The sequence below is a fragment of the Pan troglodytes genome, chromosome 7, assembly GCF_028858775.2.
Source record: "Pan troglodytes isolate AG18354 chromosome 7, NHGRI_mPanTro3-v2.0_pri, whole genome shotgun sequence".
NCBI lineage: Eukaryota > Metazoa > Chordata > Mammalia > Primates > Hominidae > Pan > Pan troglodytes.
In genome coordinates this window covers 17,681,257-17,787,719 of record NC_072405.2, presented here as the reverse complement: position 1 = coordinate 17,787,719, position 106,463 = coordinate 17,681,257, and the positions used below count along the sequence as shown (strand labels likewise).

The 106,463-nt window shown below is 48.1% G+C and overlaps 4 protein-coding genes across 6 annotated transcripts; all 4 read right to left on the bottom strand.

Annotated features, from left to right (window-relative positions):
• Nucleotides 1-4,115: 4,115 nt before the first annotated feature.
• Nucleotides 4,116-4,931, bottom strand: LOC107976238 (activated RNA polymerase II transcriptional coactivator p15-like). The gene has a single exon (XM_054656527.2). The coding sequence runs from the start codon at nt 4,579-4,581 to the stop codon at nt 4,198-4,200; it is 384 nt and encodes a 127-aa protein (XP_054512502.1). The 5' UTR covers nt 4,582-4,931; the 3' UTR covers nt 4,116-4,197.
• A 2,309-nt stretch (nt 4,932-7,240) lies between these two features.
• Nucleotides 7,241-24,984, bottom strand: NEIL2 (nei like DNA glycosylase 2). Of its 2 annotated transcripts, XM_009440251.5 has the most exons (6): nt 24,816-24,951; nt 24,272-24,433; nt 23,021-23,160; nt 14,658-15,010; nt 11,192-11,388; nt 7,241-8,625 (listed from the first exon to the last, which is right to left on the bottom strand). In XM_009440251.5, exons 3-6 carry the CDS (start codon nt 23,156-23,158, stop codon nt 8,261-8,263), a joined length of 1,053 nt encoding a protein of 350 aa, XP_009438526.1. In that variant the 5' UTR covers nt 23,159-23,160; nt 24,272-24,433; nt 24,816-24,951; the 3' UTR covers nt 7,241-8,260. The 2 variants fall into 2 exon arrangements, with proteins under 2 accessions (XP_009438526.1, XP_001142056.1); XM_001142056.8 differs by lacking the exon at nt 24,272-24,433 and having other exon boundaries at nt 24,816-24,984.
• Nucleotides 24,985-32,410: 7,426 nt separating this feature from the next.
• LOC100610787 (putative uncharacterized protein C8orf49) lies at nt 32,411-33,280 on the bottom strand. The gene has a single exon (XM_016960182.3). It carries the CDS (start codon nt 33,182-33,184, stop codon nt 32,492-32,494), a length of 693 nt encoding a protein of 230 aa, XP_016815671.1. The 5' UTR covers nt 33,185-33,280; the 3' UTR covers nt 32,411-32,491.
• Nucleotides 33,281-34,601: 1,321 nt separating this feature from the next.
• On the bottom strand, nt 34,602-90,286 carry GATA4 (GATA binding protein 4). 2 transcript variants are annotated; one of them, XM_009440250.5, is made up of 7 exons: nt 90,184-90,286; nt 85,575-86,647; nt 45,523-45,692; nt 44,372-44,497; nt 39,478-39,565; nt 37,516-37,664; nt 34,602-36,306 (listed from the first exon to the last, which is right to left on the bottom strand). In XM_009440250.5, exons 2-7 carry the CDS (start codon nt 86,188-86,190, stop codon nt 36,124-36,126), a joined length of 1,332 nt encoding a protein of 443 aa, XP_009438525.2. In that variant the 5' UTR covers nt 86,191-86,647; nt 90,184-90,286; the 3' UTR covers nt 34,602-36,123. The 2 variants fall into 2 exon arrangements, with proteins under 2 accessions (XP_009438525.2, XP_009438524.2); XM_009440249.5 differs by having other exon boundaries at nt 45,523-45,689.
• Between the last annotated feature and the right edge of the window lie 16,177 nt (nt 90,287-106,463).

Here is a 106,463-nt window from a genome sequence, read left to right as displayed (position 1 = left end):
GATTCACCCCCGACCCCCCATGTTTCCATGCCCTCCTTCACAGTCCTGTCAAGCAAAAACCTCTCCTCCTTCCAGGCAACAGGCACAGGCACAAAAGGCATAACTGCCACTGGTCACACTCCACCCTGCTGTCTCTGTACCATCTCATCTCTTTCAGTCCACTTACAACATATCGTGCCTACCTCCTTTTATGTATTTATTTAAAATTTTTATTTTTTTATTTTTGAGACAAGGTCTTACTCTGTCACCCAGACTGGAGTACAGTGACATCATCTCGGCTCACTGCAGTCTTGACCTCCTGGGCTCAAGTGATCCTTCCACCTCAACCTCCCCAGTAGCTGGGACTACAGGTATGCATCACCATGCCTGGCTGATTTTTGTATTTTTTGTAGAGATGGGGTCTCGCTATGTTGCCCAGGCTGATCTCGAACTCCTGAGATCAAGCAATCCTCCTGCCTCAGCCTCCCAAAGTGCTGGGATTACAGGCGTGAGCCACTGCACCAGGCCCTACCTCCTTTTGGAGCCAACCTGAAACCCACCGAGAACCTACTGCCAGGGTGAATTAGATCTCACTCACTGGGAGAGAAGCATGGGAGTGTGGGTTGTTACCTGCCCGCATTCCCCCTTCCCCACCTCTTCCATGAGGAACATGTTCCATGGAGTTCCAACGGCACCAACCACAACACTTAGTCTCAACTGTTACGTACTAGTATTTTCCCAATTATTAGTTTTTTCCGTAAGTCACTGCAGTCAGAGACACTATTAGCAAAGCTGCTCCAGAGATCCTCCTAAGGCAAGGATGAAGGTCATTCTTTCATGTTTCACTCTATAAACTTTGTATTGTGTGACTCTTGACGTCTGTAATTAAAAAAAAAAAATGTTTCTCCTTGTCCCTTTGGTCTCCCACCATCCTTACCCTGACAAACGTCCATGTCCATTGTGGGGTAATCCAACATCCAATGTCTCCATTTTTGATCCTAAGCCACTGGATGCTGTCAGGGAAAGTCAGGAAATGCACAGGTGTCCTGGGCTTGCCATGTGGCTCTACAGCCCTTCCCTCTAACCCGAAGTGATCACGTTTCCCTTACAGCCGTTACAAACCTGCCCACTCTTCTGTACCCCAAAGGCCTCACTTTTAGCAAATTTTCTAGGGACCTGTTATTCTTTCTCTTCCCACCCTAGTCCAGTCATCTTTAAGCGACAGCTCTGGTGTGAGCTTTCTCTCTCTCTGTCCTGGTTTTCTCCGCTGAACTAACTATACATAAATTTTCACGTTATATTCATCCTTTGCTCTCCTCCCTAGCCTTCTTTTTTTTTTTTCACATTTCTTACTTTTATTTCAACATTTAAAATATTCATAGATGGAGTATTATATTCAGACATCTCCAAGGAAGATGTATGAAAACAAAACATACAGGCATTTCACAATTACAGAATTGCATATTTGTGATTATGTGAGTGTTTACCCTAGAGTTGATCTGGAAAAACACCATTTAAAAAAAAAAACTTTTGCGTGATTCACTGGATTAATTTCCATAAAAAATGAACTGCAAATAATTTCAGGATACCTAAATATTAGTACTTTTAAAAAATCTCAAACTTTTATAGTATTCTACTAACATATCTCCTACAAGGAACACTTAATACTTAGTTCTTTCTTTGTACCCTTAATAGCCAAGTCAGCATATACTTATTTCATTTTTCACCCAAGTCTTTGTTTCTAAACACATTATCTAGAATAGATTTGATCATCACAGCATCTTGAGTAGCTAATGAGGTAGGAGTATTGTTAAGTTCTTAGACATTAATAAAGCAAAGCAAAAGACAATCAAATTACGAAGTTTTTCTTTTTTAGTGGTTGTTCTTTAAGTAAAATGCTAAGAGCACTGGAAATTGGTCAAAAGCTGCTCACATTTTAAAAACAAAGAGGAAAAACCCATTAGAAAGCCCTGATACACATAGAGTCTGTTAAAGGGAAAAACCTGAGTACTGGAATTAAATTCATTTTGACATTATAAGGTAAGGAATCTATGCCTAAAAATGCCAAGCTTTCTGCCTTGGAAAAAAAGTCTTACCAAGGAGATAAAATTTAAACAGAAAACAAAATTAATCTATACTTTCTTTTCAGAACAAGTTAATTTGCTTCTTTTAACCCACTTCTCTTTTCCTATACACAAAAAAGATCAATAATTTCAGTATACTGCATATCCAGTAACACATTTAAATGAAGTTAGCAGTCAACTTACCAACTGTGCCAGAGAAACACTCCTTATATGGAGGCTTCATTAACATAATGCTCAAGAGCTAGAAAACATGTAGGCAATAGATTTCAGCACCATCTGTTAATAGCGTTTCAAAATGCATACACCCCCTAAATTCATATAAACCTAGGAAATTTACCCATCATTCTCTCCGTATCTACACCAAAAATCAAAGTTCTGTATTCTAACCATCCTGTGTGCCAAAAATAAGAAATACTTAAAAATCTATCCAATTAAGTTAATAGGACACAAACATGTTCCCCAAAAAAGGAGGGAAGTTACCAATCAAGCATGACGTGTCTAAAATACAAATTTTGGGAGTTTCTCTGAACCTACTCTGGTTCAAGGGGCTGCAAAAAAAAAAAAAAAAGCATATTTTTAATACATTGGTACCTATTATTTGATGAAGGCTAAATTACAAGAAGAGATTTATTTTACTAATTTGCACCTCTTAAGGTTACTGTTAAATAGACTTTTAAAAGTCATCTAAAAAATGTTTAAAAAATACAACACAATAGCTGCTAGAAAGAAAATTGATAACTATGTGGCCTGGCAAATGATTTTCAAATTAAGTCCTTGACAATCAACTACAAAATGTTTTAGATGTATGAATCAAACTTGGTAGCAAAATAGTGCAAAACTCTGATATGGCAGCCCTTAATAGCAGGTAATCATTTGAGATTTGCTACCAAAAATAAATTGTCAACAAGAATCTTTTATATGTCTTTAAACCTTTCCTTTTTCTACTCTACCCAGAATTGTGTTCCACTGCTGTTATAAAAATCTCAAAATATCATATGTCTATCATTTAGATAGAAGATAATTATTTCCTCTTCACTGCCGCCTCCTTTAATTTCAGTTATAGTTCCCTTTATAAACATTCTTTTCCTAAGGAACACCATGCCCTATTTATTGCCACAAAGCCACTAAAATCTGTGCCTCAGTCTGTCTGCTTCATGGGTGTGGTTAAATACAAACCACTTGCTAGTGTCTGCTAAAACTTAGTAACATCAAGACTAGAATGTCATTGTCTATTCTACTGGGGCAAAGGCCGAAATACACAAGCATGTGCTCATATGCTCTTTTCCCTACAAACTAACCATATTACCTACTGACAGTAAGCCTTATTGACATCTCTGGCTACATATAATTCATACTCAATATTATAAAATAAAATGTTAGGCCAGTAAGCTTTCACAATTTTTATTAAATCCTAGTCTAGTTTAACAATATCTGACGTTACAGACATCATCCCATGGTGAACATGTTTAATAAGTGAAAGCAAGTCAGACATCTCATCTAGGTCATTATTTTCTGCAGACTAAGCAATAACTACACAGAACACTATGGGTAATGACAAACACCTGCTCGGTTTTCACACAAGCCATTTGTTTATCAAACTAGATCTGCTAATACTGAAGACAGTCGATTTGGTGATTGTAGTTCTCATATAATTATAAATATCTTATTGAGATAACATTTTGACAGTTTCACTGACTTTCCAAATAAACATTTGATTGGAAGAAAACAGATCAAATATGGATTTCACAAACCAAAACTTTATAAACTCAATGCAATACAAATCCTTTTTATTATAAAAGTGAGTTGAAACTAAAAGATTTATAAAAACTATTACTTTTGGCCTTAAACAGTACCAACTCTTATGATCAAAAAAGGCCACAACAGTTAAGACTGTATTGCTCGATTTTATTCTACACTAGGTGGTGGGCACAAAGCAATCCTCCTTAATAAAGTTGACAATTGCTTCACTCAACATTTTTAATAATGCACATTAAAAAAAAGTTCATCTTACAAATTATTCTGCAATCCAAACATAAAATTGCTTGGAGAACAACATTTAGAAAACAAAAGCCAATGTAAAAAGACAGATTAAAACAACTAGAACAGTACAGGTTTTGTTTATGTGACTCGGATTTTACAGTTTTCTTACTGCATCATCAATGACAGAAATCTGTTCCTTCAGCGGGCTCCATTGTTCTGGATTTAAAGAAATACCTTTTCTTCCTGGTTTCATTTCACCTTCAGGATCCATCCAATATTCTCTAGTTTCAATTAGCACTTTCCCTTTAAAATCTCCAACGCTAACGTACCTCATTTTCCCAACCTGAAACTTGTTATCATCTCTGCTGCTGCCGCTCTGTTTAGAAGATGACAGAGCTCTCGAAGTTTCACCTGTCTTTTGCTTCTTCACAGGTTTTTCTGGAGCAACTTGCTTTTTCCTCTTTAACTTTTTGTCAACCTCACTGTCAGAATCACTGCCAGAAGAGCTTGAAGAAACAAGTTCCTTTGATTTAGGCATCGCTTAGCTCGGCTCTAGCAGTCGAACACCCTCCTGCTTATTCGCTCGCGACTCCTCCCTGCCCTTCATTTTCATCCCCTCCAAGGCCAAACTTCCTGCAGGGGAGAGCACCCTCACATTCCACGTCCTCCCTCCCACCCGGTCCCTTCCCACTGCTGGCACTCTGCACACAGTGCTCTCCTGAAGGTCATCATGACCTCGAATTTGATCACCTGCCAAGCCCAAGGGGCCACTGCTCCATCGTCCCGCCTTCATCTCTGCATGATTCACGATAGCGACAGCCCGCTTCTCCTTGGACGTTCCTTTCTCCACTTACATTTGACCCATCTCACTGACTGGTTGCTCCTTCCTGTCTTGCTCCTTAAACACAAGACTTTCTCTAGGATTCCCTGCACCTTTCCTCATGCTCCATGACACCCTGTGAGCCTCTCTAGCTCATCATGACTCCTACTAGGAAAGCTGCCCCATCGGTGCCTCTAAGGCCAGCCTGTCCCTGTGGCAGGGGGAGGCCAGGCCTGCTTCCCAATTACATTGTCTCCATCTCCACAGCACAGGTGGTCACAGGCACGAGCTCAGCACGCCTCAGGGGGTGATACACTGTGCCCGCTCACCCACTCTGCCTTTCCCCATCTGCCAGGCGGTGGCCTCTGCCACTGCTCAGCTCAGTGCCGGCTGAGCCGCTCCAGTGTTTCCTCCTTGCCCCGGTGCCCACACTGTTGGTCAGCTGACACCAACAGAGCCCACTGCCGCCGTGGCCCGCGCCTCTCACCCTCTCCACTCCTACAGCTGCAGCCACCCCATTGCTTCCTTGTCAACAACTTCCTTTTCGGCGCCACAACTGCCTTTTCCTTTCTACCAATCCCAGTTGGAGCAGACCACACGCAGGCCATGGTATTCAGTCCCCACCACGTCTGGGGAGCCCCTGGACCCACTGTCCTATAGACACCCACTCATAGGAAATGGTCTCAGCCTCATTTGCAGCAGCTCATGCCTGGAGTCCTAGTCTTGTCCTAACCATATGGGTTAGAAAGGTGCATTTCAGTACACACACACACACACACACTTTTTTTTTTTGAGATAGAGTCTCACTCTGTGGCCCAGGCTGGACTGCAGTGGCGTGATCTGGGCTCACTGCAACCTCTTCCTCCCCGGTTATCTTGCCTCAGCCTCCCAAGTAACCGGGATTACAGGCGCCCACCACCATGCCAGGTTGAATTTTGTATTTTTAGTAGAGACAGGGTTTCACCATGTTGGCCAGGCTGGTCTCGAACTCCTGACCTCAGGTTATCCACCTGCCTTGCCTCCCAAAGTGCTGGGATTACAGGCATAAGCCACCACGCCTGGCCCACATTCTTTGATGTTACATATTTTATATATGTGCATATATACACACAAGTGCGTGAGTATGCTCTTCTACCCTTCTAAATACAAATAAATCCATTATTCAATATTTTCCCATCGTCTATTCTGCAATTGAGGTTTTATTCATTTTTTCTTAAATCCAGGCCTTCATGAAGGGAAAGTGAGGTTTTTTATAAGCTATTGTATGTTTTCTCAAGAGTGGGAGGAGATGACCTTTGAGAAGTTGAGGATTTTCTCCCAAATTCCTTTGTAGCCTGTAACAGACTAATTTGTGTTCCCTTAAAATTCACATATAAAGCCCTAATGCCCAGTGTGATCTAGCAGAGGAACTGAGTCAGCCAGCCCTTGATCTTGGACTTCCCAGGCTCCAGAACTATGAGAAATAAGTCTGCTGTTTGAGTCACCTCCCCTAGGGCACATTTCGGCAGCCAGAGCTGACTCCGGTGTGGCTCTGGCCCTTGTTAACTGCGTGAGCTTAGGCGACGTCCTCAGCCTCTCTAGACTCTTTCGTTTTCTCATCTATAACTTAAGGACAACAAGGGTGAGGACCTATCTTCATGTGTTGTTTTGTAGATCATGTGCAAGAAGTAAGCGAAGTGCTGAGGACCGGGTGGGGGAGACACAGCCCTCGACACAGGGAGAGCACCCCGTGCGGGAGGAGCCTTCAGTACAAGAGACTTGGTCTGCCACCAAGTGGCTCTCCGCACTGTTGACAATTGTCAGTCATTTAAGACAGAGGAGGCCGGGCATGGTGACTCATGCCTGTTATCCCAGCACTTTGGGAGGCCGAAGCAAGTGGATCACTTCAGGCCTGCCGTTCGAGACCACCTGGGACAACATGGTGAGTCTCCCTCTATACAAAAATACAAAAATTAGCCGGGCATAGTGGTGCACACCTGTAGTCCCAGCTACTAGGGTGTCTGAGGTGGAAGGATCACCTGAGCCCGGGAGGTCAAGGCTGCAGTGAGCCATGGTCCCACCACTGTACTCCAGCCTGGGCAACAGAGTGAGACCCTGTCTCAAAAAAATAAAATAAAATAAAGAGAAGAATAAAGGAAAGCCAGAAATATCAGCCAGTGTTTTCAGCTTCACTCTCACAAATCTCTGTGCAGACATCGTGGTGACAGAGGTCAAGTCCATCTCTGTTCACCTGGGGCAGAGGAGCAGGTGTGCGCTCACCTCCTCTCACTGCTACTTTTATGTAGATTCCTCAGCTAACCCAGTAAGCCCTGGAGGCCACCTCCATGAATAGTTGGGTATTTAAAGACCTTTTACTACCAAATAAAGACGACAACAGTAAGTAACAGTGAGCTTTATTTTCATGTCACCGCTCTAGGTTCATTCACCTGTTGCCAACAACCTGAGGGAGTTTCTCCACAGCCCTTGATTCCTGAATTGTTCAACATATCAACAGTCACCAATACATTGACTTAAGGAGTAAACAAGCAGCTTTTCTCTACACGCCACCGGGCACCCCAGGAAGGCGCAGCTCCCTGCTCCACCCCCGCCTCTTGGTGCCTGTATCCAGCAGGAAGGACCCAGCAGGAGGCTGAATCCAAGCACTGCTCTCAGGCCACTCTATCCTCATCCCTGGATCCTCCAGGGGAACAAGATAAAAAAAAAAAAAAATCCTGTTTTCCTGCTTTCCAAAATGGAGGGCCTTAACATCAACCAAAGTTACAAAACAAAAACAAAACACAGGAGCTACCTGGGCGCGGTGGCTCACACCCGTGGTCCCAACATTTTGGGAGGCCAAGGTGGGAGGAATGCTTGAGTTGTAGGAGTTCAAGACCAGCCTGGCCAATATGGCAAGACCCCATCGCTCTAAAAAGTAAACAAAAATCAGCTGGGCATCATATCACATGCCTGTAGTCCCAGCTACTCTGGAGGCTGAGATGAAGACTGCTTGAGCCTGGGAGGGCAAGGCTGCCGTGAGCCAAGATCACACCACTACACCCTAGCCTGGGAGACAGAGCAAGACTCTCTCTCAAAACAAAAACCAAAAAAAAAAAGAACCCCACATCATCTGCAAAGCCATGTTGGGAGCACAGCCATTTCCCATAGGCTTTCTTTTTCCTTGCCCCATTGCCTTCCGGGAAGTTTTCCCGTTACCCATTATCACGATTTTTCCCATCTTTCACGACGGTGCAATGCAATAGGATGAATTAACTGAACTAGAAAAGGATAAAAAAAATCTAACCCTATGAAAACTCTGCCTTCAACATAACTCCAGGGAGATGAATATTATACTACTGGCACCTCTGGCCCACACTATCCTCTGTACCCCGTCCCTGCCCACATCCTCCTTTCTGGACACTTAGACGTCAGGTTCCCCAAGCGGCAAGGTTCCATGAGGAGCACCACCAGCTCCTTCGGAGAACTGGCACTGCTCTGGCTCCTCTGACAACTGGGGCTGGCACTGCGGGCACCACCAGGTGAGCCTCTGTAACCCATCTTCGGGCCCAAACGCCTCCTTCATGACCTGGTGGCCAGCAGGGCACTGTTCTTTCTGGTAGACCTGTGTGTGCTGCGGTCTGCCTTGGAACTTGCCCTGCAGCCAGGCTGTACTGAACTCCACCACGTGATCCACCAGGACCTCCCGACGCGAGGCACTCAGGACTGAGCCGAGAGAAAGGGGATGGATCCCAGCTCTGTACAAGGCTTCATTCTTAATGATGTTCCCTGAAATAAAGCGGGGGAAGATAAGGGAAGGACAAAGGACACACGGCATGATGAAACCACCCACAGAGTTAACAAGGCAGAAATCAGCTCTTCCATGTCCTGTGGGACCCTGGACGGGTCTGCGATCTCTGACTCCACTTCGCTGTCTGTAAAATGGAGTTGACAATTCCTACCTTTAAGGTTGCTGTGAAGATGAAATGAAACTCATGCATGGCCCGTCATGGCAAACAGGCTATCAAAAACGGATCGGGCATCTGACTGCCTGCATGTGAATCGCGGCTCAAGCTGATCCTACCCACGTGACCCTGGCAAGCTCCTCAGCCTCAATTAGCTGCAGTTTCCTTATCTGTAAGGCAGGGATGGCTTACCTGGTTTTTGTGAGCAGTAAATGAGAATTCACCAAAAGATGCTGAGCACAGTGGCTGGTATGTAGAGTACTCAATAAGTATTAACTGTTGTTATTATTTAAAATGTTGGCCTGGCGCATTCCTGTAATCCCAGCATTTTAGGAGGCAGAGGCGGGTGAATCACTTGAGGCCAGGAGTTCAAGATCAGCCTGGACAACATGGTGAAACCCTATCTCTACCAAAAATACAAAAATTAGCCAGGCATGGTGGCACCTGCCTGTAATCGCAGCTACTCAGGTGGCTGAGGTAGGAGAATAGCTTAAACCTGGGAGGTGGGGCTTGCAGTAATCTGAGATTGTGCCACTGCACTACAGCCTGGGCAACATGGCAAGACCCTGTCTCAAAAATTTTTTTTTTAAATTAAAAACAAAATGTCAAGCATAGCTAGGCACAGTGGCTCACGCCTGTAATCCCAGCACTTTGGGAGGCAGAGGCAGGAGGATCATTTAAGCCCACAAGTTCAAGACCAGCCTGGGCAACATAGTGAAAGCTTGTCTCTACAAAAATTTTAAAAATTAGTGAGGCGTGACGTCATGCACCTGTAGTCTCAGCTACTCAGGAGGCTGAGGTGGGAGGATCGCTTGAGCCACAGAGGTTGAGGCTGCAGTGGGTTGTGATTGTGCCACTGCACTCCGGCCTGGGTGACAGAGAGAGACCCTGTGTCAAAAAATAAAATAAATGAAATACCAAGCATAATGCTTGTTATGTAGAAAGTGTTTGGGGAGCTGTTATCTTATTATTTTTCTACTCCTGCCTCATTCTCTGTGAAGCCAGCCTCGATCCCTCCTTCCAGAATCAGTAACTCTCTTGGGAATGTTCCAACCGTACTCTTTCAGCTCCACCAGGCATTCATTGCAATCTTTAGTAACCCACAGTGGACTGAGTCCATGCTTGCTGGGCCATTATACAATGATCTCCTTAAGGAGAGGTGGTGAGCGTGACAGAGCTCAAGTGAGTGTCTGTGTGTTTGGAGTGAGTGGGTGAAGGAAATTCCTGCTGTTTCCAAGAGCCTCATAGTCACACTCCTCATTACACACATCAGTCTTTCCAGAATTCATTGACAGAATACCTGGATTCACATCTCAGCTGCACCATTTACTAGTGATGTGTTCTCTGCTTCAGTTTCCTCATCTGAAGGAAGGGAAAAGCACTATAATCATCCTATAGGACAGCAGTAAGGACAAGAACGTGTGCCTGGCACATCAGCAGTGTTTTCCTGCTTGGAAAACACTGGCCGTTATTAATTACTACTGTTACTGTTAGCTCTTGCCATATATACCCAAAAAGCCACTTCCGACGGCTCTTCGCTCCTGAGTGCACAGGGACTCCCATGGTCCTAACATGAAAATGCAAGGCGAGTGCCTGCTGTACCACCTGGCCTCCTCCGACCCTCGTGAGGGGTGGTGAGCAGGCAGCAAGGCCACATGTTGGATATGGAGATGACTCTGTCACCACCAACCTGCCTGATTGCTTCAGCAACCAATTTTGGGCACAATTATTCCCCTATTGTGAGTAATAAGAACGCCACGCTGTCATAGTCCCGCTAATTAGCTGTTATATGTATTTTTGAAATTGTTCAGCACTTCTCCCTATTCTGAAATGCTCACAGTTTCACTGCTCACACCACTGCAATAGAGAGAGAGAAAGAGCTTCTTCACTCGCGTCGCATAAGAACCCAGTGTAGACTGAGTCATCTCTGTGCCCTGGCCAGGGCAGGAAGCTCCATCCACCCAAGAGCAGCATCCCTTAGAACATGCACTCACTGCTCTGTTAGCAGCCTGCACGACTTCAGTCCCTACAGACACAGGTCAGGCACCTCCTACGTGCAGGCGCTGCACTGTGCAGTGGAGGGTACAGAGGTGCCAGAGACATGACCCCACCCTTTAGGAGGTGATGCTCCAACGCTGCTGGCAGAGGGCTCACAACAGATAACACAATTAGGGTGTGGATTCTGAAGCAGAGAGACAAGTTAAAAACTGCCTGATCTAATGCCCTCAGTCTAAAAACAAGGGAAGTAAAAGAAAGGAGATTAAGCAAGTGGCACCTCAAAACCAACAGCACTGGCACAACTAGGGTGGGCCTCAGGTCTTCTGACTCCCACAGGACCGACTTTTCCATGAAGCAACTCTGTGGACTCACCCCTTTCCCATGAGTCATACCTAGCCCTGAGAAGTATCTCTGGTCCAGCAGTGTATAGCAGACAGGCTGAGCCTGGCCTAGAGCTTCTAAGGCTTGTCCTCGATGGAACTTCTCAGACAGGATGTCACAGGTGGGTGTGACCACTGGGGAAGAGCTCCAAGACAACTGACAATTATAAAATGCCAGGAAGCCACCACCACTAAAGTGCAGGACCAACCTGGGAAGAAAGAACAGGTCATATGTACACATCGTTACCACAGTATAGTCAGAGCACACTCTGTGGCTGGGTCATACACACATACACACATCCCCACATCGTTACCACAGTATAGTCAGAGCACACTCTGTGGCTGGATCATACACACATACACACATCCCCACATCGTTACCACAACATAGAGCACACTCTGTGGCTGGATCATGCACACATACAGACATCCCCACATCGTTACCACAGTATAGTCAGAGCACACTCTGTGGCTAGATCATGCACACATACACACATCCCCACATCATTACCACAACATAGTCAGAGCACACTCTGTGGCTGGATCATACACACATACACACATCCCCACATCGTTACAATATAGTCCAAGCACACTCTGTGGCTGGATCATACACACATACACACATCCCCACATCGTTACCACAATATAGTCAGAGCACACTCTGTGGCTGGATCATACACACATACAGACATCCCTGACTTAACAATGGTTCACTTTTAATTTTTGATTTTATAATCGTACAAAATCAATGCACACTCAGTAAAAGCCATACTTTGAGTACGTATAAAACCTTCATTTTCAGTACAGCATTCAATAAATTACGTGAGATATTCAACATTTTATAAAACAAGCTTTGTGTTAGATGATTTTGCCCAACTGTAGGCTAATGTAATTGTTCTGAGCACATATAAGGTAGGTTAGGCTAAGCCCAGATGTTTGGTAGGCTAGGCATATTAAATGGTTTTTTGACTTATAATTTGTTTTTTTTTTGAGATGGAGTTTCATTCTTGTCGCCCAAGCGGGAGTGCAGTGGCACTATCTTGGCTCACTGCAATCTCTTCCTCCCAGGTTCAAGCGATTCTCCTGCCTCAGCCTCCCAAGTAGCTGGGATTACAGGTGCATACCACCACACCTGGCTAATTTTTTGTACTTTTAGTAGAGATGGGGTTTCATCATGTTGGTCAGGCTGGTCTCGAACTCCTGATGTCAGGTGATCCACCTGCCTCGGCCTCGTAAAGTGCTGGGATTACAGGTGTGAGCCACCACACCCAACCTAATATTTTCAATACTCCATATACCCTTTCCATATAGAAAGGATATATAAAGCTAATTTTATTTATTTATTTATTTATTTATGTATTTATTTGGAAATAGGGTCTTGCTCTGTTGCCCAGGCTGGAGTATAGTGGCACAATCACAGCTCACTGCAGTCTCAACCTCCCTGGCTCAAACTACCCTACCACTTCAGCCTCCCAAGTAACTGGGACTACAGGTATGCACCACCACACCCGGTTAATTTTATTTTATTTTTTTTTACAAACAGGGTCTTCACTATGTTGCCCAGGCTAGTCTCTTACTCCTGGGCTCAAGTGATCCTCCTGTCTCAGCCTCCCAAAGTGCTGGGATTACAGACAGGAGTCACTATACCTGGCAAGCTAATAGTATTTATTTCAAAGACCAACAAAGTAGATAAAACTCAGGCCAGCCTATTAAAGAAAATAGAGACAAAGCAAAATAAACATAAAACATGTACACGAGAAAAGAGACCTAACCAGGTAAAAAGAGATTTAAAAATAATGGCATGATACACATTCACTCTACGGCACTATATCTGAAAACCTAGGGGTGAGCCCCCTTCGGGGAGCACATTTTAGTGCCTCCAGCTGCTGACTAATCCAGGACTCAGCAAAGGGCAGGCTCCTGATGATGACAGGTTTGCTGGGGGTTCTAAGAAAAGTTTCCTCATCTGAACTTCTAAAAATGATCTTCTCTTCTTCTGGATTTTTTGGTGTGAATAAAATCCTGGAGCTGCAGTAGCCTCTTGCTGCTGGTCTAAGGACAAAACCAATGCGTGGAAAGTGCAAAGCCAGGAGAATCACAAAAACAGGAAGCCAGAACCTTGGAACGGCAGCCCCAAAGCCCACCCTCCTTCTGAACTTCCAGTCATGTGAGCCCAAAATCTCCAGACCACAGAAGCTACTCCGAGTTATTTTTACAGCCCATAGCATCCTATGGTACCTACGTCAGGCCACAAATAAAGACTACACTTCTAAACATTTTTACAAGTTATAAAACTTCAGAAAATAGAAGGCATGTGACTTTCTCTGGGGGCAGAAGGGGCCTTTTTTTAGCAAAAGGGGAAACCTACAAGCAACCAAGAAAAATACCCACCATTGATGATATAAAAATTTAAAATCCCAAATGCCAAGAGGCATCATAAGCACAATCAAAGGACAGAGGACAGACTTGAAACAATACTGGCAACACATGTCACAAAAACAAACAGACTTCCTGTGCAAAAGCTTCATTACATTGATAAGAAGTACACAAACGACCTAACATTCATGAGATTTCAGCTCAGCTAGCACTTTCCTAAGGCCAGAAAAATGTACAGCCCTAAGAATGTGCATTCCCTCTGACCAGCAATTACTCCTCTGGGAATTGACACTGAGGACATATCCTAAACCTAGATAGAGTCTTATGCACAAAATATTGATCTCAACATTCATAGATTACAAAAACTGGGGCCAAGCATGGTGGCTCACGCCTGTAATCCCAGCACTTTGGGAGGCGGAGGTAGGCGGATCGCTTGAGGCCAGGAGTTCCAGACCAGCCAGCCTGTCCAACATGGTGAAACCCTGTCTCTATTAAAAATACAAAAGTTAGCCGGTGTGGTGGCACGCACCTGTAGTCCCAGCTCCTCCGAGGCTGAGGCAGGAGAATTGCTTGAACCTGGGAGGCAGACGTTACAGTGAGGCGAGATCGTGCCACTGCACTCCAGCCTGGGCCAACAGAGCAAGACTCCGTCTCAAAACAGCAAAAAAACTCATCAAGCTGAATACTTAAGATCTGCATTCTATTGAATGTTAATTAAATCTCAATAAAAAATAAACATACAAACAATATACTTAAAATAAAACTGGGAAAATCTTGTCCCTAAATTCAAAGCACACTAGTCAGGAGTCAGACAATAAAATGTTCTTCAGGGACAGTCCCCCCTCAAGTGCCACATTTGCTGGGAAAACTCTCCCCTTCTCCCAGCCACCTCTTGGTGCACAACCCTCTCCTGCATGCAGACCACAGTCTACTTCCTATCACCGGTAGATACAGAGGTGGCCTCTCTCCCCAAGACAGCAGGGCCCTGGGGGGCAGACTGGACGTCCTCAGTGTGTCCCCACTGCTGCAGTCCCAAACCCCACCAAGCAGGGCCCTATGACTATCAGAGCCCATGAGAATCAGATGGCCACACCATTACCTCGGGGAAGGGTCCCTCCAGTCCCCCCTCTTGTTGGCTTTCTTGGCTCTGGAGAAATCGTTCACCCAAATGCTGCCAAACAAACCAAAGCTGACACGCAGCCACCTCCCAGCATCTCCTGCAGGAGCGTCTCTCTCCAAATACTCAGAATCATCCTCGCCCTGGGGGACGAGCTCTGCAGACTGTGAGGATCCATCAAGGGTCTTCTGCCCGCTGGGCTCCCCGACCTGCTTTGGGTCCGCAGCCCCTTCCTTCTGCACTTCTTTTTGTGGAGGCTCTGGTGTTGGGCTGCTGCCAGGGGGCCCCATTTCTTCATCTAGATCAAACCTAAGGAATAATTTCTTTCCATGGACCTAGAAAAAATGAACAGAGATCCAAGCCTTACAGACCCAGAGAGGGCAACTGGGGAATGCAGATATTTATCCTATTGCAAAGGTCTTCCTTCTCACCCCTCCTGGGGGGCCTTCCCAAATGAAGTCTTTGGGCTCTGCCTTTTGCTCTTTTGCTCCAGTGGTGTGAGCAGTTCGCATGTGGTTTTCAAAGTGACTGGGAGCAAGTAGACTTAGTTGGCAGTGAAACACACCCATGCTAGATGGCAAGGCCACCCTGGAATACCTGAAGGGAATCGCTCCCAATTTTTTCATGCAGTAGCTAAGAAATGAACATAAGTTGTCATTCCTTCATTCCATTCGTAATACATTTTCTATGCCAGAAATAAGCGGTGCGTGGGAATGCACACATACAGAGCAGCTAAAGACAACACCCTGTAAAACTGGGTACCCCTCGCTACCCCCTCCACCAGCATATTGGACTTGATAAGAAAACTGTAATCAATAAAAATTAGATACTGAAACAAAAATTGATCAGTGAATCAGATCACCACTGTAAAAAGTACAAGGCAAAGGACCCACCTCATCTCACTGAAAATGATTTCAGTAGAAGAAAATAAATATAGAAAATGTGTGTTAAAGGATGTTCTGCTGCCTTTTTTTTTTTCAGATGGAGTCTCGCCTAGACTGGAGTGTAGTGGCACCATCTTGGCTCACTGCAGCCTCCATCTCCTGGGTTCAAGCGATTCTCTTGCCTCAGCTTCCCAAGTAGCTGGGACTATAGGTGCACACCACCACCCCCAGCTAATTTTTGTATATTTAGCAGAGACCAGGTCTCACCACGTTAGCAAGGCTGGTCACGAACTCCTGACCTCAAGCGATCTGCCCGTCTTGGCCTCCCAAAGTGTTGGGATTCCAGCATGAGCCACCATGCCCGGGCCCTTGCTTTATTTTCATATTGCACCTCCTGATATGCAATATGTGGGCCTAGATTCCAGGATGAGTCAGTTCTTCACAGCCTGAAATTCAGGCAGTCTTTCAAGGAGTATAAACCAAAATATCTGGCATTAATACTGGAAATGCCTGTGTTACTTTTTTGACCACTACAGGTCCGTGCTTAAAAATCACTGTTCTGGTATGATCTTTAACTTGTTAATTAGTATACAAATTAATCTTGAAGTCCTCTACCCAAAAGAGCATTACCTTTCGAAATAATCCCAGAATAGCTTATCTGTAAATCTGAGCACAGATTGTTACCTGCCACATATTAGAAATGGTTTAACTGACCTACATAAAAAAAAAAAAAAAAACTGAGCAAGGATTTAAGTGGGCATAATAGAATTTGCTGCAGAAAATATTTCTTGGTATAAACTCACCAATGTTGATATAATTCTGATGAAAATAATTGTCAAATGCCCATCATGAACAAAACATTTACTAGGTCAAAAATGTCTAGGTCAGGATGTCCTCATACCAACTATGGCAATTTCTGCTGTCCCTCTTTTGGGTTCCTGTGACACTGCGGCCACTTCAATTCACTAATCATTAATTAAGCTTATTCAATGTGCCTGGCAGTGTGCTAGGCTCCAAGGGCAAACAGATGAATAAGGCTCTGCAATGGTTTGAATGTGTTCCTCAAAAAGTATGTGTTGGAAACTTAATCCCCAACGGAACAGTGGTAAGAGATGGCAACTTTGAGATTAGGCCATAGAGCTCTGGCCTCCTGAATGGAATAATGCCAATTGCAAATGACACGGCAAGATGCCAATGCCATGCCCTTGGACTTTCCAGGCTCCAGAACTGTGAGCTAAATAGACTTACATTACTTATAAATTATGCAGTCTCAAATATTCTGTAATAGCAGCAAAATTAGATTACAACAATCTCCAATCTTCCCTTATCTATAACATGGGTGAACTTTGAGGACTTTATACTAAGTGAAATAAGCCAGTCAAAAAAACTCCAAATACTGTATAATTCCACTGATATGAGGTATCTGGGGAAGTAAAATTCATTGAGACAGAAAGTAGAAAGGTGATTGCCAGGGGCTGCACGGAGGGAGGAAAGGGGGAGTTAGCGTTCAACAGGTATGGAGTTTCAGCTTGGGGAGATAAAAAAGTTCAGGGAAACTGTTAGACAACGTGAATATACTTAACATGACTGAACTACATACTTTAAAATGGTTAAGACAGTAAATTTTGTTATGTGTTTTTCATCACAATTTTTAAAAATTTTAAAAGGCGGTGGGGGTGGGAGGGGGACAACTATGAAAACAGATACTACAAGAGCACAGAGAAAAGTGTGGGTAGGCCAGGCACAGTGGCTCATGCCTGTAATCCCTGCACTTTGGGAGGCTGAGACGAGAGGATTGCTTGAGCCCAGGAGATCGAGACCAGCCTGGGTAACAAAGTGAAACACCCATCTGTACAAAAAAAAAAGAAAAGAAAAGTGTGGGTAGAAGCAGAGGTAGCACACGGAAGAAGAGTCTACGTGATGAGGGGAAGCTGGCCGTTACCTGGGCTGGGCTTCACAAGAAGAGTGGAGGGCAGGGGAGACAGGGTGTCCCCAGCTGAGGGGACATACCTGAAGGCAGAGGTGGAAACCCCACACTGGGACAGGGGCTCCTGGTCAGACACAGCAGCTAGGGCGTGCGCTGTTAGCACTACTCCCAACAAACCTGCCATAGGAACCAAAGAGCTCTGAACTCTCAGAACCAAGAGGAGGAGCAGACAGGAGATACAAACTCCCCCCAGAAGATGAGGAACAGGCACAGGAACGGTAACTGATGAGGGAGAGCAGAGACCCCTGCTGCAGCAGAGGGGCGCCCCAAGGAAGAGAGAACCCAGGGAACCTACCCATCGTGACCCTAGGTGACCTGGAGATGGGGAGGCCCCAGGTGCTGTGGCAAGAGGTTAAAAATGGAAGGATTGGTCCTCATACACTGCTGGTGGGATGATAAAATGGTGCAGCTGCCTTGGAAAACACTACAGAAGACACTAAAAAAGTTCAACATACTATATGGTCCAGCAATTCCACTCCTAGGAATAGTCTCAAGAGAAATGGAAACATACGTCTACACCAATACTTGCATATAAATGCCCACAGCAGCATTATCCATAGAAGTCAAAGAGTTGAAACAATCCGAATGTCCAACAACTGATGACTGGACATCACTGACCATAAAATGTGTGATATGGTTTGGCTGTGTCTCCACCCAAATCTCATCTTGAATTTTAGCTCCCATAATTCCCACGTGTTGTAGGGGGGAACCCGGTGGGAGATAACTGAATCATGGGGATGCGTTTTTTCCCATGCTGTTCCCACAACAGTAAGTCTCACAAGATCTGATGGTTTTATAAAGGGCAGTTCCCCTGCACATGCTCTTTCTTGCCTGCTGCCATGTAAGACATGCCTTTGCTTCTCCTTTGCCTTCCACCATGATTATGAGGACTCCCCAGACATGTGGAATTGTGAGTCCACTAAACCTCTTCCCTTTATAAATTACCAAGTCTTGGTTATGTCTTTATCAGCAGCATGAGAACAGACTACTACTGTAAACTGGTACTGGGAGGGGGGCATTGCTGTAAAGACATCTAAAAATGCGGAAGCAACTTTGGAACTGGGTAACAGGCAGAGGTTGAAACAGTCTGGAGGGCTCAGAAGAAGATAGGAAAATGTGGGAAAATTTGGAACTTCCTAGATACTTGTTGAATGGCTTTGATCAAAATGCTGATAGTGATATGGACAATAAGGTACAGGCTGAGGTGGTCTCAGATGGAGATGAGGAACTTGCTGGGAACTAGAGTAAAGGTGATTCTTGCTATGCTAAGAGACTGGCGGCATTTTGCCCCTGCCCTAGAGATCTATGGAAATTTGAACTTGAGAGACATGATTATGGTATCTGGTGAAAGAAATTTCTAAGTGGCAAAGCATTCAAGAGGAAGCAGAGCGCAAAAGTTTGAAAAATTTGCAGCCTGATGATGCAGTAGAAAAGAAAAACTCATTTTCTGGGGAGAAATTCAAGCTGGCTGCAGAAATTTGCATAAGTAACTAGGAGTCAAATGCTAACCACCAAGCCAATAAGGAAAATGTCTCCAGAGCATGTCAGAGACCTTCACAGCAGCCCCTCCTATCACAGGTCCAGACACCTAGAAGGAAAAAATGGTTTCCTGGGCCAGATCCAGGGCCCCCTCTGCTGTGTGCAGCCTAGGGACTTGGTGCCCTGTGACCTAGCCCCTCCAGCCATGGCTAAAAAGCACCAATGTACAACCCAGGCTGCTGCTTCAGAGGGTACAAGCCCCAAGCCTTGGCGGTTCACATGTGGTGTTGAGCCTGCGGGTGCACAGAAGTTAAGAATGGAGGTTTGGAAACCTCCACCTAGATTTCTGAGGATGTATAGAAACAACGGGATGTCCAGGCAGAGGTGTGCTGCAGGGGCAGAGCCCTCATTGAGAACCTCTGCTAGGGCAGTGCAGAAGGAAAAGACGGGGTTAGAGCCCCAAGGCAGAGTTCCTACTGGGGCACTGCCTAGTAGAGCTGTGAGAAGAGGGCCACTGTCCTCCAGACCCCAGAATGGTAGATCCACTGACAGCTTGCACCCTGCCCTGGAAAACACACAGACACTCAAAGCCAGCCTGTGAAAGCAGCCAGGATGACGGACTGTACCCTACCAAAGCCACAGAGGCAGAGCTGCCCAAGGCCGTGGGAGTCTACCTCTTGCATCAGCGTGCCCTGGATGAGAGACATGGAGTCAAAGATCATTTTGGAGCTTTAAGATTTGACTGCCTCACTGGATTTCAGACTTGCATGGGGCCTGTAGCCCCTTCGTTTTGGCCAATTTCTCCCATTTGAAATAGGTGTATTTACCCAATGCCTGTACCCCCATTGTATCTAGGAAGTAACTAACTTGCTTTTGATTTTACAGGCTCATAGGTGGAAGGAACCTGCCTTGTCTCAGATGAGACTTTGGACTGTGGCCTATTAAATTAATGCTGAAATGAATTAAGACTTTTGGGGACTGTTGGGAAGGCATGATTGGTTTTGAAATGTGAGGACTTGTGCTTTGGAAGGGCCTGGGGGTGGAATAATATAATAACTCCCATGATTCCCATGTGTTATGGGACGGACCCGGTGGGAGGTACCCAGTGGGAGGTAATTGAATCATGGGGGCTGTTCTCGTGATAGTAAATAAGTCTCAAGAGATCTGACAGGTTTTTTGTTGTTGTTGTTGCTGTTGTTGTTGTTTTTCAGATGGAGTCTCACTCTGTTGCTGAGGCTGGAGCGCAGGTGCGATCTCAGCTCACTGCAACCTCTGTCTCCTGGGTTCAAGCAATTCTCCTGCCTCAGCCTCCCAAGTAGCTGGGATTACAGGCGCCCACCACCATGCCCAGCTAATTTGTGCATCTTTAGTAGAGATGGGGTTTAACATGTTGGCCAGGCTGGTCTCAAACTCCTGACCTCAGGCGACCTGCCCACCTCTGCCTCCCAAAGTGCTGGGATTACAGGCATGAGCCACTGCACCTGGCCTGACGGTTTTATAAATGGTAATTTCCCTGCACAAGCTCTCTTGCCTTCCACCATGTAGGATGTGCCTTTGTTTCCCCTTCGCCTACTGCCATAATTGCGAGGCCTCCCCAGCCATGCAGAACTGTGAGTCCATTAAACCTCTTTCCTTCATAAATTACCCAGTCTTGGAAGGGGAGAGTAGAAGGAGCTTGGTTTCCAATGTTGCTCCTATACCACCCTGGACTGTTCCATTACTGGAGGAGGAGAAAACCATGAGCTAGAGTAGGCATTTTTCTGAGTCTGTTATGAGTAATCCAACACAACTCCTACATAGAAAATGGAGAGCTGACAAGGAAAGGATGTGCCAGACAAACAGATGGCACAGAGTGCAGCCAAGCTCCCTCCTGCCTCATCAACTCACCCTGCTCACTCCACCTCCATCGGCCCGCCTGTAACTGCTTCTCAAGCCTGAAATGCCCTTTCCTCCCTCTTCAGTCCACTGAAATCCTCCAGCCTTCAAGGCCCAACTCAAGTCCTACCTCCTGCACATCTTCTCCAGGCCACCAGGACCTCTTCCTGTCAGGGTCATTACCTGGGCCTTTATGATGTGCTCTGCCCTCCCCATTTAGCATAGCTTAATATTGTGGCCTGTGTCGATACAAGTCCTATGTTCTCAATTCAGTTCTAAGTTCCTAGGGTCAGGGACCTGCCGACAGGGAGAAGCAGGGAAGGGCGCTCACTTCAAAGCACTGCCAGGCAGCCCCGAAGGTTCCCTGCAACCTTAGGTTCCCTGCAACATGGTTTTCTGCTTGGTTTACTGGGAAAGCAGCTCCCAGTCCCGTCTACAGGTTCCTTCACTGCACATCCATCTGCCCACCCATCCACTTGGGAAATATTCTCTTACAGCCAGCTCTGTGGCAGACACCCTGGTAAGTGCTGGGGATCCAGAGACAAGAGACAATTCTGCCCCTGCAAACCTCGAAGGACAGTGTGTACAAAGAGGCCACAGTCCTGGAGGCCATGGGACCCCGTGCTCTCACCTGTTCCTTGCCAGCCACCTGAGCTTGGGCTAAGTACTCCCTTCTCCGAGGCTCAGTCTCCAAAGGAATCAACTATGGGTACAGGGCTACAGGATCTCTTCCAGTTCTAACTAACAACGGTTTTAAAACCTCTGTGTGTGTGTGTTGCGGGGGTGGGGGGTGAGGGCAAGATGGAAGAAAGGGAACTAGTACTTATGGAGTGCCCATTATGTGCCAGGCATAAAGTCTACTTAAAACAACAATTTTAAGAGGTCAATGGCTTATCTCCATTCTACAATAGAAGAAAGAGCTATGAGATGAACATGCTTAAGAGCACACGGCTAAGCAGCAGCAGAGCGCGTGAGCTCATCTGCAGGCACCACCCATGCTTCCTACGTGCCGGCACTCAGCTAAGTGCTGGGGGCACAATACTGGCGAGGAGCAGCCCCTGCCCTCTGCATCTGTCCTCTCCCCTCAACAAGCAGAACAACTCAGTAAAAAGGGAAGAACAGGAGGAAGTACATGATGTCCTGGAAGCACAGAGATGGAGTCTCCTTCCCACCTAAAGCAGACAGGGCAGGCTTCTCTGAGGATGCAATGGCCAAGTGAAAGCTGGAAGACCAGGAATTACCATTATAAACTGAGGGAACAGGGGCAGAGTTGGGAGAAAAAGGAAGAAGTGCTTGAGCAGGGGGCAGCAAGTGAAAACCACGGACAGAAACACTAAGAAGAGCCAAAGGCAGTTTCATCGATCAGAAGACAGGTTTGGGGCAGGATAAGAAGGCTAGAGAGGGAGGCAGTGGTGAGAAAACAGGGAGCTCCGTGAGCCCCTGGAAGAATGAGCTGGTTTGAACCTAGATCTGAAGGTTCTGCTCTTTTCTTTTCTTTTTTTTGAGACGGAGTCTCACTCTGTCACCCAGGCTGGAGTGCAGTAGCACAATCTCATCTCACTACAATCTCGGCCTCCCGGGTTCAAGCAATTCTCCTGCCTCAGCTTCCCAAGTAGCTGGGATTACAGGTGCCCACCACCACACCCAGCCAATTTTTGCATTTTTAGTAGAGACGGGGTTTCATCATGTTAGCCAGGCTGGTCTTGAACTCCTGACCTAGTGATCCACCCGCCTCGGCCTCCCAAAGTGCTGAGATTACAGGTGCGAGCCACCGTGCCCAGCCGGTTCTGCTCTGTCCTTAATTCTCCACTGGCTCAGGGGAATAGAACACAGTTCCCAGCCAAAGGTGCCCATCAGCTGCGGCCGGAGAGAATAGAAGCACTCCAGACCCTCTGAATCGGGGTCTCCAGCTCATCCACACGTGTTCTTTACAGTTCTACAGTCCACAGCGATATCTACTTCTGGCTGAGACACGTGAGACTGAAAGAGGGAGCTGCATGGAGCCCGAGCTTGGTGGTTCCGGACTCAGGGAAGCGACACCCTGAGACATATGGGGATAGATCCTAGGGGAGGCGCAGGATGTGCGACAGAGCCAGCCCTTCAGAGGAGTATTGCCTCACCTGGGTGTCCTGGAGCCACAGAGACTGCAGGCTGGCGGGCTGTAGCTTCTTACTGCTGCCCCCTGTCTTGACCACCTGCTGACCCACAAAGGGGGAGACCAAACGGTGAAATTTCCTCACCAACGGCCCTTCTGGCATCCCTGTGGGCAGAAATGGGCAAAAGAGGCCACCGACTTAGCTCATTTATCTCTAGCATCTTTAACAGGTGCCAAGCATCCTCCACGCCGCCATTTTTGCTACCAACTAACTTTAAGAGCAAGTATGGCCAAAAAGGGAGTGTGGCTGGGAGGCGGTCAGATCATAGAGAAGAGCAGCTGTGGCAGGGTGTGGGAAACGTAGCAGGAAAGGCAGCCCCTCTTACCTTTCTTCATGCAGCAAACACTTATTAAGCACCAACAGTGTGCTAGGCAGCACATCATGGGCACCATCCACTTTATTCCTGAGCGGCACCTGCCACACCAGGAGCTGGCCTTTGTTACTTTTTGCCTGGACTGTGAACCTCTAACACCTCCTGACTTTCTCTGTCCCCCTCCTCCCGCTCTCAAAAAACAGCCATTCTGACCCACTGCTGCCGACTTATTTCCCACTTTTGAAGGGACCAGATGCCGCCCTCCAGGACCGCCGACCACTAGCGTGGGGGAGGTGTGCATGAAACGACCAACACGCGGACAGAGCTCAGAATCATAAGTGAGACCCCCAGCCACGTAGGTACGCCCGGCTTAGCTACAGACAGTTATCTCTGATCCCCGAGAAACAGCTGTGGTTCTGTTCTAATCACCACGCAGGGCTCCCAGGGCCACCTCTACTCTCCCTGCCCCAAATCATCCCAGTCCACTGACAGCCGCCTACATGAGGCAGTCTGAGTGGTGTACACCCGGGCTGCTCGGGCAGAGGAGACTCCCAGCCTCACCCGGGGCAGCTGCCTAGCCACCTGCTCCTGCACCAGCCTCTCTATAAGTTATGATGCAAATCGAAAAGAACTAAGTAGATATCGGGCAGGGGGTAGCTATTATATTTCAGTGATTCTAAAAAACATTTTAGAATACTTTTAAAATCTCAGAAAAGGGGACGGCTCACAATCTCGGCATTCTCATAGTTTTGGCAGCAGCACATTCAATAACGCGCATCTTACACTCGCCGGTGCCCATTCGCTGAGATGTACTATTTCCCCTCATCAGGCTTTCCAGACACTCCCCAGGGAATCCTGACAAAACCGCCAGGCTGGAAGGAGACGTGCCAAACGCTGCTGACCTTAACCAGTTGGATGCCTGATCCTCTTCTACGGGGAAGCTTCTGGAAAAGCCTTCATCTGAAATGCACCAAGTCCTGAAAATCTCCGGACACGTGGGCATGTTTCGTTTAGGGATTTTTATGGAGATGGACAGGTGGGAAGCAAGCTGCCTCTGCAACAGCCTTGAAAGATGAGACGCGGAAGGGACTTCGAAGAGTCGCTGAGGATGCCGCGCCCACCCTCGGGCCCTCCCTGCCCGGGGGCTACCGAGGAGCTCGAGGCTGGCGCTGCGCCAGCCAGGGAAGAGGAGGGGTTGTCTCCGCCGTTCTCTTCCGAGTGCCCGAGGTGGGGGGTCTAAGACCACTGCTTTCCCAACTCTGCCTCGGCGTGCGGGGAGAGGGGCGCAGACGCGGGTCTGAGGGTCACTGGGGGCCTCCAGGCGTGGGCAGCACCTCCGCAGGCGGCTGAGACGGAGGAGGGCCCGGGGCCCGCCCTCCCTTCCTGTCCCCTCCCGACTTCTCCGCCAGGCCGCGGATCTACCGGAGGGCGGGCGGCTGCACTCACCGGCTCCGTGTGGGTGGCACGTCGGCCCGACCCAGCACCGCTGCGCAGCCCGCACAGCCGCTACAGCTGGGGGCGGAGATTTCCCGGCTCGGCGGCCCATGCGGCCTACGTCCCCTTAGGGGACGCCCCTGTAGGTGGAGGCTGCGGGGCTCCTCCCCCAAGTGGGCGTGGACTCCGGCCTGGAGGGGGTGGCGGGGTGCGCGCAGGCGCAGGGCTCATTCCCTGGAAAGTGGGTCTAGGTCGAGGCTGCTCTTTTGTGGGTGGGCGAGGGGTTCCATCCCGGGGGTCGCTGGAGGCAGGGCTGCATTAGAGGGTCGGGAGTGAAAGCAGGGATGGAAGAAGGGTGCAGGCTGGGACTAACATTGGAGAGACGCTCTTGGAAACTTTTTTTTTTGGTGGGGGGGAGACAGTCTCGCTGTGTCACCCAGGCTGGAGTGCAGTGGCGCGATCTCGGCTCACTGCAACCTCCGCCTCCTGGGCTTAAGCCATTCTCCTGCCTCAGCCTCCCGAGTAGCTGGGATTACTGGCGCCCGGCTAATTTTTGTATTTTTAGTAGAGACCGGGTTTCACCATGTTGGCCAGGCTGGTCTTGAACTCCTGATCTCAGGTGAGCCGCCCTCCTCGGCCTCCCAAAGTGGTGGGATTACAGGCGTGAGCCACCGCACCCGGCCCTTTTGGAACATTTCTTGTCTCAAGGAGACAGTTATAGGGAAAAGTCAATGGGTGTGTGAATGGGACAGCCTGGGTGTTCCCACAATGGCAAGCCTTTCTGTGGGTTCTGCTTGGCCTCCGAGCCTAATGAAGTCGGGTGCAAAGGAAACAGGTGGTCAAGACTCGTGAAATGTTGAACGGGTGGGATTTTTTTGCTTTCTATTATTTGAATTTTATTACTTGAATTTTTACTATAAGCAAATTTTGCTTAAACTATTTGTGTATTAAATTTTTTATTTCATAGAATAAAAGAGATAAAACAATAGGCTGTTTAAAGATACATATGTTTTCTTGTCTTTAGTTCTCGAAGGAGGATAGGGAGCCAGCGCTTTCCAGGAAGTTGGGAGGAAAGTCTGGGGAACTCCCCAGCAGGTGTTCAGGAAATAGGCTGGGGTGAAGTCACCATGGACCCTAGCTGAGGGGTCCCTGGGGAAGGACTTGGTCAGCACAGGGAAACAAGCCCAGCCCACCGTCAGAGACATGGTTGTGTCCTACTGATTGAGAGGGAGGGTACAAGTGGCCTTCCCACAGTGGTCACCTACTGAACAGGCTAGGGCAGGAGGGGAGGAGAGGGAGGGCTGGGGAGGCCTAGGGTATAGGGTCCTCATCTAGAAAGGCATCTGGAGGCAGAGGGCATGAGGTTGGAGGGCATGGGGTTTGCAGCAGGCATCCCTTGAAGAGCCTCTGGTCCCCCTCTTTCTATGTCTGATCTTTTCTCGAGAATAACGACCCCCCCACTCCCAGGATGCCCCTGCTATAGGATCAGGCTCACCACAATGGTAGCTTCTGGGCCCCCTAGTTTCCCTTTCTGTAGAGTGGCTGAGCCGGGAGGGAAGCCATAGCCACACTCCTCGCCTTACCTGGTGGAATGAATGCCTCGTGCCTAAAGGGGTTCTTCTGAGGCTAAGGGGCTACGCAATTGAAAATCTCATGGTTCACAGCTTGGCTCTGTCATTGGTTGTTATTGTTTATTGAGCACGTACTATGTGCAAAACACTGTTGTGAGCTCTTTGCATATATTGCTTCATTATTAGTTGTGGGGATACAAGCAAGTCACAGTATCTCTGACTTCATTCATTAAATGGGATATCTATTAAATGGTATTATAGAAATATTACAAAGCCACGTTTCCCAAACTTCAATGTACCTATGAATCCCCTGGGAACCTTGTTTAAATGCAGATTCTAAGGTCTATACCAGGGCCCAAGATGTTGCCTTTCCAGCAAGCTGCTGGGTGACGCTGATGCTGTTGGTCTAGGGGCCACATTTTTGTTTTGATTTGTTTTCCATGACGGAGTTTCACTCTTGTTGCCCAGGCTGGAGTGCAACCCAGGCACGATCCCAGCTCACTGCAACCTCTGCCTCCTGGGTTCAAGGGATTCTCCCGCCTCAGCCTCCCAAGTAGCTGGGATTACAGGCACGCACAAGCATGCCCAGCTAATTTTTGTATTTTTAGTAGAGACAGGGTTTCTCCATGTTGGCCAGGCTGGTCTCGAACTCCTAACCTAGGTGATCCTCCCTCCTTGGCCTCCCAAAGTGCTGGGATTACAGGTTTGAGCCACCGCACCCGGCCCTAGGGGCTACATTTTGAGCAACAAGAATTTAGAGCATCAGCGATTGGCAGTTGGTAGACACTCAACAAATTGAGTGAATGATTCAATTCATCCATGTTATGTGAATGATTAAATGAGATACTAGCTAAGAAACACACATAAACTGTAAGTATATGCAAGTGCTATGCAAGCATATGCAATCATCATTCTAAGACAAAAAGGCTGAATAATCTGCCTGGAAAAGGCCAGCCAAGAATAGTGACTCCACAGAGGAGTGGCTAGAAACCTGCTCCCATACCAGGCTGCCTGGGTCCACATCCCACCACTCAGCTGGGAGAGCCTGGGCAAGTAACTCACGCTTTCTGTATCTCAGTTTCTTCATCTGTAAATTATGACCTTACTGATTTATTTTCTTTCTTTCTTTCTCTTTCTCTTTCTTTCTTTCTCTCTCTCTTTCTCTCTTTCTTTCTTTCTTTCTTTCTCTCTTTCCTTCCTTCCTTCCTTCCTTCCTCCCTCCCTCCCTCCCTCCCTTCCTTCCTTCTTTCTTTTCTTCCTTCTCTCTCTTCTTTCTTTTCTTGTTTTTGACAGTCTCGCTCTGTCACCCAGGCCGGAGCACAGTGGTGCAATCTCGGCTTACTGCAACCTCCATCTCCTAGGTTCAAGTGATTCTCCTGCCTCTGCCTCCCGAGTAGCTGGGATTACAGGCGCCTACCACCACACCCTGCTAATTCTTGTATTTTTAGTAGAGACAGGGTTTCACCATGTTGGCCAGTCTGGTATCGAACTCCTGACCTCAGGTGATCTGCCCCCTCCTCGGGCTCCCAAAGTGCTGGGATTACAGGTCTGAGCCACTGCACCCAGCCTCTGTGGGATTTCTTGAAAGGATTCAGTTCCATCACTGCACTGGGTCTGGTGACTGCACTGGGTCTCCAGCACTGGATCTGGTGTATAGCATCGCTAAACGTTTTAGAAATTATTATTTGTATTATTATTAGTAGTAGTAGTAGTAGTAATATTTGTCTGCCTCCTGGATTGGGGCAACCCCCAAGCCCACTGGAGTGGGCCTCAGCTCCGAAAGGATGGGCGCCCAGCTTTCTGGGAGGCGCAGAATCAATTGCTCCCCCTTCCTTTGTGCCCCTGTTTTTTTTCCAACAGTGCTACAGTTGTAATGCACATGAAAATAGATTAAAATACAGCCGCCCCAAAGAATGCGAGGAAGGGAGTGAAAGAGAAAAATACTAGGATCCTGTAATGGATTGAATTGCTGCTGAGAGTTTGGGGATTCTGAAGCACATGGTGAGGGTCCGTGGGCCTCTACGGGCACCTCAGGAGCAGGGGCTGAGTGAGGTTCCGCAGGCTCTTCCAGTTGCCCCTTTTTTGGGGTATGTGGCCATGAACAGTAAGCCCTATTCCCCAGTGTCTCTAGGTCTTTCTTTCATCACTTATAAGTTGGGAGAATTTGGAACCAAGGATTCTCCTCAACTTCTAGAAAGACACTGAAAGACTCTTCCTCTTGGACTGCCGTCTAAACCCAGACTGTGCAGGGCTTCCCATTTTGTAGATTTCCACTGTTTAGGAGACACAAGAGTGGGGTGTAAAAGCCCAGATTCTGGAGTGAAATAGATGTTGTTTCAACCCTGATTTCCACTTACTAGCTCTGTGACCTTCAACAAGTGACTAAAAATCCGTAGGCCATATCTTTTTTATGTGCAAAACGTGAGTGGGGGGATATGGAAGTGTTTCCTGCGGCTATAGAAAGCTGCTAGCAGCGTTTGACATGCAGTCATGTTCGATTAGCAGCAAGTGATTTTTGTTGGCAAAATTTCGGGGCTGCTTAGGGATAGACCGCTGGAAAACTCAGGCTGTAATGGAAGCTGAAAGGGAGAACACGTGCGCCCCCGCATGGTAGGCGCATTAACTGCAAGGGCAGTACCCTAGGTCGGTCCCAAGGCCCTCCTAGTGAGGGTGAATGTTGCTCTTCCTCACACCAGCTCTGTGGCTTTGGGCAAGTTCCCTTGACTAAGAGACAAAAGGATTTCAACCAGGCGGTCTGGAGACCCGACATGATTTGTAAATGAGTCAGGCATGGTACCTCAATCTGGGCTTCCTTTCCTTAGCAGGGTTCAGTTTTCTTTGTTCCATTCAGTCTCTCCGGCCAGCTGTTGGAAACTTAGGGGTGCTAACTTCCCAGTCATTAGCAGCTTGTCTCCTGGGAGAAATTCAGTTTCCAAGGCTACTTTGAGGAACAATGCTCTTTGGATGTATGATTCTGGAATCATTTTTTTAAACTTCATTAACTGGGTCACAATGAAGACACTGCTTTCTATTTGAGACTCGAGACATCAATTTTTTTTTTTTTTCTGAGACAGAGTCTCGCACTGTTGCCCAGGTTGGAGTGCAATGGCATGATCTTGGCTCACTGCAACCTCTGCCTCCTGGGTTCAAACAATTCTCCTGCCTCGGCCTCCCGAGTAGCTGGGATTACAGGCGCCTGTCACCACGCCCGGCTAATTTTTTGTATTTTTAGTAGAGATGGGGTTCCGCCATGTTGGCCATGGCTGGCCTCAAACTCCTGACCTCAGGTGATCCACCCACCTCAGCCTCCCGAAGTGCTGGGATTACAGGTGTGAGCCACCGCACTTGGCCAAGACATCAATCTTGAGTCTCCAGAAAGAGCATTTTCAAATCTTGGGGCCCTGAGGTGTCATCTGTACCAATGAGAGTGTGTGAGGCCCAGAGAGAGAGGTGAGTCATTTTCCTCCAATATGTGATTCCGTAGCTGCTGGTCCAGTCTTGGACACCTGAAGCTATCCAGACCATACCATTTTACAGATGAGAATGCTAAGGTCAGAGCAGTTGGGTGAATGGCCCAACAGCACACAGCCAGCCCATGACCAAACTTGTGCCGGAAGACAAGTCTCAGAATTCCCCGTTGTGGGCACTTCTGGTCCCCTCCTTTTTTTTAAGGAGGCAGAAGCGCAGGGGTCTATGGATACAGGATCCTTCCAGGTGTGTGTGTGCGGCAGTGGCCCCTCCTGGAGGCCCAAGGACCCAGAGGAACCCACAAGCCATTGAAAAACAGTCAGAAAACATCTAAGTAACCATCCATTTAGTATCTGTCACAAGGCCACAAAGTAAACTAAATGGAATGTCTTTGCCTTAGGCAGGAATCCAGCTTGGTGTATTGACTCTCTGGTACTTGTTAACAGAGATGAACAGTTATGATTTTTGTTTGTTTGTTTGTTTGTTTATTTTGAGATGGAGTTTCTTTCTGCCGCCCAGGCTGGAGTGCAGTGGCGGGATCTCGGCTCACTGCAGCCTCCATCTCCCAGGTTCAAAGGATTCTCCTGCCTCAGCCTCCCAAGTAGCTGGGATTACAGGTGCCTGCCACCACCCCCAGCTAATTTTTGTATTTTTAGTAGAGATGAGGTCTCACCACATTGGCCAGGCTTGTCTCAAACTCCTGACCTGAAATAATCCACCCGCCTCGGCCTCCTAAATTGCTGGGATTATGGGCGTGAGCCACCATGCCCAGCTTGTTCATTTTTAAATTGAGGTATAATTTTCATGCGTTTGTTTTTGATCTACGAAAAATCAGGAAAACCCCAAATGATTAGTTAAAACTACTTCAAAACATGGGACCTGTGCTGGGTGTGGTGGCTCACACCCCTAATCCCAGCACTTTGGGAGGCCGAGGTGGACAGATCACTTAAGCCCAGGAATTTGAGGCCAGCCTGGGCAACATAGTGAGACTCTGTCTCTACTAACAATACAAAAAAATTAGCCAAATGTGGTGGTGGCACACATCTGTAGTGCCCACTTGCTCAGGAGGCTGAGGTGGGAGGATCACTTTAGCCCGGGAGGTGGAGGCTGCACTGAGCTATGATTGCACCACTGCACTCCAGCCTGGAGGACAGAGCAAGACTCTGTCTCAAAAATAAAAACAAAAACAAAAATGGGGCCCATGGCAGGGGTGGGAGTGGGTAGAGGGGACTCTGCCAGTGGGAAGGTTGGAAGCCACTCTGAGGAATCCCCAAGGAAAGCTATACAATGGGCAACTGTGGAGGATATCACAGAGGATTCCAGCCCAGAGTCTCCAGCAGGGCCCGGGACCCTCGGAGGTTATAGCAGCTCCTTCCAATGGAAAAGCATGTTAGGGGCACTCTGGACCCATTGCTTTGCTCAGCAGGGCCCTGGCCCCCTTAAGGTTCTTGATTTCAGTGTTTACCGACCAGATCTATCCTCCATCCCAGCTTAACAGTTTGAGATCATCAAGAACCCAAGAAGTAATGGATATTTTCCATTTTTATTAAGTTCTCAAGGAAAAAGAGAGAGGAGGAATGATAAATCTCAGTTTATTATTATTATTTGAGACACAATTTCACTCTTGTTGCCCAGGCTGGAGTGCAATGGCATGATCTCGGGTCACTGCAACCTCCACCTCCCAGGTTCAAGAAATTCTTCGGCCTCAGCCTCCCAAGTAGCTGAGATTACAGGTGCCCACCATGATGCCTGGCTAATTTTTTGTATTTTTAGTAGAGATGGGGTTTCGCCATGTTAGCCAGGCTGGTCTCGAACTCCTAACCTCAGGTGATCCACCTGCCTCGCCTCCAAACGTGCTGGGATTACAGGAGTAAGCCATCGCGCGCAGCCAATGTTTTTTTTTAACATCTCTAATTACAACTCACTTTCAGCAAATTCGTCCTGAAGAGGCAGCACAAGAGACTACGGTATCTTTGTTGTACGAGCAGTATGCTAATACTGTCCACTAGTATTGTCCATAGTATTGAGCTGCTTCTGAATTAACTCCTCATATCAGCCATTCACTTATTAGGAAGCTGCGACTGGTTCATTTGACTTGAAACGTGATTAGAACTGGTGCATCCTGTTACAAACTGCTTATAGATCCAGCGGGCTGTGTGTGTGTGTGTGTGTGTGTCTGTGTGTGTGTGTGTGTGTGTGTGTGTGTTTCTGTGTCAGAGGGAGGGAGAGGGAAAGAAGTTTATCAGGCGAATAACAGCAGCTACAGCGGTAGGACGGAAGACAGTCATCCCAGAGGAAATGGAGCGAGTGTAAGTGCGAGTATGAGAAGTGACTCATTTATCACTCATCTTGGGACGGGAGCAGCCCCCTTTTTGTGTTCATCTGAAAACCCCACGACCTGGAGCTTACGATCACAAACACCAGTATCTCACAGGCTTTTTCGATTCTTGTGTTCTGGTTAACTTGGAGCACAGCTGTGCCATCAGTACTTTCTGCAAAACTAACCCCCCCACACACACCCCCGCCGCCCCCGGGTTTTAGCCAGAGAAGTGAGCTGGCAGTGCACGGACCAGAAAAAAGAATGGACTTTGAAAAATGAGGGCTGTTTTACTATCATCTTCGCTTTGATGATTTTATTCTTATTTGTTCTCAAATAGCCTTTTTGCAAATGCCACTGCCACTGCTATCTGGAAGAGCAATGTAAAAGTCACAAAGGAGCCACAGCTCATAGGACAGCACCATGTCCCTGGAGGATAAGGGACAGGGCCTCAGTGACTGAAATGAGAGCAACAGCGAAACGTGGCAGACAGACCACAGAAGGAGATTCCTGGAGATTCCACTTCCCAAGCTAAGCCTCGCAGGCATGACGCATGCTTGTGTTGTTACAGGGTGACGGGACATTTGTGCTCCAGCTTCAAGCAAGCAAGGCAAGGATGCAAACTGAAGAATAGGCGCCAACATCACAAAATGATAAAACAAGCAAACCAAAACCAGAACACCCAGTCCCACTCCAAAAGAAAGAGCTTTCCGAATGGCTGTGTCCCATGCACTCGGTCCACGAGTGAGAGCTGGGGGGCTCTGCAGTGCGGGGCTTGTCCTAATACTCCCCACCCCTGGCTCCATTTGGTACATATTCAGAGGTTGTAAACTTATTATTGTTTTGAGATGCAGTTTCGCTCTTGTTGTCCAGGCTGGAGTGCAATGGCGAGATCTCGGCTCACCACAACCTCTGCCTTCTGGGTTCAAGCAATTGTCCTCCGCTTCCCGAGTAGCTGGGATTACAGGCATGCGCCACCACACCCGGCTAATTTTGTATTTTTGGTAGAGACGGGGTTTCTCCATCTTGGTCAGGCTTGTCTCGAACCCCTGACCTCAGGTGATCCGCTTGCCTCAGCCTCCTAAAGTGCTGGGATTACAGGCATGAGCCACCGCACCCAGCCTAAACTTATTTTCATTACTGTTAAGCCAAACGTAATCACAGCATAATCCCAGCTAAAATTAACTTTGTTACTGCTCACTTATCTTAGAGGCATATAAGTCTAACTTCAAAGATAAATGCTCTCCTTAATTGTTAAAAGACTTGATGCGGGCTTCAAAAGGTTTTGTTTGTTGTTTGTTTCATTGTTTGAGACAGAGTCTCGCTCTGTTACCCAAGCTGAAGTGTAAGTGGCATGAGCTCAGCTCACTGCAGTCTTGACCTCCTGGGCTCAAGCGATCCTCCCACAACCTTCTAAGTAGCTGGGATCACAGGGGCACGCCACCATACCCAGCTAATTTTCTACTTTTTTGTAGAGAGAGAGTCCCCCTCTGTTGCCCAGGCTTGTCCTCACCTCCCAGGCTCAAGCAATCCTCCTGCCTTGGCCTCCCAAAATGCTGGGATTACAGGGGTGAGCCATCATGCCCAGCCCCACTCCACATACTTTTAAGATGAAGTGGTTAAGCACCCCTGTGGCCAAAGGAGGTGAAGACAAATGGATAAAGGAGAGGAAGTGCCAGCCTTCTCTCTCATTCTTGTGGGACATAATTTGCCCCTTAGCCCATTTGGATCAAACTATAAAATGGCAAGAGCTCCTTGTCATGGAGGGACACACTTTTAAGTCAGACGGGGCTAGAGAGAACATTTTCTTCCAGGTAGATGGAGTGTCTTGCTCCAGACCCTGATGTCTGCAGGAGAGCTCTAAAAATGCCCTCAGATTGTTGGGAGCGGTGATCCATGCCTGTAATCCCAGCACTTTGGGAGGCCAAGGTGGGAGAATTGCTTGAGCCCAGGAGTTTAACACCAGCCTCAGCAACAAAGCAAGATCCCATCTCTACAAAATAAAAAATTAGCTGGGCATGGTGGTGTGCACCTGTGGTCCCAGCTATTCAAGAGACAAGCAGGTGGATCGCTTGAGCCAGGTAGGTCCATGATGGCACACAGCACTCCAGCCTGAGCAATAGAGCAAGACCCTGTCTCAATAAACCAATAAATACATTGAGCAACTTTTGTTGGACCACAAGGAACTTTGTTTATGGATAGGTACAACCCTCTCCCAGGAAATTAAAGCCCAGCGGTGACCCCCATCTAATGTCTCATGTTAGCAGGGCTGGGATGAGTGTGCTTTTCGGGACCCACTGCTACCTAAAGAGGGAGCATTGGCCAATGGCCAAAAATAAAGGAAGCAGCTGTGAGTGGGTCAGTGCCTCCACGGCCTCAAGATTCCCCGGGAGAGAAGAGCAACGCTGAACCTCCCAGTGAAGACCACTAAGGGACAAGGGAAAGAGGAATACAGATAAATTTATTAGTTAAATACTGATTTTCCAGCCATTTCACCTTAAGACAATGTTAACAGGTTTGTGGGTTAGGGAGGGTATATGAGGGGGCCTTTGGAAGAAAACAATGTAAATGATGATTAAAACAGAATCTTGGTTCAAAGGTATTCTCTGCTACAGCCAGTAGGATTTTGGAGTGAGGGGTCTGGGCGTGTGGGGAGGCATAGTAACGCCACAGTCAGCTACAGCTCTGCTGAGAAAGAGGAGGGAGTCTCCATGAGCTCCAGCATCAGGGGCAGAAACAGCAATGTGCAGAGGAGAACGCGGCAGATCCCGGAGCAGCTCAGAGTCGGAGGCTCCCTCCAGGCCCCCCTGCCGTGTCTTAGCAGTCGTCTTCTTTCCAGGAATTTTGTTGTGTTGTGTTTGTTTGCTTCGAATTCGTGTTGCAGAATCTCTGGCTTTTTGCCTCCTGGACAAAAGACTTCTGCTGGGGCGAGGCTGCAGGTCCAGAGGGACTCTGGCTGCCATCTGACCAAGGGCCAGGAGGAGCAGACAGACAGCAGGTGGGCCAGCCCTTGGGCCACTCCTGCCCCCTGACCAGGACTCTGTCCACTTACACTCTCCCCAGAAGGACCTCGAGGCTGGGCTGAGTGCTTGCCAGACTGGCTTGAGCAGCAGAACGTTTTGTTCTTACTCAGAACCCCTCTATGTGTGACACGGTGAATGAAGGGTCTGCAGTGAACTCGAGGGGGTGCCGTTTGGCGAAACTACCCAGCTCTTGTTTTGCCAGGGGAGAGACATGTACAAGCTGCGGGCAGAGCTGAATCGCTCAGAGCGGGAAGAGGGATTTTTATTTTGAGAGATGTTGGAAGTGAAGGAGCAAAGGCCAGCAGCAGGGGGAAGGCACCTGGGGGAGAAGTTGCCAGCTGCATTTTGATGAGGCTGCGCTGTGGTGGGTGAAGTGCCCCTCTAGCTCCCCAGGAAGTGTTCAGTCACTTGTATGTCACACCCCACAGTTTTGGAGTCAGATTTGGTATTAGGGATGCAGGGCGGTGCCATGCCTCAAGCGGATGGATGGGGCAAGGGCCTGTCCCCAGGGGCCCGTCGCATCCAGGTACATGGCAAACAGATGCCGTTATTCGGGCTGGAGCAGGGGTCCCAGGGCCCGGCCCTCCGCTTGTTCTCAGATCCTCGGTGCTAGAAACACAATGCAAAACCCACGGTCTAGGCCACAGTGGTGAACACAGGGGACAAGGACATCTGGGGAAAGAAGTCTCCAACTCACAGGAGAGATGCAGTGTGCTCGTGCTGAAGGGTGGGCTCCCTCCAGTCCCACCAGCGTGTAACGGCATCTGAGAAAATCCAACACCCGCTTCCCCTAACCAGATTGTCGACTTCAAGTTTCTTCCCAGTTGTTGTTCTGGAGTCATTACCAGGCAGAGGAGGCCGGCCCCTGGGAGCCCAGGGCCTCCTTTGCTATCCTCCAAGTCCCAGGTCCGTGCAGGAATTTGAGGAGGGAAGAGGGAAGATTACGCAGTGATTATGTCCCCGTGACTGTCGGCCAAGACCAGGCTGTTCCAAGAGTCCTGCTTGGAGCTGGTCTGCGGAGACTGGCTGACAGGAGACGCATAGCCTTGTGGGGAGAGCTTCAGGGCCGAGAGGACCGGGTGGATGGAGGGCCCATGGCCAGACATCGCACTGACTGAGAACGTCTGAAAAGCAGAAAGCACACGATGAGGCCCATGGAGACGCTCCTGAGGGCTTGGGAGGTCTAGGCTGGGGAGGGTGCCCTGCTATGCAGATGTCCCTAGGATGGCTCCAGCTCTCAGGAAGGGACCAAGGAGCACTTCTCTCTGTTTCTCCTGATCCCGGTGATCTAGGCATGAAGGGTCTGGGTGATGCATCAGCTGCTTCTGAGCACAGTATACAACCAGGGCTATGACCCGGTGGCCCTGTGGATACTGTGGTTGCCCAGAAGGCTCTCATGGTTACAGGAGACACTTTCTACCATCCTATCACCACCACATCCACTTTCCAACAAAGAAGCCGTCCACCCGGCCCAGAAGGGGCTCCTGGTGCCCCTGGTTCTGTGGGATCAGGTTCTCCCAGACAATAAGAAGCTCACTAAGACACGGCCTCCTTCAGTTAAGAGCAGAGACGAGATAACAGCCAGGGCTGGTCAAAGGAGACCGTGATCAAGCTTGGTGCATCCTGGTCCCAAGAGAGGGAACTGCAGAGGGGAGGAGGCAGGGAGGCCGAGACGCCGCCATCCTCCGCCAGAGGGAGCATGGGCTGCCCCAGGGCGTCCCCTGACACACGTGCAGAGCTGGGCCTCATGAAAGTGGCATCCTGCCTGTGACCTCCCCACCAGCCTGCCCTCCCTGCCCTCTGCAGGATCCAGGCCTTTCCCCATGCCAGCTTCCTCCTCCTTCCCCACCTCCTCCTGTTGAAGTCTAACCTCCCTGCACGTAGGAGGCAGACTTGCCTAGAGAACCTCTGCTCGGCCTCCGACAGCAGAACCACGCCTCCCTCGCCCCAGCACGCAGTCTCATTCAGGTTGTACTTCTGTGTTGTTTTCCGCCCCTGCCACCCATGCTGTATGCCAGCCCTGGACTCCCCTCTCTTTGTTTCCAAAGATGACGGCATAGAGGAGCTGTTAAAAAATTGTGAGTCACAGTCATGTCCACATCACCATCTTGATAAGATGTCCTGAAATACAGCCCGATGCAGATGCCCCTAGCCTCGTGCGGCCCTGAGGGCACCACACAGCTCAATGACTGGGTCTTCCTAGCGCAGAGGGTAGCTCACTGCTTGCACCTGTGAGGCCTGGCTGCAAGTCCCACCCAATACTAGGCTGGCCTCTGGGACTCTGCAGTCGGCCTCCCCACAAACAGCCCTGGCGCCCCAGCCATGGCGCGTACCTGGGACACGGAGCTGCTGTGCCCGTAGTGAGATGACAGGCCAGGCTCTGTCTTGATGGGACGCATCTCCTCGCTGCTGCTGGTGGTGGCGTTGCTGGAGTTGCTGGAAGCACCGCTGGCGGGAGGAAGGCTCTCACTGCCTGAAGGAGCTGGAATGAAGCAGAGTCACCACACCCAAATCAGCGGCAGGGACAAATGAACAGCCGGCAGCCTGCGAGACAGCCGGGATGGGTGCAAGCTAATGGCTTTATCTACATTTGCCGGGGACAGCAGCAGGGGTCCTTATCAGCGGAGGGCTACAGTTCTCACAGGGATGGCTTCTTCCCCCTATCTCATCTCAAACCCTTGAGGCCACATGTGTTTCAGGATTCAAAACTTTAAAAAAAGATTCTTCCTCATTCAACTTGAAGATTCAAAGTTTTACAAATCCAAATACTGTGTATTATTACAGAATACCTCCAGCAGGGCCTGAGATAATACTCTGTAATGAAATACAATAATATCCCCACAGCAAAACATGTGAATATCATACTGAATGGAGTAAACAGAGACTATCAACAGCCTAGTGTCTGTTCAAAATAGGTTTTGCTGCTGAATCTAGCTTCCTGGATTTGGAATTTTGGACTGGGGATTGTGCGACTGAACCGTATGTCTTCTCTATCTGTGATTGCTACGTGAGAGGAAATAAGGTTACCCAGGGGACGTAGGGGACTCGTCAGCAGTAGGGAAGCAGGAGGAGAGGTGGAAGACCACAGGTGTGAGACACTGAAAATTCCAGTAGGAAATATGCCTGCCAGAAGGGGTAAGCCATGGTTGAATGTACAAAAGCAGAACTTTGATCATGTTCTTGGTAGTGGAAAGGGCCCATTTATCTGACTCTGTCATGCCTTAGGTTAGAAGATAAATTTTTCGTCAGATCAGCCAACTCATTTTCTCTGTGACTGCAGCACCGACCAGTCAAATCTTTAACTGGGTAGCAGTACTGAGTGAGGAATGTTTTGGTAGGGAACATAAACGTATTAAAGAACAGCCCTTGTTCTGTCAGAAATTTATATATAATTTTATAAATAAATCTAATTTAAATTTAATAAATAGTTAATATATTAATAGTTAATATATTTATTAAAAATAAATTTAAAAAAGAACAGCCCTCGTTCTTTTTAAATGTATTTCTTTTTTTTTTTTAAAGACAGGGTCTTGCTCTGCTCTCCAGGGTGAAGTGCGGTGGCACGATCATAGATCACTGCAGCCTCAAACTTTTGAGCAGCCCTTATTCTTCATCTAGAAATTAAGAAGGCAGAGTGGTATATGGAAGAGAACATTGACCCAGAAGCAGAAAAACTTGGGTTTTAATTCTCTACCCATTAACAGCTATATGACCCTCGTTAAATCATTGTCCTCTATGAGCCTCAGTTTGCTTGTTAGTAAAATGGGGTCATAAACTGGTTCTCATGGAGTCTTACTTTCATGGAGATAATATTTCTGAAGGGGCTTTCTAAAGCACAAAGCACTGCATGATGTTAATTATACATTGGCTTACAGATCAATCTGTTAGGGACATGATTAATTGGACCCTGCCCTCCTGGATCCCCGTTAGCCCAAAGAGAATTGAAAGGAACTGAGCTTCTGGGTGGCTGCAGCGCCAAAGATGAAAGGACCAAGTAAAGTTCGTCTTTCCTGCAGGACCTCGGCTGGTCCAGCCTGAGCACTGGGTCTTTGCAGTCGGCAATGATCAGGCCCCAGCTTGAGTTGAGCCTGCTTCAAAAGCTCCCAACACGTTCCATGGCAATTGTTACTTTTTTGCTGGGCTCTTCATCCTGTCCTGAAAGGCCAGGGATGTCCGATGCTGTCACCCCCCCCCTGGCGGCCCGGGCTGGCCTGCCTAACCCGGAAGATATGATTCTTATGCACTCTGAGGGCTCCTGATGTACTCATATAATCACTCACAGATCTTTTCCTCACCTGCTGGTGTCTTAGATTTATTCAGGTTCTTGGGCTTCCGTTTTCTGGTTTGGATCCCCTCTTTCCGCATTGCAAGAGGCCTGGGGACCTGGAGGGTCACAAGTAAATATATAGGGTTTTCCATTTCTGCGTAGTCTGCTACAGCATTGAAAGACACACACCTGCTGTGAGAAGGCAACACCTAAGCAATCTCTCCACAAAGCCTGGGGCCCAGACGGGCTGCACAGGCCCCTGGAACTCAGCGAGAAAGAAATCAATTCCGTTTTTAAAAAACTTATCGAGCACCTGTGTGATGTGATGGGTACTTTACTAGAGCCTGGAGAATAGGGAACTAAAGACACACAGTTCCTACCCTCAGAAATTCACAGACAAGTAGAAATAACCAGACTCTGGTAGGTGATGTAAAAAGACAGAGAAACACTAAACTCTGTCCTGGGGTGAGGAGTGGGAAGGAGGGGCACGTGAGGATATCAAGGAAGGCTTCGGTGTGGAGGTGACACCTGAGTTTGTAAAAGGTTTTGAGTAGACAGAGGCAGGCATTTCAGGCAGCAGAGACAGACTGTTCAAAAGCCTTTATCATCCACACAAGGACCCTGAAAACAAAAAGTGGGTGCTAGGCCAGGCAGAGTGGCTCATGCCTGTAATCCCAGCACTTTGGGTGGCCGAGGTGGGAGGACTGCTTGAGCCCAGGAGTTCGAGACCATCCTTGGCAACATAGTGAGACCCCATCTCTACAAAAAAGGTTTAAAATTAGCTGGGCACGGTGGTGCATGCCTGTAGTCCCAGCTACTCAGAAGGCTGAGATAGGAGGATCACTTGAACCCAGGAAGTCGGGGCTCCAGCAAGCCGTGATCGTGCCACTGCACTCCAGCCTGGGTGGTGGAGCAAGGCCCTATCTTAAAAAGGTGTGAGGGTGCAGGGGTGCTATCAATAATTGTGCTGGGAAAATTGGCCTCAACAGCAACAGTCCCAGTGAGTTGAGATGTAACATCACTCTACTTATTGCAGCTCTGTACTGCATTGGGTCTGGCTGGAGCCATTGGTGCTTCTATGAATGGTGGGGAGCAGTAAGAGACTATGCTAGAGACTGCCCTGTGACCAGGTTCTGAGATAAAATGTCCCTGGACAACACTTTGACCACAGTTTTGTTGGGAGGCAGGCCCCAGAGCCATTCACAGATGCCTAAGCCAGTCCTGGGGAGCAGGACTGCAGGGTGCCTTCCCCACATCTGGTTTCCCTTAGGCTGAGCCAAATCTTTTAGCCCCTTTTCTATGCTATGCTTGTCTACCATGTGCAATTGATAAAGGCCACACCTGCAAATACAGAAAGAAAAGCAATTACTGCTTCAGAGACATGAACACGCAATGGTTAAGCGAGAAATGCACCAGCATATGTGAACTTGAACTGGCCTCCTATTTAACTGTGGGTAGATGGGGCAGCACTTGCACCCCCCGACCCAACCATCTGCACATCTCTCTGTGACTCTACACCCAGACCCCTATTTCCCACCTTGTGGAAGGGTGTCCTCCCCCACCCCATCACCCTAGCTATGCCTCAAATGTTCAAACCCTTTCTGGCCTCAGTAGAATCTTCCCCTCATGTTAATCTCCATTCACTTAGGTATGCTTTTTTTTTTTTTGTCAGTTGCAGTAAAATAAAATACACGTAACTTAAAATTTACCATCTTAACCATTCTGAAGTATATTGTTCTGTAGTGTTAAGCGCATTCACACCATTCTGCAACCCTGACCACCATCCCCAGAACTCTTCTCATCTTGCAAAACTCAAACTCCATACTCATTAAACATCACTCCTCATTCCCCCTTTCCCCAGCCCCTGACAGCCTCCGTTCTACTTTCTGTCTCTATGGATTTGACATGTGGTGTCAGGGACCAGAATTCCCTTCCTTTTGAAGGCTGAGTAATATCCTACGTGTATGTATATCACACTTTGTTTATCCGTTCATTTCTCCATGGACACTTGGGTTGTTTACATCTTTCTGCAATTGTGAATCATGCTGCTATAAACAGTAGTGTACAAATAGCTCTTTGAGACCCTGCCTTTAATTCTTTTGGGTATATATCCAGAACTGGTATGCTGGATCATGTGGTAATTCTATTTTTTTTATTTTCTGAGAATATAATCTTTTTAATACCTATATAATATTTCCCAATAAGTTTCTTGTACCATTCCCATATTGAAGAACAATAGTTTAACCATTTTCCTTCCAAAGGTTTTCTTTCCTCCATTTTTGCTATTACAAGTGATTAACAAACATCCTTGTATATATGCTTTGTAGAAATATTTTCTTATGAATGTTCATAACTTTAGCCATTTGCTTGTTCATTATAACAAGACATCATGAAAAGATACATGAGACTAAGTTAACAACAGCCCTCTCACTCTACTACCATCAATCCTATCCCAGTGAGGCAACTGGATTTAACAGCCTGTTATATATTCTTACATTAAAAAAAATTCTCAAACATCTGTACACATATATATCTATTGACTTGGTTTGGCTGTGTCCCCACCAAAATCTCATCTTGAATTGTAGCTCCCATAATTCCCACGTGTTGTGGGACTGACCTGATGGGAGATAACTGAGTCACAGGGGCGGTTTCTCCCATACTGTTCTCACTATAGTGAGTAAGTCTCATGAGAGCTGATGGTTTTATAAGGGGAAACCCCTTTTGCTTGGCTCTCATTCTCTCTTGCCTGCTGCCATGTAAGACGTGCCTTTCACCTTCCGCCATGATTGTGAGGCCTCCCCAGCGATGTGGAACTGTGAGTCCATTAAGCCACTTTTTAATTTTGGGTATGTCTTTATCAGCAGTGTGAAAACAGACTAATACACCTATATGTGTATATTTGTGTGTGTGTGTTCACCCATCCACTGGTCTGTCCACCCATCCATATGTATGTGTGTTTAATGCACCTTCAACACTCATAGTATGGGGTCATGCTACATATATTTCTTTGCAACGTGCTTTTTCATTTTCTAGATCAAGATACATGGCCCTAGATTATTATTTTTAAGTTTCTTCTCAATATTCCACATTTTGGGATATACGAGAATTTTTTCAACCATTCCTTTATGGGGTTTTAAGGTTGTTTCTAGTTTTTGCCACCACAAACAACGCAGCAATAAATGGTTCAAAGGTCATCATGTACTGGTTATTTTTTATAGGCTAGTTTCCCAACAGTAGACCTGCCAGATATAAAGGTGTTCATGGTTTTAACCTTAAAAAATACCACTAAGTTAATAGATGCAGTAATTCAAATACAGATCAATAATATATGAGAGTATCTAATTCCCCAAATCCATAGCAGCACACACTTTAATTTTTGCCAAATATATGGGCAAAGTAGGGACTTTCATGGTCATTTTCAGGTACACTTCCCTGATTTTTAGTGAGATTCAGCATATGTGCACATGTTTCATGGCTATCTGGGCAGCTTCTGTGAGATGTCAGTCCATATCTTTTGCCCATTTGGGGGAAGTGGGGAAAGATCAATTGTTCTTTTCTTATTAGGCTATAAGATCTATCTGTTTCTGGTTTGGTTTGGTTTTAATTTAACTTGTATTTGAACAATTAAGACTTGCATATGTCCCGTCTAAGGTGCCAAGGGGGTACACAGCAAAAAGAGTGTCCTTCCAATCCCTTCTCCCCAGGACCCCGGTTTTTCTCCTGGAGGCACCCCATGTACGTATATATGCATACATGTGACCATGTGACCAACCTCTACATATCCTACCAGAGGTGTTCTGTATATGTGGAAGCAACCACCTATAAATTATGTTCTTCCTCATGTTTATAAAAATAGTGTCATAGTAGGTAGTGTTGGGCACCTTGCCTTTTTGTTAATACTGTATAATGGAGAATGTTCCAATAAAAATTAAAGAGCTTTGAAGAAGCTCCTTGTAATTCTGGAAATATTAACCCTTTTTCTGATACTGTGTGTATTGGTCTTTACTTTCCCTAGGTATGATTTCCAGGCACAAATAGTAAATATTTACAAAATCAAATATATCTAACTATTCTTATATGGCTAAAAAGTTTTAAAACCTTATTTAAGAAGTTCTCCCATCCCCAAAGTTATATAAATACTTTCCCTTACATTTTCTTCCAGTGTTTTTATTGTCTGATTTTTTTGTAGTATTTTATTGTCTAATATTTTTATTTTTTGGAAACAGGGTCTCACTTTGTCACTCAGGCTGGAGTGCAGTGGCACAATCAGAGCTCACTGCAGCCTCAAACTCCTGAGCTCAAGCCATCCTCCTACCTCAGACTCCTGAGTAGCTGGGACTAGAGGCATGCACCACCACGCCCAGCTAGATTTTTTTTTTTTTTTTTTTAGTAGAGACAAAGTTTCACCATGTTGTCCAGGTTGGTTTTGAACTCCTGAGCTCATGCAATCCTCCTGCCTCAGCCTCCCAAAGTGCTGGGATTACAGGCATGAGTCATGATGCCTGGCCTTACTTTTAGTTTATTTCAAAGATGTTTTACATTTAATATCTTTAATTCACCTAAGTTTATTTTTGTTTAAGGTAGGAGGTGGAGGTCATGCTTTGCTTCTGTTTTCCAAATGAACAGTCAATTTTGTCAATACAACTATCCTTAAGCTTCTTATCCACTGAATCGAAATGTCACCTTTGTTACACATCAAACTGCTATATATAAATGTAGCCTGCTCATCTGTAAAATGGAAAATTCACTTATACAATGTAAAGGACGGAAGAGGCCAGCAAAGTAGTTGAAAGTCCCTTCCAAATCTAAGTATCTTTGTTAAGAAGGAAAAATGAATGCTAGTTCAAAGGAAGAAGACAAGGGAGGACTGAGAGATGGGCATCAGAAGGCAAGGATGCCGCATGGGCGCGGGACCCACGTACCCCGTGGAGCTTCATGTAGAGGCCGCAGGCGTTGCACACAGGCTCGCCCTCCGCATTGCGGCGCCACAGCGTGGTGGTGGTGGTCTGGCAGTTGGCACAGGAGAGGCCCACTCGGCGGGAGGCGGACTGCAAGACAGGAAACAAATGCTTCATGTCCAAGTAGAAGGTGGGCACTGCCCTTCCACCTCGCGTGTGGCTGCGGAGCTGGGCCTCCCTAACGGGAGGCAGGGCTGGGCCCTAACGACCCTGCATGAGATCTCTGACCTGTGACGGCACCTAACTCTCCTGTCACCTGAGCCACTGCGAGGAATAAATCAGAACAAGGTTTCTGCTGCCCGAGGAGCACGAACGTGGGCATCGAGACCTGGTTTCCAGTCCTAACCATCATTCACCATCAGGCAAATAACCAGTGAGCACCAGGCACTGCCGGCAGGAAAGCTTCTCCTGAGAGGACAACTGACCAGGGCTGCAGGTGCTGGGAGCAGGCAGAGAGTGAGGAATCACGGTGTCCAAATGGTACCAAAGTCTGAATGGCCCTGGGACCTCAAGAAAGGGAGGCACCAGGTTTATCCCCTCTGTTCTTCCCTCCTTAATATAGTGCAAGCTGGTTGGTGTTGACCAGAATCAAATTATATTAAAAAGGAGCAGGAAGCCAGGAGCCAAGCCCCAGGCCCAAACTCTTCCCTAGCCACGGGGCCCAACACAAGCTGCCTGCACTTCTGGGCTTTGGGATTTATCAACTGATCAACTGAGGTTAAGGTAGAGACCAGCCTCTGAGGTGACCTTCCTTGCAGGGTTGGTGTGGGTGGAGGAGACACTCCAGTCGACAATGAGCTGGGAACCAGGAAACCTGGATTCTGGTTCCAGAGTTCCAGATAGGAGACTCAGTACCTGAGCGGCTGTGGGCAAGGCCACTAGCTTTTCTGAGCCTCACTTTCAGTTTCTGTGTACCGAAGAGGTTGAACTAGACAGCCTGGATCATTCTGGTGGCTCTAGCTAACTCTAAAGTTGTGAGAATTATTATGGGGCTCTCACCCACGTAATCCCCGATCCACACCCTCAAGTTCCAAAATTCAAAACCAGAGGATGTCCCACCAAGGCGAGAGCTCTGCAGCCAGGTGCCCAGAGGAGGCTGCAAGGCACGTGCTTACCAGCCGGCGCTGGGGCTTGATGAGCGGCCGGTTGATGCCGTTCATCTTGTGGTAGAGGCCGCAGGCGTTGCACAGATAGTGACCCGTCCCATCTCGCCTCCAGAGCGGGGTGGACATAGCCCCACAGTTGACACACTCTCTGCCTTCTGAGAAGTCGTCAAACATATCTACTGAGTTGGGGGAAACAGACAAGAAAAGACACAGAGGATTAATTCTTTGTTTATGCCCAGCTCTCACATCTGAGAATCTAGAGCTAACAGAAACAATGCCCTTTCCTTGGAAGGAGAAGACCACCTCGGGCTGCTCTTGCTCTTCCTCACTCTGACTTCAGCCCCTGCTCCCTAATCCCAGACACTGAGAGTTCCCCTGAGCACGAGAAGAGGAAAAAGTTGCAGTGATCACCCACGTCCTGGGCTGGGAGGCGGGACACCTGGATTTCAGTCCAGATACCACATTCAGAGCCTCCAGCCCTAGGCCACTCACCTCACAGCGAGGTCCACGCAAACCTTCTTGCTCTCTCTTTTTCCCTTTCAAAGTTAGTAAGATTACTTTTCCCTTTGCATAAAAATATAATAAATATTTACCTTAGGAAAATTAGTGCCAAAATACATAAAGAAAATCCAGAATGTCACTAATGTTTTGAGCATTTGGTTCTATTGTATCCTTTGTAAGACTGTATTTATTTTATTCTTTTTATTAGAGACAGGGTCACTCTGTCACCCAGGCTGGAGTACAGTGGTGCAGTCATAACTCAGTCCAGCCTTGAACCCCTGGGCTCAAGCGATACTCCAGCCTCAGCCTCCCAAAGTGCTGAGACTACATGCATGAGCCACTGTGCCCAGCCCTTTGTGAGACTTTTCTTTTTTTGAGATGGAGTTTCACTCTTGTTGCCCAGGCTAGAGTGCAATGGTGCGATCTCAGCTCACTGCAACCTCAGCCTCCCAGGTTCACGCGATTCTCCTGCCTCAGCCTCCGAAGTAGCTAGGATTACAGGCATGCGCCACCACACACGGCTAATTTTGTGCTTTTAGTAGAGACGGGGTTTCATCAGGCTGGTCTCAAACTCCTGACCCCAAATGGTCCACCCGCCTCAGCCTCCCAAAGTACTGGGTCAGTACACCACACCCGGCCTTGTGAGACTTTCATATGTTGATATATATTTTTGCCAAGCTATATAATTCTGAGTCTGTGTGGGTCATTTGCTTAATACCAAAACATTTTCCCAATGACAAATTCTTTATAAACTCATTTTATAAAATTCTTTATACACTCATATACTATTATTCCATCATATAAATGTGCCATCATTTAACTAGTATCATTCAGCTATTAATCTTCATCCAGTTTTGGATTCTTGTTTCATAAACACTGTTCCTTACTTAAGTGTGTGCATTTCTAGTTATTCCTTACGATACTCTCTGAGAAGTAGAATTTCTGAGTCAAAGGCACTAAATTTCTTTGTCAGTTCTGGAATTTGCTAACTGTCCTGCAAAAAAAGCTTCATTCATTCATTTTTTCTGTTTTAATATACCTGTATGGGCTGCCATATCATAGTTGGACATTTTTCTTGCTTATTGGTATATAAAATAAAGGTGCATATTATAAGCAATGGCACTTTAGAGCTGCTCACATAAGCGTAGCATCTCCCCAGCTACCACAAGGCTGCCGGGGTCTGCCGCTCCCTTCACTCGCTCACCCCTCCCCGCCATCACCTTTATCATCCATGTCTACAGAATGTTACAATCGACAGATTCCACTTGTGTCCATTCTCCTCACCCTCGTGAGACAGGCTGGGCCAGTTTTCTTACTCCCCGTAGTCTATATAAAGCCTGGCTCACCATCTCCAGAAGTCTCTCTGACTTCATGTTATCCTAATTTGCTGTCCCAAAACACATCTACCTTGGTCTCCAGATTCTTCCTATGCTGCTGCCAGAGGCAACGGCAGATTTTTCTCTAGTGAAGAGGGGTGCTTTTATTGAGTTGGGAGGACAGGTGGTAAAGAGCTCTCTTTCCAACAGGACCCAGCTCGGGAGTGGGTTAAGGTTGCGCATTTTGCTAGTTATGTGGCCCAGCTACTTGCTCTAGGGGAATGTGGGCCAGAGAAGAGGATGGTGGGGGGCCCTCCCCACAACTCTGGGTACACAAACAGTCATTTGCACCTGCAAACAGGTAGCTGTGTGTCCACACCAAGTAAACAGTGTGCAGGTGTAAGGGGCTATTTGCTCAGGCCAGGGAGCGGAGCACCGGCGTCACAGCAGAGGCTATTTTTACACCTGGGTCACAGTGACAGCCTCCACCAAGGTCGCCTGCCCTCAGAGCCACCCATGAGATGCGGCCACTCCCGCCCATAGCTTGCTCCCAGCTGGACCACCACAATCAACACTACTGTTGCCACCTCTACAGTCCGTGCCTATGGGCTGTCAGCTCCGCTTCTTTCATCCAGGCCTGCCCATGAGGGGATTAAAGAGGCCAGGAATTTACAGAAGGACATTAGACCAAGCCCACTCCACAGCAAGAGCGGGGCGCGGGCAACGTCGTCGTTTTGTTGGGTGTTCGCAATAAACACTAGGTGGCGCTACCATCTCAAAATTGAACCAAGACACGCGGTCTAGCCTGAATCACACTTGGACATAGAGGCCTTGTAAGATCACCTTTCCATTCCAAACCTAGTGCAACCCTCTCATTCTGGTTTCCTTTTTTATTTTATTTTGCTCTTTAGAGACCGGGTTCACTCTCACCCAAGCTGGAGTGTAGTGGTGCAATCACAGCTCACTGCAGCCACCAACTCCTGGCCTCAAGAGATACTCCTGCCTCAGTCTATTTTTTTTCTATCTTTTTTTTTTCTTTTTTTTTGAGACAGAGTCTCATTCTGTCACCCAGGCTGGAGTGCAGTGGGCATTGCAACCTCTAGCTTCCTTAGAACCTGGGACCACAGGCACACGCTACCATCCCCAGCTAATTTTTGTAGAGACAAGGTTTCACTGTGTTGCCCAGGCTGGTCTCAAATTCCTGGGTTCAAGTGATCCTCCTGCCTCGGCCTCCCAAAATGCTGGGATTACAGGCATAAGCCACTGCACCCAGCCCTATTTTTCTTTATTATGAAAAAATTTAAACATATTCGGAAGGGGACAGAATATGAAAACGAACTCTTAACTATCATCCAGCTTCCAATCATTTGTGGTCAATCTTGTCTTACCTGTACCTCCATTCACTTTCCCCCACATTGTGTTACTGAAGAAAATCCCAGACTTCTATTATTTTATTCATAAATATCTCAGTATGTTCCTCTAACAGATAGAGTCACACTCCTAAAAATAAGCAAACTGGCTTCTCTCCTACATTCTGGTTCATTTAAGTGAAAAATATCTCATAATGTGTTCCTCTTGTTCGGAGGGGAGATTCTCTTTTCTCCTCACAATTATTGTTTTATATGCAGGAATGGAGTCTTTTTTTTCTTTTTCCCACACTACACTGATGCAAAGAAAAACTTTTTGTGAGACAGGGTCTCACTCTGTCCCCCAGGCTGGAGTACAGTGCTGCGATCTTGGCTCACTGCTGCCTCAACCTCCTAGGCTCAAGCAATCTTCCCACCTCAGCCTCCCAAGTATCTGGGACTACAGGTGCATGCTGCCATGCCTTGCTAATTTTTTTTTTTTTGGTAGAGACAAGCTCTCACTGTGTTGTACAGACTGGTCTTGAACTCCTAAGCTCAAGCGATCCTCCTACCTCAGCCTTCCAAAGTGCTGGGATTATGGGCGTGAGCCACCATGTCCACCCCAGAACTGTGCCCATCCCAGAATCTTATTAAAGGACGCAGGAATCCCTGGAGCGTGATATCAGCTGCCGACTCACCTCTGGCTGCCTTGAGAGCCCAACACACAGGTGTGCCTCAGCAGCTCCTGCAGGCTCACCTCAAAGTTGGGTTATGCATTCAAGCAATTATTTTACTGTCCAGGTAAAGTCACTGGAGGTTGCCAAGTATGTATTTGCCACCAACAAATATTTACTGAGCATCTGCTATTTAATCACTCCGATAGATGTCACAGGAGCTAGGAGGGACCCCAGGTCTCAGAATGCTAATGATCTATTTGGACAAATTGGATTTGAATATCAATAATGACTAATAATATTAGTTCATTTTTAGAACACACCCTCAGCAGAGTGGGGGACTCATGGCAGACCCTAATTGTCTAGGGCAGAAAGTGTGGAATTCCCACCAGCATAAAAGTCCCATTGCGATAGAAGGGTCAGGGGTTACCAAAACAGCCAAAGTAAAGCCAATAGTCAACCTGCTCCACCTCCAAATCTGCAGAAGTTTCCATATTTCCAACCACAAAATCCTGCCATCCAACCTGCTCCATGAAATGTTACACATATTTTTAAACAATTATTACCAAAACAAGGTAACCATAGAGGAAAACGTTGGCCCTACAATGTAAAATGACAAACACAGCACTAACTAAGTCCCAAACTAGCACTGACATCTGGTATGAACCTCGGTAAGCACCACTTCTCATTCCTTCCTAGGAAAGGCACTGAGAGGAACTTCCCTGGGGGCAAGAGTGATTCTGAAGCCAGGGGGCACAGCTGTGGCCTCGGATGCAGCCCCTCCCACCCAGTGCTGGCATCCCGGGAACTCCTCCAGCCACTTGGAAGGCATCACCCACGTTTGGAGGAAAGACTTGTAATAATAGTTGTAAAGTACTTTGCAAATGAGAGGAAAAACTTACAACAATGGCTGTAAAGTGCTTTGCAAACATCAAATGAGATAACAATGATGGATTATTGTTAGGAGGCTGAAGTTGGAGGGGTCAGGAGGGAGTGGGAAAGACCAGGACAAACTTTGGCGCTGGTTATTGGAGGAGGGGAGGACAGATAAAAGAGCTAGGAGACTGGGGAATCTGACCTTTCTGAAACCACTGGGGCTATGCTCAGAATTGTCTGTGCTCTCAGCGGTCAGGTTTGAGACTGCAAGCCAGGAACCAACTGACAGCAAGGCTGACCGTGTTCACTTATTCACTCTCCAAGTTGCTTCTCATGGGAAGTATTAATTAACGATTAGTTTAGCAATGAAAAGCACAAAATAAATTATGTCCTAACTCCAAGGATGGGGATCTCACTCTTTACTTCCTCCCATACCTTGCTAAAAAAAGTTTTTTTTAAAGAGGAAACAAAGTCTGATAGTCTGATTTCTCAGCGAGCCAGTGCAGTATGGATATTCCTATCAATTAAACAAGCTGCTCCCACCCTAGTGTCTGAAAGAAGAATGCAGGCCAGGAGGTTGAAACATCCCACCCCTGACTTCCCTACAAAGAACTGACGCAGCCAGAGGCAAAGACACCGACCTCTCCTCTCCTCTGACCTGCTCCATCCATCTTGGGGAACCCACCCACCCCAACAAGGGGAGGCCAGTCAGGGCGGGGAGAGGGAAGGCACGGGAGGAAGAAAGGGAGAGGAATCAGAGGCCAGGGTCACGGTTCCGCTCTCCACTCCCTCCCCTGGGCACTGCTGGCTGCTGGGGAGACAGCTCAGGCCACTGCTGCCGCCCCATCGGCGCCACAGAGCCTAGTCTGCTCTCCTGCAGATGCTCCCCTCAGACTTCCACCTGCTGGGGAGAGCTGGTGTTGGGCCCCAGCCTGTGTTGGAAGAACCTCACCCTCATGCCTGGAGGCACAGTTGATGGGTCTCAGCCCCTTCACAGCAATGCCTGAAACTCAAATATTTGCCATGCGTCTGTATACGCGCCCCTGTCCAAGTGCTAGACGTAACGAACATGTTGGCAAAATCCATGCTAACTCCTTGCCCAAAGTTGTTTTGGTCTAGCTGGGGATGCACAACTCAAAAATAATCACTACCTTTGAGATGACAAACTGCAGTGGGCCTGGGCCTCACACTGGTGCCCAGCCCACCACCTCCAGCTTCAGATCTGCAGCATCCTGGACGTTCAGGGAGAGACACGTCAACAGTTGAAAGGGCCCGTGCCCGGGGCAGCTGGGCAGTGCTACACAAGAGGGGCCAGAGGGGGCCAAGGAGATGCAACACAGAAGGCTTTCTTGGAAAACGCCAGACCCCAGCCCAGACTGGGCAGGAGGGAGGGACCTGCCCAGAAACCGTTCCCTGGAAACCAAAGGGGCTTCAGAGCAAAGTCTCAGCCCCACCCAAATGTCCCTTGCTGAACCCCAGGCCCATGTCCCATCCAGAGTTCACCAGAGATGGAGCCTGGATTTCCCGACAGGCCCGGATCTGTCCCTGCGGCTGGCGCCTGGGTGTGGGGCACGAGGCCCAAACAAAGCCTGAGGTTTTCCTGGCAGCTCTTGAGCCCTGGGTCTTCTGGGCTTCGTCAGGCTCGGCAGATGCCTGTGACAGGAGGCTGTCACGGGGAGGCCCACAGAGCTCCAGCGGCGCTCCGGCCGGGGATGAAATCACCTATTTTGGAAGCTCCTGCAGCTGCTGAACAGAGGCGGTTACCAGTTACCGCCCACCTTGCAGAGTCACCCCACAGAGTCCAAGGCCTCTGCTTCTGACCCTTATAAAGGACAAGAACCCAGGATGTCGGCTGGCTGGAGTGACAGAATGTGACTCAGTTTTGTTTTGTTTTGTTTTTCCTAAATCACAAACAGGCAAGGACATCGTGAAAGGGAAAGGAAAAAAAAAAAAAAAACACCAAAAACAAGAACGGAGGGAGGGGGGAACGTAGAGAGATAGAGGAGGAAGAGGTTGAAGAACAAATGATAGGGGAAAATACACCCGCTCATATGCAAAGAGGTTTTACAAATGACAAAGAGAAAGATGAGCTTGAAGGCTGTAACAGGCAACCACACCTGTCACTGGAGGAAATGTGGAAAGACTCAAGCCCCTGACACCCTGGGACCCAGCGGCTCCTCCCTGGAGGTCTAAGAACTCCCAGCACCTCCGCACCTGCCTGGTCTGTGCTCATAGTAAGGTGAGTGTGGGAGGCTGGTCCAGGAGAGGATGGCAATGGAGGAAAGTTCAGGAGCTTTAGAGAACAGATCCTGCCCAGGGCCACAGAGCTAATCAACAGCAAAGTGGGATCGAACCCAGGCTGGGCAGTCAGTCTCTTAACCGCAGGCCAGCGTCCCACCAGCGCTGCCCACAGATGCCTTGGCCATCCCTGACCCCTTCCCCAGCGGCAAAAGCTGGCAGCAGATAGAAAATCAGTCTCGATTTGGCCTGTGAGCAGCAAGAGCTGTAGGAGTTCAGAGCGCAAGCATGCTGTTTTCCCATCTTGTCTGATCTCAGAAACTTCCCAGCATCTCTGTTTCAATGCTTCTCAGCTCACCCACTTGGGAAACGCTTCCTGGCCTTAATCATTGTCAAGATTAGATTTTGAGACCTTCGAGAACCCCTCCATGTGGGCCTATAATTACAGCATAAAGATTTCCCCATAAAATGCAGGATCAGTTGCTGGCTCCAGGAGAAATGTAGGATGCTTCTGAATTCAAATCTGAGCCTCTGCAATCACAATGCCATAGAGCTAAGTCCGCGAACTTGCGGACTGTTGCATTACTCTCACAGGGACTTTTTTTGTTTTTTTTTTTTTCAATGGGGTCTTGCTCTGTCACCCAGGCTGGAGTCCAGCAGCTCAGTCATAGCTAATTGCAGCCTTGACTTCCCGGCCCCAAGCGATCCTCCTGCCTGAACCTCCTGAGTAGCTGGGACTACAGTTGCACACCACCACGCTCAGCTAATTTTTCTAGCATTTTGTAGAGATGGGGTCTCACTATGTTGCCCAGGCTGATCTTGAACTCCTGAGTTCAAGCAATCCTCCCGCCTCAGCCTCCCAAAGTATTGGTATTACAGGCATGAGCCACCACTTCTGGCCACAAGCACTTTCTTGAAACAAATGACACAAAAGTACTGTGGTGAATAAGACTTCATTTGCTGCATCTCGACACTAAACATGCAGACTCCCAGAAAATGGTCACCATGGCCCCTTCCCACCAGAGAATCGCAGGCTGGGATACCATTTTAAAAACAGGCAAAGGTTCAGGTGTGGTGGCTCATGCCTGTAATCGCAGCACTTTGGGAGGCCGAAGCGGGTAGAACACTTGAGGTCAGGAGTTCAAGGCCAGCCTGGCCAACATGGTGAAAGCCTGTCTCTACTAAAAATATAAAAAGTAGGTGGGCATGTTGGTGCACGCCTGTAATTCCAGCTATTCGGGAGGCTGAGGCAGGAGAATTGCTCGAACCCAGGAGGCAGAGGTTGCAGTGAGCCATGATCATGCCACTGTACTACAGTCTGGGCCACAGAGTGAGACCGTGTCTCCAAAAAAAAAAACGGAAAAGGAACAAAGAAAAGGAGGGAATACTGAAAGACTGCAGTGAGCTCTACATTTCTATTTGAAAACTCTCCCAAATGGCAGCATTTTGCCCCTATACCAATACATTTTTTACAAAGACTGTCTTGCCAGCTGTCACCCTCAGGTGAAAGAGCTATGGAGTTTTCATGGGGGCCTCCATGTGGGAAGCTACGATCAGTTCCAGAGTGGAGGGGCCTGGGCCTCCCAGCTGCTGTGTTTGCAGGGACCCTGCCCAGCAGTCCCCACCCCGAAACCTGGGACAAGATTCTCCTCTTGGTGCCGTCCGCCTCCCCGGATTAATTTGGGAGCCCTGTGACCCACCATACAAAATGGGACACTTCTGAGGGGAGGGGGCATATTACTAATTATTCTGAAAGCACAGTCTTCACACCAGGGTGTGTGGCCACCCTCTGCAGACCTCACTGTGAGACCTGCATCCGTGACATGCTGATCCCTCCTCTCTGTGTCTCCCTAGTGTCCCTGCTGACAGGTAATACGGCTGACTTGCCCCCTTCCAGAAAAGCCACACGCAGCATGCCAGGAAAGAGGCCAGGACAACGCATTGGGCACTGGGTCCTGCAGCTCCTGGGGCTTCCGGCTTCAGGCTCAGATACAGCCAGGGGAGCCCTGGCTGGGGATCAGCACTTGAAAATATTTGCTCCTTCCTGGCCTCTGGGGACTGCATGCGAAGGGTGCCCCCGCCGCTGCTTCCCTGTCCACTGCCTTGTTGAGTCGGCTCGCTCTGCACATCCCCAGTCCTTCTGTGGGAGAGGCTGCGAGGGTCCAGGAGCAAGGGGCAGGCGGCACAGTGGTACAATCTTAAAACCTGCAAGCTGGGTCTGGGCTATTTCGCGAATATCCATAAGAGAAAACCAAGGTGCAGAGCAGGCCAGGCAAGTGCCTCATCTGAGCTCCCAGTCCTCGCCTTCCGCACACGACAGAAAACTCCGCACACGTCAGAAGCTCCGCACACGACAGAACCTCTGCACACAGAGCCATCGAGTTTCAACAAACCCAGTGCCTAGAGAGTCCCATGAGGCGGCCGAAATAACGATGGGACAGCGTCACTCCCAGGGCTCGGCTTCCGGCCAGCTGGGCCGCCTGGCCACTGAGATGCTGTGTTCCTGGACACACAATATAATTCAGCTGTGAGAATTATCTATGCAGGGCCAGAAGTTTCCGTGTGTGTGTGTGTACACATACATGTGTGTATATAAAATCATATATGATGGATGTATATGGAAAATCACACCACGTTGCACTAAAAGCCAGCCCACTCTTGCTAGCAATAAAACTGCTCTAATAATTCACTGGAATAAACTTTTTTAAAGGGAAAATATCTATTTTTCAGATATTCCTGCCAAATACTGGAAACAACCAAAATGCCCAATGGTAGAGGAATGAGTACAAAAACAAAGTTTCAGTAAAACCATACGGAAATTGGAGTCGGTTTATTAAATGACAATTGGATAGACTATGTTCTTCAGATTTTCTCTTCCTGTAACATGGTTTAAATTAGTTAAATATGCAGTTAATTAAGCAAGCATCTCTGCCTAGGCACTGCAGGATTGGAGATGTTTATTTTCTTCAATTTCCTGGGATCCTCCTGGCCTGAAAGAAAAAATACAAAGTACTTTTTCCACCTTGGTCCCAGCTGCCTCCCACCACAGTGGCGGCCCCATCTGGGCTCAGGCATCGCTATGGCACCAACTGTTCCTCCCACCCTACAGAAAGAAAGGGAGAGGCCCTCCCTGCGGGGTACAGTCCCAGCCAGGGTAGAATATACATGAAGAGCTTGCCAGTCACGCTGTGGACAAAGTCTGGCACTGGTCCTGGATCCTCCAAGTCACTGTGTTGTGATGATGCCCCTCTCCAGGCTCCTCCCAGCTTGCCTCAGTCATTGTAGTGTGCCCTAGGGTTGGGGGATGTGGGAAAGCAGACACCCTGGGCATTGATGGGAAGTGTGACATGCTACAGCCCCGCAGCCAGTGGGGAAAGCAATTTGGCAATATCTTATCAAAAGTATAAACGCATGTGTCACTTGATCCAGAAACTCCACTTCCAGGAATTTATCCTCCAGATGTACTTCTGTGTAAAATGGTTTATATACAAGGATATTCACTATGGTATGCTCTTCCATAGCAGAGGACTGGAAAAACAACTCTTATGTTCATCAATACGGGACTGGTTAATTCAATTAAGGCATACTATGTAGCCATAAACAATGATCTTGATGTACTGATATGGAATTCTTGCAGTATATGCTATGAAATATTAGAAGGCATGGACATTACATTGATATTCTCTTACAAAAAGAAGGGGAGAAGAATCTATACATGGATTTGTTTATATATAGAGTGAACATTTTTAGGAGGACAGACAAGAAACTGATCATACTGGTTGTTTCCAGGGAGGTGTCTTGGTGGCTCACGGAAGGACTTCTCATTGTTTGCTGTTGTGTACCTTTTAAATACTCAACTATGTTTATGTTAATGTATTTCTTATTTGTGATAGTGATTTTTTTTTTTTTTTTTTGAGACAGAGTCTTGCTCTGTCACCCAGGCTAGAGTGTAATGGCATGATCTTGGCTCACTGCAACCTCCACCTCCCAGGCTCAAGCAATTCTCCTGCCTCAGCCTCCCCAAAAGCTGGGATTACAGGTATATACCATCATGCCTGGCTAATTTTTGTATTTTTAGCAGAGACAGGGTTTCACCATGTTGGTCAGGGTGGTCTTGAACTCCTGAGCCTAGGTGATCCTCCAGGCTCGGGCTCCCAAAGCGCTGGGATTACAGGCGTGCGCCACCATACCTGTCCTATGATTATTTTGCATGTTAAATAAAATACATAAATATGTCAGGGGCTAGCATCATCACTCTTTCATGCAGTAACATTTTTAATTTAAAGCTGGGCAGGTTCCATTTTCAGATTTTTCCATAAAAGCATCTTTTCTCCCACCTTACTTTCCTACAAAAGCATCTTAATTCCCTAATGGGAAAATGGAACCCATTTCCCAAGTGGGTCCTGAGCTTTGCTGCACTCCTGAAGCTGTTGACCCGCTGTCATCTTTCACAGCACCCTAGCTCCTGTCCCAGCGAGCCCCAGCCTCAGCCCCGGGGAACCCTGGCCTGGCTTCTAATGCTGTGATATGGTCCTGGTTTCTTTTATTTATTAGGAATATTGCAATGGAGCTTTGGCCAGAGGAGACTTAAGCTGGGCTAGTCTGGGCCATTTGACTCTGCAACCCCAGTTAGGAGCTGGCAGGACGGAAAGGGAATATTGAATAAATTGCCAGGGCAGCTCCCTCAGGGACCGAGACAATGGGTCTGCAGGGAGAGGCTTTTCCTTCCAGGCCCATGGCCTGCCGTCAGGAGGAAACAACTTCCCCTTCGCCTCTGGAATGGCAGCAGCAGCAGCCAGCTGGGAGATTTATGGACATATAATATGACCTCTTTATTGCCCTGAATGCTAGGGAGGCATTTCAGGGGAGATTTACGCCTTTCAGAAGAGGAGGCGAGCAAGGGTGTAGAAATTTATACGTGGGGACTGTTTTCCCCTCTCGGGGGTTTCTGGGGGATTACTTAATCAAACCAAGGTTAAGCTCCAATCGCCATCACTTTACATCTTCTTCTCCTGCTAATCCACCGAGTCACCCTGCTACCCTGAAAGCTTTTTGCATGAAATATGGAGTCTAAGCCAAGTTGCAAGGGATCTGTTTAGTTCTAAGTTCACTTAACACAAAACAAAACAAAAAATAAGAATGAAGACCACATTACCAGGGCCAGGAGACAATGCCCTGCAGCCGTGGACCTGGGCAGCACACATTTTGCCTATACAGGCCTCAGATCTTCTTTGTAAAAGGAAGGTGTTAGACCAGATGACTTAGGTGCTTCCTAGTGTGAAAATAATCTAGATAATATCAGATCAAATGCTAACGCTATACCTTACTCTGCACCAGTGATTTTTCTGTCACTTTTTTTTTTTAAGCTGCAGAACTCTTTCTTCAAAGAAAATCTAATCTGAGGAAGCCCAACATTAAAGACAGAGGAATGCAGTTGACTGGGTGAAAGGGTGGCTCCGCCTTCTGCCCACCACTCCTCCAGGTCCACATCCACACCCCCCGGGGTCTTGACGAAGGTCCTCCAGCCTCTAGAGGGCGTCCTGGGCTGCAGAGTTCCTGCCAAGCGCTGCTCAGGGCTCTCCTGATGCAGTGAACGGGGTCCGCCCCTGGCTTCGCTATCAGAAGCCACGCAGACCAGACTTAAAGGCAGAGGCAGGGGCAATGCCAGACGCAAGTAGAGATGGACGCCTTAGCCAACAGTCATTTCACCTCTCTTGGTCTGGTCTCCACAACTCAAAAGTGCAGTAGTTGGAAAAGATGATTTCTAGGCTCCTGCCTGTGAAAGCATTCAACGTGGCACTGCATTCTCTCATTTATGTTTTTAGTCCCTGTCCCCTTCAATTTGTGTTTAAATTACGCAATTTTTAATTGCTACAAAAATTCAAACAGGCCAGGCATGGTGGCTCTGGCCTGTAATCCCAGCCCTTTGTGAGGTCGGAGTATGGCTTGAGCCCAGGAGTTCAATACCAGCCTGGGCAACATAGTAACACCACATCTCTTAAAAAAAATAATAATTAGCTGGGCTTGGTGGCCCTCGCCTGTAGTCTCAGCTACTCCAGAGGCTGAGGCAGGAGGATCACTTGAGCCTGGGACTTCAAGCCTGCAAGCGAGTTATGATCGCATCACCACACTCCAACCTGGGTGACAGAGCAAAACCCTATCTCAAAAAAAAATTTTTTTTTCAAACAGGCAAACGGTACAGAAGAATGTCACGTAGAAACAAAAGGTCTCAGCTAGGCGCGGTGGCTCACGCCTGTAATCCCAGCATTTTGGGAGGCCGAGGCGGGCGGATGACCTTAGGTCGGGAGTTCGAGACCAGCCTGACCAACACAAGAGAAACCCCATCTCTACTAAAAATACAAAATTAGCCAGCCTGGTGGCACATGCCTGTAATCCCAGCTACAGGGGAGGCTGAAGCAGAAGAATCGCTTGAACCCGGAAGGGGGAGGTTGCAGTGAGCCGAGATTGCACCATTGCACTCCAGCCTGGGCAATAAGAGCAAAACTCCGTCTCAAAAAAGAAAGAAAGAAAGAAAGAAACAAAAAGTCTCCACCATCACCATTATCCCATCTCCAGAGGCAGAGGTGGCTAACAATTTTCCTATTTTTCCAGATATCTTCCACTGCATTAATTAACATTTTTATTTTTAGAAATTTTAAAATTACATAAAAATACAAAGGATACTGTAACAATTCTGTTTATTCCCCCACCATCTACTATCCAATCACTATATTGAATTTAGTGTATATCCTTCCAATTAATCTATATACTTCTACACACAGAGATAAATGTTCCTCTGAAGAACATAAGCATTGCTTTGCAATTTTAAAGATGTACATGAATGCTTTCTTTAAAAAATATGAAATATTTCAGTCACTGAGAAAAAAAAATATAGCAAACACTCTTAAACCCACCACCAGCTTTTTCAAATCTTTGTTTTACCATATTTGCTTCAGATGTTTTTAAAGAAATACAACACTGCAGATACAGTAGATGCCTCTGTGTAACCCACAATTCCAGTCTCTTTTTTGCCTATTATGTTTCCCAGTTTTAATTATACATGTGGATCTGCTTTATTTGAGTTGATTTATAGTTTTCCATTATATTAATAAATCACATTTTACTTGTTCATTTCTTTATGGTTATGGACTAAATGTCTGTGAATAACCCAAATTTGGATCTTGCAATCCTAACCCACGTGTGATGGTATTTGGAGGTTGGGCATTTGGGAGGTGAACAGGCCACCGGACGGAGCCCTCATGAATGGGATTAGTACCCTTATAAGAAGAGACAGAGGCTGGGCATGGTGGCTCACTCTTGTAATCCCAGCACTTTCGGAGGCCAAGGCCGGGGGATCACCTGAGGTCAAGAGTTCGAGACCAGCCTGACCAACATGGTGAAACGCCCCCCCCCCCATCTCTACTAAAGATACAAAAATTAGCCGAGCATGGTGGTGCATGCCTGTAATCCCAGCAACTCAGGAGGCTGAGGCAGGAGAATGGCCTGAACCCAGGAGGCGGAGGTTGCAGTGAGCCGAGGTTGCGCCATTGCATTCCAGCCTGGGCAACAAGAGCAAAACTCTGCCTCAAAAAAAAGAAAAGAAAAGAAAAGACAGAACAGATATCTCCCTACACCCACCCCACGTGTGGATGCAGTGAGATGATGGTCTTCTGCAAAGCAGGCTCGGGACTCTCACCAGATGCCAATCTGCCAGTGCCGTGATCTTGGACTTCCTGGCTTCCAGAACTTTGAGAAATAAGCGTTGTCAAAGCCACACATTCTATGGTATTCTGTTACAGCAACCTAAACTGACTAAGACACTTACTGATATATATTCAGATTGTTTTCAGTTTTTTGCTGTAATAGCAATGCTTCATCAGGCATCCTTGTACATGTCTGTTTATACACATGAGAAAAGTGTATCTAGGATATAGGAGATATATTTTAGCCATGTTCAAATGTATATGTATAAAACACTTATGCTTGGTTTGGTGCTGTTTAAGCTATTATGCTGTAACAAACAAATAGTTATTTGTTTGCTGTTCACATTACATGTCAGCTGCAAGTTGGCCAAAATTCTATATGTATGCTTCAATTGGACATGCCGGCTGAAGGCAAAACCTCTATGTGGTTCATGCCAGCCTCGTGGCAGGGGGCAAAAAGTAATGACAGAACCACGTAATGGCTCTTAATGCCTGTGTGTGGAAGTTGCATAGTGACTTCGAGTCACATATTCTTGATCAAAGCAAGTCTCATAGCCAAGCCTGTGTCATCGGGGTGGTGGAAATAATCCTCACCAGAAATGGGCTCCCTCAGTACAGGAAAGAACAGAGCAGTGTGCTGAACACACGTGGGATCATACCATGGATACTCCTCTGCAGCTGTTTCTGCAAGGACGCATATCTGTTTAGACATTTTTCCATATCAGCACAGATCTACTTCTCTCTTCGAAGAGGATTTATTAGTTTTGCATTGTTAAGGCACATAACACTTACATTCTACTCCATAATTCTCACAGCTGTTTAGCTGTACATGATATTTGAAAGGATTCAATGCTAATGCCAATCTTTTTATGCCACAGCCTCCCCATTCCTAATACCTTGGCTGCATTTCAGCAAGTAATTTTTCACTGCTACACACAACAGGGCTGCAATGAACATCACTGCTTTAGCTTCCGTGCCAGCGCGTCTCTAGTTTGTTTTGATTTCTGATAAGGCAAGTTCCCCTTTCTTAAGTCTCCTTTTAAAAAATTATCTTGGCTATTCTTGTACAATAACTCTTTCATATAAATTTTATAATCAGCTGGACACGTTGTATTTAAGAAATCTTGCTGGGATGTTTCCTGAGACTGTGTTAAATTTATAGATTTGTTTGAGGGAGTTTGGAATAAAGAATGCTGCCAACTTTTCCAATCCAAGGATCTAGTATCTTTCTCCATTTATTCATGTCTTCTTTTATGCCCTTTAGTAAAGCTTTATAGCTCCCTCCATAGGGAATTTACATTTGTTTACTGAAGTTGACCAGTATTTTATCTGCAAATAATGAAAACATTGCCGCTTTCTTTCCTATCTCATTTATTTTATTAACAAGGAAATTTACTCCTGGCAACCCTAACCCACATGTGATGGTATTTGGAGGTTGGGCATTTGGGAGGCGAACAGGCAGGAGAGCTGAGAGGTATGGACCAGCTCTCGAAGTCTTTCCCTCAATGTGGTCTGGATTTATATTATATTCGGCAGTTTTCTATAGTTGGGGATATGAGTTATCTCTTAATTTCACTGCAGATAAAAGTTTTACTTGATTTGGGGGGTTCTTTTCACCTGCTATGCTGGTCTTCAGGGAGGAGAGGGAGAAAGCAAACCTTTACTCTGCCAGCCTTCGCAGGAAGTCTCCACCTCTTCTTCAGACCAAACATACAACCTCCTCAAATTCCGTCAGCTCCTCTTCCTCTAGCCTTCAGACTCGGGTTCACCTGACGTGTTCATGAATCTTTATGGCAATCAATCACATGTATCTTGAATTATCTATTTTATCCTTGTTTTGCAATAGCAGTTAGTTTTTTGGTGTTACTTCACTTTTTCTTCCCAACCTCTCTCTTTCTGTTTTGTTTTGTTGCCCTAGCCTCAGAATTCTTTAGCCAAGCAAATCAAACATTTACAAATCAAATATAAAGTAGATGAAATGGAGCTTCTCTGCAATAGGGGCCCCACAGACCCTGCTCTCAGCCTTCCTCCCATCCAAAGCACCTGCACTGAAATCAGTGCTCCTGGAGAATAGTTCAATGACAATACGTCTAGTAGTTCAATCTGCCTTTTTACAAATACATTTCACTTACTTGGCAGACATCTTAGGTAGAGCATGAAGCTGCTACAAAATCTACAGTCTTTTATTACACATCGTTAATAGTTTTAATCCAATCTGATTTGCATTCCAAAGAAATTTTAAAAGTGCATTCACTCCTATATTTTATGAATGTGACTTAAAATTTTAATGCAGATTATAAACATGATAGATTTGCAGATCAAAATTGGGTTGCTTGTGGTACAACATTTAAAAATCACCATTTTCCACCTCCTCACCAAGGATAACCTTCTCCTTAGTGATCAGCCCTGCTGTGATAGCAGGATAACACTGAGTCTTGGGCAAAGAGAAACACTGAAGAGCCAGAAAGGCAATCTTATAGAACAAATTCTGGATGGCTAGTTCTACGTAATCGTCCATCAATGCTACTTACACCTTTGGCCAAAGAAGCAAATAGAATGAAGTGTTAGGAAAAAGGTTTTCACAATTTACTTTCTACTTACTAAGCTTGTACACTGCCTCTCCATTTTTCTCTTCTTTAAATTGTGATAAAATACATATAAAATTAGCCATCTTAACCATTTTTAAGTGTACAGTTCAGTGATAGTAAATGTGTTCACACTGTTGTGAAACTAATCTCTACAACTGTTTTCATCTTGCAAAACTGAAACTCTGCACCCATTAAACTCTAACTCCCCATCCTCCCGCACCCCGATCCCGGCCCCACCACCTGGCAACCCCCATTCTGCTTTCTGTCGTCATGAATTTGACGGCTCTGGGGGCCCCACAGAAGTGGGATCATAGAGTGTTTGTCCTTTGGTGACTGGCTTGTTTCACTTAGCGTAATGTCTTCAGGATTCATCTGTTGTAGCAGTGCAAGACTTCCTTTTTAAGGCTGAGTAATACTCCACTGTGCACACAGACCACATTTGTTCATTCATTCATCCACGGATGGACACCTGGACTACTTCCACCTTTTGGATATTGTGTCTCTCTCTTTTAATCAATAATGCGCTCATTTTTACAAGAAAATAAACATTGGGAATAAATGTAACCTCAAAATACATCAATCAAATGTGGATCACTGTGGTTTTGCTGATCCAGCCAGGAAACTCCTCAAAACCGGGTCTTCATAAGACTCAGTCTTCCAGGAGGAAACTCAGAGGCAGTGGTAGCTGCAATATTATTCTCTTGCTGACCAAGAGTGAACAGATTACAGGTAAGGAAATGAAAAACCAGAAAAGTCAGGACCAAAGGAGAATCCTGCAGCAACAAATGGAGAGGGAAGGAAGACTGCCCGAGAAGCTCGCCCTGACAGAGCCGTCCAGGCACGCAGGCTGCACCTCAGTGGGCACTGGGCCACATGCCCTGAAATGTGAGCTCCCAAGGCAGATGACACGAGACAAACAGAGAGGGCACTGGCCGGGGAAGTCAGCCTGACCTAGGTCCCGCCAGCCTCGGGCCTTCTGTGGCCTTGGGCAGGTCCCTGTGACCTGGGTTTCTTCTCCTGCCCATGGACATTACAGTTCCTGCCCACAGGACAGTCGCTGGAATAAATAACAAAACAATGCCAGGGCAGCAGGAAACATCCTAAGCGCTCAGTTTTGGCTGGGCCTCAGTGCTACCACCAAATATCATCCCTTTTCCCACAGCTGCTCTGCTGACCAGGCTGGCCATGGCCTGAACACCCAGGAGCCATCCTCCTCTTTGCTGTCTGCACCTCTGCCTAGTTCTTGTCCTCAGGCCCCTACGTGGAGGCCAGACAAAGCTCCCAGCTCCTGACCAGAACAGTACAAATAATCACTCTTCAGATCCCCCTGTTTCACATTCTATTCCGATTTTTAGTAAAATCATTAAAACATCCCCGACAGTGACTGTTCACCTTCACTGAATCTCACAGATCATCAGAGGTAGAAGGGCCCATAGATCTAAGAGGTGTCTGGTTTCAGTTCACTCATCTTCACAAGAATCGAAAGCCTAGGCAAGCCCACTTGGCTCCTCTGAGATGGACACCACGTCCACGTCACTCCTGCAGCGAAGACAGCTGGATCCTTACTCCAGCCCACAAAACCACTCACTGAGGCCAGGCACGGTGGCTTATGCCTGTAATCCCAGCACATTGGGAGGCTGAGGCAGGAGTATCACTTGAGCTCATGAGTTCAAGACCAGCCTGGGCAACATGGCAAAACCCTATCTCCAAAAAATATAGAAGTTAGCTGGGCATGGTAGTAATTCCAGCTACTCAGGAGGCTGAGGTGTGAGGATTCCTTGAACCCTGGAGGTAAAGACTGCAGTGAGCCATGATCACGCCACTGCACTCTAGCCTGGGCAATGGAGCAAGACCTTGTCTCAAAAACAATAGAAACAACGACAACAAATAGTAAGTGGTAGGAATATCCAGGAATTATATATTGGGTTTAAAAACCAAAAATGTATAACAACTAACTAATAAGTAACTCCTCATTTTCCTTCCTTCTCCAAACTCACTCAGAATTGAGCAACCACCATGGGTTAGACGCATTTCCAGGCGGAAATTCACAAGGCAGCGGACTTAACCCCTGCTTTTCAGCGAACACAATTTTGCATCATGATAATTCAAGCTGGAATGATTCACTTATTTCCAGAGATTACTAGAGACCAACGCTAAGAGGGCTTTCTCAGAACACACACTACTGAACTACACAGTCCTTCTTCCTTTCTGTGTTCAACCTAAGGGCTGGAGTGCAGTGGCACAGCAACTTCTGTGTCCTGGGTTCAAATGATTCTCCTGCCTCAGCCTTCCAAGTAGCTGGGATTATAGGTGCATGCCACCACGCCTGGCTAATTTTTTGTATTTTTAATAGAGATGGGGTTTCACTATGTTGGCCAGGCTAGTCTTGAACTCCTGACCTCGTGATCCGTTCACCTTGGCCTCCCAAAGTGCTGGGATTAGAGGCATGAGCCACCGCGCCCAGCTGCATTTTTTCTTTTTGTTCAAACATCACTGGAGAAAGTCATCTGGTCCCAACTCCCTCAGCTAGATCTTTTTTTTCTTGCTCTGTCACCCAGGCTGGAGTGTAGTGGCACGATCATGGCTCACTGCAACCAGGTTCAAGTGATTCTCCTGCTTCAGCCTCCTGAGTAGTTGGGATTATAGGCACCTGTCACCACACATGGCTAATTTTTCTATTTTTAGTAGAGAAGGGGTTTCACCATGTTGGCCCGGCTGGACTCGAATTCCTGACCTCAAGTGATCCTCCCACCTCGACCTCCCGAAGTACTGGGATTACAGGCATGAGCCACCACGCCTGGCCCTCAGCTAGGTCTTTAAACTATTCTAAAGCTATGACTATAACCCCTATTCGTCTGTGCTTACCTAAATGTGCCCCCCTATGTAAGAGAAATTATACACAGTAAGTTGGATATGGGGTCTATGACCTAAATGTAGATTAATACTGAGAAGGAAGGCAAATTCTCACTAATATAAAACCCCACTTAATTCAACTTGGCAGCCTCCTGTGCAATCTAACCCTTTATGGTATTGAATCCAGGGCTGGGCACAGTGGCTCAAACCCATAATCTCACCATTTTTGGAGGCTGAGGAAGGAGGATTGCTTGAGCCCAAGAGTTGAAGGCTACAGTGAGCCATGACCATGCCACTGTACTCCAGCCTGGGCAACAGAGCAAGACCCTGCCCCTACAGAAAGTAAAATGATAATTAAAAAAAAAAAAGCTGGGTATGGTGGTGCACACCTGTAGTCCCAGCTACTTAGAAGGCTGAGGAAGGCGGAGTGCTTGAGCCCAGAAGTTCAAGGCTGCAGTGAGCTATGATCACAGCACCGCACTCCAGCCTGAGCATCAGAGCAAAACCCTGTTTCAAAAATAAAACCAAAAATAAAACAAAAAAGATACTATTTTCAATATTTCCTTTAATGATAATAGCATTTATTAATGGTTGGCTTAATGACTAATATTTGGCTGGGTGCAGAGGCTCACGCCTGTAATCCCAGCACTTTGGGAGGTCAAGGGCGGTGGATCACCTGACATAAGGATTTTGAGACCAGCTTGACCAACATGATGAAACCCCATCTCTACTGAAAATACAAGATTAGCTGGTGTGGTGGTGGGCGCCTGTAATCCCAGCTGCTCGGGAGGCTGAAGCAGGAGAATCGCTTGAACCTGGGAGGCAGAGGTTGCAGTGAGCTGAGATTGCACCACTGCACTCCAGCCTGGGCAACAAGCGTGAAACTCCATCTCTAAATAAATAAATTAGTAAATGCAGACTAACATTTATAGATACTTACTACATGCCGAGTACTATGCTTTATGAATATTATTTCTTAGCCTCTATGGAGTAGTTTCCATTCCAATTTTATGGGCATGAAAACTGGGTGACATTATTCGGGGTAAAGCTGGATTTTTTTTACTTTTTTTTTTTTGAGACAGAGTCTCACTCTGTCACCCGGGCTAGATCATGGCTCACCGCAGTCTCCATCTCCCAGGCTCAAGTGATCGTCCCACCGCAGCCTCCCTAGCTGGGGCCACAGACAGACACTACCATACCGGGCGAATTTTTTGTATTTTTAGTAGAGACAGGGTTTCACCATGTTGCCCAGTCTGGTCTCGAACTCCTGAGCTCAAGCGATCTGCCTGCCTCAGCCTCCCAAAGTGCTGGGATTACAGGTGTGAGCCACAGCACCCAGGCTAGCAGGAATTTTAAATCAGGTGCCTGACTCCAGCTTCTTTAACCACTTACTAGACTCTAGTGCCTCTCCTTATCAACTGTCAAATAAAAAGTTGGCGGTCCCCATAAGGATTATAAGCAAAATCCCTGAAAACAAATGAAAAAAGGGTCTGGCTAATGGGCTCCCCCTTCACCAGGAACAGCTGCTTATATGGCCAGCTCTCCCCCCTTCCCAGCAGGCGGGTCCATTCTCCTCTTCCTTCTCCCCCGATCCTCTGCTTTGTCCTGGGGAAAGGGTCCCCATTATTAATGCCACTCCTGGAGACGTGTTTACACAGGGGAGGAAACTCAATATCAACATTCCCAGAAGGAAAGTGTCTTGTCACTTCTGTGAAGGTTTTCAGGCAGGGAGTCACTATCCTCCAAGACTGACAGGCACTTACCGCCTTTAAACGCCTTTAAACAGGGTCTGAAGGCAGCTTGTTTCCCTGTGACGTTTGTTATGATGAGGCTGAGAGGCATGGCTGGCACGCACAGCTCTCCTGGTGCCTCAAGGGGCTCTCCAGGAAGGATCATGGAGAATCTACTCAAAGTGAGTTGGAGGGAAAAACAGTGGGCTGAGGCACCCAAGATGGGAAAGGACAAACTAGATGAGTGAAAACTCCAGAAGTCTCTGCAAGCTGGCAGGGAAAGATTGTGAGTCATCTGCTCCAGGTCCAGAACACTGATGGAATGTAAAGATGGCGGGGGGGCTTTGGAAGCCAGGAGGGCACCATCAGGGCCCAGCAGAGCATCAAGGGATCAAGTGAGGAGGCAAGGGGTGTCTATAGGCAAACACGGGGGCACACGCCTATCCACTTCCTCATCTCCCTTGCCTGGCTCTGGGCCTCCCAAGGCCTCCAACTGCATCAGAAGGCAGCTCTGCAGAGCTCCTCCTCCACCCCTCTGCACCGCCCCCACTCCCCTGGGGGCTCTCTCCTGCTCTCAAGGGTTCAAATGGAGGCTGGAGTATCCCACATGTGCACCAGCCCTTAGCCCTCAGAGTCCAGCCACTGCCACCTGTCCCCCTGTCCCTGGGACATCTCCACCTGCACCTTTCTCCCTGCCTCAGACCCAGGAGGTCCCCGGTGTTGGCCACACCTCACTGCCCTATTCCCGTGTTACTACCTTTGAGAACATAATGTTAGAACTTTCTGCGCTCTTCTCTCGCCTCCTGGCCTCCTAGGTTTTGGGCGCCTTTGCTGCCTCAATCTCCCTGGCGTCTCTCAGGGTCCTTCTCCCTGTAAAACTGGCCAGGGATCCACATGGGCTCATCCCTGGGCTTCTGTTTCTCAGGTTCCTTTTACAAGGATGGCTCCGCTCCCTCCGAAGATGTCTCAGCAGAGCCTTTCACGGAGGTCTGAATATGTGAGCCAAAGCTGCCAAATGCTTCAGGATGGATTCCGGGCTGCATCTTTTCTGTGAAGGAATACGTGCATGTGTCCTGTATGTACCAGGTGATGGTATTCCGGACCCCAGAAGGAAATGTGGCATAATTCTTGCCCTGAAAATACTTCCAGGCTAGTGGAACTATAATCCAAATAAAAGGACAGCACCAGAAGGTAGAGTGAGAACAGAGGCCACAGGCTGACGCTCAGGAATTGTGGCTGGAGATGAGTCAAAAGCTGCAGGCAGAGACAAGCCACACAGAGATGCAGAGGCCAGAAGCCACCCCACCCCCGGGGCCCAGGCCCCTTTCCCGCCACTGGCTTTCATGCACTTGCAAGATGCACCTTCTGCTTCCCTCTTTGAGGCCATCAGTACCAGACGGATTGCCAAGGTGCCGAGTAATAATGGCTTAGGGTCAGCACTCGCTGTGAGCCAAGGCTGCTGGGTCCACGCTCTTCCCTGCCACGACAGGCAGGCAGCAGCAAGTCTGACCTCCAGAGTGAAGAGCGAGGGGCAGGAGTTTCACGAACCTTGGCCATCCCCACTAAGACCAAGACTCACCCCAGCCTGTGCAGTAAAACCCAAGCACTCTCCAGAAATACTGTAGAATTTGCTCTTCTCCCAACAGGAAACCAGGCAAAAAGAGGCCTTCGGTTCTGCAAGTTCCCTTCCCGGCAGTGGCATCCACTTCCCAGCGTGTGCCAGGAGCCGGAGGCTTCTGAAGGTGGAGGCCAGTGCGGGATCAGATTCCCCAGCCCTTGCGTGATGCACGGGGCTTCAACGGGACTGGGGGTGAGACAGTCTTTCCTAACTTTCACAACCTACTCAAAATGTACTCAACTCCGTATTCAAAAGTTCCTCCAGACTTTCTCAACCCAGCAAAAGAAGCTATTGGGAAAACATGGATCTAAGTCCCTGATGGGGAGGGTGATGACATTGGCCTGGGCCACATGACCGGATCCCATTTACTACAGGGTATCCCTCCTCCCTCATCTCTACCCCAGCCCCACAGGGACTGCGTGGGCTGCGCACGAGGCTCCAAGGACAGAGCGTGACTCCTTCCATGACAACACAGAAGGACAGCAGAGAATGAAAGGCGGTGAAGCAAATGCGAAGGCCACCCCTGAGCGGGCAACGTCAGGATGACCCACCCCCAGCCCGTGTACACTGCGGGCATGAGGGGCACATGGAAGGTGTCTTACACGTACAGCTCTTCCCTTCACACTGTGGCTACAGGAGCTCAAGAGAAAGACGATGGCGACTGGCTCCGCCATGGCCTTCCTTCCCTATTTGGCCTGTGACTTTCCCTCCCTCCATGTCCTCTGTCATCACCCACTCACTCCCAAGGCTGGGTTAGGCCTCTGATAGCCTCCTCTCTCAAGACTCTGCCTTCAGCCTCCATGTGGGCAATGCATTTGATACACACACACACTTCTGTGTGCATGTGTCCTTAAGGCACTTATTTATTCATGCCTGCCCATGTGCCACCAGCTCACGAAGGTGATGAGGAGCCCACAGCCAACATCTAGAAACACTGGAGGTGAGTCCAATGTCAAAAGGCAAGACAAGGCAAGCAACACAGGGCGGGTTTCAGGACTCGCACTGCTGGTGAAGTGTTGCTATTGTTAATCAGAGATGTGGATGTTATGACATAAAGAAAATGAAGAATTATGTTGGAGATGTTGAGAATGGGATTTTTGGAAAGATTGACAGATGTAAAGGTGCCATGAAGGATATAAAATGGTGCAATCTCTGGAAAACGGGATGATGGTCCCTAAAAACCACATAGCATTACCCTAGGATCCAGCAATGCCGCTTTTGGGCATATACCATAAGGAAGTAAAAGCAGGGAGGTGAATAGATATTTGTTCACCCATGTAAAAATGGCGGCATTATTCACAATGGTCAATGGGCAGACGCAACCCAATTGTCTGTGGAGGGATGAATGGATAAACAAAATACAGTATCGATCCATACAATGGAATATTATTCAGCCTTAAAAAAAAAAAGACATGCTGCATTCTGACATGCTACAAAATGGAGAAACCTTGAAGACACTATGCCAAAGGAAACGAGCCCGTCACAAGAGAATACTGTGTCCTTCCATGTAACTAAAGTAGTTACATTCAGAGAGACAGAAAGCACAATGGGGGCTACCTGAGGCTGGAGGGAAGGGGATACGGAGACATTATTTAATGGGTACAGAGTTTCACTTGGGAAGATGCAAGAGTTCCGGAGACTGCTGGGGGTGATGGTTGTACAACACTGTGGATGTACTTAATGCCACCCAACTGTACACTTAATAATGGCTAAAATGGTACATTTTATCTTATGTGTAGTTTAAGATAATTTTTTAAAAAGATGAATGAAGCAAGTAAAAGCCTTTTAGCCCTAAATTTGAATTGAAAGCATCAGTATGAAGACATGCTGTATTTTATCTTATCTTTGGGGTAGGAGGGGTACGTATTTCCTGACTCTGCATGTTGAATGACTAACCCAATAGCAATAAGCCCAGCTGGCAGAGCTAGCTCTGAGATTGATCTCCAAACGCCATTCCTCACTAACAGGAGCCAGGTTTCTTGGGGCAAATGGCCAAATCCAGGCCTGGCAAGAGAAAACTCATAAAAAGAGATTAGGACATTTTATAGGATGGAAAGCAAGAAACTATTAAACTAAGATTTTGTCAAAAGAGCTCAGTTTAAGCAAGTTCCCTCTAGCAAAGATAGGACAATCTGAACATCAATCAGGGTATATGGATAGAAACACATCATGCTTGTTTAAACCCATGAGGTTTTTTTGTTTTTTTGTTTGTTTGTTTGTTTTTTAACACAGGGTCTTGCTGATTGCAGTGGTTGGACCATGAGTCACTGCAGCCTCGAACTCCCAGGTCAAGCAATCCTCCCACTTCAGCCTCCCAAGTATCTGGGACTACAGGCACATGCCACCACCCCTGCATAATTTATTTATTTATTTATTTATTTTGTAGAGACAGGCTCTCACTATGTTGCTCATGCTGGCTTCAAACTCCTAGGTTCAAATGATCCTCCAGCCTCAGCCTCCCAAAGTGCTGGGATTACAAGCATGAGCCTCTATACTCAGCTGAAGTCCATGAGTTCTTAATCATGCTGAAAACAATTTCATTTCATTGGTAATTGTTGAAGGATGCTAGAGAACTAATTTGTTCTTTTGAACAATGAAAAGTAAAGCGACTGTAGCAGGCATGTATCCTGCCTTTCCTAGACAAACTGTACCTCCAAGTAACCAAATATTCAATAAGCTAAAAATGTGCTTGTTGCTATAGAAGAATTCCAGCTAACAAATGAAGAAGGAATGGTGGCATTAGAATATTACCATTAGCAATGCCTAACAAAGTAAAGGGTCTAGGCAATGAGCACCCAGGGCTGCTGCCATCACAAACTTGAATCTGAGCGTGCCCACCACAGACTTACATGAGCAACAGGGGACAGAGGAACATGTTCAATGTCATGAACAGAAGGCAGTCAACAAAATCCAGTCTGCAGAAGTCCTCTGGGAAAAGCCTCATTTCTTTAGCAAACAGAATGCAAGCAGAAGAAAAGGAGATGAAAGAGAAACCCATAGATTAAAAGAAACTTAACAGGCATAACACAGGCAATGCTTAGACCTCATTTAGATCCTGATTGGAACAAGGCATTAAAGACAATTAGACAAACTGGGAAATTGAACAGTGACTGGATATTGAATGATATTAAAGAGTGACAATTTGTTTCAGGGTGATAACATGGCACTGGGGCTGTATTTTTTAAAATAAGAGTCCTCGTACTTTTCAGACATATATACAAAAGTATTTGTGGGTAAAATGACATGCTGTTTGGAATATGCTTCAAAATAACACTGTGTGGGGGAAAGTGAGTAATGTATAGATTAAACAGCTGGTCATGAAATGATATTTCTCACAGCTGAGGGATGAATATTCTACTCTCTATTTTTATTATGTTTGAAAATTTTCACATTAAAAAACTTATTTAGGTGGGGTGTGGTGGTTCACACCAGTAATCCTAGCACTTTGGGAGGCTGAGGCAGAAGGATCGCTTAAGCCCAGGAGTTAGAGACCAGTGTGGGCAACAAAGTGAGAGTCTGTCTCAAAAAAATGTTTTTTAACTTATTTAAAAGGTAGAAACTGAACTTAAAATTAAAGGAAGGGTGATGGATCAAAGTGAGAGAGGTTCAAATGAGAAAGAAAGATCGGTTAATCTGAGCCCTTCCTCTTCCCCTCTACACCTCCTGGGAGGTAGGTGAATCCACCCTACAGGGTCTGGCAATCCATCCTTGCATCATAGTATTGTCCCCTGTAATTATCTATATTGTAATCCTATGTCATCCCACCACCTTTAGAGAAAGTACAAGAAGAGGGCAGAATAACAAGATGCTTGACCTCCTGGGTCAGACGAACACTCCTCTTCCTTCCCAGGGCAGGGATCCAGATTTGGGGACTAAAATTGGCTTGAGTTTTGTCCCCTCTTGGCCCTCAATTTGAACTCAAGCCACACAGCCGCCGTGCCCTACTGCCGAAGCACATCACATAAATCCTCCAAAACTGGCCTGTAGCGTGCGGCTTCATTTTAACCAGAGTTCCTTCTCCGATGGGAAATGGGGGACTCAGCGGGAGGCGCTCATCACCCTGCGTGGGTGCAAAACAAAACCAACAGCCAGGAGCTTGCGCCTTTTTATACCATAACCAAAGCGCTATATCTGAAGTGCTGCTCGAATCCTGCTCACCTTTCCAGCCTTCTAACATCCCTCAACGCCGTGCTTCTGCTTCCATTCCTGCCTCGCGCCCTCCACTCGGGACTGCAGAACAGCCTGATTCAAGCTAAATCCTGGGCTCAGAATGGCCTTCCTATAGGCAGCAAACGCCTACTCATCCTTTAGGATGCCACAAGTCTGCCTTGCCCAGGAAGCCTGGCCTTGACTTCAGGCGCCCAGGCCAGTTTCGGTATCCTAAGGGCTCCGTAGAACCCACTTTCGCCCCCTTGCGCTTCATCCCCTGCCCCTAAGAGTGCACATCCACGTGTTCCCTCCCCTAGCAAGCTCTAAGCTGCTGGGATTCGGAGACACTTCTGTTCATTTTGTATCTTTACAGCCTGACCAGCGCCAGGCTCACAGGGAATGGGGAGAAGTATTTATTGGCTGGTGGATGGATGAAGCAAATCACGCATGTGGAGCTGGGGTGTGAAGGGAGCTGAACTTCTATGAAATCTCCACCACTGCCTAGACCTGCAGACAACACTCAGTGGGTTTATTAACTGAAAAGCAAAGCCCAAGCGGCAGGAAACTCAGAGCACCTGAGGTCACTTTGCATAAGAAAAACAATGCAGCTGTAAAAAAAAAAAAACCAGATCATGTCTCTTGAGGGAACATACATGGAGCTGGACGCTATTATCCTTAGCAAACTAATGCAGGAAAGGAAACTAACCGCATGTTCTCACATATAAGTGGGAGCTGAATGATGAGAACTTATGAACACAAAGAAGGAAACAGCAGATGCTGGTATCTAATTGAGAGTGGAGGGTGGGAGGAGGGAGACGAGTAGAAAAGATAAGCATTGGGTACTGGGGCTTAATACCTGGGTGATGAAATAATCTGTACAACAAACCCCCGTGACACGAGTTTACCTATGTAACAAACCTTCACATGCACCCCCAAATCTAAAATAAAAGGTAAAAAGAAAAGATGAGTCCATCAAACCCAAGATTTCACAGAGTTGCTTAAAACGAGGCAGGCAGCCGTGGAAACCTACCTGACACAGGCAAGCATGAATTCGAGTTTGATGTCCACGCAGGCGCAGGAAGCCTTAATGTTAATGCGGCCTCTGTGGTACCGGGAAAGACAAAGTCAGCCTGAATGACTATCACGGGGCATGCCGGAAGACACTCGATTTTAAACATCTCCAAAGGGCGGTAGAGCAGTCCTTCTCACCATTGCTGTACCTGACCTGAATTCTTCACCTTACAAATGGCCACACAGGCAGAGAGAGGCACAGTGAGTCACACGGCAGGAAGAGAAGGGTCTGGGAGAGGAGCCCAGGGTTTCTCCGCGCCAGACCAATGTGCTTTCACCTCCCTGCGGCTGCTGGGATCTTGGGTCACCCCTTTTCAAATAGCAGATTTCAGCGCTGCAACTCCCATTCCCCAGTGAGGCCTAGTAAATCACACGTCCTGGGGGCACCTCGCTTCAAGGACCCTAATTTAAAACTTACAAATATGCTTTAGTTTTAAAGTGGCTATAAATTATATACCATAAGATTAAAAAATATGTTTTTACACCCAACTCTTCCATTCAGCTGTTATTGACAGTGCTGGTCAATTTCTCATTTCTGCTTTATTTAAAAATGGCATCAGTGTTTAAGGATCCAATCTGGGTCACTAATTTTACAGAAATTGCCATCAGTGCTGAAATGACTTTAAACAGTAACTTGCACGACTACTTAATAATGTAGTTATACACATACCTGTGTATGTATGATAACTGGAAGTCAAGGATTAATGCCTAACAGTGGTTATCTTTGGATGGTAAGATTACCAATTATTTTTACATTGGTTTATGTGAGTTTTCCATTTTTCTATAATAAATATACATTGAGTTTCATAAAATAAAGAAGTTTCCCTGATACTACTTGAAAAAAAAATTACTACGTGTTTCTCTGAAGCCATTTTTGCCTGGAAAGCATTTTCTTTTTTAAAATAAGCAGTATTTTCCTACATCTGTGCACTCCGTGGGAACTACATTCTTTATTTCAGGTCAAGTTAAGTTCTCCCCAAATGCTAGGGAAAGGTTTTATTTGTTGTTTGTTTTCCCCGCCTACTCAATTTTGAGGGGCAAACTGTATTATTGCCTGTCTTTACCTGGTTTGATTTATGATCTTGGAAGTCAGGTCATTCTTTTCTAGGTCAAAGAAGGAAAAAAAAAAAAAAAGGACTCCCCCACCTAATACCTGATAAAATATCTGAAAAGGTCATTGCAGACCTTGACGGAGACACAATTTCAACCCAAGCTGATAAAACAACAACTAGAAAACTTTTATCAGAATAAAATGTAACTTTGCCATTTCCCAGCTCAATTGATGAACTCTTTTTTATCTAAAATGACAGACATCATAAGATAGGAAAACCTCTAGATAAGAAACCAAATTGAGTTGTTTGAATCAGATCTGATTGTCTGCCCCTGGTTCAAACTCCCACACCTGCTCGGAATGGGTCAATGAGCGCCTCCTGGCATGGTCCCGAGGGGTTTGGAAACATTGCAAAAGTGGTGAACTTTGAGACTTCAGCGTTTATTCTGCGATTATAATTAACCTGCTCACCAGTTGCTATCGATCAGTTCTAAATGGAGGCGATAAGGTTTGACTGGATTTCTAGAAGTAGAAATGGAGATTTCAACTGGGGAGTAGAAAGGAAGATTTAAAAAATAACTTAAGGACTGATTAGATTTTAATAAGCAAAACTGGATTTGCGATTAGGGGATCCCAAAACCCATGGCTTTGATCTGCCTGGAAGAATCGTGAGGAAGCTTGAGTACAAAGGAAAACTCCAAAATTCAAAATTCCCACCAAATTGTGGTAGTAACTTCTTGATTTTTTATCCTCCAAAATAAAATATATCTGTAACTATTCAATGTGGGTTACAGACAGCCTCAAATTTTACTTGCAGAGGCTCTTCAATGACTTTAAACACACAGAATGGCCCACCTGTCTGGATTTTACTCCTCCTTTGGAGGGAAAATATATTTAAAAACATCAGGTCAATTCTTGAGCTCCTGCAAAATGCAGAAGGCCAGAAAACCAAATTCCCATCATTCAGATAAGAAACTTGAATATCGTGGCTCAATTCTGATTACAGAGCAGTAATAGATAAAAGCACAGGCCACCTGCCAGAAACAAGAAAACTTCCACTGATGGGCTGCTACATTCAGTTCAGACCAATTCCACGGGGCTTTTCCTGCCTGGGGTTTTAGTCATTGTCTTGATCCATGCCCCATTCTTATCTTTACTAAAATCATCATTATTGTGCTTTTATTATGATTTTCTCCTCTTCTTTCTCTGCTTTTACCACAAATATATTTGAAATCTTCAGAGAAAAGGGAACACAGAGGGTCAGTTATAGATTTCTCTTAGGAAAGGGATTTTTGAGTGAGCCATATGGTTTTGCTCTTAAGCAGCCAACAGTTCCCCTAGAGTTAGGAGAATCCTCCCATTGGAAGGGTCTGAATCCTGGGAAGTCTCTTTAATTCTCTGCACACCAGAATCCAACGGCTAGAAAGTAAGTTTGTGCAACACTGGGATTCCTAACATTGCATTCCTGAACTGCAGAGCTTACAGTTGAGGAATGATACGGAAGGTTCCGTAGGACGACATTGCTCCTAGAGAGACAGTGATTGGTGGGAAGCAAACGGAAACTCAGACAAGAAGCTACCCTGGGGAGAGGAAGCGGATGGGAGCGACAAGTCATGGAAAATCCTAAGGTTTAATAGAGCCCTTCAATCACACATAGCTTCTGGTTCTGAAGAGCTAAGTGCCCTCATATCAGATTTGGCAAATACAAAGTGTGGGGAAAGGGGGAAAGTACAATCCTGCAGGTTGGACTTACCTGGGTTCCAAACCAGGGCTGTTTACTACCCACGGGGACCTGAGATTACAGGCTCTTTCTGGGTATCAGCTTCCTTTCCAGCAAAACAGAGATCAGCTTATCTACCTCTTGGAGAAAGACTTCAAAGTCCCTGGCATCAGATGATTTCTTCATTGACAGGGATCCACCTTACTGTTCAATGGAATGACATGCAAGATACAGGCTACTCTCGCTAAAAAGTTGTTAGCCAGTATCCAAACGTGAATGTGCCAAAACTTACAAATGTATTTTGTATAAATTAAAACAGATTCAAGATTATTCCTATTATAACCCCATTTATATTTTCTTCCCTGCCTTCTTTAGAAGGTAACAAAAGAGTAGCTCTAGAGATAGCCATTAAATTAGTCTTAGTAACCGGTTTATGTTGTATGGCATATGGGGCCATGTCATGGTCTAGAGAGGTCAATATAGCAGAGCGATACTCCTTCCCAACAGAGCCTTATCAGCTGGTTCTGCAGGCAGGCTAGGACAAATAAGTTCCCAAAAGACAAATAGTTTCAGATGTCAGAAAAGTTGCTTCAAGTTCTTAAAGCAGCAGCTCGCGTTGGCAAGAACTGCCCTCTTCTGGAACAAGGAAAGGAAAACTAGCATACTTCCTCTTTCTTATGCAGACGCAAGCAGCTACATTTGCAACTGGCTTCAGCTCTAAATTCAGTACAACTAAATTGTCTTAAAATTTGTTTAAAAGAATCACCTTGCCCTGGAGGAAGGTAACTTGTTCTTCACACAATCCCACCGCTGCAGCCGGTTAGTGGTTTTCAGGCAGGTTCTAACTCCAATATAACCTGAGGGAAAACTGCCTACCTGGAGAGGTCACCATTGCCTAGTACGTGACTGTTTGTGCCCACAAGTGGGGAAGCCACAGTAGTGTGGGGCTGGGGTGTCTGCCCATTGCTGATTTACATCCACTACCAGCACTGAGACCAGGAGTAGAGATTTCCCCCTCTCAGTAAAGCAACCTCCTGTGAAATAAGCAAAATCAAAAGCCAAATACAGGATTGCCACTGAGGATGGTTTTGATCGGCCTTGAAGAATCTTGAGGAAGCTTGAGCATAAAGGAAAACCCCCAAAATTGTAAAAGAATAGGTAAAAGACAAATTTAATAAAAAACAACTTATGCCTTAAAGCAGTTTTCCTGTGCATCCATAAGCACTAAATAGAGAATCTTCTTTAAAAAAAAAAAAAGATGCTACTTTCAGGTTGATTCATGAATATCATGTATCTGTTTTTTAAAACTTAATTAGTTTAATATGTTTTTAAAATTAGGTAATATAGTCACATTCTCCAAATTCAAAAGGTTTCATTTGCATACCCATGTTCATAGCAGCTTTATTCACAATAGCCAAGACGGAGAAGCAACTCAGGTTTCCATCCATGGATCAATGGATAAACAAAACGTGGTCTACACATACAATGGAACATTATTCAGCTTTAAAAAGGAAGGAAATTCTGGCACATGCTACAACATGGATGAATCATGAAGACATTATGTTAAATGAAATTAGCCAGAAACAAAACGACAAACACTGTACGATTCTACTTGTATGAGGTCCCTAGAGTGGTCAAATTCATAAGAAAAAGAAAATAGAATGGGGGTTACCAGGGGCTGGTGTGGAGAGGAATGGGAGTGGTATTTTAATGGGCAGAGTTTAAGTTCTAAAGATCTGATACACAGCAATGCGAAGGTACTTAACACTACTGAACTGTATACTTAAAAGTGGCTAAGATGATTTGAGTTTTGTTTTTTTTTTTTTTTGAGATGGAGTCTTGCTCTGTCGCCCAGGCTGGAATGCAGTGGTGTGATCTCGGCTCACTGCAACCTCCAACTCCCGGGTTCAAGCAATTTTCCTGCCTCAGCCTCCTGAATAGCTGGGATTACAGGCACGTGCCACCATGCCCAGCTAATTTTTGTATTTTTAGTAGAGACAGGGTTTCACCACATTGGCCAGGCTGGTCTCCTGATCTCACCATCCACCCGCCTCAGCCTCCCAAAGTGCTAGGATTACAGGTGTGAGCCACTGCACCCAGCCGATGATTTGAAATTTTTACATTAAACTTAACTTTAACTTCCCTGTATGTTAAATGTATTTTCTTGTTATTAAATGGATTAATGAAGCAGAGAAATGAGTATAAAAATGATTAAGGTGGTTAAAAAATTCAAAAAGTTCGAAGGCATGCATAGTGAAAGTCCTTTTTCTACCATTATCCCTCACCTACCCGCTTTCCTCCCCACAGGCAAATCTGTGTTACAAATTTTTTGTGAGATTTTGTATTTTCAAGTGAATATAATCTTTTTCTTTCTTTTTTTTAACACAAAGAGTAAAGTGCTATAGACACTTCCTGCATTTATAAATGTCTTTGTGAGGATTCCATACATTAGATAATGAACTTCGTTATCTCTTGCCTACATAGCTTATGGTTTCTATGTGCCACGTGCATACAAACAGTCCCCTAAGGATGCACATTTAGATTATTTCCAATTTTGTTATTACGAGCAATGCTGAAATTACTATGTGCCAGTGTGTTTGTGGAACAAATCCCTAGAAGTGAAAATTCCGGAGTCCAGGCTGTCTACTTTGCAATTTTATGGCTACTACACCTGAGACTCTCCATAAAGGTCAGAGCGATTTACACTCCCACCCACAGGTATCAGAGTTCCTGTTTCCCCACACCTCAGTGTGTTTGTTTTCTTAGTGCATTTAAGTTAGAAAAGAAATGGGGAGGGATACAGAATAAAGCGTTATCTAGAACTGTCTCCCGGGCATCATTCCACCTGAGTGCTTAGAAAGTGCCTAGCAAATGTGGCCTGACCTTTTGATGGGACACAACTGGGCAAGTGACAGGGCTCACTAGAGGTAGTGACACACCCCTGGCCACCCCAACACACCTTTCTTATTTAATTCGTTCTCAGCTTAGCACCACAGGCCAACCCCAACTCTGACTGACCTGCTCAGGGTGGTAACCGGAAAGTTAAACAACTTTGGTTTTCCTGAAGATCGACAAATCATTCTCCAGTCTCACAAAGTTCCCTGCACAAATGAACCGGCTTTGAAAGCCACTAGCGTACTTGATAAGCAGGTCCCAAAAGATCCAGAAAACACTTCGGGGTTTTTCACTGACCTGCACCATAAACAAACTCTGAGAACACCTTGAATGCCCCCACTCCATCCCTAATGGGGCAAAACTTCTTTTAAATAAATTGTTTGAATAACACAGTGATATACTGTACATGTATTTCATTGTGTTGTTATTTTTATCGACTCTAAAAATGATTCAAACTTTTTGAAATCCTTGGAGAATATCATAATTGCTTATGTCTCCATTACACAAAATAATTGTTATTCCATAGTTAAATATATTTTCCTAGCCTTTCCAGTAACACCTACCACCATATATCCGTCAAGGCATATTTACAATCTATTTCCATTTCGGTCTCCTTTTCAGCCTTAAGTACTCACAAGCATTAACTGGTATAAAAATCAGCTTCACTGAGGTGTAATGTACATGCAATAAAAGACTCCCATTTTAAGAGCACAGCTCCACAATTTTGCCATATGGAGATACATGTGTAACCACCGTGACTGGGTTCTTTAAAAGGAAACAGCTACATTCTCCGGCTACGTCCGTTTCACAGGCACATGCAGATCCTATCCTAGCCCTGCAAGGCAAGAACTATCCGCAGAGCTCCACCACAAGTGCTTCCAGCGCCCAGGAGTTTATGATGAAGACAAGCCATATTCTATACTGCATTTCCACACAACCACAATTGTCTAGGAGTGTTCTTCTCACATCTAATATCTGCTCACCTTCACTAACACAGAGTTAAAAGGTCATGGTCTTTTTTTCTTTCTTTTTTTTTTTGCTTTTCAGAAATTTGGACACAGTCATACTCCATCTTGCTTTCATCCACTCAGTGACTTCTCCAGCCTAAAAGCCCTGCTTTCCTCCAGTGGTTCCCTGAAGTTTCCAGAACCCTCTTCCATCCTGCCCACCGTTCCCCTAGGGCTCTCCAGTTTGCTTCTTAAAGGACTCACGCAGCCATTCTGTGTGGTTGGACCCAGGCAGGGCAGAGTCCTGGGGCAATTACCACCAAGATCCCTACGCAAATATTTGCTAAGTGCCCAACATGTGCCAGGCACTTAAAAATGAGTAAGACTCTGTACCTGCCCTCAGTAAGGTCACATAATTCCATTCATGCAGCCTAATTAATGATTTTAACAGTTGTTTTAGGGTCGTAGCTCATACGGAACTTGGAGTGAATTAAAGTTCACATACATTGCAGTCAGGCCACACTTATTTCTTCCAACCTAAGTTCAGGGCTTTACAGAGGCCCCTGATAACTTTTATTATTTATTATTATTTTGATTTTTGCCCTATTCACATAACCAACATAAGAACTATGGCAAGATATTGTTAAAACTACAGCAATTACATAGAAAAAAAAAGTGTTCTCTTGTTTCTCCTCATTGAAATTAAAAACAGTTTCTGAGTTAAGGGTAAATTAATCTGTATAGTTTTACCTATTGTGACAAATATATTATTTAAACCAAAGGCTAGGTTGCATTGTATTATTTCATGGTACTACACAACATATTAGTAAAGTAGAGTATATCCTTTCTTTTTCTTTTTCTTTTTTTGAGACAGGGTCTTTGCTCTGTTCTGCAGGTAGGAGTACAGTGGTGCGATCACGGCTCACTGCAGCCTCAACCTCCCTGACTCAAGCGATCCTCCCACCTCAGCCTCCTGAGTTGCTGGAGTTATAGGCATGCATTACCATGCCCAGCTAATTTTTTTTTTTTTATAGATGTGGTCTCACTATGTTGTCCAGGTTGGTCTCAAACTCCCGAGCTCAAGCAATCCTCCCACCTCAGCCTCCCAAAGGGTGGGATTACAGGTGTGAGCCACTGCACCTGGCCTCTTTTTCTTTGTCTTTCTTTCTTTTCCTATAAAATGGTCAATATTTCTTTTTTAAAAAAATTGCTGGTTCTTTTCCTCACAAACTCCTACTCACCCTTCAAGACCAAATGCAGCTGGCAGCACTTAAGTGACTACTTCCAGAATCTCAGCAGAGGGAAGAATGATGCTGCTTCTCCTTTGCTCTCAGCTGCTTCTCCTCTGCTGTTTCTTCTTTGTTCTCAGCTCATTACCAAACCACAACGATGGGTAATGCACCCATTTTCACATTGAGTGTCCAACAATCTGCGTTCACTGGGGACTGTCCCAGGTTTACCACGAACAATCCCACATTCTGGGAAAACCCTCAGTCCTGGGCACACCAGCAAAATTGGTAACTCTACATGATAGCGAGTGGCTATTCAATAAAATAACCATCATTTATGAAGGGCCAAAGCCAAATTCTTCAAAAGTATTACCTTACTTTTCTAATTTAAGGCAACACTAAAAATTGTTATGATGATCCCATTTTACAGAAAAAGAGGTGAGACCGAGAGAGGTAAGTAACTTGCCCAAGATGACATGAGGCTCCTGGAACTGAATCTAGGTTTGCTCAACTTTAAAACCCTGTGCTCCTCCCACCACACTGTCTGGCCATCTTAGGGCTCAGTGGCAACTCCTCAGAAAGCTGGGGTCAGTTCTCATCTTCCCTCCATGACTCAGGGTCAGCTACTGTGTGATGCTGGTCCTCACTAAAGCTGCCAGGCAGGTAGGAGCGCCCAAGTGATGGGAAGAACATATAAAAAGCACATTCACATGCACTGGTTTTTTTGTTTTTGTTTTTGTTTTTTTGAGAGAGGGTCTCACTCTGTCACCCAGGCTGGAGTGCAGTGGCCTCGGGCTCATGTGATCCTCCTACCTCAGCTTCCAAAGCTGCGACTACAGGCATGCCACCCCAAGCCTGGCTAATTTTTTAAAATGATTTGTAGGGATGGGGTCTCACTATGTTGCCCAGGCTGACCTCGAACTCCTGGCCTCAAATGATCCTCCTGCCTCAGCCTCCCAAAGTGCTGGGATTACAGGCATGAGCCTCTGCACCTGGCCACATGCACTGCTTTTAATTTCAGTTGCTTTTATGTAAGTGCCACCTGCATAACATGCTGAAGCTATGAAAGCCAACAAGTTCAACATGCCCTGTGTTCCCTCACAAAGAGCCGCACCTCTCCTAAAACACTTGGCTGGGTGCAGAAGAGAAAAACCACCCTCTAGGCCAGATTCAAAGGCTGTGGACTTCATAAGCTATCCGGGAAGAGCCCAGAGAAGGCAGGTGGCAGTTCTTGGCAGAGAGACGCACAGGGAGGTCAGCTTGCCATTTGCTGACATGGGAATTTGGGAAACATCACTTCATCAGCAACCTCTACATGGCATGGCTGACATTTCAAAATCTGAATACTGTGTGCATTCACATGGTATTTCGGTTTTTTGTTTGTTTGTTTTGAGACATACTCCCTCTGTCGCCAGGCCTGGAGTGCAGTGGAGCAATCTCACTCAACCTCCGCCTCCCGGGTTCAACCGATTCTCCTGCCTCAGCCTCCCAAGTAACTGGGACTATAGGCACACACCACCAAACCCAGCTAATTTTTGTATTTTTAGTAGAGATGGGGTTTCACCATGTTGGCCAGGAACTCCTGACCTTGTGATCCGCCTGCCTCGGCCTCCCAAAGTGCTGGGATTACAGGCGTGAGACACCGCGCCCGGCGGGTATTTCGTTTTTACACTGCTGGATGTAACTCATGACTTTGAACTTCTCTCTTTTCCTTAACCAAACACCAAATTCCCTGCAGGATTGTCGGGGTTACAAAGCAAACTCTCCCTGGACCAGTCCTTTTTTTTTTTTTTTTTTTTTGAGACGTAGTCTTGTTCTGTTACCAGGCTGGAGTGCAGTGGCGCGATCTCGGCTCACTGCAACTTCTGCCTCCCGGGTTCAAGGGATTCTCCTGCCTCAGCTTCCCCAGTAGCTGAGACTACAGGCGCGCGCCACCACGACCGCTATTTTTTTTTTTTTTTTTGTATTTTAGTATAGGCGGGGTTTCAACAGGTTGGCCAGGATGGTCTCGATCTCCTGGCCCAGTCCTCCCTATTTTAAGTCAGAGGCCCCAGAGGGCCCTGGAGAGGACCCCGTAAGCGCGCAAGGCCAGGGCGCCGCGCCCCGCCCCGCACTCCCGCCTGCGGGCTCCATTGTGTGGCCATGTCGCCGCGCTATCTCGCAAAGGTCGCGGCGAGGCTCGGCCGGGCCCCTCCTCCCCTGGGGGTGGCCGTCTGGCTCCCCCAAGAGGGGTGAGGGGGAGGGGAACACCAAGAGCCACAGACCGGGCCTCGGCGCCACTTTCAGGGTTAATCAGTTTGCCGGCGATGTGTATTTGGCTGCACCCCTGGGAACCTTCCCTGGCCACCCAGGGCCAGAGGACAATTTAAAAGCGCTTCAAAGCCTAGGCCCTTCTCGGAGCCAGCCCAAGACTGGAAACCTGGCAGGGGTAGCCTTTACTCTTCAAAGTGAGAACAAATGCAGAAGGATTTAGCGCTTAGTAGGTGGTCAATAAACGCGAGCTTTGCTTCTCAAGCCTGGGCTTCCCCTCCCCCACAGGGTGGGCTCAATCCAAACTCACTCCTCCGTCTCTTCCCGAAATTCCAGAGGTCGTTTGCATTTTGAACTAGGGGTTGCCACTTCCCTTTCTCCCCCGGCCCGTGTACTCAGGCCCCTTCTCAGATCCCGCTGCGTTTATTTGTGAATCACTGGAGGTTGAGACAGGTTTGCCGTCCCTCCCCGTCTGACATCCGATGGAAACACTGCATGGAACCTACCACAACGGTTATTTCCAACCCTGGCCCACGCGAGAAGAGGAGGCTCCACGCGTGCAAGCGACTGCAAAGTCTCCATTTAACTCGGGTGTCATGAACAAGCCCGTTTGAGGTCCCTATGTTCTCGGACACTGACCGGGCGTGTCCGCCCCCCCCGCTGCCCGCATGATGCGCCCACGCGCTCGGCCGGGTGGCACCCGCACGGTGCCGGCTCCTGTTCCGCGCATCTCCCCGGCGTCTCCTTTGTCCATCCCTCCTTTGTTCTCGGTGTGAGACCCCCGACGGGAAAATCATCAGCTACCCCGAGGGATCCTCCAGCTGGGCCGCCAAATGGCCCAGAAGGTCTGCGGTCCAAACCATTGTAATCACTTCCCTGCGGAGGCCCGAGGGCGGGCGGGGAGGAAAGGGGCGCAGAAACTCAGTAATCGCCAGCACCGTCCACGAGCAGATCCCAGGCCGCTGCCCCCGGCTCTCCAGGGAGCCCGCTGTGCTCCCGCGTCACCCACAGCGCAGCGCGGCCACGGTCTATGTCGGGGATGGCGGGGAGGCCGCACTCCGACCCTGACACCATCTCAGAAGAGGCCCCGGCGGGCAGGCCCGGCCCCTTCCACAGAAGCCGGTCTCCTGGGGCTGTGATGTCGCCAGCCCCGCACTGGCTTCTGCCTTCCCTAGAAACTCGAGGTAGTGAAGCACCATCCCCAGCCCAACGAAGGCGTTGGTGGAAAAACAAGAGGCCCTAGACAGGGCTCAAGACGGTCCCTGCCCCGGCCCTCACGGGCCCCAGCCCTCGCGCTCCTACTCACCGAGATTGGGGTGTCGGGCGGCCGGGTTGGCCCGGCCGGGCAGGCTGTGCAGGACCGGGCTGTCGAAGGGGCCGGCGGAGGCGGCGGCGGCTGCGGCCCAGGACGCGCCCACGTCGGCCATGTAAGCTGGGTAGGGGCTGGAGTAGGAGCCCGCGAAGCCGGCGCGCCCGTACTGCTCGCGGCCCGCCAGGCCCGCACCCGCCGCTCCGCCGCCACTGCTGTAGGCCGCAGCTTCCCGGGCCGCGGCAGCGGCGGCGGCGGCCGCCAGGGACCCGGTGGTCCCCGGGAAGGAGAAGCGCGGCGACACCGGCGGCGGGGTGTAGGCGGCTCCGTCGGCTCCCGCCTGGCTCCATCCCGGGCTGCCCTGCTGGGTCCCGGGCCCCGCACCAGACGCGGCCCCACCGGAGCTGCCGCCCGAGGCGCCTCCGGACGCAGAGCCCGCGCCTCCGCCCTGGAGGTAGGACAGGCCCAGCACGGAGGAGGGCACCCGCGGTGTGGGCACGTAGACTGGCGAGGACGCGGCGCCCGCGCCGTGCATGAAGGCGCCGGGGCCGCCCGCCTCGTAGGCACCGGGGGGCGGCCCGTGGTTGGCGGCCATGGCCAAGCTTTGATACATGGTCCCTGCGAGCTCCCGGCTTCGGTGTCCTCTCTCTCCCTCGCAGGTCAAGCAGCCACGCGGGGAGAGAAAACGACAGCAACAACAATAATATGCGTGGGAGGAACTGTCGCGAAGATCAAAAATCAAAGGGGAAAAAACCAACTCGCTTAAAAATATATACGTATTAAATCCAGCAGTGAGCAAAGGGCTCTAGGCTCTTGTTTACTCCGGAAAATCCCAATTTGAATTTTTGGTGGTTCCGGAAGCTGATGCAGGAGCAGCTGAATTCACCCCAGGGCCTGAAGGTCCGGAGCACCTACTGGGGGCAGAAGACGGAGGGCAGCGTCCAGGCCTGGAGGTGGCGCACGAGCCTTCGGGTCCCCCACTCGTCACACCGAGAGGCCTCCAGGACACCCGCGGCCACAGGCGCAGAAGCTGCTAGGCTGGCTCCTTCCTCCTCGCCGCAGCCGGGGTCCTAAAAGAGGAACGACAGAAAGAGAGAGGGTGGTTCATCCCAGAGCTTTCAGAACCCACTCTCCACTTGCGTGGTTGCTTCTTCCACGCTGCAAATGAAGTCGCCACGGGGATTTGGGGGTGCAGCTCCGGAGGCCGCGCGGTGCCGGGAAGCAGGGGCCTTTGTTTTGTTCAGGCGTTGGGTCAGGCGGCCCAGGCAAGCCTGGGGAGAGGCGCCCCAGGGACCAGGGGCTTCCCGGGTCTTTGGTGTGCAGTTATTGGTTGTGATCTTGGTCAATTATTTTTGTATTGCTTGTCAGGAAGGACTTTAATGTTACCTTATTCTGCAAGCATATTTTTGTAAGGCCAAAAGTTTGGGGTTAATGCAGAGTGCCTGGGACCCAAGAAATCTCTCATCTCCTCTGTTCCCCATCTCTCCCCAAGTATTACTGGCCTAGAAAGAACTTTAGATTGTCCTTGGGGGGACAAGGACAAACTTTATACAAAACAACAACCTAACAAAGTTTTGTTTGTAATTAAAAAAAAAAAAACCAGAAGTAGAGTCCAAATGTTTATAAGTGAACAACGGTGTCTGCTAAGCCTCCTGAAGAGGGTTGTGAAACCCTCATCCATACACTAACCATGTGGACGTCAAATCGGACAAGTTACAGGTTTCTTGCAAATAGTTACAATTTAGACGTTTTGCAAATTGTATATCAGAACCAGAAAAGTGAGAAGAATGTACAGTGTCGCTCTACAGAATAACCCACTGGACCATTCTAATTCACTGAATGGGTTCTTCATATAGAATAATACCCATAAGCAGAATCATAACACCAAGGTGGGTGCTTGGGGAAAGAGCAGTTTGTGGAACTTGACTATATACTTCCCAGCATCCTGCGTTTTGTTATTATCAGGCAATTTTTCTGATAAAATAAGAGCTCCACTTTTTGAATTACCTGCTGTCTGAATTACCTCCAGGTCCTTTTCTCTACAACTCTACTAAGTACAGGTGTCTCTCCTCATTTTACAAGAGGGAACTGGAGCACTGGAAAGTTTTGAAACTTGTCTAAGATCAAAGTACAGTCAGAAGGGGTGGGGGAAGGGGATGGGATCAGTAGGGCTCCAGGGGCTTGAAGCTGTCCACCACACTCCATTTCTCTCTTTAAGAAGAGGCAACTACTCCCGACAAAGATTTCTTTTTTATTTCAATAGTAGATTTACAAGAATATTAACTATATATGAATCTAGGCTCTGACACTTACGGAATAAACACCTTTAGACAAATTACTTAGCCTCTCTGTGCCTCAGTTTCCTCATCTGCAAAATGCAGATATTAAAGGTACTTATTTTGTAGAGTCATCGTGAAGCTTAGGAGTGAGGATTATAAATTAATATTTGTAAAACACTTATAACAGATTTTTATAAAACTGTCCTAACAGGCAAAAAGAAAGTTCTAAATAACACTTGACTATTACTACAGATTTCTAGTATAATACAAGAAAGTACCTCAAACGTATGTACTATAATAAATGATCATCTTTATTACTGTAAAAATCTGGAAATGGAATCTTTAATACACACTACATAATGCTTTTCACCATTTTTTGCAACATCACTAGTAATAATAATGGAATAGTACTGTATTGTATTATATAGTCACATGGTAACTCCTAAAAGCTTATTTGCTTTCAAAATATGCAATAAACTATTGGTTTGGCAAATAGTTCATTCCAGCAAGTTTGGTTAGAGAATAGATTTTTTAAAAAATTGACCTGAGGTCACCAACTTTTCCCTTTGAAAATAAAGTTAAAGAATTATGGGTTTACCTTAATAAAAGATCCAGTATTTGACTTTTAAAATCAAGTAGCTGACCTATTTCATTGCATTTTCTGGAATACTCAACTCCTGCAGTTCTTCAAGATAATGTAATTTTTTTTCTTTCATAACTTTGGAAAAGAAAGGAGATTTAGAATTTTATAATCCAACTTCCAGTCTACACACAGGTAGTAACTTGCAGACTTTAAAAGGTAAATGCAAAAAATGTCATCAATCTAATATTTGTCTTTATCACATTCTCTGCCTTTTCAAATGGCTGATATAGTGCCTGAGTTGGATTACTAGAACAATAGAAGGTGGAGAAAATACTCCTCTATAACTTTCTGGAAAAACAAGGAATTAGCTACTCTTGGAAAACGCCTCTGGCTGGTTGTTGAAATTGAGCCTGGATCCTGCAGTTGGCGGAGAAAGCCCAGCAGCTCCCGAGGCTGCCAGAATCGGGGAGTTTTTGCTCTCCTTCTGATCACTCGTCCCAGTTCACCCCAAATTCGCAGGCCAACAGGAAATGCGCTCCCCTTTCAAGAATCAACCAATAGCCCTCTTCCGATCTATTTTTCAGAATGGGAGAATTGCAAGCGCCCAAAAGTCCCCGTCCCTTTATAGGACACTCCTCGCTGGCCTGGGTTTACGCCTCCGCTCTCGGCCTGCAGCGAGGAGGACGGTCCCACGCTAGCCGGCACAACCAAGCCGGCCGCAGCAGGGGAGGAGACACAGACGTGTGCGGAGCATCACCTCCACACCCCAGGCTTTCTTTAAAAGCCTGAAACCTGCTCTCGGTTGTCTTCCTTTTCTGGGAACACAGGAAACACTTCCCCGAGGCGCTTCCCCAACCTCCGCGGTGCGGGCCGCGCTGCCCCAGGGCTTCCATCGGCCGCGGGTCCCCCACCACGCTCTTTCCCCAACCAAAAGGCCCCTCCTTTCCTCAACCTGGTGGCAGTCCGCGACCCCGGCACCCCCCTCTGCCCACGGTGACCCCTGAGCCCAAAGCCAAGCGACATAACCCGGCGGATCCGGGCAGCGCCGTGGCCGGCGGAGGGAAGTCACGGCTCCGGTTCGGGCTCGGGCCCTTGGCCAGTTTCAGGTAGAAGCAGCGCGGGCAGGTGGGGTGGTGAGCTTCCAGAGGAGCATTCAGTCCCTGGACCCCAGCCCCGAGGGCGAGGAGGCCGGCCAGAAAGGGCATGAATAGTTCCGCCACTCAGCAGCCTCTCCGCACCTCAGAGCGGCTCCCGGGGGCCCCTGAGGCCCAGCGGCGCTGCCTGGCACCGCCACCCTGCGTCCCCGGAGTCGCTGGTGGGCGACAAGCCTCCGTCTACTTCCCTCCATATGCGAGCTGCCGTGCAGCCTGTCCCGGGTCCGTCAGTCCCGGTAACTTCACGCGGCCACCATCACCACCCAGGCCCCGGCCTGCGATATGCAAACAAGGGTTGGAGAATGTGCACACGGGGACAGGGATTGAAAGCGTTCAAGTTCACACGGAAAGAATCCAAAGGCGCTTCCAATATTTCTCTGTTTTGCCCCCAAGTCTTACTTTGACTTAAAGAAGTTGCTAAGGCAAAGTCAAAAGCAGAGCAGGGGTTGGGCAATTTCGGTGAAGTGAGTAGCGCACGTCTCTTTTCCTCCCACTAGCTACCTCTCTACTTCCAGACAAGCAAAGGCGGAGAAGCTCCGAGTTTGGGGGACCGCGGGAAGGAGCAAAGAAAGGGAAGAAAAAAGCCCTACCTGCTGGGCCTGGAGGTTCCGCGCACGCTCCCCTGGGAGCCCCCGGAGCTGCAGCGGCGACGAAGCCTCTCGCGGCCCCTGCGCCGGCCGCCTCCAAGTCCCCAGCTCGCGGCTCGGATCCCCGGCCCAGCAACTCGGCCCTAGGGCGCTGACTGGCCTGTGGGAGTCACGTGCAAGGGCGGGGCGGGGGTGCGCGGCCCCGGCTACACCTCCGCTGGGCGCAGGCTGCGGGACTGTGCGGAAAGCTCCCCCAGCAGGCAAAGTCCAGGCTCTGGGGTCTCCGCGGAAAATGCCCAAGTGCTACCGCCAGGGAGCGGGGAATCACCCGCAACCCAGCCGGAGGTCGATTGGGTTCGCTGTGGTGCCCAGGGTCAGCTTTATTAATGAGTTCCCTTTCTCCCTCCCCGCCCCCCCTTCCTGTGGTCCTCATCCAGCCGCGGTGGGCGAGGGGCGGGGCCAGTAGAGAAGAAGGTGACCTCTTGGGCTCAACTCTCGATCTCGTGTGGGGCACTGGGTCACCCGGGGTGCCCGGCTGGATGCTAGTTCCTGGGCAGGGGTAGTGGGGATCCTCCCAGCCCCGGATTCCTTGGAGGTTCAGGTGACACCCAGACTGCCTCCTAAAATCAGAGCGTAGAGACCGAAGCCTCCCTTTTGCCTTCCCAAAAGCCCAGGGAGATGGTCGGGAGCCCAGGCCTCAGCCTCAATTTTATGTATTTATGCAATCTGCATCCCTTCCTGGCGACACTTCCCATCTCCTGTGGCCTCCTCTCTTCTAACCTTTCCCCTTTTTTTCTGCAGCCTGCGGCGGCTCTGCACCAATCCAAGGGACGTGGCAAGGGCTGGGGAGCCCGGCGGTCCAGGGGAGCTTCTTCGTGGAGGGGGCTCTTCCAGGGTATGGGGGAGGGGAATGTGTCAGGCCTGAGTTGGGAGTCGGCGTCAGGGCCTGGAGGCCCCAGCGCAGCGGGGCTGCGAGCCGGAGAGTCCCTCAGACAGGTCTAAAGGTTAATAGAGCAATCACAGGGCCCTATTACCGCGTAAAAATAACCCATCGATTACCGCAGCCTTCAGCCCCAGATAACAGCCGGCGGGTGGCTCTCACGCTTTCGGTTAAACTTTTTTTTTTTTTTTTTTTTTAAGGCCGCGTTTTTCTCTCCAGCACGGGCTTCTCAAACCAGATTAGAGGGATGGGGGAAGGGGTCGGGATAACACCCTGCACGAAACCCGTGCTGCTCCGAAAGCAGGCTGGGAACGCCACCCGCTTCCGCAGTAGGAAATCAATCGTGGATTCCCAGCCTGAGTGAAGGCAACCCAGGCGTTAAGGACGAGGCCAGGACGCGGGGCTGGGTAGAAGGAAACCCCCCATGGGATCGTGGCCAACTCCTGGGGATTCTCAGGAAAATCCCAGAGGAAGAAACGAGCGCGGCTGCGCGGGGAATTCTCTTCCCTGAATGAGAGGTGCGGAGGTTCACTGGGGCTCAAACAGAGGAAAGGAAACTGAGGCTGCGTGGGGCGCCGAGCGGCGAAAGGCCTGCGCACAGGCTGGACGCACGGCAGCCGCCCCTATAGACCCCGGCCGGCCTGCATCCCGGAAGCTGGGGGCGGCACACTTAGGGTTTCTTCTCCGACTTCCCCCAATTCCTAGCCTGCTACTTAGCAGAATTGGCGCCACGGACCCGAAACGTGGGAACTTAAGGCTGAAGGGGTGCTGGGGATCTCGGAGGCCGGCGCTGCGGAAAAGCGGTCTCCGGAGCACGCTCCAATCTGCGATCCTTCGGACGCAGCGGAGAAGGAAGCAGACTCCCTGCTCCCGGTTTGAAACCGGCAATCATCTTCGTGGGGGGTGAGCGAGAGAGGCGCGAAGCCAAGGCCTGCGGCAGGGACCTGCAAGGCCTTCCTGGAGAGTGGAAAATCTGGGCTTGGGCGAGCGGGAAGCTATCCCGGCCTTTCTTTTCTCCGAGGAAATCTGTGGCTCCAGCGCTACCCGGGGTCTCAGAGCTGCCTCCCACGCGCGACCCTTAAAGGGCGAAAAGGGCTGAGTCTGGACCAGGCAGTGAATTTTCTTAGCAACAAGCCAGGGGCTTGGGGCTTAGTGTCTGGCGGGGTGCCATCTGAGCGTCCTCCCCACAGCCAAGGACACAGGCGGCGCTCCTACGCCGGCTTCTCCTAGTAGTGCGGGATGGGCTGCAGCGGGAGGTGCGGTGCCTTGCGGCGATCCTTCACCCTCGCCCTCCCCATCCTCCCTAAACTTCAACCCCCTGCTCTGTACACTGGTGGGGCTATAACAGGCTGTGCTGTGGATGGTGGGGCTATAACAGGCTGTACTGTGGATGGCCGCTGCCACACCGCTGGGTGGGAACGCCTGCTTTTGCTGGGTGCTTGCTTGCAAGGAACCCCAGATTACCTGAGCCGCCGCTTTCTGCCAACCCTGGGCCACCCCTACCACCTCCCACCACCCCACACCACCCCGGTCCTTTACCCACACCTTCCGCTGGCACTCCTAGTGGACTGAAACCTGGGATCCCCTGACCCAGGAATATTCGCTGTCTCTGGAAGTCGCCTGGGACAGAGAAAATTATGTTTCTTGTGGCTTTTTCCTCTAGGTCCAGCGCCCCAACTTTCTCCCCAAGGCCTCAGCTCAAGGACAAACCAGGGGTGGTTGGCAAACGGCCTGCTTTTTTGGGGGTGTTTCCTTTTTCCTCCTTTCCTCCTTCGCTCGCCGCTCGCCCCCTCCCTCCCTTGGGCCAAGCGGGAGCCTGCAGGTTGGCTGTGCGTTGCCAGGAGAGGGGAGCATTTCAAGGCCTCGCTGGGCCGCCGGCTGGAGGAGGTTTATCGGCGCCTCTCTAGGTTCCCAGGCTTCTCTCTCGCTCCAGAGGCCTCTGGGAAGGGGGGCAGCGGGTGGGTGCTCTGAGGTCCGGCCTCTTGGCTATTTTTAAGGAAGATATGCCTGGGCTGGCCTGGGTAGACAGGCCCAATCCCCATTCAAGTCCTCTCTCGGGTTTCCTTTCCTGTAGTCTAGGAGGAGAATTTATCACTGTGAACGTCTTTGACTTTTTTTTTTTTTTCTAAGAACCTGGGTCTAATGACCCAGTGTCAGGTCGTCAGATTTTAGACAAATAAGAATTACTTAGGTGTACTGTACTCTTTTAAAAAATATCTCCAAGGCAAGAATAAATTGCTTTACCCTGTTCCATTAAGGCTCCTGGGACTTGAGCTGGTCCATACCCTAGAAGAGGCAAATTGTACGCTGCGTATTGTGTACAGAGGAATCTAAACACTGGTTCCCCCCAAAAATAAAAATAAACGGTGGATGCTGGAATTCACAGTGAAACCACTGATGGTTTTCCAGCGCCGAGTTTCTGCGAGTTTTTGGTGGGACCTGTCCAAGTTTGTTTTAAACCAAGTGCCACGCCTGGGTCCATGATCTTGGCCGCTACACCCGGAACAAAAGCAACGTCTGAAAAAATCTGGCGCCACCAAGGTCGCCAGAGTCTTATAATGGAAAACAAGAAACCCCAGAGAGAATCAAACCTCATTCTATGGAACGAATTCCTCCAAGATATGGACGCGCCTCTGCGGACCTGCCGCGAGGGATCCGGACAGACATTCAAGGTGACCCGCGCAGAACGAATGCCGAGTCCTGCAACACGGCCCTTGGATTCCGTCGCTGGGCCTGGGCGCCGGTCTGCGATACTCCTTCCCTGCGCGGCACTCGGTCCTCACCCGCACGGCCAGCAGTGCCCTGCACGAGCCTCCGCGGGCGCAGCGCCGAGAACCGGGGTGCGGAGCAGGATGCGTCCCTGCTGAAGGAAAAATGGAGAACGAATTCAGCTGCAAGGCCACGTCGACCTACCTTCCTTCACTTGCTATGGTCCGTGCCTCGGACACTCTTTCTTGGGGATACGGAGTGGACGTAGAGCCTCCGCCCTGTTCGCCCGGAACCGTGCTCTGCAGCCGGTTACAGACGAGAGGAGAGGAAGGAGCAATTCTTGTTAATGGTCTTGCTTTCGAAATTACTACTCTGGGTTGCAAAGCGAATACATCTTCTCCCTCGGAGACCTCCGCAAATGCTTCCTGGTGCTTCCAGCCCTGAGGACCAGAGTTTCTGGCACACCCCCTCATATTTTATAGTCACTTCCAGATTACAGAACACTTTCAAATCTCATTTTTCTCTAGGGAACAACAATATCATTAGCAAGAGGAAGGGAAAGACGGTGTTATCGCCCTCACCTTAGAAACCAGCACATGGAGGCTCAGAGAGGTTAAGGTACTTGTCTGAGGTGGCAAAGCAAGGGCGAAACTGCAGGTCTAGAACCTGGATTCCTGAATCTTAGTTCTTTTTTTCCCATTCTATTTAATATCGACTTTCTACCATGAAAATGTATTTTTAAAAACTGTCTTTTAAAAATTTTTCTGAGTTTCCTTTAATGAGCATGTTTAACATTTAAAAAATAAAATCAATGTTTAAAAAAGTTTATATCTCATAATCTAAGAGCGCACAGGAAGAGGGAAAAAAGTGGAAAGGAATCTCTGAACATTTTTGCTGAGTTCAGGACGGACACCATAACCTTTTTGAATAGGGAGGGGCTCTTCAGGTCCAGCGTAGCTGAGGCTAGGACTGAAGCCTAGTCCAGTGCCTGCAAGTCCAGGCAGGGGCCCCAGCAGGTTGAGGAGCGCCAGCGCTGGAGGCGCAGTGGCCACGCAGGCGCCGCCATGTATGTTTCTTTTCCTGCTGCCAACCTGGCTCCCTCTCTCCCTCCCCATCCAAGGACCTGGAGACAACGGCAGCCTGAAAGAGCTGCTAACACCTACTGCCCAGGCCACCCACCACCCAGACCATAGGGGGTCTGGTTCCCAGACTGGAGGTTCTTTGAGTCTCTAAGGGGCCCTTTCTTCGGGGATTGCCTCCTCTGAGATCTCTCTTGGTGACACAGGCCCCAATTCTTTCACATATGGGGCTTTGCTACTCCCCAGTTAGAGACTTTTGAAGTCACAGTGTTGTTTGTGCTGAGCCCAGAGCAAGACCAGGGTTAACATCCCTGGACTAGTAAAATGATCTTGTGCTTTATTCACTTGTCCATGCCCCCTGAAGTTATAAAGTAATTTATATGGGGTTGGCTGTCCACACACATGCACCACTCACCTCCCTTCTACACCCCCAAAAGGTATGTTCTGTGAATGCAGTGATCAAAATCCTAGTCTGCCCAAAGCAAGGATTACAGTAGGTGCTCAATAAGTGTTGGGTGAATGATTAAAATTTTAAAAAGGGCTGTTAATAGCATCCATCAAAGTTGCTGGGAGATGGAGAATGAAACATTCCCCTCAAGGGACCTGGTGCACTGGTGGACAGGACTGCCATTTCTCAGAGTAGAATACTGGCCAGAAGTGGAGGGAGGGGCCCAGCCTGGGTGGCACAAATCTCCCTGGTGGCTTCATCTGCTTGTGGAGCTGCTATCGCCTACAAACCACCAGCTCAAATCTAGGCTGCTCCTAAGGACACCCTGGGGTCCCCAGGTCCTGGGGACTGCAGGAAGAAGGGACTTCCTGTGCACAGCCAGGATTTGGGAAGTTGAGCTGGGAACCTGGCTAGATGCTTAGGCTGTTGGACTGGCGAGGGAGTCCCCGGGCCTCTGGGGATGAAGGCTGACCAGAAGCCAGGTGCACCCTTTCTGAGGCATAGGGAGCCCAACCCATAAATCCTGGAAGGATGGAGGGACCAAGTCAGCCAGATAGAGGAAAAAATGCAGGGTGAGGAGTGGAGGAGGAGAAACAAGAGAAGGGAGAGAAAAGCGAGAGAGACAGAGGAGGACAGGCAGAGACCAGGGCACAGAGAAATGACTGGCCAGCAGCAGAGAGGGAGAGATGGGGTTCATTCACTCATGCATTCACTCACTCACCCACTCATTCATTTCCCATTGACTGAGCACCTACTCTGTGCCAGGAATACTACAGGCATGAGTACTCAGCATGGAACAAAGTAGAGAAGAATTCTATCCTAAGCAGCTTACATGCTATAAGAGAAAAACGGACAATAAGTAAGTCAAATACGGTGTTGAATGATGAAATATTATGGAAAAGCAAAGCAGGCAATGGACGGGCAGAGAGAGCAGAGACAGAGAAAGGAGAGAGACCACAGACCCTGGGAAGTAAGGCGAGCTGGGAGTCAAGAGACTTGGCGACGCAGAGAGAGGCCAGGACCTCCTGGGAGAGGACGGACGCCAGAAAGCGGCCGGGCCTGGGTGGGAGGAGAGAGAACCCGACCGGGACGAGGTCAACCCAGAGTCCAGGGCTCCTCTTGCCCAGCTCCCGGGGAGGACAGTGGTTATGGTGGGGACACCCGCGGCTGGAGCGCCGCCAGGCCCAAGACCTCAACGCGCACATCAGGGGACTGGTGGGTCCCCCAGAGATCTGGCATTCCCTGAGCCAGCTCGGCCCGTTTCCGCAAAGTCCGCTCCCTCCCCCGCCCCGTGGTGGCCGGAACGCCCCACCGGCCCGGCACCCTTGCCCTCGCCCCGAGGTGACCCGGAGTTGGAGAAGACGCCCAGGCAGGCGCCGCGACCTGGCGCGGCGAGCAGAGACAGGAAAGTGTCAAGGAAGCGCGAAGCCCAAGTGCGAAAACAGCCTCTGGTCCGCAGGCGCGAAGACCCGGGGTCTTCTGAAACGGGGGCTGTGCTGGGGCCGGAGGCCCGGCCGTCCGGCCATGCTCGGCGCAGGCGAGGACCCCTTCAGACAGACCAGGCTTCCCTGGCGGTGGAGGGGAAAGTGGCCTCCACGACCACCCCTCCCACCCCAACTGCAGCAGGTGCCCACCGAGAGCGCTGCTCCCCTCCGAACACCGCTTCCCGAGCTGGGAGGTTCCTATTGTTAGAAATCATTGGTTTCTTGTAACAACAGTCTCAAGAAAGGGGAGGCACGGAGCTTAGAATAGCTAGATAGTCCTTCTTCTGTCAAAGGGTGTTCACTGTGTTCTGAACGGAATGGATTTTAAAGAAGAACCTCCCACTCCATTTCTTTGCGGCTGGTTTCCACTCATCCCCCTCGTTAGTCCTGTGCGTGTGTTTGACAGCAGGACAGGGGCTCTCCGGTTAAAGTGGGACTTCTGGTGCTGCCCCCTGTTCTGCAGCAGAGGTGCTAATGAACAGCAAGTTGCCAAAGGGCAAGGAAGTGAAGAGAGAAAACCCAAGGTGCAAAGGGGCGCAGTGAAATGGAGCCCTCCGCACCTAGGTGGAGGGCACTGGCAGGATGTCACTCAGGAAGGTGCAGAGCTATCCCGACCTCATCGCCTCCTCCCTCCCCTATTTCACACCATCTCCCCGGGGGGCCTCCGCCAGTGAGGGGCAAAGTCCACCCCTCCCCCAGGAAGTCTCTGCAGATGCCCAGTTCCAGGGGCCCACACCCTCCCTGAGCAGGTGGGTAGGCTCAGGGGCTGGTGGGCTCAGAACAGGTAGAGTAAATGAAAGACTTACTTGCCACCTCAGTTTCTCAATCACCCTGTGAGCACTCTGTCTTTGCTGCACCTCCGAAGCTCTGAATTCATATCTTTCTTTCCACACGTCCAATGCAGATGCACACACCCCTCCATACACCACTTTTTGTCAGAGATTGTGACGTCCTCACCCCAGTCTTTGAATATGCCCCAGCAGATATACTATTTGCAATGAGCTTCAGGACAAGAAGAGCTAAATATAAGTTGTGTTTTAAACTTTAAACTCTAAAGTAGTATTGTTGTTATTTTCAAAACCTACAGCTTTATTCATAATTGCCCCAAACGGGAAACCACTCAAATGATCCTTAAGCAGGGGAATAGGTAAACTGAGGTACATCCATACAATGGAATACTACTCAGTAACAAACAGGAATGAACAACAAACACCCAGCAACACTAATGAATCTCGAATGCATTCAGCTAAGTGAAAGAATATTCAAAAGATGATAGACAAATTCCATTTTCTATGACATTCTGAAGAAGACAGAACAACAGGGGCTGAAAACAGATCAGAGGTTGCCAGGGGCTGAGGAGGGGGAAGAGTTGACTGTAGAGGGGGAGGAAGAAATTTGGAGGGGCGCTGGGACTATTCTCATATCCTGTGATGGTGGTCACACAATTTGTGTGTTTGTCGAGACTCTGAAAACTGTACACTAAAAGGAGTGAATTTACTGTATATAAGTTGCACTTCAATAAATCTCGCTTTGAAAAAAGCAGAAGGAAAAAGAGCACAGGTGGAGCAGGATAAGACTCTTCAGCTCCCATTCTCTCCAGCCCCATCCTGTCTTTAGTGCGAGTCCACATCCCTGGTACACGTTTGACTCCCACCTAAAATACGTTAGAAAAGTGATTTATATACAAACGAAAGCCTGCATTTCTTTTTAAAGGATCCTTTTTCAAGGTTGGTCCTCCCTATTGCTCATCCTCAGTCCACAGGAATGGCCACAGTGGTCCATCCTGGGTACAGCTCCAGTGCCTATCTTGAGCATGTATGGCACAAACACACGAGCGCCGGGGCACTCATGTTCTTGGGCAGGCTGCAGGAAGGGTGACGTCAGAGTGAGGGTTATCCTCCTCTCACATCCTGAAGGTCTTGAAGCCAAACAGCAGAAGCTCAGGGATTGCTAAGTCCCTTTCAACAACCTGATGGCTGCCTGGGAGAGGGTGATGGGAAGCGGAGAGAACCAGTCAGTCCTTGGAAACTGAGTTTGGTCCAGGTGTTCCCCTGAGGCAAGGGTAAGCCAAGGACTGGCCTTGAAAGAGAAACGCTTTGGCCCTTTGAGAGTAGGACTGTATTTCTGAATGGACTAAGGGAAAAGCAGTCAGTGAAACATGGCCTTTTCTGTACAAGATGATATCGTTCTGCAGAACCCATTACTCTGGCTCTTATTTATTTTATTTATTATTTTTTTTGAGATGGAGTTTCACTCTTGGTGCCCAGGCTGGAGTGCAATGGTGCGATCTTGGCTCACTGCAACCTCTGCCTCCCGGATTCAAGCGATTCTCCTGCCTCAGCCTCCCAAGTTGCTGGGATTACAGGCATGTGCCACCATGCCCGGCTAATTTTTGTATTTTTAATAGAGACGGGGTTTCTCCATGTTGGTCAGGCTGGTCTCGAACTCCCAGCCTCAGATGATCCACCCGTCTCGGCCTCCCAAAGTGCTGGGATTACAGGAGTGAGCCACCGCGCCCCCGGCCTCTGGCTCTCGTTCTTAAGTCAATTTCCATTACGCTCAGTTGCAGGTCACGATGTTCACATGGATGGGCTACCATCAGGGCGCAAGGTAGCAGGATGAAAGTGCTCTGTGCCAGATAAAACCACACTCCGGAATTGTATATAAAGGTAGCAGGATGAAAGTGCTCTGTGCCAGATAAAACCACACTCCGGAATTGTATATACAGCAATTATAGTCTAGTGGACATCACACGAGAGCCCAAAGCCACTGACTGCCTGGGCCACAGGATGTCTTTGCTACCCTTGCTCTTCAATAAAAGTGAGGTGTGTGTGTGAGTGAGAGAGAGACAGAGAGAGAGAAAGAGAGAGATTGTTTCTACCTCTTCCCAGAGTTCTTGATAATATGATTGTTTCTAACTCCAGTCATACCTCTGTGATCATGGAAGAAAAATGGATGTTAAGATTAGCAGACACCCACTGGTCACTGATTTTAATTTCGTCATTTGAATTTGAATTTAAAATCCAACACCACCAACACTAAGAAAACAACACCATGAACAAAAACAAAACAATCCCCCACAAAATATTGTGTTTCCTCTTAGGAACAAAGCAGACAGTTTGGCTTCCATGATCTTCTCTGTCCCTCACCCTGGGAGAGCTTGCTAATTAAGCAGCAGAGGAACCAAAAGGTGGCAAGGGAAAGAAGTGATGAGGATGCAGTCCACGGCTCGGAGAGCTGGTGGCAGCGCAATGTTCTGGGGGAAGAAAAGAAAGGATCCCTGAGGGCCACGCCAGCTCTGACCTTACAGAGGCAGGCCTTGAGTGAACCACGCAACGGTTCAATGGGGCAATGCTGGGAGCCTCAGTCTCCCTCTTATGAAATGAGATTGGACACCTGATCTGTGAGTTCTTTCAGCCTACATGCCCTCTGATCCAGAATTATTCGAATTCCCTCATAAGAGCTACAATTCACAAAGCAAACATTTATTGAATGTTTACTATGTGCCAGGCATCATGCAAACTTGTAGATACAAGGATGAACACAAGTTTCTACCCGCAAACCGGAGAACAAAAGCGTCCTGCAGACAGGAGCAGGAGTGAGCGCTGGCAGACACGAGCAGGAAGGGGGACCCACGGCACCTCCTTGGGGAAAAGGGCAGGTGGGAGACGACCTAAATGAATTCAAGGAACACATTGCTTTTAATGTAGAGGTGTTTCTCCCTCTCTTTTACCTAGTACTCTTTCTGGACCTCAACACACTCACACATGCACACACATGCACACACACGCACACACAGGCTGTGGCCTGAGTTGGGAGACAGAATGCCTGCGGACTCTGTGCTGTTCATGCACTGACACCCACACCCATAACCTATGACTTGGCCCTTTTCACACATTCGATGCCAAACACTCATATCGATCCTGGACCTGCGGAGTGCCCATTTGGAGGGCACAAGGGCTGGGAGTGGGGGTAGGGCAAGAGATGCAGGCCCCAGTATAGTTTCCATCACCTCCACCTGGTGTGGCCTCAGGCACGCCAGCCGCCCACTCTGGCCCTCGGTCTCCTCATCTGTGAAATGCACCGGTTGTGCTGAATCAATCCTCTCTCTCTCTCTCTCTCTCTCTCTCTCTCTCTCTCTCTCTGTGTGTGTGTGTGTGTGTGTGTGTGTGTGTGTGTGTGTGTGTGCTGAATCAATCCTCTTTTTTTTTCTCTCTCTCTCTCTTCTTTCTCCCTTTCTCTCTTTCTCCACAGGGTCTCACTCTGTCACCAGGCTGGACTGCAGTGGTGCGATCTCAGCTCACTGCAGCCTCTACCTCCCCAGGCTCACATCTTCCCACCTCAGCCTCCCCAGCAGGACCACAGGCGCGCGCCACGACGCCTGGCTAATTTTATTTTTTCGTAGAGATGGAGTTTCGCCATGGTGCCCAGGCTGGTCTCTAACTGCTGGGCTCAAGCGATCCTGCCGCCTCTGCCTCACTAAGTGCTGGGATTACAAATATGCGCCACCGCGCCCAGCTTGCCGAATCATTTCTAAGCTTCCTTACAGCTCTTTAGGAACAAATGAACACCACATCGTTAACAGACACTGGGATTAAGAAGTGGAATACAGCCATGTATTTGTTGCCGGGTAGAAAAACGCTGCCGGCCCACTCCACGCAGAGGCCCCGCAGGCGCTGGCCGAAGCCTCGGTGCGCGGCCGGGGGTGCAGCCCGGGTGATGGATGGCCGCGGGGCCGGCGCCTGGCAGGCCTTATTGATGAGGTGCGCGCTGACGGCCGCCGCGGAACCCCAGGCGGCTGGAGGCGAGCGCGGGGCGGCGGGCGGCGCAGACTCGGCGGCGCTCGGGGTCAGCCCCCGGCCGGCCGCCCCCGCCTCTGCCCGGCCTGGCGCCCGCTGCGCCGGCCCCGCTTCCTCCCCTCGGCAGCCTCGCTTCCCGCCCCCCGTCCGTCCGCGCCCTCGCGTGGGTCCCGGCGCCTGCTCTCCCTCCCAGCCTCCCGACGGAGCAGCCCCGCACCCCTCACCCCCGCACCCCTCACCCCCGCACCCCCGCACCCACCCGCGGTGGAGGTCGGCTGAGGCGCAGAGGCCGCGGGTCCCCAGAAGCCGGTTCCCGCCCCAGCGCGGGGGCCACGCCCTCCCAGGCGGAGCCGCCGCGGCCCGAAGGATCGGATTCAAACTAGATCCGCATGAGCATAGTTTCACGGGAATTACTCACGCTGTGCACGGGAGGAGAAAATTCAGGACACCGGTCAATATTCTATCAGGGTTCATTCGAATTATATAGTGATAGATAAGATGGGAAGAGAAATCAACGTAAATACACCTGCGTATAAAGACGGCAAGGTCTTGCGTGAAATTTTTTGCACGTTTCTAATGTTCTCATGGAGCAAGTGTTCTTTTATAACAGCACACACTGTCATTGCTGTGCTTGAAAAGGTGTGATGGAGCTTAGTTCATTCTCCACCCCTGCGCTCAGTTTCCCCCAGTTCCACCTTCCTCCCTCTGGTTGTTGCCTCGTTTTTCTTCTCTTGCCTTTGGGGAAGTAGGAGTGAGGCTGCTGGGCTGTTACCTGAGGCCATTAGGCTGGAGAACAGGTGGCCCGAGCTCCTGCCTGCCTCACCTGTCACCTTCCCTTTCTACGGAAAGCACCCACGGCCACCTCTGTTGGTGACACTAAGGTGAGGATCATGAACAGATCCCCTGCGAAGCAGTCTCCTTGAATGAGAATTAAAGGAGAAAGTCAACATTATAAGCAACATGGAGCATTTATGGTCTGAAGTGGTTTTTGATTTTTTTTTTTTTTTCTTCCCTCTTTGAGAGCTAGCCCTGGACTGGGAAAGGTCCTAAATTCTTCCTTAGATGTGCCGTTAAGTACTGGGAAACAGGTAGTCTTTTGTTTGGGGCGCCATAGAAAGAGGAGGTGGGGACCCCAGGTTGCTGTGGCCTGAGTGTCAGTGTAGAGCGAAGCTTAGGCCTCGAGCATCTGGATCTAGTTGAGGCTGGAGGGAGCTCCTTGGTCTGGGAGTCAGGATTCCCGGATTCTAATCCCACGACTGCCACCAGAGGAGTGCCATGCCCACAGGCGAGTCACTTAACTTTCTAAGCCTTAGTTTTCTGTCCATAAAATGAAGAGACTACTAAACTGTCTCCCAGGTTCCTTCCTATCCCAACATTTTGTGACTTTAAGCTCTCGAAATCCAGCCTGGACAACATGGAGAAACCTCATCTTTAATAAGGAATAGAAAAACATAGTGGGGTGTGGTGGCACGTGCCTGTAGTCCCAGTTACCCGGGGGACTGACGTGGGAAGATCATTTGAACCTGGGAGGTTGAGGCTGCAGTGAGCAGTGATGGCACCACTGCACTCCAGCCTGGGCAACAGAGTGAGGCCTTATCTCTTAGGGTGGGAACACCAGGATCCTAAGTCTGAACTCAATCTTAGCCATTCATAATGAATATGTTCAGTGAGGAACTAAAAATGGGAGGCCCATCTGAATATGCAAAATAAAAGGCTTGGATTGCAGATGAAAACTGGGATCCATTTACTAGGCAAACATTTATTGAGTAACACTGGACATTGCTATATGCCAGGCACAGTGCCAAGTATGCTGCGTGGATTGATTATCCACACAGTCACTCTATTTCCTCCATTTTACAGATGAAGAAACCAAGGCACAAACTATTAAGTAACTTGCCCCGCTTATAAGGTGGTGGAGCCAAGACTTAAATTCAAGTAGATTGACTGCAGAACTCAAAAACTGCTCCTCTGGGCAAGGCATTGGTATTGTGCAGGGTATCTTCTTACATAACCTTTTTTGTTTGAAGAGAGACAGACAGGGTGTTTCTCTTTCACCCAGGTTGGAGTGCAGTAGTGCAATCATAGTTCACTAGAGCCTCCAATTCCTGGGCTCAAGCGATCCTCCCACCTTGGCCTCCGGAGTAGTGAGGAGTACAGGTGCGCACCACCAGATCTGGCTATTTTGTTTGTTTGTTTGTAAAGACGTAGTCTCACTATGTTGACCAGGCTGGTCTGGAATTCCTGGCTGGAGTGACCCTCCCACTGCCCTCTTGCTTAGCCTCCTGAAGTGCTGGGATTACAGCCCTGAGCCAGAGCCACCACACCAGGCCAGCTTTTTTTTGTTTTTTTTAATTTCCATCCTTATTCCAGAATCAGTCTCTTTCCCCTTCTGTTTCTACAGCCTTTATCACACTGTATTTTAGTTTAACCTGTCTATACATCTGCCTCTCTATATACCTCTCTCTCCAAAATTTTAGTCTCCTTGAAGGCAGAAATCTTATATTTGACATCTTTGTATTTTCCAGTTTCTAACATACAGTAGACATTTTTTTTAAAAGTTTGCTGAATTGAATTTTAAAAAGTGGAGTTTCCACTTTGTCCTAATACAGTGTAAATCCCCATCCTTGATGACTGAAGATGTGGTATCAGGGCTGTGGCTGAGACACGGGCGCCATGGTCTCTTCCACTGTGTGCAAACACAGAGGCTCATGTGCGGAAGATGCCACGTGGCACCTCATCACACCTTCGTCCTCCATTGGTGGGTGATTATGGCACCAGGTACCTTTGGCCCATTTATGAGTCCTGAGACAGCCTCTCTCTGACGCTGATGTGGAGCCCTGGTATTGCAAGGGACTTCAAGGATTCTGGTCCAATCCACTCATTTTGCAGAAGAGGCAAGTAGTATCCAGATGGGGCTGTAGAGCCACACACCTATTTACCAGCACAGCCAGGACAAGGTTCCCTGGCACCCTGGTTATATTCTGTTATCCATTTCAACATGCTACTATAGGAATTGATACCTCCTCTCTATACATTGACTCCTAAGGCCAAACTTCCCTCACCCTGATGTAATCAGTAGGGTGAGAGGATCAGACATAAGGCAGCCCTGGGCTCTCGGGCAGAGCCTAGAAGTCTGGCAGCCTGGTTAGAGCTGCTGCCCACACCCTTTGCAGGGCACTGGAAACAGTGACCCTGGCCCAGCCAAGGGTGGGGGTGAGTGAGGGCTTGAGGATGAGGTAAATGGAGGTCATAGACATTCAAAGCCGCAGTCATTCCATGCACTACTTAGAGTGGGGATAAATCAAGCCAAAATGGGCACCAGGTACATATTGCACCTCTAGGCTGAATATCTTCCTAATGGTCTTGTGGACTCAGCCTTCAAAATAAAGAAAAGAAGGTAGCCAAGTGTGTGTGGGGCATAATGGGTGGGTCCTTGTTCTGATTCTCATTGTTTATTGGGGGGTGATCCAATGTCCTGGATGCCTGAAACAGGTCAGGTGCATGCTGCTGTTCTGGGTAATCATCAGTGATATACACATTCACTTATAATTTTGCATAAATTATGTGGTCACTCTATGTATAAGTCATTTGAATTTGCTGAGCCTCAGTTTCCCAATATCCCAAGTAAAGGATTTTGAGTGAATGTCTTCCCATTTCTTTTTACACTGGAAAATGCTTCAGTTTCACGGATGCAGGGCCCAGAAATAAGTGGTTACTGGCCTGAAGAAACAGGCCCCATCCCTGGGGAGGGACAGTGAATTGACCCATGGGAGGTTCCAGAAGTCGTCTTGCAGCTTCTTGTCTGGGCAGCTAAGAGCAAAGTCGTTTATTGGATTTGCCGCTGCGTTGTTATTTATATTGAACTTTGGGTCTCAGGTCCACCACTGGAAGACTGGGAGTGATAAAAATATAAGGTAAACCAACCTTTCTGAATAACACATGAGAATTCATTAGTGCTCACCTCCCAAATAAATCATCTGTTGATTTTATTCATTTTCTGCAGACATTACAAATATTATAACTGCTATTGCCCCCATTGTTCCCTCACCCATCTCTCCACCAGTTTGTGCTTCAGGGGATTTGGGGATTAGGTTCTTAATTGGGGCCATCAATTCTTTGTCTTATTTTCTGCCTATGAATTTTCCTAACCCTATTCTCATGAGAAAGATATGTCACTGGGGAGAAGGTTGAGGCAAGGCCACCTCCTCAATGTGTTCCTAGTTGTGGCTCCCCTAGTCACACCAGGTAATCTTCCCATTCCCTCCTGTCCCCATGCACACACTCCCCTGACACCCACTGACTCTGGACATCATATAACGTCCCCACACAAAGATTTATAGGGTTGAGATTCAAGTGTGTGTGTGTGTGTGTGTGTGTGTGTGTGTGTGTGCATGCGCGCATGCGCATGCATGCATGTGTGCTTTATTTTGTCACCTCAGTAGGTTTAAAAAGTTCTTGATGGTTGGAATATCATTTAGTAATTCTATAATCCCCTACAGTGGTCTGCACAGAGTAGGTACCCAATACATACTCAAAAGAATGAATTAATGATTGAATATGTCTGAAGGTCAAATATAGAGCTCTGTATAAGAAATGTGCCTATTTCTGAAATGCAAAAAATGTTCCCAAGTATTATTCTTTTTCATATTTCAGGAGACCTCAGGCATAGATGCATTATAAATGTATAGCTTTGAAAATCAATTTGTTTTTCACTGTTTTGATCTCACGTGTGTGGGGGGCTCTTGAACTGCTATTTGCTTCACTTTATAACTTGCACCTTGGAGAGGCTGGATGATAAATGAGAGATGAATAATTCCTTATTGC

Bases quoted from the DNA above. Each gene is read 5' to 3' on its own strand.
- LOC107976238 (XM_054656527.2), bottom strand. From the start codon at position 4,581: ATGCCTAAATCAAAGGAACTTGTTTCTTCAAGCTCTTCTGGCAGTGAT.
- NEIL2 (XM_001142056.8), bottom strand. From the start codon at position 24,915: ATGGGCCGCCGAGCCGGGAAATCTCCGCCCCCAGCTGTAGCGGCTGTG. The intron at 15,011-23,020 runs GTGAGGCAATAC...CATTTTTTCTAG, and splicing joins TGTGGCTCCAGGACACCCAG to GTCCATGGAAAGAAATTATT. The intron at 8,626-11,191 runs GTATGACTCATG...GCTTTATTTCAG, and splicing joins GAGATACTTCTCAGGGCTAG to GGAACATCATTAAGAATGAA.
- LOC100610787 (XM_016960182.3), bottom strand. From the start codon at position 33,184: ATGGAGAAACCCCGTCTCTACCAAAAATACAAAATTAGCCGGGTGTGG.
- GATA4 (XM_009440250.5), bottom strand. From the start codon at position 86,190: ATGTATCAAAGCTTGGCCATGGCCGCCAACCACGGGCCGCCCCCCGGT. The intron at 44,498-45,522 runs GTAAGCACGTGC...CCTGTCTTGCAG, and splicing joins TCAAGCCCCAGCGCCGGCTG to TCCGCCTCCCGCCGAGTGGG. The intron at 37,665-39,477 runs GTGAGGAAAAGA...GCTTCATTCCAG, and splicing joins TAAATCTAAGACACCAGCAG to CTCCTTCAGGCAGTGAGAGC.